This window comes from Amphiprion ocellaris, chromosome 20, assembly GCF_022539595.1.
Source record: "Amphiprion ocellaris isolate individual 3 ecotype Okinawa chromosome 20, ASM2253959v1, whole genome shotgun sequence".
NCBI lineage: Eukaryota > Metazoa > Chordata > Actinopteri > Pomacentridae > Amphiprion > Amphiprion ocellaris.
This window is the reverse complement of record NC_072785.1, coordinates 18,189,683-18,329,623: the sequence shown is the minus strand read 5'-3', so window position 1 is coordinate 18,329,623 and position 139,941 is coordinate 18,189,683. Positions and strand designations below refer to the sequence as shown.

The 139,941-nt window shown below is 40.3% G+C and overlaps 13 protein-coding genes and 1 long non-coding RNA gene across 19 annotated transcripts in view; 7 read left to right on the top strand and 7 right to left on the bottom strand.

Annotated features, from left to right (window-relative positions):
* Positions 1-2,403: 2,403 nt before the first annotated feature.
* Positions 2,404-5,336, bottom strand: LOC129347745 (uncharacterized). The gene is made up of 2 exons (XR_008599994.1): positions 5,231-5,336; positions 2,404-3,007 (listed from the first exon to the last, which is right to left on the bottom strand). It is a non-coding gene; the product is annotated as an uncharacterized LOC129347745 (long non-coding RNA).
* Positions 5,337-8,070: 2,734 nt separating this feature from the next.
* On the top strand, positions 8,071-12,348 carry LOC111577915 (interferon alpha-inducible protein 27-like protein 2A). The gene is made up of 5 exons (XM_055005742.1): positions 8,071-8,080; positions 8,135-8,287; positions 11,535-11,564; positions 11,692-11,853; positions 12,045-12,348. The coding sequence occupies exons 1-5, from the start codon at positions 8,071-8,073 to the stop codon at positions 12,125-12,127; spliced, it is 438 nt and encodes a 145-aa protein (XP_054861717.1). The 3' UTR covers positions 12,128-12,348.
* A 5,602-nt stretch (positions 12,349-17,950) lies between these two features.
* LOC111577961 (cytosolic 5'-nucleotidase 1A-like) lies at positions 17,951-26,619 on the bottom strand. The gene is made up of 6 exons (XM_023284503.3): positions 26,046-26,619; positions 24,810-24,977; positions 24,499-24,628; positions 21,380-21,502; positions 20,810-20,994; positions 17,951-19,662 (listed from the first exon to the last, which is right to left on the bottom strand). The coding sequence occupies exons 1-6, from the start codon at positions 26,181-26,183 to the stop codon at positions 19,291-19,293; spliced, it is 1,116 nt and encodes a 371-aa protein (XP_023140271.1). The 5' UTR covers positions 26,184-26,619; the 3' UTR covers positions 17,951-19,290.
* A 10,962-nt stretch (positions 26,620-37,581) lies between these two features.
* LOC111577966 (protein L-Myc-1b-like) lies at positions 37,582-40,915 on the bottom strand. The gene is made up of 3 exons (XM_023284515.3): positions 40,676-40,915; positions 39,626-40,245; positions 37,582-38,922 (listed from the first exon to the last, which is right to left on the bottom strand). The coding sequence occupies exons 2-3, from the start codon at positions 40,167-40,169 to the stop codon at positions 38,351-38,353; spliced, it is 1,116 nt and encodes a 371-aa protein (XP_023140283.2). The 5' UTR covers positions 40,170-40,245; positions 40,676-40,915; the 3' UTR covers positions 37,582-38,350.
* A 7,075-nt stretch (positions 40,916-47,990) lies between these two features.
* LOC111577920 (sodium-dependent lysophosphatidylcholine symporter 1-B-like) lies at positions 47,991-60,271 on the bottom strand. The gene is made up of 14 exons (XM_023284448.3): positions 60,043-60,271; positions 58,391-58,519; positions 57,765-57,889; positions 55,570-55,693; positions 55,401-55,479; positions 55,160-55,311; positions 54,966-55,056; positions 53,272-53,390; positions 53,065-53,148; positions 51,056-51,139; positions 50,824-50,936; positions 50,581-50,724; positions 50,185-50,361; positions 47,991-49,940 (listed from the first exon to the last, which is right to left on the bottom strand). The coding sequence occupies exons 1-14, from the start codon at positions 60,124-60,126 to the stop codon at positions 49,886-49,888; spliced, it is 1,560 nt and encodes a 519-aa protein (XP_023140216.2). The 5' UTR covers positions 60,127-60,271; the 3' UTR covers positions 47,991-49,885.
* Positions 60,272-67,288: 7,017 nt separating this feature from the next.
* On the top strand, positions 67,289-69,913 carry si:ch211-67f13.7 (uncharacterized protein LOC565426 homolog). The gene is made up of 8 exons (XM_023284640.2): positions 67,289-67,817; positions 67,896-68,008; positions 68,099-68,205; positions 68,320-68,494; positions 68,580-68,694; positions 68,769-68,848; positions 68,935-69,023; positions 69,149-69,913. The coding sequence occupies exons 1-8, from the start codon at positions 67,338-67,340 to the stop codon at positions 69,829-69,831; spliced, it is 1,842 nt and encodes a 613-aa protein (XP_023140408.2). The 5' UTR covers positions 67,289-67,337; the 3' UTR covers positions 69,832-69,913.
* Positions 69,914-70,279: 366 nt separating this feature from the next.
* Positions 70,280-98,714, bottom strand: si:dkey-157l19.2 (uncharacterized protein KIAA1522 homolog). Of its 3 annotated transcripts, none has more exons than XM_023284472.3 (8): positions 98,421-98,714; positions 90,689-91,037; positions 78,256-78,396; positions 78,042-78,085; positions 77,785-77,920; positions 77,219-77,329; positions 72,514-76,998; positions 70,280-71,251 (listed from the first exon to the last, which is right to left on the bottom strand). In XM_023284472.3, exons 2-8 carry the CDS (start codon positions 91,011-91,013, stop codon positions 71,181-71,183), a joined length of 5,313 nt encoding a protein of 1,770 aa, XP_023140240.2. In that variant the 5' UTR covers positions 91,014-91,037; positions 98,421-98,714; the 3' UTR covers positions 70,280-71,180. The 3 variants fall into 3 exon arrangements, with proteins under 3 accessions (XP_023140240.2, XP_023140247.2, XP_035810841.2); XM_023284479.3 differs by lacking the exon at positions 98,421-98,714 and adding an exon at positions 95,112-95,260; XM_035954948.2 differs by lacking the exons at positions 90,689-91,037; positions 98,421-98,714 and adding an exon at positions 79,692-80,001.
* Positions 98,715-101,512: 2,798 nt separating this feature from the next.
* LOC111578025 (syncoilin) lies at positions 101,513-104,662 on the top strand. Its single transcript, XM_023284605.3, has 5 exons — positions 101,513-101,661; positions 101,960-102,430; positions 103,399-103,809; positions 103,887-104,011; positions 104,091-104,662. The coding sequence occupies exons 2-5, from the start codon at positions 101,966-101,968 to the stop codon at positions 104,134-104,136; spliced, it is 1,047 nt and encodes a 348-aa protein (XP_023140373.2). The 5' UTR covers positions 101,513-101,661; positions 101,960-101,965; the 3' UTR covers positions 104,137-104,662.
* Positions 104,324-109,489, bottom strand: LOC111577897 (retinoblastoma binding protein 4). Its single transcript, XM_023284410.3, has 11 exons — positions 109,335-109,489; positions 108,689-108,836; positions 107,672-107,817; positions 106,791-106,964; positions 106,558-106,673; positions 106,174-106,334; positions 105,953-106,079; positions 105,762-105,839; positions 105,287-105,421; positions 105,068-105,178; positions 104,324-104,887 (listed from the first exon to the last, which is right to left on the bottom strand). The coding sequence occupies exons 1-11, from the start codon at positions 109,348-109,350 to the stop codon at positions 104,825-104,827; spliced, it is 1,275 nt and encodes a 424-aa protein (XP_023140178.1). The 5' UTR covers positions 109,351-109,489; the 3' UTR covers positions 104,324-104,824.
* Positions 109,490-109,522: 33 nt separating this feature from the next.
* zbtb8os (zinc finger and BTB domain containing 8 opposite strand) lies at positions 109,523-114,482 on the top strand. Its single transcript, XM_023284421.3, has 7 exons — positions 109,523-109,699; positions 111,080-111,104; positions 111,189-111,310; positions 112,191-112,273; positions 113,410-113,462; positions 113,817-113,853; positions 113,947-114,482. Exons 1-7 carry the CDS (start codon positions 109,618-109,620, stop codon positions 114,031-114,033), a joined length of 489 nt encoding a protein of 162 aa, XP_023140189.1. The 5' UTR covers positions 109,523-109,617; the 3' UTR covers positions 114,034-114,482.
* Positions 114,483-116,531: 2,049 nt separating this feature from the next.
* On the top strand, positions 116,532-122,500 carry khdrbs1a (KH domain containing, RNA binding, signal transduction associated 1a). 3 transcript variants are annotated; one of them, XR_002746956.3, is made up of 11 exons: positions 116,532-116,905; positions 117,486-117,613; positions 118,040-118,156; positions 118,264-118,410; positions 118,523-118,650; positions 119,362-119,629; positions 119,794-119,870; positions 119,972-120,033; positions 120,170-120,344; positions 122,134-122,195; positions 122,281-122,500. XR_002746956.3 is itself a non-coding variant. In XM_035954937.2 (9 exons), the coding sequence occupies exons 1-9, from the start codon at positions 116,740-116,742 to the stop codon at positions 120,277-120,279; spliced, it is 1,155 nt and encodes a 384-aa protein (XP_035810830.2). In that variant the 5' UTR covers positions 116,533-116,739; the 3' UTR covers positions 120,280-121,417. The 3 variants fall into 3 exon arrangements, 2 of the variants coding, with proteins under 2 accessions (XP_035810830.2, XP_023140311.2); XM_035954937.2 differs by lacking the exons at positions 122,134-122,195; positions 122,281-122,500 and having other exon boundaries at positions 116,533-116,905; positions 119,362-119,581; positions 120,170-121,417; XM_023284543.3 differs by lacking the exons at positions 122,134-122,195; positions 122,281-122,500 and having other exon boundaries at positions 116,533-116,905; positions 120,170-121,417.
* A 1,678-nt stretch (positions 122,501-124,178) lies between these two features.
* On the top strand, positions 124,179-130,108 carry tmem39b (transmembrane protein 39B). The gene is made up of 9 exons (XM_023284571.3): positions 124,179-124,362; positions 125,849-126,051; positions 126,150-126,369; positions 126,828-126,911; positions 127,220-127,374; positions 128,776-129,109; positions 129,217-129,404; positions 129,490-129,610; positions 129,731-130,108. Exons 2-9 carry the CDS (start codon positions 125,921-125,923, stop codon positions 129,962-129,964), a joined length of 1,467 nt encoding a protein of 488 aa, XP_023140339.1. The 5' UTR covers positions 124,179-124,362; positions 125,849-125,920; the 3' UTR covers positions 129,965-130,108.
* A 2,698-nt stretch (positions 130,109-132,806) lies between these two features.
* On the top strand, positions 132,807-138,077 carry ccdc28b (coiled-coil domain containing 28B). Of its 2 annotated transcripts, none has more exons than XM_023284593.3 (6): positions 132,807-133,066; positions 134,216-134,539; positions 135,499-135,668; positions 135,892-136,046; positions 137,624-137,646; positions 137,781-138,077. In XM_023284593.3, exons 2-6 carry the CDS (start codon positions 134,304-134,306, stop codon positions 137,833-137,835), a joined length of 639 nt encoding a protein of 212 aa, XP_023140361.1. In that variant the 5' UTR covers positions 132,807-133,066; positions 134,216-134,303; the 3' UTR covers positions 137,836-138,077. The 2 variants fall into 2 exon arrangements, with proteins under 2 accessions (XP_023140361.1, XP_023140352.1); XM_023284584.3 differs by having other exon boundaries at positions 132,810-133,082.
* Positions 138,078-139,492: 1,415 nt separating this feature from the next.
* The window catches only part of LOC111577954 (TOG array regulator of axonemal microtubules protein 1), a 14,992-nt gene continuing 14,543 nt past the window's right edge, over positions 139,493-139,941 (bottom strand). Inside the window, exon 23 of the mRNA XM_023284489.3 lies at positions 139,493-139,941. This exon is cut by the window's right edge and continues 1,191 nt beyond it. The gene's annotated coding sequence lies outside the window, so the exon portion shown is untranslated.

Genomic DNA, 139,941 nt, shown 5'->3' with positions numbered 1-139,941 from the left:
ATTCCAACAAAAATCCTTGGACATGCACCTAAAATGTTGGTTTAACCGAGTATTCCATCCAAAATTCTAGACCAAAAAATCTCGGTGTAAAGGAGTATTCCACCTTAAATGTAGACCTAAAGGATGGTTTGGAGTAATATTCTACTCTAAAATCTTCCAATGTAGACCCAAAAGGTTTATCTGATGGTATATTCTACCCAACATCTTGGAACATTTACCTAAAAGGTTGGTTTAATGGTATAGTCCCAGAAAAACCCTTGAACATTAGGCTTAATGGTATATTCCACCCAAAATACTTGTACATATACCAAGAAGTCAGTGTAAAGGAAATGTAGACCTAAAAGGATTGTTTAAAGGAATATTTAAATGATTATTTTCAATATTTAATAATCTGTTGTCAGTCAGAACCCTGGCAAACTTAGTTTCATCAGTTTTTTAGTGGAAGTCACAAATAAAGGAGCTCTTGGTTTTTCCTAGCGTTAGTGAGTCAAAAGCTGCTGTTTCAACACAGACACGTTCACTTACATCCACAAACCTCTCAGCACTCAAACATCCACAGACAGGAGGCCGGCTGGACCGAGGCTCGGCGGCGTCCTCAGACCCACGAGTCGGGGAGTTGGTGAACTTGTTGGTCCGGTTTGAAGGCCTCTGTGTGGTCCAGTAGAAGTCCACGTAGTCGGTGTTGGCTTTGAACCGCAGCGACTGGCCACCATCAGGTGGACCGGCTCGTCTTAAGGCTCCTCCTGTAGCCTTGAGGGAACCACAGGAACATTCAGTAGCTGTTGGAGTTCTTCCTGTCAGGCTCGTGGTAGAACGGCTCTGAAGAATCTTGTACTTGTCTTATCTGGAACAATCTAACAGCCTAAACTGTTAACAGCAGTGTAAAGAAGCAAACACTCAGGCATAGATTAGGACTCAAACTAGATTTATTGTAGAAAACAAATCAGCTTAGAGGCATTTGTTCACACATGTGGCTGAATAGGAGGCCGTCCAATCAGATTCGTCTTCACTCTGTAGGTTGTTTGTTCGGTGAGACTCTTGGACCTCCATCAGCTGACGTGGATGTTTGATGGTCTTCCTCTCTAGTGCCAGATGATTCATCATGAATTCAGCATCTACAGACTGAAATGAAGCTCATGCTGCCGTTATTGAATTCCTGTTCCAGATCAAATGTTCAGAGCTCACCTTGAATGCAGCCGTCTGCTGTCTGATAGTTTTTCTCATTGTAGTCTTCAATAAAGTCTTTTTCCTCATGTCAGGATGTGGTGAGACTCCTTCTCAGTCTCTGCAGACGTCCCTCATTGTGCATCTCCAGAGAAGAAACAGAAAAACTGATCACTGCTTCAGCATCACAAACGCTCTCCAGCATTGAGAGTGTTTTAGGAATTAATTCATTGTGAACTTTGAAGGAGCAGAAACTTTACAGCTGCCAAAGATATGAGCTCCAATTCTGGATGTTTTAGGAAATGAAGTTCATCAAATGAACAATTGATTTTTGCTGAAAACGCTCATTAAATTACTGAAGAAATCCAACATAAAAACCTGTAAACTCTCAGGCAGCTTTTGTTAAAGTTTGTCTATAATTCTATCATCATGTTCTGGAACCAGAACTCTGCAGAAGTTCCTTCAAACAGATACTTGTGTGTTTCTATTTAAGGCCTCAGGTTTGAACATACAGCAGAGGATTAGAAAGAAGTGATTTTAATATTTAAATCAGTCCAGTAAATGTTTGGCATGAAAATTATTAAAATTTTGATTTAGGATAGATTTGTGTCAAATAATATTGTAGAGTCTCACTTAAATATATCAAAATTAGTTCAGTGTATTTACATTTTATAGAATATTTGATTTCTTAATCTCAATACTGTAGGGTCTGACCCTAAATATTATTATGTCAATTTAAATAATATTTTAGTGCAGAGTCATAAACTTTAATCAGCTAAACTTGCATAATAAATATCACTGCACAATCTTAACCGGAACATTCATATTATTGAGGTAAATTTACATAAATCATAATATTCTGGAGTCTTAACTGGAATATTTCTAACATTAATCTTTTTGTATTGTGCTGATAAACAACAATAACCCAACTTTCAGATAATATTTGTTGTCTGTGATTGTAAGACTAAATTCCTCCACATTGTGGAACTGGACTGAATTTCCCAAAATGGAAACATGGACAGAATTTAACACTCATGTATCCATGGCAACGCTAACGTTTCTGCTTCTTACCAAAGTTCACAACACAAGTAAAGATTTTAATATAAAACTTCAGGGATGACTGCTGACCATAAGTATTCTGATCAATACTTCATGATCAATATCAGGACAGATGTTACAACTCCAGCTGTTGCATTAGACTGCAGTTATTCACAGAGAATTAAAACATCACATTCCTCATAAAAACTAGATGGGACTTTTATTAAATAAAGTGTTGGTGAATAAACAGTGTAAAAAGTGCAAAGCAGCTCCATTAAATCAGGAGATGTGAGACTTCCACAGCATGGATCACCATCTGCTGTGTTGATTCATAGCTGAATGTCAGAATGAACTGAGATAGAAAAGCTGCTTTGAGCTGCAACATTACAGTCTGACAATCCAACACCATCACAGTTTTCATCTGGTTGTTTTGCTTCAACATGCTGTGAAGTTCAGTTTTTACCTGAATCAATACAGAGATTCTATTTCCAACCAAGACTGGAATAAAAATTAGAATGTTATGAGGTTATTAATGCAACTAAATCCTTTCAGATGGAAGGATTTACTTCTAAGTTCTAATTCAAGTTTCAGTTGGAGCACATTGCATTCACAAAGAAAAACAGTGAAACCTTCATAGCAACATTTAATAAACCTAAAGCTTCCCTGTTGGCTCATTGGTGGAGTTTGTTACTGAGCATCTGAACCTTAAATCCAGTGAGACGACCATCTTCAGTCGAGGCCAGTCAGAGAACTTCAAGACCTTCCATCGGCTGGACCAGATGTGGCATCATCTCCCTCTGAACATCTGGATGACAGGAGAAAAGACAGAAATCAAACACAGATCACAGAAATACAATTTATTCACTTTCATCATTTTATAAAAGTAGCATGAACTTTATTAAAACTTGACATCAGTAACGAAAGTAAATGTTTTTATCTCGTGTTGAACTAAATTTAAATTAAAGTCAATTTTAATGACAGTTTATCCTGAGAGGAGTGAGAATGGAGCTTTTCTTTCCTTTTTAGAATATTCCCTCAAAATATTATTGGCTTTAGAAGCATTTTTCTCTACTTCTTTTTAGATACCTCAGACTGATACACTTTGCTGGTTTGCAGATAATTTCATGTACAATGACAATAAAGATCTTCTATTATAACATATTTTGCTAAAACAAGAACTGCAAACCTTCTCAACCATCTCTCAGTCTGCAAAATTCCAACTGCAACAAAGAATTATCTGATGTAGTTATTATTATAATCTTTACTGAACCTAGCCCTGGAATTAATAAAAATCTGTATATGGATATGATTTTCTCTGATGGGACCACTATGGAAGCTGCAGTAATTATTAACTATCCTTTGAAGGGAAAGATTAGGTCTTCTTCAGGTGGATAAAAAAATGCTCTCCCTTAAAAAACAAAAAACAAAAAAACTGCATACAATAAAGTAAATCTCTTCTGCACTGCACACATACTACACTTTTGTATAACTCTGGATGTCAGAGTAAAGGCAGACAGATCCACTGATCAGCCACAACATTCTGACCACTGAAGAGAACAACATCCATCATCTTGTTCTAATGCAACGTTCTGCTGGGAAACCTTGACGTTCATGTGGATGTTTGACATGTACCACCACCTAAACACTGCAGGACAAACAACCCCCTAGTCTCCATGGCAACAGCAGTCCTTGATGCCAGCTGCCTCCCTCAGCAGGACAAATTAAAACTATTCAGGAGTGGTCTGAGGAACACGACAGAGCTAAGCTGTTCACCTGGGTTCCACACTCCCCACATCCAGATCTGATTGAGCATCTGTGGGATGGTCCAGGATCAGCCTGGTCTAGGTAGGACCCACCCTGCAACCCACAGGATCCACAGAATCCACAGGACATCCCCAGAGGTTCTGATGAACCACTGGGTCAGAGGAGTTTTAGCAGCATAAAGGGACCAACACAGTAATAGTCAGGTGGTCAGAATGTTATACTGTTATATTGTCATGCTGATTATATGATCAGTAAATGTTACCATCAATTATAACGTCCACATTGATCAGGAAAAAAAAACAAACTATCAGTTCATTCAGAAACTGTGGGGTTAAACCTAAAAACACAGACCTCAACAGCAGTTTGTTTCAAAGCAGAACACCAGCTGGTTTTCACTAAAGAAGCTTTCAGAGCAACAATTAAATGACAGTTTTGTTCTCAAGTTCAGAGTCAGCCAACATAATGTACACACATCAGGAAAAAAAACTTTTATAAATATTTCATTTGTATAAGTACTTCTAAACTTATAGATACCTCGTTCTAAGTTTGATCAAATCACGATAACTCTGTGTCCTGTTGTACGATGTTTTCCCAACAGATGGCGCTACCATCATGAATGGAGCATCAACAAGTGACGTCTACAACACAACAGAAATGTCTGGAAGCCAGTGGCCACCACTTTGAGCACCTCTTGTAATTGTAGAGGCCAAAGATAATTTTTATTAATCTCGTGATGTCTGAATAAATTTGGTATTGAAATATTTATGCAAGTTTTTCTTTTCCTGATGTGTGTAAACATTATTTTGGCTGACTCTGTATGATGGGTTTCTGACAGGTCACTAATAGGGCTGCCACAAACGACGCGTCGATGAATCGCCTGAGCACGATACGTCATCAAAAGCGGAAGTGAGCGTGCAATGCAACAGAAATCACCGTCCGAGTGGAGCGCGGAACACGCATGGACATCCGCGCTGTATCGTGCATATATAGTATATGCACGATGCGGCGCGGATGTCCGCGCCATATCGTAAACGCGGATGTCCACGCTGTATTGTGCGTATATAATATATGCATATACTATATATGCACGATACAGCGCGGATGTCCATGCGTGTTCCGCGCTCCACTCGGACGGTGATTTCTGTTGCATTGCGCGCTCACTTCCGCTTTTGATGACGTATCGTGCTCACGCGATTCGTCGACGCGTCGTTTGTGGCAGCCCTAGTCACCAGGCAACATCTTTTTATAATAATGACAAACATACCTGCATCCTACAGGAGTGATTTTCCTCATGTGCAGGTAAAGATGTGTGAGGAGCTTAGAGATGACAGGAGCAGGAGTCATCCTCACTAATTCAGCTTCCACCGAGAAACAGAAAGACCACAAACAAACACACTAATAACAACAAAGAGATATTTGCAATATAATCATGTGTAAATGTTAATTAATTATTGCTTGGTAGCTGCCTCGATATCTCAGCTTTTGTCCACTAAATGTTATCATTTTTTTTGTTTATTTATATATATATATATATATATATATATATATATATATATATATAAATAATATATATACAATATATATATATAAACAAAAAAATGATATATATACATATATACATATATATACATATATATACACAATATATATATATACATATACATATATACATATATACATATATACATATATACATATATATATATATATATATATATATATATATATATATATATATATATATATATATATATATGTCTTTGTTCAGTTATGGTCTTATGTTGTTCTCTATTTTTGATCTGCCAATGGGACTTGAGATGGAAATTAGCCGTATGGCTACAATCTCTCGTATTTACATGGAAATGTACATTAATACGAATTGTCCCATTTTAAAAATAAATAAATGAATGAATGAAATGAATGACTAATAGACTCTCAAACGTTCAACCTCACAGCCTCAAAATATCTGTTTAGGAAGTGTTGTGTTTCTAAATTCTGCTGAAAGCATTGACAGACATTCTCTTACAAGGTTGTGTAAAAAGCAGCCTGTCCTCTGAGCTACTGAGAAATCTTCCTGAACAAAGTTTCTACGTGTAAATCGGCTCAACAAAAACTAAAGCCTCAGTCACAGATAACAGGTATCGCAAATTAAAACAAAATAAACAACTTTCTTTGTTAACTCAGACTTTCTGCTTCAACCTCACAAAAAGGGGAGTTGAACTCAGGTGACTGAAAATGAACGGCTTGTGCAGTTCTAGATGCAAAAGTAGGATGTTTCAACTCATGTTTTACTACAAATACATACAGTAATAAATAAATACAATGGCTGGTTGTTAGTTTATTCACTATTAATGTCATTTTATATACTGGATTGAACTTGAGCAGTGGAAGAGAGAAGGAATTCAATGAAATTATGGAGATTCAGAGAGGTAATGTTGCGCAATGTTAAGCGCGGTTTAATTCAAACCAGCTGAATGTTAAACTTCAGTGCAGCTCAACGGGTTTCAGTTAACCTTAAAGTAAAATAACTTTTTTAAAAGCTAAAATACACAGCAGAGAAATACAGGTTGAGAAAGTCATTCTACTAATGACGGACACCTGCGGCAGCAACTAACACAGGTGTTCAGTGGTAAGTTAGCCACCTGTGTTGATTAGCCCGCTAGCTAACTTAGCCGCTTAGCTAGCTAACGCGTCCGGACCAACTGCTCAAACACGACAAAACACAACTCTTCACAAGTCGCTGACTTAACGTACAACAAAACAACGCTGTTGGTTAGAAGTATTTCTCTTCTTACCGTGTTTTACTCCAAAAACAAGGTCAACAGCAGCCAGAGATACTACCAGTTGTGCCGACCATAGATACACATAAACTAGATACGCTAGCGGGCTGCACAGTGGCGTAGTGGTTAGCACTTTCGCCTTGCAGCAAGAAGGTCCCTGGTTCGCGTCCCGGCTTTCCCGGGATCTTTCTGCATGGAGTTTGCATGTTCTCCCTGTGCATGCGTGGGTTTTCTCCGGGTACTCCGGCTTCCTCCCACAGTCCAAAAATATGCTGAGGTTAACTGATTATTCTAAATTGCCCGTAGGTGTGAATGTGAGAGTGCTTGTTTGTCTTTGTATGTAGCCCTGCGGCAGACTGGCGACCTGTCTAGGGTGTCCCCTGCCTTCGCCCGAGTCAGCTGGGATAGGCTCCAGCCCCCCCCCCGCGACCCTAATGAGGATTAAGCGGTGTATAGATAATGGATGGATGGATAGATACGCTAGCGCGCTGTCTTCAGTAGATATCTATGGTCTGACCAATCACTGCTCTCTGCCTCTCAGTCAGTATGACCAATCACTGCTCTCTGGCTCCGCCCTCTGAGAAACTTGTTGTCGTTTGCCTCCACACTTCCTGATGACCACTTCCGGTCTCAGAAAATGAAAAAAACTGACCTTTTTTCGTTTCTGTCTCTAACTGATTTTATTTTCTTGTTATTCTAAATATAAAATGAAAATCAAAGCATTTTTAAAAAATCGTATATCCCTTTTTGACCATGAAAAGGAAAAATGCTTTGTATTTAAATTTTAATTTTTGTATTTTAAAACGAAAATCAAATAACCACTGGTTTTTTGTTTTTCAAGACCGGTTTCAGAACGGAAAATCCAATTACCAGATCCGTACACGGACCATAAACCTAATTATAGAAAAATGATCAAAAGCAGAATATATTTATTCATTTTTTAAATAAATATGTGTCTATTTATTTTTACTTGTTTATTTATTTATATATGTATATACATATACATATATACATATACATGTATATATATATATATATATATATATATATATATATATATATATATATATATATATATATATATATATATATATATATATATATATATAATTGAAATAATAAAAAGCAATAATCAAAAAAATAAAACTGATGTATTCTTGCTACAGTGGGTTTTACAGGGCTAAGCAAGGATTAGTAACTATTTACATGGATTTTCTTGTGTGTGTTTCCGTGGCTGTTGCTGGCGTGTTACTATGGATAGGTATGCCTTTGAATGGCCTTTTAGGGTCTTTTTCATTCATTTTAATGATATCTTCTTTAAAGCATGATTTGCTGTATCATTTACGGATGGTGTCATAAGAACTTTCTGTGTTCTGGTCCTTGTGCAGTGGCTCTGGCTCCTGTTGCCCTGGGAGCCATAGATTTCACCCCAGCTGGAATAGCAGCAAGTTCCTATGCTGCAGGCATTCTGCCATATGCTGCTATTGTCAAGTACGAAGAAGTGGCAGCAAAGAGTCTGGTGGATGTTTTGCAGTCAGCAGGTAAAAAACATAATCAATCCTGTAATAATCCACTTCTTTTACCAAGGATTCCTCAAAATCTATTAGTATAATCTACCTTGAATATATAAGGCTCAATAGCATGTCAGAATGTCACACTGATGAAACCCTAAAAAGCTGGTCGACTCACCCGTCTCTAGGGCTGTGGGTCAGGAGGGTTCCAGTCATCTTATGTTCTTATATTTTGCTATATTCCATGCTAAAACATCACCATATCGGCAGGACAGTTTTCAGCAGGTTTTATTCACCACTCAGCCCAACAAACGCTGACCACGCTCTCCCTGACTCTCCCACGGTCCTCCATAAAATCAGTTGTACCAAAAACAATAGAAATGCGGAACAAACATCTGGGACACCGAGCAGGGCAATAAGCAAAGACAAAACAATGAAATATCTGACCAAATAATCAATGAAATAAGATCCAAGGCACAACATAAATCAACACCAAAATAGTAAACAAAATAAAGCAAATGCAAATTAGCACAATCATACACAAATCCAATGCTGCACTGAGAACAAAGTTTTTCTCTGTTGCTCAGTTGCTTGACAACATTAGATAATCATCTGCTTTTATTCCTCTACAGGAATTGACTTTCTGTCTTGGACTGCTACTAAAGCAGGGAATCTGATGGATGTTTTGCAGTCAGCAGGTATTTTTATTTGTTTATGTTGTTCACAGTTGTATCTTAATGGTTTGCAGTTTGTCTACTGAGAAAAATCTTATTCGATCATTTAATATACAATCAACCAACTCTCAAAAAAAGCTTTCTCCTGATCTCCTCAGAGTCTACTGATTTTAGTTTTATTTCTGTAGTAGATTTAATGAAGCCATGCAAAATTTTACCTTGTTTTGACCAGCTACCTATTCCATGGTGATATGGCCTTTGAAGGTTTACTCAAAATGCACTTTTAAAGTTTTCTCTCATTAATTATCAGTGTTCAGGGTTCCAGTTGTTTCTATGACTGTATGTCACATACATTAAACTGGGGCAATTTTCATGTAGAAACTATGGCTGATCTCATGTTGTTGATGTTTAAAGTTGGTTATAGAAAGAAAAATGTGCTGAACAAAAACAAGGTTTTTACTTTAGATTATCACACCTAGAGTAGAATTGATTTGGTTGCAGTTTTTAACAAAGCTTAAATGTGCTTTTCATCCCTCAAAATCAACAAATATTTAAATGATGAAGTCAAATCTTGCATGGATTCATTAAATATACTAAACTTACTGTACACAAATCAGATTCTGAGGGGGTCAGGTGTGAGGTACTAACCCGACTACACTCACTCAATTAGGAACACGTGTTTATTTAATAGGATCAGATCTATTAACAACATGAATCCACAAGCCTAATCTGTGTTGTGTTAAAGGTCCAGGCTGGAGGTGGTGTTGATAGTGTGAGAAATGTTTCCTAGCGCACTTTAGGCACAATAAAATGAGTGACGGTTTTGTTGTTGACTGAAAAAGCTACATTAAAGATCAGGATGAGTAGGTGGATGGATGGATGGATGGATGGATGGATGGATGGATGGATGGATGGATGGATGGATGGATGGATGGATGGATGGATGGATGGATGGATGGATGGATGGATGGATGGATGGATGGATGGATGATAGAAATGTGTTTTTGTCATCTCTGTGCATAAAAGAAGATCACAAAGGCATAAAGACAAAATATATACATCCAAAAGTCACATCAGGATGTCAGCACTGGGAAATAATTGTTTAATATGCTGACAATACCTACTACATTTATGCATCCATGCACTAGTTTGACATTTCCATTTTATTCAAGGTATTTAGATAGAGGAATTCAATACATTCAAAATAAAATCCAAAACTACCATGAGATACTCATTATTGCAAAATATTGATCTAGTAATAGAGCAGAATGAGGTGAAAAAGTTCATTCTTTCACTCACTTTCTTTGTTTTTGGTGCAGGGGATTATATATCCTCCTGGATTTTCCCTGATAGTATGGCAGGCGATCCAGTGCAGAGTTAAGACTGTTGGTTTTAGATGAGACTTAAATTTGTGATTTTAACACAGATCATGGCCACTACTTTTGTGGACTCCATCGACCACAGCATGAATGTGCAGCTGACATGTCTGCAGAAAACACAAAACTCTGTGAGTATAACTCTGTCTATATGTTATTCTTTTGCATATTTCATAATCTAAATGTGTGTTGTCTGGTGTAAAGGTTTGTCTCTCATTAACTCTTGCTTGTGTCCTTAGAATGCAGAAGAAGCCTGATCACAGAATTATTCATGTGGAAATTCAAGATAAGGCTTCCTGGTCTAGTTACACTCAAACACTTCCTGAGTGTTATCTTAGTTTAGCATCAGGCTCCTACAGTGCAGGCATGATGACCTCAACCCTTTTTGCTCCTTACTGGGAGGAGTATGAGAGAAAAACTTACTAGTAAGATAGTGTGTAATCATTTATTTTTACCTTTCCGTTTGTCTTTTGGATGCCTCGTATGCATATGATAAAGTGGCATTAAAACTCTTAAAGAGATATACACTACCAGTCAAAAGTTTGGACACACCTTCTCATTCAATGGTTTTTATTTAATAATTTTATGCATTGTAGATTAATACTGAAAACACCAAAACTATAAAAGAATACATATGGAATTATGTTGTAAACAAAAAAGTGTTAATCTTCAGTATTCATGTACAATGTCGAAAATAATACAAAGAAATTAAAAGCATTGAATGAGGTGTGTCCAAACTTTTGACTGGTAGTGTATTTCTTTTGAATTCACTGTATTAAAAATGCCTGCACGGTGCATCAGTGGTTAGCACCATTGCCTTGTAGCTAGAAGATCCCTGGTTTGTGTCCCGGCCTGGACCTGGGATCTTTCTGCTTGGAGTTTGCATGTTCTCCCTGTGCATGCGTTGGTTTTATCCAGATACTCCAGCTTCCTCCCAGTCCAAAAACATGCTGAGGTTAATTTGTAATTTTAAATTGTAGGTCTGAATGTGAGTGTGATTGTTTGTCTCTATGTAGGCCTGTGATAGACTGGTGACCTGTCCAGGGTGTCTCTTGCCTTCACCCTAAGTCAGCTGGGAAGGACTCCAGCCCCCGCGACCCTAATGAGGATTAAACAGTGTATAGATAATAGATGGATGCATTACAAATGGCTGCACAGTAAATGTGTTTGATGCTGCCAGCTGAGCTGCAGATGGATGTTCATTTTTGTTTCTGTCTTGTGTTTCAGTAACAGCTGTAGCTATTGCAGCAGGCGCTGGTAAGACACTACAGAGTGCTTTCATGAATCACCTGTTGGCTCTTTCACTTTAAAAATACTTATCACACATCATCCTTTTCAAAGTATCCTGATCACTTCATACAGTTTTCCTCTGTGTTCTTGTCAGGTGGAGCAGTGGTCTCTGCTCCGTTTGTTCTGGGAGCCATAGGTTTCACCTCAGCTGGAATAGCAGCAGGTTCCTACGCTGCAGGCATGATGTCCACTGCTGCTATTGCTAATGGAGGAGGAGTTGCAGCAGGGAGTCTGGTGGCTATTTTGCAGTCAGCAGGTAAAGATCAGTGCTGTAATAATCAAGTTCTTTTACCAATAATTCCTCAAAATCTATCAGTATAATCTACCTTGAATGTATAAGACTCAATAGCATGTCATAATGTCACACTGAGAACGAAGTTAAAGTTTTTCTGTGTAGCTCAGTTGCTTGACAGCATTCATTAATAATCTGCTTTTATTACTCTACAGGAATGGCTGGTCTGTCTGGGACTGCTACTGCAGCCGTGGCCAGTGCTGGAGGAACGGTGGGATTTTTGGCTACTCTCATCTGAGATGAAGCTGGAAATCATGAAGGGATAATACATACGAGACAATGTATTTGCTTTTGTAAATTAGAAACAAATGCCAACAATATCAGTGAAGTCGAACTTTATCTGTCAGTAAAGTAAAACTTGACTGAAATCTGTGGGCAAAAAATGTTTCTGTGTTTTTACAAAGCACATTTATATTGTCAAATTGTCCAAAATAAAGAGTAACAATGAAGGAATAATGAGCATTTGAGAAGCGTTTATTGGTTGTTATTATTTGTTATTATTATCTATATATTGTATATACAGCATGGCTCTGTCTTTATATCCACAAGCAAAACACTAATAATAAGAGGAGTTAACTTTAACATATATAATTTTTATACATTCATAGTATTTTGTGATTTTCCTGTTTTGTTTTATTTTTAAAACATATTTTAATTCAAGAAAGAGATTAATAGTACAGGAGTGAGATTCAAGTAAATACAATATCTTGAATAATTTGTCTCGTTTTAACAATCAGAAACCAAACGACCCTCCATCCCATACCACCCACATGCTGCTGGACAAGAAGAAAGAGAAAAGAGGAAATTCTATAATTAAATAATAATAATAATGACTAAATACAAAAATAATAATAATTTTAAATGGGGTGGTGGAGGGACATTATCTCCCTCTCAGTGTTTAATAGCACCATCAGGGCCATATGGTCCTATGGAAGAGTGCTAAATCTATCGAAATGAATTGAACTTAAAATGTGTCAATGTTATCTACAAACTCCTTTAATACTTTAAACATGAGTTTGACTCACATTGACTTAAAATTAAGAGATAAATGAATTAACTTGTTAAATCAACTTTATAAGAGACAAAAGTAATTCTAGCTCCTTTGAGACTCTTTTTTGTTCTTGTCTGTAGAGAGAACAGACATGGTGGAAACCTGCTCAGTCTGTAACACATGTTAAATTATAGTTGTTTCTTTTAGTTTATCCTGCTGTGGCTGTGAGAACTCATAAGATGACTTTGATCTAATTCAGAAAATGAAGATCACTTGCATGCTGTTTCTATATCATTCTTCAGTGTATGACTGTTAATGGGTGAGGCAGTTTCACTTGTTCCATTATAATGATGTGACGACAACATTATGTGTCAATCCAAACAAGAATCATTTCTGAGAAACTGAAACTTATGTTCAATAGCAAAGTAAAACATAGCAACATTACTTTTAAACGGAGTTCTCTTACAAATCAGTTTATCTGAAAGATGTTCATCATTATTTCACCTTTGACGAAGAGTCACAGAGAGGTTTAGAGAGTTGTAATAGTGAGGAAAAAAGACAAATACCAGCATATATTGAAATTTTTGTGGGATAATCCTGCTGTCAGCATTAGTCATATCAATACACAATACAGAATGTGATTAGTTCACAAAGATGCGTTCAGTGATTCACTTGTCTCTGGACTATGTTGAAGTTGGTGTACTCAGCTGTTTTGCTTGGATGAACTGTATGTTGGTGTCTGTCTCCCCCTGCTGTCAAGAGGAAGGATCATTTCAACCACTCATGTTTTCCAATCTTTTTAAATTTCTCTTATGAAGTCAAATGTTCATTATCCATATACTTAATATTTCCTCCTTTTTGTTCAAATCTAGGTTGTAGGTAACACGATGAAACTTTTTGCATTTCTGCAAGCCAATAGGAGGCTTGGATTTGGAAAATATTGTACATGTTGATTCTAGGTTTTTGCAATTTCTGTGAAATTATTTTCTCAGAAGTTTTTGAGAATTTTCCTGGATTTTTCATTGAATTATCCTACAATTTTATAGAAATATTCTGGGAATTTTACTGGAAATTTATCATCATTTTCCAGGAATTCTATTGAAATTTATGAGACTTTTCCTAAAATTTTATGGGAAGATGAATGGTATTCCATGAAAATACTATGCAAATTTTTATGGAAATTTTCCTGGAATTTTATGAAAATCTTATGGCAATTTTCCTGGAATTTTCACTGAAATGACCCTGGAATTTTATGGGAATTTTACAATAAATTTCTAGGAATTTTGTGGAAATTTTCCATAATTTCTATGGAAATTTTCCTTGATTTTCATGGAATTTTTTTTATAAATTCTATGAGAATTTTTCTGGAATTTTTTGGAAAGTTTCCTGGAGTTTTATGGCAATTTTCCAGGAACTTTATGGTAATATTCCAGGAATTTTCCTGGAATCACATGGGAATGTAATGTGAATTTTCCAGGAACTTTCCATTATAGTTTCAAGGGGGGAAAAAAGGAGAAGATTTTCAGGAAAGATTAACTGTTTTTTTTTTTTTGTCTAATAAATCTAAAATGTATGGCTTTGATTGAATGTAAAGAATCCAAGAGTTTTGTTTGTGTGAATATGACCACATTTTTGTAATAAGATGCTATATTCAGGCAATTACTGGCAATGAAATAATTTACAATTACAGTCCATCAGACAGAAGCAACGTCTGAACATAGAATGACATATAAAGCAGATCAGTTTTTAACTGAGAAGTCGACACATTTCTCTGGTCTCTGAGCGTTTTTTCTTGCCAGTGTTCATGAGGTTGCTGAACTTGTCGTGACTCAGTCTGCCTGCTAAGGCCCAGAGATTATCAGGCAGCTTTGTCAAACACATATAGTCAAAAATCAATTTTGGATCAAAACGTAGTCTTTGTAGTCTTCAAAAAGTTTTCAAGAAAGCGTCTTCAAGCAGTCTTCAGAGTCTGATGCGAATAATGTTTATTCAATACAGAGGATGTAAGCGCAAACATGAGCAAAATCTCGAGATATTAACTGATGACACAAAGCGTTACATCATCTTATATACCTTCTCCTAAACACTCCTCTTCCGTTCTGGATGGCTACAACCCATCATCTTAAGACCCAATCGGGATGTATATGATGTAATCATATCAAAAGTTAGACCACCTCCTCCTTTTTATTTCTGCTAGGTTGGCATTATTTCTGCTTAACTCAGCGTGCCCTAGATTTCAACTCACAAGTCCAGACGTAGAGAGGGCATGAACTTCCTGTCTTATGCCTTATATGTGCTCCATAGGCTTCAGCTGGGTTGCTGCTTTCCACAGGATTTTTCAGTGTACTCATAACTTCAGCTGACATGTTAGGTCTTAAATCTGGTTTACACCTCCTGTTCATCTAGTTTTATCATTTGTTCAATCTTAAAATGCCACAACAAACTTCAACCTGCTCCGTATTTTTCTTCTCTGCAGACAAGAAGAGAAAGAAAGCATATTGTCATATGATTTTTTTAGAAACGTTTACGCTTTCAAATCCCAGCGCATGTTTGGACCAGCTCGATCAGCCACCAAGTGTTTCTCACTCAGCTCTCCCTGTGTGTTCATGTCTACATTTTAGTCACTTTAGTTCTCTCAGAAATGCAAATGAATTTGGAAACTTTTACAGAAACAAGTGGTTTATCAAAAATAGCACATCTGATCATCTTAGAGAAAAAGCTGCAGATTCAATTATGAGATAGCTGTACCTTCATACTAACAAGCCTTGGTGGAGTCAGACACAGAGTGCTGGGAGTCACAGTTTTCAGCTGGCTAGGGACTGATCTCTTGAATAACCTAAAGAGCAATAGAAAAAAGAGCAATATAGAAGTATGTCATTTCATATTATCATAGGACTTGTTAAAAAAAAATGACTAAATGCAACCAGCTGTGAGTTTGTCACCTTCAGCCACTGCTTGGTCTGTTCTTTGTTCTGCAGGCCCAACACAATGTCCTCCGTACTGGGATGATCTTCAGCGTGTGCTCTCTTCTCTTTAGCTGCTGTTCTTTGTAGATCATGCTGTAGCACACCAGACTCACATCTAGCAGAGGCATCATCTCCTTGGAACTCTTATAGCTCTGAGACAAGCAAAACCAACATGTTAACAGTCCTACAAGTTCTGAAAACAGCCATCAGCTGAGAATTTTAACATGTGCTGTACTTTGTAGAATCATTTATTCCAGAACTTGTGCTGTTCTGTCTTAATAGAACAACACAATACCTCAGAATCCATTTGTTATTATGTACTGGTTAATTGATGAATAAAGGGCTTTTGATGATGGAGATGCAAACCTATGAAATCGCAGTCAGGCAGAAATATGTTACAACTAATCATATGTTTCCTGGTCTAAACAATCTGCTTTCCCAGCTGATATTTGATCAAGTAAGAAAAACACAGGCGTGATTCTAAACATTAAAAGAGCAATGAAACATTTCAAGAAATGGAAAATGTCACTTTATTGTAGAGACTTTGATTAGAAAACTGATACCACTCACATGCTTGCTATTTGCAAATGAACCGAAACAGAAATGTTACAGTCTGAGAGAAATTTATGAGTTGTTACTAGTCTATTTCCTGGAGAACAGCTGATTAAATCATTTGTTTTCTATGTGGCGTCTCTGCTGACTGCCAGCCAACCTCATCGGTTTAAACAGTTACAGTACAAAACTGCTCCTAAAACCACAAATTGTCGCTTTACATTAAATCCCAACTGTTGTATGAATTGCCCAATATCGTGTTTATCTGTCATAGATATATCCGTATTGTGTATATGTTGTCCAATACATGATGATATGAAAACTTTCTTTTAAGGAACATAATACAGAAAAAAAAAACTTGGGGTATTATAAAAACTGTGTCATCACATAGTTCAACCCACAGAACAGGTCAGATTCCATTATTCATAACTCTCACTGTGATTTGAGTTGATCTGGTTCCTTTGGTCTGCACAGGTTGCTACTGCAAATTATTGTCGATGAAAAAAAAATACTATTTCTTCCACATTGTCTCAGTGACTCCGTTGCCTGACGTGGAAACAGTCAGTTTCACTGTTACTGTGTTCCAGTGATGAAATAACACACAGTGAAGAGAGAGGAAAGGTCTGGCACACCTGGTGATAAAAGTATTCAGCTGCAGGACGGGAGATCTCTACTGAGTCAGTTTAGATAAATAAATAGCCCTCACATTCAGCTTTGATGGTTAAAATTTTAACAGCGATCACGCTTTTGACTAAATAAACATGACTGACTCTGGTGTTGACAATGCTCATAGAAAACTCTGCTAATAGAAAACAGCACAGTCGATAAAAAATCACTCATTTTCAACTTTGATAAACCTGTGTAGAACACTCTTTTCACTGTTTTCCAGCAAATATCTGGTCACACAGCTGTCAGAGCTGCTACACTACAGCCGCATGTGAGGAGTTTAGCCAATACCCAGTTTATGATTGACGTCACAAGAGGACTGGTGACAAAATAAATATATTTTCAGATTAAAACCTTTTACAAATATGAAGTCTTGTATCACTGAAAGTCAAGTAATAACAGAATGGAAAAAGCTCCCCTCTGATGACACATTCACATGACTTTCTAACCATGTGAATGTGATTTGTTTTTAAAGGTGACGTACTGCCTTTTCTGCTTTTTCTACCTTTTGTGGTTTCTTTGCTGCCTGCTCTAAGGACTGCAGATGGAAACTAGCGAGTACACTGTAATCTGGTACAGACCATCTTTACCCTGTGTTTAAGATATCTGGTCCCTGTCAAATAAACTACTAAAAAAAAGATTAAAATGCAACATAAGTGGCTTATGCAAAAACAGGTGTTCATCAGCATGCATGGTGGATTAATAGCTGTAGCAATGTTGAACCAAAATAAGGAGGTTCGGATGGAGCCACCAAATCATTTGCTGGTGTGACCAACCAAAAAATGTCGGTAGCACCAGTGATACCAGTGGAAATGTTAGCATGGAGCCCTGATGAAAAATAATCAGTATGTCCTTAAATGGGGGGAAAAAAAGAGAGGCACACTAATTAATTTTTACTTTTAATCTTGAAACAGAGCAACAATCCAGAACAACTCATTTGCCTCAGTTTTACCCAGATTTCACACCTGACAGCAACACTGGTGTCATTCGATGCCAACTTGCTTCACATTCATTCACACAACAGTAAGTGCAACAATAATCAATAACAGCACACATCATGACGAAGTTCAACAGACAGGCAAGAACGTGGGAGACACGGAACTTTCGGCACTTTGGGAACAAGTAGCAGAACTTCAAATTGCACATGAAGGAATTAAATAAGAGCTCAAGTGTGTCTGTGTTGCCATGAACAAGAAGAAATATTAAATAAAGTAGCATTTTCACAATTTTCAATATACTTAATTTACAATCTTACATTCTTATACATTGATCAGTCAACCGCATGTACAACATACAAATACAACAACATGCAAAATAGACACAAAAAGAATAAAACATAAAACATCAGTGAGATAAAAGGCACCAGTGTTACACTTAAATGCAAAGACATGTATTAAAGTGCACAAATCCACAAAAACTGCATAAAATTGAAATCATTATCAAAAATAGTCTCAATTCACTTGATGGATCCTCAGTACCCAGGTGTCTTCTCCATTATTTTGTAGCTATTTTCATATTTTAATAGTTCTCATCATTAGATTTTTAAAATTTGAATAGGGCTTTTTGCTTTTCAAAATGGCTGTGCAACATCTATGAGTGAGAAATAATATACATAAAGAAAACATTTCAACAGCAAAAGGAACCTTTAAATACAAACAGCACTGAGCACCACTTTCAAAATATACAGCCTTTATAACAGGTTTAGAAGTTTTATGTAATGGCTTAAATAATGGCTAATAAATCCTTTAATAGCACTTTATATAACATTTATGAACCATTAATGATAACAAATTTACTGTTATCAGGTTGTCAGGGATCTCCTGCTCTTTGTGGCAATGATGCAGTTCTAAATGTTGGTATTCCATTAATAAGTGATTATTAAATTTTCATCTAGAGACATTTTTAGTAAGCTGGTAAATCTGTTTGATTAATGGGAAATCAAAAAGATAAATGAATAAAGTCATGAAGGTACAACTTATAAATTGTTAATGGATAAAATATCCATTTGAAATGTCATTAAGTGTCAGTGAAATAACACTTTGATTAATGTAATGATATGATATGTGATATTGCATCAACTGGGCTTCATTAAATTCTCAGCCCATGAAATTTTATCATGGTTTTGATTGCGTGAATCATTTTCCAGCTGATATAACATCATGCTGCTAAATGCCAGGACTAAATGCTCCTCTTGTCTCCTCTGTTTCTGAACAGTGATGATCGCAGCTACTTGGGTGCAGAAGAAGTCTCTTTGTCCCATATTCCTCTTTTTGTAACTCTCTGAGCTATCCCATAGGGCACATGGCACGCCACTGTCCCCATTTCTGCTGCGCCCTCCACATGAAACATCTGGTCGTCAAAGAAAATATGAGGCCTAATCTTCTCCAGCATTGGGCCTTTGGGTGCCCCTGCGAGAAAGAGAGCTTCGTCGATCTCCAGGCCCCACGAGCGCAGAGTTTTTAGGGCTCTGGTACCAGAACTGGCTGCACTGCGAGCCGTCACCAGGTAGGTCCGGATGGGGCAGTCCATGCGCTGGCCTTTGGCATAAAACTTTTTCTGTAGCTTTCCTAAAGCCTCCAGGAAGCACTTCAGTGGCCCCTGCAGAAAGAAGGAAGGATTCAGAAGAATAAACAGATTGGTTAAACCCCAAAAACACAACTCATGGTATCAAAAATACATATTTTGAAGTTTTTTTCACAAAAACTTTGCTTAATTGCTTAGATGTAACTCTACATTGTTGCATGCTTTAGAATGTGCAGATCTATGAAGTTGGTTTCTCTCTCTATTTGCACTCTGTTGCTATTTGCTGCAGCTCAAGCACACCAGCTCACTGTAAAACTGCTCTATGCTACACAACAGGAGGCTTTAATACAGGAGAAGTTCGACCATATTTCTGAGAGACTCTTTGGTACATTGCAACTTTAAAGTGGAAATGCTCAACCATGGTGTTGACTTTCAGCATATAACAAAAAAAAACACTATATGGACATCTAAGGAAAAAAGAAAGAAAAATTTGAAGAAAGAACTTTATATCCAGAGTTTACCAGCTGGTTTCTAATAACTTTCATATTATCAACAAGATTTCAGTTACCAAGTTAGCTGTGAAAATGTGGTGACTTTACCAAAAGACAATAATAGAAGGAAGTAATCTGAGTTAAAACAAACCACTTTTTTGAAAGAAAAAAAGACAAATTGTTTACATCCATATAGGGCAACTTTTTTTGTCCATGTTTGTTCAACCGTGGCACTTGATAAAGTTGCACGTTTGGCCACTGTGACTTCACTTTTAGTTTTAGCTGTCATTTTTCTTTAGATGGCTGCAAAGTGTGTACATTTGTGTGTAAAAGTTTATTAGAATGGGATGTACTTTCTCTATGTTTAAATTAAATTAAACATATGTGTATACTTTATGGGCTGCACAGTGGATTGGTGGTTAGCACTTTCGCCTTGCAGCTAGAAGATCCCTCGTTCTTCCTGACATCTTTCTGCATGGAGTTTACATGTTCTCCCTGTGCATGTGTGGGTTTTCTCCAGGTATTCCAGCTTCCTCCCACAGTTCAAAAACATGCTGAAGTTAACTGGAACTCTAAATTGTGTGAATGTGAGAGTGATTGTTTCTATATGTAGCCCTGTGATAGACTGGCAACCTGTCCAGGGTCCCCTGCCTTCAGCTGGGATAGACTCCAGCCCCCCCACGACCCCAATGAGGATTAAGTGGTGTATAGATAATGGATGGATACTCTACATGGTCTAGAGGCTTGTTCTCATGCGCCTTCTCGTGCTCAAAGAACTTGTCCAGTCCATGGGCCTTGTAAATGCGCTCAGACTCATCTGAGAAGAGGACTGCATCTCCATCAAAGGCAACACGCAGCTGAGTCTCTGACACCTCCGTCATCTTCTCTGGGGTGAACATGGTGGCTGCTGCTATACCTGGTTCATACACACAAAGACTTACATTATACTGTGCATGGAGTTTTTGTCTCAATTGTTAAAATTGCCACTTGAAAATTACACTACCATTCAAAAGTTTGGGGTCACCCAGACAATTTCATGTTTTTCCTGAAAACTCACACTTTTATTCATGTGCTAACATAACTGCACATGGGTTTTCTAATCATCAATTAGCCTTTCAACACCATTAACTAACACAGTGTAGCATTAGAACACAGGAGTGATGGTTGCTGGAAATGTTCCTCTGTACCTCTATGTAGATATTCCATTAAAAATCAGCCATTTCCAGCTAAAATAGTCATTTATCACATTAACAACAGTGCATACGTCTGTTACAATTTTGGAATAAACTCTTGGTACTCACCTTCCTCCAGAGCTTCACGAACCTTGATTGGATCAGCAGACAGGTATAGATTAGCATGGTAGGCCTTCAAGTAGCCTATGGGGCTGTTTCCTCCAGTCATACAAAAACGCTCGATGAACAACTCTGCAGAGAGGAGAAGAAGACTGAGGAAACAGCCGATGTGCAAAAAACGGAACACAGCTGATAATCACACAAAAAGATCACAATCAGAGATGCAGTTCTGTGTTTATGTCACAGTCATCAGTCTGTATCAGCAGAGAGTAAAGTAATAGTTAAATGCTTTTGTCTCCAGGTTGATGAATGAAATTGAAGAGATTTTTCCGCACCGATAAAGTTAAAGTTTCTACAGTTTTAGCAAATGACAGCAAAGAAAGAAGAATCGGGGGTGGATGGGGGCATAACTACCTATTTTTACTTATGCAACTGTAATGTTATGTAGCAGAAATCAAAATGCTGCTCAGATCAATGTATTAGCATTAAAAGTTGATTGCTAGCGGTGTGTGGCTCAAGGAGGTAGAAGGGGGAAAAGGGAGAGCCAGAGTGACATGAAAGAAAAGGGAGATTTTTCCAGTTCATCAGTAGCTACAGCCATGTAGGTCATGGGTCTGCCAAGTCCTTCCAAAGAGCCAGGACTATACATCCCAAACTCCCATCATTTACCCTTGGGGGTCATATTGCAGTGTATGGAGCATGAGAAAGATCCTACAATAAAAACTGTTCAGAGGGACCAGAGCGACCCTTAACCTGAGTGTGTCGACATGCAGGGCTTCACAGGGGAAACCAACAAAACAGCTTCAGCAGAACAGCGAAGCACCACAGAACCAGAGATCCTCAAGATTACAACCAGTCCCTTTCCCGTTCCCTCTGTCTTCCTCTTATTTGGTCAAAAGAGGATAGTGCGATGCTTTCTGTGCGTGTCTGTGTGACCTGGGGAGGACTGGGGTCGTAAAGTCACTCACAGTGTGGGAACAGAGAGGAGCAGCTGTGGAGAGCAGCTAGAGAATCGACAGGACGTTGCCTCCGGTCCAGCCCACCCTCAGTCTGTGTTTGTGTATGTAAGTGTTCAGACCTGTGGCTGCTTCAGGAGATCACACAATGAAAACCGAAGCTGCTTTCCGCTGTTCAGTTTACAACCTCTTAAGTGAAAAGGTGAGGCAGGAAACAACCCACTCAGCAGGACAGATTTAAAGTGGACTGACCATTAAATATGACAGAAAAACAGAACTGGGTCAACAATCATTGGCTGAAGAGATGAAATCAGCCTCCAAACGAATCAGAAAATGGACTGTAAGTCAAGCTAAATCACTGTTATGTATATAGTACAATTATATTAACTGACCTCTAGAGAAATAAGACTGTTGTTGCAAATTTATCTAATATATTTAAATATTAAGGTCAAAACCTTGCAGAAATTATTAATTATGTGAATCTTCCTGAATAATTTGAACATCATGGTTATAAATATTACAGTTAAAACCCTACAAAATTATATATAACACTAATTAGCCTGAACCTAAACTTAAATGTTAAGGCTAAGAATTGAGAATATTGCATACTTTTACCAATTTCAAAATTAAATTTAAGACCCTAAAAAAATCCTACATCAGTATCAGCAAACATTGGCTTAGTTTCTTTGAAAAGAATGCTTGTGATATTTTATATTTTCTCTGAATTGCCAGTCTCATCTTTTGTAAGTAATGTTCTTGAAATCTCATCTTTTGTATGTTTCTCTGCAATGTTGATACTGTGTGTATAATATAATATGATCTTATACTGCCCTTCTACCCCTTATCTTATCTTATCTTATCTTATCTTATCTTATCTTATCTTATCTTATCTTATCTTATCTTATCTTATCTTATCTTATCTTATCTTATCTTATCTTATCTTATCTTATCTTATCTTATCTTATCTTATCTTATCTTATCTTATCTTATCTTATCTTATCTTATCTTATCAAATCCATTCCAGCATGTAATTCCAGCCTCCAACTGTTTCAAAATATGTACATACTTTAATATGTTTTTTGAACAGCTCATGTTCCAGACACTGTAGTATTTAGCATTTAATGTTTCACAAACAGGAGTGCATTTGTTTGGGACTACTGTTCAGATTTAGTTTTGCATGATTAATGTTCTAGGAGCAACAACATGGTTCATGTGGGATCAACTCAAAATTAAACTACAAATAATACATAGAAACTGCTGTGTTATTATTCACTGTAAAGAAGCAATATCAGGATTATTGGTCACTGATGTATTTTGATTAAAACAATAAAATAATGTAAAAAAAAAAAGTAGAATCAGTTATATCCAGCCAGCTATACAATATGTGTTACTCATGCCTTGTTGACAAAAAGAATAATATATCACTACATTTATTATTTAGATCTTACATAAATCTTTGATACTTTGTCAAATCTCAAAATTATTCAGCAGCAATTGATGAGAATTTATCAATATCTCTAGAAATTAATGTCTAGTGAGGATTCTAGTCATTGTGCAAAGTTAGCTTCACATTTACTGTCCAGACATGACGCTGGTACCAGTCTTCTTATTCAGCTATCTATGTGAAAGCAAATGTATATTTTCTAAACTTGAGTTTGCATTTTCGTGAACATCCTGAGAAAACCATTTAATCCAAAAAAATCCTGTTTTTTAAGATATTCCAAATGAGTTTTGACATTGTTTACTTAACTTTCTAAACCTATAAAGAATCACTTATTCTTTCAGTTTATCTGAAAAATTAAAAATATCCCATTTTGTAGTTTTCAGCTAACAGTAACTAAACGCTTCAGTTCAGTCTTTTTCAATATGGTTTGTGATATTATTTTACCATAAATACGTAGGAGAGGTACAACCACAGAGAGCGTTAACAGTTCAAGTGCTCACATCCCACTGAGATGAACTAAAAGCAGCACATATTGACTGTACCAACACAGGATTGTCTCATTTTTCTACAAACAAGAGATTACACGAGCACACTGATTGAAAAATGCTCACATAAATTCCACATATTGGGGCTTTGAAGATCTAGTTTAAAAAACATGAAGCTGGAGGAGGATACACACCATAGAAAAGGGGATTTTTCACACATTATCATTTGTATTGGTAACTCACGGTGATGATTGATGGTATTGATGAGTCTTAATCCAACGTTTGCGTGGTTGTTGGTCATGAGCACCACATCAAACAGCTCCTCGCTCTCGGGGTAAAGCTCCCTCAGTTGAGCGTTCACAGCCTCCAGAGCCTGGGAACACGACCAAATACAGATCTGAGTTATGAAAGAAAGGATAATGCAGTATCACTGCAGGGGTTGAGCATGAATGTGATACTGTAGGTTCTCATCCACCGCCTCCGGAGGCACCAACACTAATAAGGAATCTCTCTGCATTGGGTTTGACATAGTGTTTCTCTCCATCCTCTCTGACCTTGACGAAGGAGAAGGCCGGTCCGGGGCTGAATGGCTCCGTTTCATGCTCCACCTGATACTTGATGTAATCTTCCATGCCTTGCTGCTCGTAGATCTGCTGCTCCTTCTCCATGGTGAAGAGGACTCGGGCCGACACGGCGATGGTGATGGCGTTCTCCGGCTTTGGCTGGAGAACGACAGGTTGAAAACATCTCATTTTGAATGAGAAGAGGTGATGATGTTGCTGTTATTCAGTGAGGTGTAACAGAGCTGTCACTTTTCTGAATGTAGGAGATTAATCATATTCTGAGCAGAGGTCAGGTGAATATTGAGAAAACTTTGTGTGACAGTTCCCAGAAGGCAGGAATAATGGAATAAAGGCTTTATTGCCCCTGTGTGACATACAACGGTAAGTAAACTAAGTGAGCTGATGTGACAGAGTAGAAGTGACAGCGTGATATGAAATGCTTTCCTCTACAAGAGGCTGATAGTGAAGGGCCACATACCAGAACGGCTGGCACTTGTTAACTCTTTGGAGGCTGAGACTGTACGACCTGTCTGTGTAACAGCTCTTTAAAAGCTTGCTAATATTTTTGACTGATCATTTTTAATTTTAACTGATTCTGAGTGAGCTAAACTTGAAAAAAAACATTCTTCAGAGACAAATTAATCTGTTAAAGATACCGAAACCAACAAAGTATGCACAAAATGAAGACATATTTGTGCCAGACTTAACTGAGACAACTTTCTTTGGCCTAAAAGTGCCTGTAGTTGTATCAGTCTTTGTATTTTGATGCATCCTCTCCCAATGAAGTTTCTGATAGCCTGTACAGAGAACTTTCCACCTGATCTGAAACAAGACACCTCGATAGTCTCAGTTTCCAGTTGACACAATAAGGCCTTGCTAACCTTCCTATCTTGTTTCACCAAAATACATCACTATGTCAGTTTATTTTCTGTTATCTAAAGGCTATAAAAGATGCAGCACTCACTTGCAGACTTGTAGACCTGCTTTAATCCTCCTACTGTGTTTAGTAGAGTTAGATTTTGATCAAGTTGAGAGGTGAAATAAGCAGCCTTGAATAGTGAGTGTGTCCTGGCTGGCAAGTTAAAGTAGCATATTTCAGCCCATAATTCTCTTGTAATATGTGCAGTAAGGATCCTCTTTGCTGTCAATAACTCTGATGGTTTATAAAGATGTGGAAACTGTAACTGCACCTGGATGCTGCATAAAGAAGGCTATAGAGATACTCACCGGTTTAGGTTTCCTGGTTGGTGTGGAAGGCTTCAAAACTGTCCTAGCATCTTCCCAGGATGCTCGGCTGCTACTGCTGCCATTCTTGGTCAAGTCCTGTCCACTGACGGTCAGACTTTGACCGGTGTTTAGACTCATTTTACCTCCAGACTCACTGCTCTCTCTCTCCCCCAGGACCACTCTGAGTCCCAGTGTGTCTCCTGATCGCTCGCTTTTCTGATCTCTCTCTCTCTTTGGCAGGAGTTCCCAAACAAAGTCCTTACTCACTCTTGCACAATTTGAATTCAGGCCCGGTGCACTTAAGAAGATGAGATCAATTTGACTGCAGCTCCAGATGCAGGCAGCTAAATGCTCTAAAAAAGGCAGAGCAGCACTGAGATGTTGCAGGATGGAGAGAGATTCAGAAGAGTGATTCAGAAAAGGACAAAAATTCACCCTGTAAGCACTTCGATTTATTGCTTAGCATCATGCGTGTTATATTCCTCGCTCAGCTTTTCTGTGCTTGTCTCTCTGTCTCACACACACACACACACACACTACTGACTTCAAGCCATTTTGCATCCTCCCCTTTTTAACCCTTGCAGTGTCTAATTCCTTGGAGCAGTAGCAGAGCTTGTGATTTACTATAAGTGACAACTGGATGTTGCACCCTATTGGACAGATCAAGTCAGTGTATCTGAGCACTGCTGTGTCGTGACGCTTGAAATGTTTCACTTGCTCCGAATAGAGAGAGTCTGATAACAGTGAGTATAAAAGAAAAGCTATTTTCTCATGCTCTATTATTAGATTGTTTTAAGTTTAAAAGGAGGAAGGGTTACGATTGTTTTTATGCTCGATGTTACTGCAGAGATATATTGTATTCACTCCCCATCATACACTACCATCTCATGTTCCTGCTCAGCAGTCTGGGAAATGGAGTCCATCCTGGGTCATTTGCTCCCCCCTGTGCATCTACTAATAATTTCTTATTGCCTCTTTTCTGTGTAAACCCCTGCAGGATATTTCCAGGGATTGAATTACAGAGCAGCAGTCCCAGTTGCCAGGCAACCGCCAGGGAGTCCGACCAGCTGGGACTCCCACACCTAGATGTGATTGGCTGTGGGGACACTCGAGTGAATATATAGCCTCCAAATATGGCACCAGTCAGAGAAACAGGCAGGTGATGCAGGGAACAAAGATGAAAGTGTACGTTGTGCTTTGAAGAGCAGAAATGCATTATTAATGGTATTAGCTCTGCTTTTATCACGACAAACAGACAATTTACCAGCTACAGATGGTTTTTGGGAAGAAAATCAGTAGGCAGACACACATGGAAAGACTCAAGGAACAAAAGGATAATAGAGACGTGTCCTAACGTGCACATGCAGGACCATTATGGCCATTATGGTTGTCATCCTTATGTACCTGTCAGCAATACAGAAGTAGCAAATACTGACCACTCACAGCAAATAACTCTATGCAAAATCACTTCATGAACACTATTAGAAACAAACACATTAAAAAGGTGTTTTATTTATTTATGAGTCTTCAGTGCACATTTATGTCGCTCTTTATACTTTCCAGATTGTATAAAGAGTTGATTACACTTATCTCTCCAATACTTGGCAGCACACATGAAGCCAACAGTCTAGAGTGCCATTTGTGACTGTGACCACATTCTGGACAAGATCACGTTTGTGTGACTGAAGACCACACACTCTCCTCCAGGCTCTCCAGAGACCAGGCGCAAAGAGCTTTTATTGATTTACAGAGGACAACTCAAGGTTATGTGTCTTTTATTGTCTGGATCCTAAGCAGCTCAAATTGCCTGTTATCTGTCTGCTCTCTTCTGTATTTATACTTTGTAGGTATCAACTGAGCATACATTGTAAAACACTGTATACATATTTACTGGAATTATTTCAGATAAAACTTTTCGAACTGAGAAGATTTGAGGGAAGCAAATGATGTTAAATCAATTTAATATTTCTAGGTTTATTGTTATTGTTTTCTTAAGTTCAGTCAACTCAACTCGAGTGGTTTTGTATTTTTAAAACTCACTTACTTTTGAACTTCAGTTTATTTTCAGCTACTAGAGTAACTTACATTTTTAAGATGAATCAACTTAACCCCTTCAAGTTCACCAGCCTAAATATGGGCCAAATGAAAATTCCACCTCTGCATTCTGATTTCCATATCATTGTTTAAAAGCACAAAACTGCACAATTCAAATTATTTAAAGATGCCAGTACCAGTTTAGAAGCAATACTTCCCTACTTTATAATAACTGTATGTGACTGAAAAACATCAGTTTCTTCCCTTTGTGCTGCTACATGTGCCTATAGGAGCACATTACTGATGAATCACCATGTGCCAAAACTGTCTTCACCATATAAGTAACAAGAAACAAGATGTTTTCAGGATGTTCGTGGGGGTGGTTTTTTGTATTTTTTTAAAGGGCAACTGAATGTTAAAAGGTTAAAACAATTTATATTGAACAACTTGTGTGTCCTGACAGTGAAGGGCCAATCTGAGATATGTGGTAGAAAAGAACAAAATGTTATAGTTAATTCAGAAACACAGCCGCCAGTTACATTGCTTCATGTTTAGTGCATCTTAAGCTTACAGCCACTAGAGTGTGGTAGAGGTTTAATAAGCCTCTCGCCTTGTGTACTCTGAATACTTCATAGTTTCATTCATTCTTCAGGCGCTGCAGACAAAGAGGATGTGAAAGAGAAACTCTGCAAGTATGAGAAAGGAAGTTGATCTGAAAGCCTCAGTGTAATCGGATCTTTAAACACTTGAACTTTAGAAATGTACCTAAAATACATGTTTTCAGGGAGTTTCAGTGTGTCTGTAGTAGCTGATAAATATTGTTAACACCTAAAAACTATGACTTTAGGGGAATAAACCTAATATATGCTCATCCAGAATTAATAACACCCTGTTGCATAAAAGAAAAGCTTGTAAAATGACATTTTAAAAGTTTTACATAATGTTTGACTGCCACATGTTAGGTCTAGAATAGCATAAAGTTACACACTGATAAAATTAATGTTTTCCTTATGTGAGAAGTTGGCAGGAAGTAAAGAATTCAGCTGAATATGTGGAGCATCAGGGCTACATTTACCATTCAAAAAGCAAAGCCCTCGGCCTACACTAGTGTCCGCCTTTGTGTTGCAGTCTGAAGCTTAGAGGGGGTTAACAGGACATGGAGACAGTTGGGCCGCACCCACTGAGTTGATTTGAATAACACCGGCATTTGGCGCGAGGCTCAGAGGAGCCAGCCTTTCTTCATACTGTGGAGTGGAGGCTGTGACACCACCTCACCTCCCCTCCCCGTGCACCACAGAGTGGCGGGAAATGCTAGAGAGAAAGAGACGCACAGAAAATAGAGAGAAAGAAGGAGACAGGGACTGTACTAGGAGGACTCAAGGAGCTTTTGCACACCTACTCTATACCTGCAGTTGCCCTGGAAACGTGTCAGATACTAAATGTGCCTTGGGAAAAAGAGACAGAAAGAAAGCTGGAAGAATAAGCAACACGCCGTCCCCTCCCTTTTTGGCGCGAGACGGCTAGAGAGATAATGCTCTCTCAGTGGTAGACTGTGGGTGGAGACAAAAGAAGGCATGAGTGGAGCGGGCCAGAACAAAGAGGGTAACAGCCTGGACTACCCCCCTACCCCTTATCAGGCCCCACCCCCCCAGCACACAGCCTGAAGGCTTTGAGGCAAGGCAGATGACTATTATAACCTTAATCAGTCCTTCAAAGAGGCCACTCAGGCATGTTTGCCACCACCAGATTCTTTGTTCTTACTGGGCTTCTACTCAGTTCTGCCTTGAACCCTTCCTCTTTTTCCATGTTTTCAGCCCACGGCCACACACACATGATGTTATCGCACAAAATCGAGGCCTTCCTTCCTTCTCTTGCTGAGATAAGAGCTGGCGACCTTCCGCCGCCAACGTAAAGGACCCATATGAAGGTCATTTGCTGAGTTGGCATCCTAGACATTTACCAGCACCCACAACGCACTCCAGTGACATAATTGGATTTGTCGTTATTAGCTTTCAGAGACGCGGCAGCCCAGAGTCACCCCACCCTCCTAAACGTGCAGCATAAGTAAGTGGGTGGCACCTGACTGAGCACAAACAATCTTTTGGCAAAATTCACACGTAGCAGAGTAACAAAATAAGCAGAGCAGCAGCTCCTCTCGCTTCCTGCCTCCAATGGGTTCGACACAATAACAGGAAGTCTGTGCTGCCTGTGTGTTTCCTAGGTCTTATTACACTGTCTCTCTCAGTGATTCACACACACACACACACACACACACACACACACACACACACACACACACTCAAGCCTATAGTGGGCAAGAGGAAAACAGGGCAGTGATTATTACATAAGCTCCACAGTGGTGGTCACTGACGACAACAGCAGTCACATTCAGACACGGGGCTGAAAAGAAGGAATTGTAAGCATGCAAGGCAAACAGAGGCATCTATACACTATACATTCACCGCGTGATAACAGACAATCTGATAGCACACACTGAGTGGGTGTGTGGATCCCCATCTGAGCATTTTATATGTATATTGATGCAAATAGAGGCTCACACTGCAGTAATTGGTCAATAAATTGGCCTCTGTGTGTGTGTGTGGCAGGGGGGGAGCTGATTAGCGAAGGCCTGGCCGAGTCAGAGACAAAAGAGTGGAGGAGATCTAGGAAGGGGGGTTAGAGTTGTGTGGTGGTGGGGCAACAACTATGAGGTCTGTCGGGGGTTAAAGGGGATTGGGGGGAGGGGTAAAGCCCCCTCTCTCTGAGTAGCTTGGGTGGGGAGGAGGGGGCCTGGTGGTGACGGCGCTCAAAGAGGCTAAATTCAAAAGATGCAGCAAGTGTCCCGACTTCAACTGAAGCAACCTTACACCGCAGAGCCGAACAATGGAACATCTGCTGGCTGACAAAAGCTGGCCGTTTGCTGTGAGAGAAGCAGTGACTGTGTGTTGAGTTGCTACTCCGTTGCTACCGCTACACTGGCAACAGGTTCCAACATACTTCTGAGATCACAGATACCTGCTGGAATCTCACTTTTCTTTGACGCCTCTGAGTGGACTGATCACCTTTATCTTGAAAGCAGAAAACATTTCAAAAATGTGTTTTTGGCTATAGGGGAGGTTGATTCTGATCAAAAGCAGTTTGGGAAAGTGCCAAACAGGGCTTTTTTTTTTTTTTTTTTTTTTTTAAATATCCTAATAATGTGTGTGTACATATAAACATCACAGCCTGGTTTCAGATATGTAAAGATGTACTCCAATGTATCAGAGGTAAACAAAGAAATATATTATCATAGACAATGCAGTCATTGATTTTTTAGACCACTTGGGGGCAAGGCAAATAGCTGTAAACAACAACAATGACATGTACTTTAAAAGTCAGTATGTATGAGTAAGAAATGGAGCAACATTAACATTAATCTCAGGTTGTGTTTTCTATCCATGTACCTGCTCAATGATCTGCTCTATTTTTGGTCCCCACCACTTTCTAATTGAAGCATGTGACTCATAAACCTCATAAACTCTACATGATTCATTGTGTTTGTCACCTAGTTTCCAACTTTGTCTCTTTGCCTTCTAATGAAAGGTGTTTAGCATATAGTGAGTCCTGAGATAAATAAAGCTCATAGCTGAAGTTGGACATGATTGATGACAAGTGGGAGTGACCCAAAAATGGTAACTTTGCAGGCAGCAAAACCAAAACTGGTTGGAAGCTGCTAAAGCACTCAGGAAACTGCAGAATCAAGTGATAACATCCTGTGGGTTTGTAGCTGCAAGGGAGCCTTTACTTGTAATAATTTGATCAACTACTAAAGACACCCTCAGGTTTTATATTTTGGTATGTCCAAATTGTACCGATGATTCAGATTTAAGAGCTTTCAAAACACAACAAACAAATGGGGGACTTTTGGTGTCATACTTCTTCTTCAGAATGTGTTTTAATTCAACTCAGAATTATTTTCATGTAAAAGAAAATTCTTAATGTGTAAATTTGAAACACAGAGCTGAATTTTTAGGGGTTAAATTAACAACCAAAGAGAGACTTTAATACCAAAACGTAGCTTTGGCCATAAATGATATTGTTTGTTACTCTTGCCTTCCAATACAGTGCATAATAAATTGGAGAAGCCAAACCCTGAATAACAATAAATACAGCCACGACAGCGAGAAAATAAAGTGGTTTCATCCTCACCTGCTGGGGTAATAGATCAGCATATAAATGACAGGGAGTAGCTAAAAACAGAGGAGTTGGAGATTTATCTGCACAGACAATCAGAGACTGGATGATCAATCATATGTACAGGCACATCAATTACCAGGTTTCGTGTTTGGTGTAAACAGTGCATACTGGATGCACTACAAACCAAGACAAGACCCAGAATACATTTGAATAGAATGATTTGAAGCTAAATATACAATGGAAGCGTACAGCCAGCTTTAGTTTCAGACCACCTCACCCTTTCTCAGCCATTCTGTGTATACTGGGAGGAGTGGTGGTGATGAGGGGTTGCCAGGGTGAAACCAGCACAGTAGCTGTCGGTGTTTAGGGCCCCTCTCATTCCCTCCCGCCCCCTCGTCTCCAGATTATCCATTAACCAGCATCATGGTTACATCACAGCGGCTAAAGCTCCCTCTGCAGGGCCCACAGACACTATAGAAACAGATTATTCCTATGTCCTCACACCAAATACATGTGGCTTCTCTCCCGTCTCTCATCCCAATTATCTGCTTTATCAACATCAGGTCATGTAAGGTGTTGGCAATGTGTTTCTTTGTTTAGTCATTAGCTGTTTGTCAATCCGTCCTCAGCGTGGTTGTGTCATTATCCCGGGTCAGAGAGTTTAGCGTGAGCCACTGACAGCTCACGCAGTGTGATGGTCTGAAGACCTTTTGATGGGTTCATTATAATCGGAGCCGTTGTGTGTCTGGGCCCAGATGGCAGCAGTGTTTACACTAACAAGATTAGGATTAGCCCCAGATTAGATTATTACCCTCCTGAATTTATCTCAGATACTACTAACCTACAGAGATGGCTGTCTGCTGAGGAGGGTCACGTAGGTGCTTATGGAAAAGGAGCAGCTACAAAAACAAACACCATAACCTGGCAGAAATCTTTGTGCTGTACAACACAGGAACTTGTGCCGCTTTTTGTGTTTATTTGGTTTTTCAGGCAGACTGATTTGTTGGACCGGCTGCGGTTTAAAAGGAAAACACCGGTTGGACACCAGTCAGCTGGGGCCAGATGTATTCAAAGACAGGAACATATAGAGCCTGTTCTGACTGAATCATCGCTGTTATGTAACACTGGCCTTAGGACGGGGAGGGCGAGTAACGCAGAGAGGGAGAGAAACCAAGCTCAGAAGACTGACCTAGATCAGCAAATGGTGGAGATAAGTACCTGAGGGGAGGGCAGGAGCCAGCAGACTGGAGAGGGGGAGGGCAGACAGGAGAAGAGGGGCTATAGAGAGGAAAACATGGAATCAAGAGGGTTAGAGGAGGGAAGACGGAGAGACCCGACAGCAGGGGGTGAAAGGAGGTGCTTTCTTGCATGCCAGCATATTCATGGGTTTTTTTCAGTGCTTTCACAGCCTCATTAGGATCAGATGTAGAGTAGCCGCCTGGTTGTGTCACTGGAACTCTGAGTTCCAGTGACACAACCAGGGTGGAATGTGGGTCAGTAGGCAGAAAGAGCGAGGGCTGCGACCAGGGAAAGTTTTCTGCGAAGCATTTGTACGTGTGCTGTGAGACCTCCCAACCAGACGTGTGCATCTGCGTCTTTTCCCGCTTGTGTTTTCCACATCTCCCTTGACCGTCATCCGCTTGAAAATAGAATAAGGGGAAGGGTGTGTGTTGTGAGTGTTGAGTAAGAGAGGGATGACAGCGAGTCCACTTCTCTTCTCTCCAGCTGACTACGATTCCCTCCGAGCAACCCGAAAGCACGACCTGAACCTGGTCCCCCTTGCCTCCTAATGGGAGATTATTAAATTCCACTACAGTTCATTCTCATACAAGAGATCACGAGGTTATCCTAAGATGAGCCTGCTTCTCTTCCGCTTATATTATATGGCCTATATCCTGCCACATGTAGGTCACAGATAAGCAGCCAGTCCTCCAATGCTCTTAGAATCACAAACCAGTGCAGGGTGTTAATGGTCCGCTTCCTCCTCTGCCCCACTGTGTAAACATGCAATGTATACACGCCATACAAACCAGACCAGTCAGAACACAACCAGTTAACATGGTGGAAATATTGCTCAATGCGTCTGTGTGTGTGTGTGTTGTTTTTCCTCTTTGAAAGTGCAGAGGTAGGAGATTCATCACAGCTAAGGGATGTTAACCGTTGCGAAAGCTGATCCTCTCACTTTCCAAGAACACAGATGCACTGTCTGTGTTGCTCAATTAAGCAAAGGTTGTGAGCTACAGTCGCAAACTGCACTTTCGATCTCAACGGTGGTTTATCAGCGAGAAATACCGGCGCAGCGAGTATGACTGGTTGTGTTTCTGGGCCAGGAAGCTTGCCAAAGATAAGATACGCTCATCTGCTTTTGTAGTTTTCTGCCAGTTTTACAGGTTGAGTCATTTGTTTTGAGGTGATGTATTGTATGACACATCTGCACAAACACAATGAATACCCTCATTCTTTGATCACAGTATATATAATCAGGGTGAAATCTATTTACCAGCTATCTATATATGATATATGAACTGGGGCGAATATACACCACCATACACGTGTGAATTTGTCTTTTCTGAAGGTTGCTTCAGCGTTTCATGGAACTTTGCTCCCTTATTTTACCCTCATACACAGCTCTGATCTGCTCTGTTAAACACAGATACAATCAATAAGCAATTAGCCTGTTAATCAGTCTAGCCACTATTTAATCAAAGGATTTCCCACTCAGCAGTGTGTGTTAATGCCACATGCTCTGTTGCCTCAAACAAAAAATCAGCTCTTAGGTCTTATTCTAACAGATAGGTGCTGTTCAAATGCCACTACACAACCCTTAGAATCACTGTCAAGATATATATGAACTCAAAAAGACAAAAAAAAGTGCACGAGTGTGTGATTAGAAGATTATAAATCAAAGAGAGGCGGTTCTTTGCCCAGCCAGATCATCAATTCTCCACAGTCCCACCCTGATCATACACATTACACACTTCTGTCTGACCACCAGTAAAGCTGCCACATGCTGTCTTATGCTCTGGGAATGTTCAGACTATGACACAGATATGCAAAGATTCCTGCTTATATACATCAGATTATTAGTTTAAGGGGCAGCAACAGACTCCAGCTGTGGCAGAAGAATACGTGTCAAGTCCACTGATGTTGAGAAAATCAGACAAAGGCTCTAAAAGAAGACATCCACACTATCTGTGTGTGTAAAAGTGATCACAAAGGTATTTCAGGATTTGTTCTGTGTGGGTGCTGCATGAATTTGAGAGCAGAAAATCAGGTCCGGCAAGTTAACCGCCAGAGCATCTCGCAGGACAAAGAGTTCCTCTTGCCTCATTGTTTCCCTCAGAAAAAAAAGCAGTTTTTTGAAACATAGACGAGCCACTGCCCTTAAGTATTATTTGTCAATTTTAGCACTCGTTCAACCGGTATTGAGGCTCTCATTTTTGTTTATAGATTTTTAAACAATCTTTTCACCCCTGTAGTTACACTACGATGTACGATCTGACAAAACTGTACCACATTTTACCTTAAAGCATCCTATTGGATGAATTTAGATGTACAGTATGTTGGACACTTTGAACACAATATCTACACAAAGACCAGCAATGTTTTATATTTGCATCCACAACACTGGAGTTGAAAATTAAGCATAAAGCTATTTATGATACCTCTGCTGCATAAAGTATTTAAAACTGCAAAAACGACACTTTTATTGCATAACATCAAATGAATTTTGTGGTCCTAACGTAACAGGAAGCATATCGGACATGTCGCCTGCATGTGGACCGTGACCAGACATCTGATTTTTGCTTCCACTTCCTGATGCAATATAAAGCAGCAGCTGATGACAACCTAGAGAATCATCTGAGAGCACTGTGACTTGTCTTAATCACAAGTTCATTCAGATTTGTGATACTTGATATGTTTGTTTGGCACGTTTTCAGTTAATTAAGGAAATACGAGAACAATAAGGCACTGAGTTCTTTCTTCGGAAGCGAGACAGAGGTTTCTTAAGAAAACGTAGCAAAGTGAAATTCTGATTGGGTAAAGGAAACATATTCAGCTGTGCCAGAAAATGAGGCCCTCGGGGATGAAAATAGGACCCAGAAAGTGAAGGCAGGCAGGTGAAATAGCAACCAGCCTCAGACCATAACAAAGGCCAGCAAGGTGTGAGACGGTTGGAGCTCAGGGTGTGCCTGGCTCGTCTGTCAGGCTCTACTTGAACCAAATGGCTGCTCTTTTAGTTTATTAAACAAATGGAGCTCAAATCTGACTCATCCAGACTTGCAGAGACTCGTAAGAGAAGTCATCAACAGACCAGCAGCATTACACAGTAACTCATATTCAATCTATGTGATCACAGATTTGGCATTTATTGTGAGTCAGTTTTAAAAAAGATGAATTTCATATTGAAACTGAAAATTCTGTTTCAAGGGAGTACATAGAAACATGTGTTTCTGCTTAAATGTGGACTCGTGCCCAGCGAGGACCTGATAGTCACAAAACTGCACTTCTGTCATTATAAAAACAGCATGTTGGGATCTGTACACCCACCAATTGTATGGACCACTAACAGGCCGTAGTTAAAGGCATGTCACAAGTACGACATTTTTACATTTTCCCTTTGGAGTCTATTAACATTATCTGTTAACAGCCACTTACATGAAGCAGTGTAACTGTCCGACTGCATACCTGCACAAAATAGCCGCACTGGATCCAAGCAGCAGTTCACACAACCCCTGTCTCCAAACCCAGGGGACTGTTCTAAAGATACCGATTGTATTTGTGTGTGAGTGTGACCTAATTCAGAGCACATCAGGTGCCCAGCATGCAGCAGCCACTGCAAAGGGGAGGATCTGCAACGATATCACAGATTCTCTTCAAGGACAACTCTCAAGGACAAGTCGAGTCTAACCTTCTGAGGACCTGCAGCCGCTGCAGATGAAGTGCACATTTGTTCGATAGGTACTGGAAATTATACTTTGCACGTTTTTATGATTTGCCCTCATTTACAGCTGATATGGTACGACAGTAGGTCATGTATCTGGAGAGGCAGAGCCACATCAGCATGTGGTGGATATATCCGAGGCTTTATGAATCAGCGTTATTTCTTACTTCTCAACCCTTACCTCAAACATTTAGATCAAAATTTCACATTAATGAGTTTAGAGTGAGTTAGGTTACCACGGAAACTGATAGAAGCTGAGATGAAATCCAATTTGACGGCAAGGTCAAAATGTCCATTTTATAGGTGAACTTGTGCCTGATCACATATCAATGTGAAACATTTCAATTAAAAAAAACAGAAGACTTCAGGTTTTTATGCAAATATGGTATAAAAATTTAATGATGCTATTGATGTTAGCATGCTTGAAAGATCAACCAAAAATCAGAAGAAGCATTGAAATCACAAAGTGACGTGTGAATATAAAGTACAGCAGTGCCACTTTTTCCATTTTTTCCTATTTTCTTAACAAAATAGAAGCATCTTAGTGCCTGATGGCACATCATACAGAGGAGCAAACCCAAGTGACAACTCTTGCTTGGGTCTCCTTCACCAGTAACAATAAGCTATTATTTACAGAACAAATTGTACATCAAATGATCATTCGAACAAAACCAAACAAACCAGGAGCGGACTCATTCACTCTCATGTACACAGAAAGCCATTCACACATCACTCCATGTGCAATGATGAAATGAAAACATCTCCACACATTCTGAAGGCTACAATGTTCACTAGCAAAAACTATTGGAAAGTGATTTCATGTCACCGCATACCAGGAAATATCTTGGTCATAGCTGATAAAATCAATCCATTAACCCCCTGTTCAGAACTAAAACAATGTGCAAAAAAAAAAAAGTAAAATAAAAAAAAAAGACAGATCTAACTGCTCCTCCCCATAACAGGTTTACAGGCCAGCACAGTCAATTCACAGGAAGCCCACAGCCATATATGCATGCATTCCAAACAAAATTCACAGCTATTTACATGAGGCATGTTGCTCTATAAAAGGGTAGCTTTTCAAAAGTGACAACTTGTGAGTTCTTGACTGTGAGTGAGGCAGTTTATCTCAGAAGCACACTTGTTCGGAGTCTCAAGAGCGCTTCAGTTCAGATAATTTGCGGAGAAGTTGTTGCTGTCGGGATCTGAGTCGCTTCTTCTCCTGGAGCTGCCGTTTCTCCTTGGTGTGCAGCTCCATTAGGTACTCTGTCGCCTGGGTCAGGATGGCCACCTTCGGGGTCTTGGCCGACTCCAGGCCGGGGATCTGATCCCGTAGGGCGAGGAAACGAGACCTGAGGTCGTTCCTCCTCTTCCTCTCAAGGAAGTTGTGGTTCCGTCTGCGGTCAGTGTCCTCTGTGTCTGAGTTTTGTGGAGTATCTGAGGGGGACGTTGGCTGGGACGTATGAGAACCTTGACTGGACGTCGAGCAGGTCCGTTTGCTCTGAGGCTCCTCATCATACTCGTCGTCCTCCTCCTCCTCAGCTTCTGGCTCGCTGTCTGGAGAGCGGGCGGCGTAGTTGTGCTGCTGCCGGTGCACAGACATGTGGAAGCGTTTGGGGCAGGGGTCTGCACGGACCGTGATGGTGACCGGTTTTCTGACATTCACCAGCCGCACCCGCTTCTGCTTGCTCTCCACAGTGACAACATCGATTTCCTCTTCGTCATCTGTCATCAAATAGAGCAACTCATCAATATACACAAGAAAAACTGATCACAAGTAAAGACACTGCATTGTCATCTGTTTTTACAAAATACTACACTGGGTCAAGCTGGATCAAAATGTAGCTAAACTGGCTACAAGTAACTGCATTCCTAAACCTCCTCAGCGTCAGGAGGGCAGAGCAGGAGGTGAGGTGTTAACAGCAGTGGTCAGCCAGGCAAAGGCTTGCAGTGTTTTAAAAGCTTTTGTCACAAGAGCATTTATCAACCATTTAAATAAGGAGATCTGCTGGCAGGGGGCATTCCCTAATTTGAGAAGAGTGAAAGAGTTACTCTCACGGTCTGTCACTGTCTGTGTAGCAACCATAAATCATCAGGACTGGCTCACCCCGCCCCTCTACCGCACTCTGATTGTGATGCAGAGCCAGCGCAAGATAAAAAGTAGAGGAGGATTCAAGTATAAGTAATAGGGGCGCGGTTTTTAAACACCGCATGGGCATTCAGAGCGAGCATGTGGCGCATCGTCAAAGCAAGAGTGAGACAAAAAATCCAGCCTTAAGGTGACTGCGCTGCACTTAATGACCCCCCTGCAACACAGACCACAGTTATGCAACTGCAGCCAGGCTTTCCAAATTACGCATTGTTAGTAGGCAATATAATCCCGAGGCAGGGCAGGGTGGGGCAATTTACAGCATGAATGCTTCCTTACCAGAGGAATCAGAGCGAGACTCGGAGCCAGACGACGCCGGCTTCCTGCAGTTGCTTGCCGGGTAGGTGAGAACAGCAGCGGGGTCGACGCAGTCAGACGCCGCGGTGGCGTGCAGGCCACCGGGCGAGACGCACTGCGCTTTGCTCGGTCTCACGGAGATTTGTGCCACCGGGGGGATGGCGGTCGGCGCCGCGGCGGGCACCCTGCCGTTGACCTTCTCCAGCTGCTTGCTGGCAGAGAAACTACTCCACATGCAGTCCCGGATGATGTGGGAGCTGAGGTTGCCGAACAACCGCTGCGTGTCGGGGATGAACTGACCCTCGCACTCCTCGTCCTGACCCAGCACTTTGGACAGCCAGCTGAGCTTGTCTCCCGGCGTGAGGTGCAGAGCAGCGTCGCTCAGAGTCCGGGTGGGAGACATGGGAGGGGTGGGCAGCAGCTCGAACTTTTTCCATATGTCCTCGCTCGGTGCGGTTGACTTGTAAAAATCCTCCTCGGTGTCGAAATCATCGAAGAAATAGTGCTGGTAACAGTCGAACTCCATGTTTCCAGATAATAAAATCCTCTAGAGTTTATTCCCAGAAATTATCTAATGACACCAGTGGTCTCTGAAGAACGTCCTGCACAGGAGAGGAAATATTAGTGATTAGTAAGTAGTTTCTAGCAGATGTCTGATCACATATCAAGTATCCATCTAATGGGATCAGGACACCACATTTCCCTAACAGCCTACTTTCTACAAATGGGACCTCATTAATAATTGATTGCATCTTGCGGATGCTTTCTTTGCACTCATGGTCTCAAGCTGTCCGGGCGCGCAGGGTTATTACATAATCCGCTTCTATATATACGCGTAAATTATAACTCTCAATGGAAAGGCGTGCGTAAAAGTAACACACTGGGGCTGCGTTTCCTGAAATGTAGGCAGCGCTTTGTTCCACAGAGCAGCGAAGCGGCACACAGTCACAGAGTGGGTTAAACATCACACACACAAAACCATTTCCTCGTCAGAAACTTTCACACGCAGGCAACTAGAATAAAACTACTCACCGGGTCGCCGCAAAATCCTCAAAGCGCAAAATCAGGGCATTGAAAATCCCTCGGCAGCCAAAGAGCGCACAGTCCGAAGGAAAGAAACGGAGAAAAGAAACTGTCCGAGTTGTTACCGGAGACGAAGATAGGACACGTTCTATGTTTTAGGTTAGTTCAAAACAAAAAAAACGCCGGGGTTCATAAAGGCAGCGTTGGATCCGCCCCGCAATGTGTAACAGAAAGCCACACTGTGCGTTTTTCGCGCCAGTGAGATATCCTGTTATAAGGCGATAAAAGTGCAGGGAGGAGCCTCGGAAATATCTGCAGCGGTAGATCCGGGTAAGCCCCTTCATTTGCATCAGAGGCGGGCGGAGGCGCAGAGCTCCGCCCCAGCTCCAGCACCAAGCATGGTCACAATAACTGACACTTATTTTATTATCAGGGTTCTAGGAATTATTGGAGGAATTTAAAAAAAAAACACACAAAAATATTGTGTTTCCCACCACAGTGTACTGTCCACTACTTTTACACCTGTTTGAAGGGTTGTTATCATTGTATGCTGCCTCCCTGCATTTAGAAAGGAATTTACCGTCTCCCTTTATTAGCATTATACTGAGCATATTACATTTTTACGCACGATAATCAACCCGATGAAGCACTGCAGCAGCTTAAACCACCATTATAATATATGTAACACTTAAATGACTTCTATCTTAACCTGCACAAATGCATCAGCAATAATAATGGAATGATACAATACGTGGAGCAGTCAGTGAATACTGATAATGATAATAAAAGCGTCGAGCAAAAATTCTTATGTGCTATCGAATCTTTATGGATTTTTTGGAGCATTGATTGGACTAATCAAGATATCTGAAGACATCACCAGGAATCTTTCTTAACTGTACTGTTCTGATATTCACTAGATCAAACAATGAGGACATGATTGCATCAATATTCAACAGTTAATTCCACCCCTAATAACACCCAGAGGGGCCATTTTTTTCTGTATAATGACCAAAAGTAGACTTTTGCAATAATGTATTAGAACATTTACAACAGGTAGAGGCCTTTTTATTGTGCTGCTTTCACTCAAGGATCCACTGCTGCATCCCCAACATCCAGTACTTCACATAAAATGAACATTTCACCATGACAGCATAATGTCTTTGTGAGAATCCATGAAGTAGTCAGACATTCGATGACTCAGAGGTCACATCCAGTTTGATGTCTTCACTCTTCAGCCTGACAAAACTATGATCCTGTGACATAACACTGACATGTGCCAACCTCCACACCAATCATTATATTTAATCTTAACCTACTTTGTCCTAATCTTGTTAAAATCAGCAGAATTTCTCAGTGTGAAAAGGTTGCTTTGCATGGTCTGTTTAAGAATAACTGAAAATGGTTGTGGTGTCAGAGTTCATCTTAATCCACCTTATTAAAGCTATTTTTTATATACTTTTACTGATAACCAATTGAAAAAAAGTTACTTTTAAATTAGTTGACATACAGACTGAGTGGCTCTGGAGCAGTTTCAGGAAGCCAGTCAATGATTTGCAGCAGTGAAACTCATTCATTCATTCATTCATTCATTCATTTGTGTTACAAAGGGGCAGAATTCAATGGTGACAGTCCTGCATTTCCATACTCAGTATCTCGTCACAGTATCACTCAGTATCTTGTCACAGACGTGGTAAAGGCTATAGAGTTTCTAATAGGTGTATTCTATTCCAAGCACAGAAACATTTTCACATCGTCGGGCGGAGCGCACATCTATGAACGACCTGCGTTTTAACACAAAAGATCACGATGAGCACCCGGTCAAGATTCAGCTGCCGAAGCGTCTCCGGGTGGTGATGAAGAGCGTAATCTTCTTTACTGGCAGAACAAGCTTCTTTAGCAGCAAACATGTTCTTGTCTTGGACAAACACCAACATATTTGTTCTTAGATCCTGACCTCTGCAACAGCTTGATGAAATTAAAAGACCAGCATATTGGCACTCAATCAGCTGAGACCTTTAATCATGTTAACACAAACCGTGATATAATCATGTTGAATAAGTAGAGAATGGTCTTTATATTGTGTGGTGTGAATATGTGCGATCTGCTCACTGGCAAGCAAAAGGTCAAAGTTCTCCAACGTCAAGTGACCAGACAGCAGCAGGTCAAAATCATACAGCACCCCTGTCTATTACCTCCTCCTAAAATATTGATCTGTTTGGGCCACAGTGTGCATGGCGTCTCTTTAAATGTGCCAGTGGTCAAGACAAAACCCAATCATAAACGCTGAGTAGTGACATCTGTCGCCGGCGACCAGCCTGAGGTCAAACATATAACTCCAACTGAGAGGCCTCAGATCTGCTGGAGTGCTCTAAAAAACATTGATCAGATTCAGTATTGTAAATGATGACTCACTATGACAAACTCAGGACTTACAGCTCAACTTTGGCTTCATGATTACATGTGAACTTTGGCTTCGAATGGCTTGTTGATATCCTGTTCAGTGCTAGCCGACTAGAAAATTGGGGTTTTAAAGGTTGCACAAGGGAACTAAGTGTCAGTTTTCTTAACAACAGATCTGTTTGGAATCAGTTCCACCAGCTGACAAGCAAAATGCTACGCTTGGGACTTCCGAATTGACCAAATAAAGTCTGACCACAAGGTCCGGTCAGTAGTTGTGTAAATTTTGGTTACTTCACAAGATTTTAGCAGATAGAGCTCAGCTGGCTGTCAAAGGTTTTGTGAATGTGCATAATTGTCAGAGCATTTTAAGGACTCAAAGTTGGACTAAAACTTCAGATCAAAATTACATTCTTGATCTAAAAACCAGTATTCAACAAAAGTCAACCAAAAAAAATCTACAATGCAGCTCTATTTCGAAACTGTGCTGGAGGTTCTAGGATTCTCCGACAGGTGATACTATCAGGTTGGGCAAAATTTCAGTTTTTCAATCGTATACGTTCAGTCTCACCTGAAATGCAAATTTAGGACTTGGATTGTGGATTTCATAGCAAAGACCTAACACATATGTATGATTCACACTGTAGAATCAGAAAGGTTTTATTTACAGGTCAGTTTACACATCCAATGAATTTGGTTTAATGCTTTAGAGCACATCAGTCAACAGTAAAATAGAGATTAAAAAGTGGTGCCAGTCATAGGTATTGAGAGTTACAAGATAAATGAGAAGCCGTGTTATAAGTCAAACTAGCGATAATGATGTTATAAAAAAAAAAAAAAAAAAAAAAAAAGCATTTTAATCACAAACACACTGTTGCCCTGCCAACAGATGAGTCTGATTATCTATAATGGCATGTATCTTTTAGAAACTAAGACTATTTCTGTTGTTCGAATTTGTTCTTGTAGTGTTTAAATGTTGCCTTCTTGGCCAAAAATGAAGTTTGACCTGGTTAAATAAAGGAAAAATGAAATCAATCATGTCTGAAAAATCCTGTGATATTAGTTTAAAGTGGATTATGTTACGTTCTGAATCAAAGACAAGCTGACCATTTTCAAAAAAGTGCGATTTCTAAGTTTCACCAGTGCAAATGTGGAGCTTTTTCGCCCACAGAGCAAAGATCACAGTCTTTAGATCCTTTAACTTCACATCCCATAATTACACAGCAGACCAACCCTCTGTCTGCTATGTTAGGAATATTTCATCCCAGCCAAAGAGAAAAGAGAAAGGGAAAAAAAACGCGCTGGTTCTATAAAATTCAGACAAGAGCTTCCTCTGCTGCTCTTCTCTTCTTCTCTGTCCCTTCATTAAAACTTGGAGATCTTTTCCTCAGCAGGGATGAGAGATAACAATGCTTAACACCAACAATAGGCTGCTCCCCAAGTCATTTCCCAGCTTAACTTCAAGTGCTCTCATTGTTCTTTATTGTTCTAGCAGCATATGTGTGAGGGTAGTAAAAAAAGGAGGTGCGGGGGTCAGAATCCACCTCAGCAGAGTCCTCATGTAGGCTGTGACACCCACTCTGAAGAGCACCCAACACAATGCAGTGCAGGAATTTGGATGGTTTATCGGGGACTGTCTGTGGAATTGTCCTCATGTGCTATACAAGGGGGTGTCCTCCTTTTTCCCCACGACCTCCTTGGCACTCAGGAACCCCCGTAACCCTGACCTCTGACCCCCTCCTTCCAGCTAAAAAAAATATACTAGCAGGTTTGAAAATAGGACCAGTCAACCAGCGCGCAGAGAAAAGCCATGCAGATGAGAAAGACGACATAAATAATTCACACAAGTGTTATTGCTCCCATGGGATGTAAAACACCATATTCTGACACCCAGCCATCTCCACCCCCAGAATACCACCAGAATGTGATCAGCGGGGGGCCAGCTTTACCTGCTAACAGCGTTTCACATACCACAGATCTCTTATCTGTCAGAGCATGCATTACATCAGGCTGCTGATGCTATCGCTTGTCTTTTCATTTCCGCAGTAAAGTGCTGCACCACTGAAAACATTATTAGATGCGATTGCAGTCGAAGTTCCTGAGCTGACCTCAGCATCAAATTATAAATTACCATTAATAAAGGACATGCTACTGCATTAGATATATTGGTTTCTTGTGGATTAAACAAAAAAAATCCAGCTTCACATCACTGTACAGCCTGCAAACCAAGAACAGCACGTTGAAGGACTTTATGTAAGTGAAAGTAAGTGCTTATGTGTCTAAGTGTAATCATGTAAAATCCCTGGATAGAGTAGTGTTCAAGCACCACCACTGCCTCATTGCAGCAGATATGGACTGATTTAGGCTGCCACCTGCTGTCTGCTAAGTGTAAATAATCTAAGTATGTCTGGAGACAAATATTACAAAAGGTTTGCCCTTGGCAGTATGGAGGAATAGTAGGAGGTTAATTTTAATGCAACTAGAATTCAAAAGGCTGCATTACAAGCAAAAGCCTAGCATTAATGGTAGGAAATAGTCCATAAATGCTATCAGCTATAAATACTCCAAGTATCAAATGACAAAATAGCCATAGAGCAGAAAAATGGGCCCTATGAGTGATATTTTACAATTATTCCTACTATAATTTTACACAAATATTAATAATGTCTAGCTGGTTAGAATGGAGCTGATTTCACATAATTTATAAACTGCTGCTTAGTTTAATCTCAAACGGTGTATCATTTTAATAAGATGGTTATAGGCTTCTTCATTTGAAATTTTAATCAATAAAGTAACTTCTAATCAGTGTTGTGGGCTACTGTAATCACATTACATTTGTCTGTAATGCATTACTATTCCTAAATTTAGTCATCACTTCTTTATCAGTTATTTATATTTTTTTTTATTTTTAAGCATCACAATCTTGTTTTTCACCATGCTGTTTTTCGCTAAAGTGCTCTTTGGGCTTTTTTTTATTAGCTTTGCTGGTAGCTTCTTGTGGTAATATTTTATCAAAGAGTGTAAAAGAAAGCTCTCGTGTGTGTCCTCTTTATCAGAGAGGGATTTTGCTGATATGTGGGTATATGTGAGGTTTAATGTTATATTTAATAAATTGGGAATAATATGACAATGTACACAACCAGTCAAAAGTTTGGACAGACCAAAATTTGGACATTATGTAGTTAATGGTTTTTCTTTATTTTCATGACTATTTACATTGTAGATTCTCACTGAAGGCACTGAAATTATGAATTAACACATTTGCAATTGTCAGGTGAACAAAAAAGTGTGAAATAAGTCAAAACGTTTAATATTTTAAATTCTTCAAAATAGCCACCCTTTGCTTTGATTACGGCTTTATGCACCCTTGGTATTATCTCAATGAGCTTCATGAGGTAGTCACCTGAAATGGTTTTCACTTCACAGGTGTGCCTTGTCAAGGTTATTTAGTGGAATTTCTTGCCTTCTTAATAGGGTTGGGACCATCAGTTGTGCAGAAGTCAGGTTGGTACACAGTTGACAGCCCTATTTGACAACTGTTAGAATCCATATTATGGCAAGAACCAATCAGCTAAGTAAAGAGAAACGACAGTCCATCATTACTTTAAGAAGTGAAGGTCAGTCAGTCTGGAAAATTGCAAAAAACTTTGAATGTATCCCCATGTGCAGTCGCAAAAACCATCATGTGCTACGACAAAACTGGCTCACATCAGGACCACTCCAGGAAAGGAAGACCAAGAGTCTCCTCTGCTGCTGAGGATAAGTTCATCTGAGTCACCAGCCTCAGAAATCATAAGTTAGCAGCACCTCAGATTAGAGCCCAGATAAATGCCACACAGAGTTCTAGTAGCAAACACATCTCTACATCAACTGTTCAGAAGAGACTGCATGAATCAGGCCTTTATAGCTGCTAAAAAACACTACTAAGGAAAAGCAACAAGCAGAAGAGATTTGTTTGGGCCACGAAACACATAGGAATGGACATTAGACCAGTGAAAATCTGTGCTTTGGTCTGATGAGTCCAAATCTGAGATCTTTGGTTCCACCTACCGTGTCTTTGTGCGCTGTTTGACCAAGAAGGAGAGTGATGGAGTGCTGCATCAGATGACCTGGCCTCCACGGTCACCTGATCTAAACCCAATCCAGATGGTTTGGGATGAGATGAACCCCATGAACCCGTGAAGCTCATTCAAAGAATGCCAAGAGTGTGCAAAGCAGCAATCAAAGCAAAGGGTCTGAACAGGTGTAGGCTTCATTTAATTACAGGAATCACCTGCATCCCAGTTTCAGTGTCACAAAGCTGGATAAGATTCAACAAGTGATCAACCTTCCTATAAGAGGTCAGACTTGAAAGAGTCTAGTAAGATACACAGACTTCTGCATTAGGCTGTTACTCACATTGCAGCGATTAGAATTGTAAATGCCTTAATTCTTCATCCCTGAGAGAACATTTAGGTAGCTGAACCACATTTAAAATGCTGCATTCAAGAGCTGCCTTCATTCTTACACACCACTATCTGGAAGAAGTTTTTAGACTGACATCTGGACACCCAGGCTCTAATTACAGTTACCTCTGTCTTCTGTTTGATAAGTTTTTGCTACGGTTTGTTTTTACAGTTTTTCTCAGTCACTTTGGTACATTTCACGAATCATCCTCGACATTTGCAAAACATTAAGTGCATTTCTCAAAACAATTCGTATAATCAAACTGACCTAAAGGCAAATCAGGGGAAGAATGAATAAAATCAGAAAATGAGGTTAAATTATTAGATAAGCTGTACTTTTTAACCAAATAACACAAACCTATTGCTCCTAAATATGTCTGGCAACTAAGTCTCATGAAGTTTTCCACTGGAACAAGTGCTTAAATGTTCTACACATTAAAACCTGGGAGTGCTTTTGAGATATTTCAATGAAACTGAACAGATTTTGTTTTCTTTATCTTGACAAACTTTATTCATAGACTTAAAATGACAAATTTACAGCACATGGATTTCTCTCTTCACTGATTTAAATATTGCTAATCATGGTCAGAGTCAGAAAAACGTATTTACACTTCATACAAACAGCAGCATAGAAACACCAAGGAGGCCCAGGAGAGATGCAATGTGCTTGATTCTGTTCATTCAGTGCAACTTCAGAAATATATTAAGATTTCTTGTTGAAATCCACAAAAAAAAGGTCATTTGAGGTGACTTCAAGTCATCTAAAGTGAGAACAAATTCCTCCCACATAACTTAAAATTAAAAAACAAAATCTGCATTTAGGCTGCTGTTTTTGTAAGTCACAATTCTGCAAAGGCATCTTCTTAATGACATTACAACAAGGACAACAAAAAATATATCCCCATTTTGATGTTCTCGGTTTTTCCACGACTCATAAATCACTTCATAAAGTCACAACAATAATCATTCAGTCGTTGTTAATAAATTATTATACACATATGCTTCCATAAGAAAGCTGATATCCCTTAGTTTCTTTAAATAAATAGTTAAATAAAGCATTTTTCCCCTCCTGAGGAGTGAGAACATGCCCGATGAAATGACTTCATACTGGAGTTGACTTTGCTGTAAAAGCACATTCAGAAATGTCTATTGAACCTGGTGGAGATCGGCTGAATCGTTAAAGCAGAAGAAGGTGGAACGTGTAACATTTTTCAGCAGCACAAAAAAACAAAACTAAATCCTTTGAGTTCGCCAGAAAAACTCAGTCGCAACTAATCAGATGTGTCTGTAAGGCAGTGATTCAGATACTGTACATTATATTCTTTAGCAAGATGCCGTTTCCCCTTCAGGATATTCAAGTACACTTCAAGTTTTTGCTTTTATGAAACGTTCTATAGGAAAGCAAAAAGTAGAAATTGTAGCAAAGCTCCGTAAAACTCCGATTAGTGGAATAGTGCCGTCATGCCCTTCATTAATAAGGGCTCATACTGTACATTTCCTCCAGAGCAGCCTCTGAACAGGACGCCTAACAGCTAAAACATAGTAAACATCACAGGTAGCATCACACTCCAATCTGCACGAGTGTTGGTCAGATCTTGTAAACCAGTAAATAAATATGTCAAGAATGATACCGCAAATCTCTCAATGCCAACGCATTTCTAAATGGGCTCTGAGGATGTAGTATAGGCATAGAGTGATAACAAGGATGAATACTATTGTCCCTAGAAGGCATGAAGGAGCTGCTCACAGCTGGAGATGTAAAACAGAAACTGAAAGCTCCAGGAACGTGTCAGTAAACTTTACATCTTTGGAAGAAAAGAGACTTCTCTTTGTTGAGTGAAAGTCAAACCAGAGTCCATTTGTTTACAGGAGCTGTAGCTGCTGAAGGCAAACAAAGATGTGTGTGTGTGAGATATGATTAAATAATGAAGCGGTCCGATACTTCTGTCCATTTCAGTCGTACGTTAAAACTGACACAGATCTCCTGCTGCATTACAGCTAAACAGGGAGAGAAAATCACTGGAAAAAGACAGAGTATGTAGAGAAGAAATGAACCTGGGACTCTGGCTTTCGACTGACAAAAAGACACACTGTGGATTTGTGTGTTGTGGTTGCTTTTTAGTTTTTGTAAATGGAATTCAACTGCGACACAGCCGGAGAAGGACAACAGAAAATACTCCTCACACGAGTCGACAGCGGCCTGCCACTAGAGGGAGACGTAAACCCGTGTGAGCCACTGGAGGGAGCCTGTTGAAAAGCTGATGATGCTTCAGTAGTGGTCTGCAGTCCCTCCTGTGTTAGTCCAGATAACCGGTGGTCCCTCAACAGCCTGTGCAAACACGCAAAGCAGCGATGGTGGATGGCTCGTCCTCTGCTGCTACATGCTACTCCCAAGTTCTGAGCTTTCGGACTCGGAGTCTGCTTCAGAGTCCCTGTTTAAAGGACGGGAGAACAGCCAAGAGTCACACACAAAGAACACATGGCAACACTGGGGGAAAAACAGTTTTTGTTAAGATTTTGAATTTAGCTCAGGTTTACAGAACAGAGCTGAATTTCGCTCCTTACTTTGCAACAGGTCCTGTTGCAAAGTAACGGTTGTCCAACCTTCTTGTTTGGTCATCGTGGACAAAGTTAAAAACTTGTGTGTCAACAGCACGCATTTCACGCTTCACTTACAACATTTGCTGCAGCAGTTTTCGATTGCCCTGCCTCCTCTCCTCATCGATGGGGTAAGTCTTCAGTATCAACAGTCCCACGGCAATCAGAAACACGGGCACAGGAGACACCAGCACCTTCAGGGTTAAACTGACAGCCTCGGGTTGTACACAGTCCCCGGTCATGTAGCCGGCAAATCTGCGAAAAAATGCAGATCAAGGGAGAAAAGTTGAGCTGATGTGAATACAGTTTGGCAAAATGCTCAGTTGAGGGATTATGTGATTGTTGACCACATGATCGCCAGACAAATGAGCTTTAAAGAGGTAATCTCATATACGAGGTAGAGAATTAAAACAATTTCTGACAAAATGACAATATATATGAACAATAATAACAAAAATAGACAAGTAAACGTACTTTAAACTGAGGGTGGAGACACCCAGAGACACTCCAGAGGCAAACTTGATGAAGAACACATAGAAGGAGTAAAAGAGGGCTTCATGACCATGGATATCTGGATTTTTAACTTTGAAGTCATCCACTACGTCAGGAAGCATTGACCTGGACAAAAAAAAAAAAAACAACATTTAGAAGAAAATTTAAACAACCCACGTCTGCATATGGAACCAGGATGGGTTCTGTGGATAAGCTCCGGCTTACCAAGGGAGGAGGAACGCTGCAGCCACACTCACACCTGCTGCCACTGAGACCAAGTAAGAAATGACCAGGTTGCTCTTAATACAGACGATCAGGATCATGAAAGGTACCGCCCACTGTTGAAAGACACAGAAAGATGTTAGTACTTATTTAAAATAACATCCTCTTTGGGGTGAGGTCTCAGATGGAGCCATTTTCTGCCTTGGTGTACAAAAACCAAACATCTACTACTAACCGAGATGCCAAAGTAAACTGCTTTCTTCTTCCCAAACCGGGTCAGAAACCAATGCCACCATGGGATAGTGAGGGTCCCAGAAAGCTGGAAAAAATGACAAAGGTTTATCAGTATTATTACTCCATTAAATATCATCATGGAAGCACACATGCGATGGGTGCAAACAAATGGTGACGCAGTTATATTAGTTTTATCATGGCAGAGAGAATGCTAAGTTATTTGTTCATGATCAGATGTTACAATTTCTTGTTACACTGAGGTAACAACTGTACCATCAGTGCAAAGGATAAACAAGTTGTAGCTGTGCTGGAGACCAAACATGCATTTGAGGGAAGTTAGAAACACCGCTATCGCTTAGTTTGCCCACTAGAGACAGGGATGACTTTTCAACTGGAAAACATCCCACTGAATGCACAAGTTTTTCAAAATTAAAATAACTAACATGAAGTGAACTCAAGTTTTATTACAGGTGTATGTCTTTAAACACTCATTCTTTCTTTAGATTTCAAGTCTCTATGTCGGTGGCACAATGATAAATCCGGCACTGTTACACAGGCAAAAGCTGGAGATGTTGAGTAAGTGATTTTGTAACTGGAAATGTCTTTCATTTACTGCTACATGCACACAGACTGCATCCTTGAGGCCTCTCAAGCACTGCTTCAGTGAAGAAGAGCCCTTTATATCAATCTGTGTTCAAAACAGCCAGAAGGTAGAGACAGTAAATTCTTAAAGCTGATTATGTTTTTCGAATCTAAATTTTACAGACACAAACATGTATCTGTAGTCTCACTCACTGTCACAGAATAGAATAGAATAGAATAGAATAGAATAGAATTCCTATGTGGGAGAAAACCTTGTAACCATCATCGGAGACACTCAAACGTTGTCCTCGACATTTTTGGTATTTGATTCTGGTGGAGCTCAAAAGCATAAAACCAGAATTCACCCAGGTAATGAAAGCAGCTTTTCCTTGTGGGTTTTAGCTTCAGTACGACAAATCCTGTGTTGTATATGGTCTTATATAACTATGTTTTCTTACTATGGTAGAAAAAAATGCTGATGTATTGTACAAAACACTCTTTAATGTCAAGTATGTTTTAATGAGACTGATTTCTTTGTAATATAAGACCTTTTTCCATTAAAAACAAGTGTAGAAATCATAAGCTAACAAAAATGTTAGCAACGTTTCCTCAATGGACGTTACTTGCATAATAAGTTAACATGAATTTGTAGCATTTAACATGAATCAAAGGAGTGATGTGAAATATTTTTTCTTAAAATAAACATATTCTCTAGTTAAATCAGTAAAAAGTCTAACTGGGCTTCATTAAGGATTGTGGGAAAAGTGGGAAGAATAAAGTGACCACTGAAGGGGGTCAAAGGACGACGTGACAATATGCTCTTTTTAACTCAACCCTGCAGGGGGTAGACAGCCTCTGACCTCGAGGCCAACTGTGATCAACCAGTGTTAAATGGCCACGCAAGAACAAACAGTCAATTCAATGAAGAAGAACGAGAAAATGCAAACTTCAGCTGTGGGCAAATTCTGTGCAAAATGCTTTCTCTCTCCTCCCACCTCCAAATATGACACATGGTGTCCAAAAACGCTTCCACTCCCAAACGGAGGGAAGTTCACCGGAGCAGAAAGCAGTGAGAGGAGGACGGAAAGGAGGACACAACCAGTAGCAGCAGTTCCCATGGTGGCAGGGAAGGGTTGCCCAGGCAACAAAAGCTCCACTGTGTGCCCATCTCTCTCCCTTGATCTCCTGCGGACGTAGAGCGAGCATGTAGGAGACAGGTTCCCAGGAGCCCAAACAACACCTCCTCTCACCCTGAAAATCTGCCCTTTCAGCCTCAGTGCCGTGCATCTCCTCGTGTGAGGGACGGCCTCAGAGCAACAGCTGAAAACTGTTTACTCTGTGCTGCGGACTGCACTGGCGTCCTCTAAATCCCATCCTCATCAGGGCTTTTACAAGAAGAGCCCTTCAGCGGAAAATAGAAACACTCACCATGATGACCAGGAGAATATTCTGGAAGTGCTTCCTGTGGCCGAGAGCGTAGGTGATGAAGAGGGCAAAGTTCCCCTCCAGTAGCTGTAACAGACAAAATGAAGAGTCATTTTAAAGCTAAAGACACAAAAGATACATTATTCTTTAAAATATGACTAGTACAGAAATAACTGCAGCATCCTAACTGACACAAACAATGAGACACACCATGAAGGCCAGCGAGGTGAAGAGGAAGCCGATGACCAGTTTAACGTACGGTCCGTGAGTCATGATCACCCAGAGGCTCTGACGGAAGGTGAGCGGCTCTGACTTCTTCCTCCCGCTCTCTGGAATCCAACATTGAAGAGAAGAGAACAAAGACAGGACAGCTGTAAGGAATCTAAAGCACTGTAACGTAGCCTGGCCAGAATAGTCAAGGAAGGTGGTAGGCAGACAGACTCAGCAGACTTCTTGAGTGCCAAAGAGGTGCAGATTTTATTTTACAGTGTTTCTCCATTAATGTGAAAATAAAAGTTACAAAACAATACGAAAGAATTTACAAAGAAAAATAATTTCAACAATAATCTCGTAGCTACTCAACAAAAAAAAAACCTCACATTGTGGCAGCACAGCCTCACCTCTCTCTCAAGTTCTCACCCACTTTGTCACAAGCACAAAAACACCCTTCATGATAAGAGATAAAATTATTATTATTCGTCTAATCTGTATCTTGCAGAGAAATTTAGTCAGAATGTGGCCTCCACATTTTTTGCTTCCGATGTGTTTTTTTGATGAGAGGTTCAAATGCAATCCTGAAATCAGAGGTGGCGAAAAATCTTGGTTTGTTAAGGCCACAGTGTATCTCAGTTCTTGCATTCTGAGTGCTAAAGAAGTCATGATGAATAGTTATCACTAAATTTAAGGATGTTTTAGGCTTTTCAACAAGGTAACAGTGTTCTGAACTTAGAGAACTAACAAAGCATTTAAGAACAAGCATGATAACGTTTTAAAGACAAGAAAAGCACTCAGAGAGCATCTGCCAAGGATGCTCGGTCGTCGTATCATTTCTGACGGCTGAAATCTTGAAAAAACTTGTGGCAGAAATCACGGCACCATAGAATGTGGCCATTTAATATAGATGTACCCACAAACAAAATGACCTTGCACGGAGCACAGGCGTATGTTCTGCATGTGTACGTTATGTACAGATACTGAACTGTGTGACCTAAATATGTACCAGGTGGCAGGAATTGATGGGACATGGAAACACCCCCACAATTTAATCAATTGTTCCTTGTATCATTTCCTGACGGATAAGTCCTGATAAGTCTGCAGTGGTGGATTTGTAGTAGGATCACAGTCATGTGATCGTCAGCAGGCAGCTGACAGAGTTCACTTGTTGTCATAGTTACAGTGACGCTGTGCCACTATCTCACAATGATATAGAAGTCTTTAACAAATCTGTGGATCCAGACTATAAGCCGCATCACTGCCAAAATCTAATCAGTTGGTCCTTGTGTCATTTCTGATCTTCCCTGAAAATTTCATCCAAATCCGTTAGTCTGTTTTTGAGCAATGTTGCTGACAGACAGACAGACAGACAACTGTACGCCAAACGTCACATAACTGCACCGCGTTCCTTGGCAGAGTAACTATAGTGTATTATTCCAGTAACACAACTACCAACATTTGCACTTGCAGAGTCAAACTTTTTTTAATCTTTTCTGGTTTTTCATTGACCACAGCAGAACTGGACTGAGTCTATCAGGTATCAGGAAAATGCACTTTTTTGTTTGTAAAGATCTTTGATTCAGTTTGACTTGAGCCTAAATTTAGTGTCTTGAGTCAACGCTTCTGCTTCAACATTATAAATATATCCTCCTTACAAAAAGAACTTTTCTTGTCATCTTTGTGAGTGTTACCTTTTCGTTCCTTCACACCCAGAAACAAGATCACGGCACACAAGACGTAGATGATGCAGATGACCCCTGAAGCAACCAAGTAAGCTTTTTTCTAAGAACAGAAAAGAGTATTAAATTAGCCCAACACTCATGTGAATGTTGCATGAAATAGCTGTGAATGTCATCATTTATCAGACAGCCTGCAGGAGACTCACTGTCTCATCCAGTGAAGCTCTGGTTACGTTGACTCTGGATGAGTTTGTGCTGTTCACATGTTCAGTCTCATCGGGACAGTTGGAGACGCCGCCTACTATCTGGCCCTGGATTGCGGTTCCCAGCACTGTGCCCAACACCTCCACCATCATACCTGAAAGCAGCACAGGTGTGGAGCGTGAGAGCATGAATGGAAACACGCATGTAAAGCCATTTTAAAATCACGCAGGAGGGCTGACGTACGATAGGCAGTGGCAGAATCTCGCTCTTTCTGGTCGGTACTGATGAACATGGTGAGGGCTGAATATGGGACATGGAAGCACTGCAAAAACATTCACACAGTTAGACAGAGTGTCCTCAGAGGAAACCAAGAGGAACAGAGCATTGATGTGTGTCAACATGAGGTACTAACCGTCTGCATTGACTGGAAGAGGCAGTAAAAGATCAGGTACCAGACCACCTTCCCTTCCTCAAATGGAGGCACGTACCAGATGAGGAAGTAAGTCAGCACCGCGAACGGAGTTGACAGAAGGATCCTGGGGGGAAAAGAGTGAGAGAACTGTTTAGGAGAGAGCCTGATATGAACCAAACAAGGGTTTTTTTCTTCTAACTTGTGTTTCATTCTGTGCATTAGACAGAGTCCCACTGTTTTCCTGCTGTGTTTAAGAGCGTGTTTGAATTCGGTCCACTGTTACAGTAGCACAACCCTCCTTTTCATTTTTCCTCCCTTGCAGTCACTTCTTGTCTGCTCTGTCCCAGCTGCTTTGTGTATAATCCCCCTAATCCTGCCTTGTTGGAGCTCGTGTGTGGAGAAAGGGCTCAGTTGGGGCAGCATAAGGAGGCGAGGGTGGGCCGGCCCAATGGCGAGGCCGCTCTGGCCCACCTCGCTCTCACCCCACTCGGCAGCCTTTTCCTCAGCTTTGTACGTCCTCCAGCTGACCTCGGTGCCAAAACCTCCGTCAGGGAAGCTGGGGACATTTCAGAACCTTTTTTTCCCAAACTAGCAACAAAGTGGGTAAAACTCAAAGTGTTTTTTGTGCCAAAGGGAAACCACGTGTCTCTTAATCGCATTAACACACCCGAAAAAAGTTGTTTTGAGGACAATCATTCACGCAGAGTGCTTTCTAAAAACTATTTTCTAGCTCAAACAAATAACTGGGTAGCTTCTAGATTAAAAGAGGGCAGCTGTTGGCCTAAAGTCAATGTCTTGCATCCAGGACGTCCTGCAGAAGCAATAAAAACCGATTCTCACTAAACATAGAGGGATGTTTCCTCATTTGATGCGACACTTCTGCATCCACATATGGTGAAATGAAACCCCTCCTCGCACGTGGCGAATAAGAAAGAGCTCCCGATTTGCTCTGATGTCTGCATGAATTCAGGTTAGTGAGAGCTAATTTATCTGGAAATAGAGCTCCGGCTGTGACCATTTAACACACCGACTGAACACAGACCGCAGTGTCTTTATTTGCCACAGTGCGTGCTGAGGAGGACAAGTGAGAAGATAAAATGAAAGACATCTCTTCTCTGATGGACGGTGGTGTCACGTACATGTTGCCTTTTTTAACAATGACCTCTGTTATTGCCTTTTTGACCCAAGATAACCTTTCTGTGCTTCTGCAAAGAAAACCATCCTCCAAATCTAACACACATGCACACAAAGAGGGACACACCCCTATTGGTTTGAAGCTGATGGTGTGTTGTGGGTTGGACCAATCGCAGCACAAGCCGGCAACTTCCCCTCCCCCCCATTTTCACACACACTTCAACATATGACGTGGAGCTCGTGCACGGTAGCTGGTATTTTTGACTTCCCACTGGCCTCTAGATATCACTTGAGTGACAATATGTGGGAAGAAGGCCTGTAAAAATATTTAGTTCCGCTTCTCTGCAAATTATATCACGGCCTGCAGTGACGGTTTGTGAGCAACACGATCGCATTTCATCCTGCCAGCAGAATGTCAAGGTCACCTTCCTTCACAAGCTGCTTCCTTCATGAGCTCAACTGGATACATTTGGTTACGCAAAGAGAAGCATTTGAATTTTACAGTTCAACAGTCTGAACTTTCTCCCTTTACTTTTAATGCTTTGTGCAAAGTTGATAAAATAAATCATTCATCGCTGCTTGTCACAGTTGTGGGGAGATAAAGCAAAACCCAGCTTTTGGCAAGAAGTGAAGATGCATTTGTCCAGCTGCCAGCTGTGCCACAAGGCAGACCGACATTCACATGTAGCTGGAATTTACATGTGCAACGCAGCAGTATGCCGACAGAAGCATGGGTGGGATACTAAACATCTTCCTACGAAATGCAAAGTTCCTCTCATACCTATTTAGGTACAAGCTCTTCCTACTGTTCCACTAAATGCCACACAGAGATGAGTCGTTTTACTGGATGCTTCTGCTGCTGACTTGCACTGCGTTTTCTACACATTAATACAGGCACATTGCATTCTTACAGTCGTACCATTTTTTTTATTCCTTCAAGCTTGTTGCCATGGTTACTGCTAACGTCTCATGGGCTGCCTTTTTGCCAGTACATTAGACTCACATTTCTCCTGTAGCTCAACACATTTCACTAAACATCTTAGTTGCTCTGTGACACCTACCAGGGCATCATGCGGCCGATGCCGGTCCATCTACTCCGGCTCACCAGGAAACCCACCGTTGGGTCTGTGACGGCATCCCAGGCCCGGCCCACAAACAGGATGATGGAGGCATAAAAGGGGTCCAGCTAGAGAGGGGACATGGAAAAAAAAGACTTGAGACCAAAACACAGAGGATGCCAAATACTACCTCATATGGAGAAAGGCTCAGAGGAGCCATGACACCAGTGAGGTTATGGAGACATTTTCAGGGTTTGAGTACAACAGCAGCCAAACACACAAGTGTGTAATTTCTTTATGAACAAAGTAGCATTCAGAGTCGCTACAATGATCTCATCCACTGAGCTGAACGGCCTTTGTTTAGGTTCCTACTGTGTGCAGAGGAAAAGTCTAATTTGCTGATTGAGTAACAAAGCAAAGCGGTAGGAGTCCAGGCTAATGCGCTTGACCGACTACTGCAGGATGGAGGCTGTTAAAGCGATGAGGCTCCATGGAGTGAACACAAACTTTGACCTTGAAGCTAATCACTGTGTGTTTGTGCGGCTGCATTTCAAGATCAGCGAATGTCGCTAAAAAAAAAAGCACAATTTCACTTATGTAGCATCATTCTCCTCTGTCTTCTGAGTCACCTGTGCCACATCGAGCAGGTAGATCTGGAGGAAGAAGCCCAGAGCGCTGCCTGTGATCTGGTATGGAGCTCCGCCAAATGCATAGCACACTTTACTGCACACAGACAGACGATTTCTCTGGTTCTTTGGCTGGAAGACAAGAGGGGAAGGGGAAGAAGAGGTGCATAATGACGTTAAGTTGGCTTTAAAGCGATTTGTGCGTCTCACTGTAAACACTGAAGCGCTCATATTCTGTAGGGAGCTGTAAATTAAGGTAAAGTGATGTGGGCAGTGGTGCACCACATGATCATTATCTACACCCCTCTCTCTCTGTTAATCCCTGTTTTCTGCTCAAATACCCTCAACCATGCCTGAGTCTGACTCTTGGGGAAAAAGCTGATACAGTATTACAACCTGCAGGAACGCCATGTGAGCCGGCGAGGTTACTCTAGTTCACTCTAACTGCATCACCACATCACAGCAGCTCAGCTATTGGCTCTCTGGCAGTAGTGTGTTAGGGGCAGTGTGACTTTTTCGCGTTGTAGCCAGCAGTCTGCCATTGGCCGATCACCTGTGAGAGCGTGGTGATGTCAGCGAGGGGGTGCTTGTGGGCGCTGATTCACAACCACAGCTGACTCAAATTCAGAATCGCCTCTGCTGAGAGGAAATTGTCACCTTAAAACAAATCCGGGATAGTGTCTCCCGCTAGATCCCTCAGCTCGCCATCGCCAGGCTGGGAAAGTAAAAATAAAACTGAAGCTAAATATAGAGAGGCAGCGTGTGGGTAACCTTTAATGACTTTTGTAGAAGGCACCCACAGAATCCATGAGAGTTTAACAGGACTGGACAACTTCTGAATTCTGAATACAAAGGAAATATCTCAGGGCGGCATAGATCCATCAGTCCAAACCCAATTACATTCAGTTTTAGTTCAAATTAGTTTGAATTCTCACCTTACAGACACTGGATCTAGTGAATCTTAGGCAACTGGAATGATCAATCATGATAGTTGCAGCTCCAGAGAGGTATTTTCTTTCATTCACTCCCCTTGAGACAAGTCTAATGTCCATAAGTACCTTTGCCAAGCTTGGATTTAAATCTGCTATGTGATCACAGAGCAGATAGAAGGTATTACAGGCTGTAGATGTTGCCATACTTTCCCATGTGAAACACCAACACTGATGAGTTATCTGGAAGCTGTGAGACACACACAGTGGTCACTTTGATTTTTTAAAGGATGAAAGCCTTGTTTAACTCTCTATACAACCATCCCATTGCCAATGTCATTACCACAGACTGTTCATGGTCGTTAACAAAGAGCCAGTCGTGCCTGATGGGAGTCTGAAGCTCCACGTCACACATCTGTCAGCTACAGCTGAGCACACTGAGCAGCTTAAAAAGTCACAATGTTAAAACAGCAACTTTGACTGAGATGAGGTTCCTGGCAATGTCCTCCGCACAAACGAGCCCGAGGACAGATGGACAGAACGGGGTGAAATCCGAATTCAAAGCGAGCGTTTGAAAGGAAGTCCTGACCACAAATTTAACCGGCGTTAGTTTGAATCTAGGCGCCTTTTACGCACCAGAATGAGACAGAGATGGTGCAGAAATCCTCCTCATTTGAACAACCACACAATTAATTTAAAAAGAGGTGAAATCTTTCAAGCGCTTACCTTTGCCGGTTTGATCTCAGTGTTTAAAGGTTTGACTGACAGTAAAGTCGCCGAGTACTGCTCCGCGCCCTCTCCTCGTGCCATTGCGCTTCAAGACGACGAAGTGCTTCTTCTGGTTTTATTCTTTTTTTTTTAGCGTTAGAAGAAAAATCCTCCTCATAGCATCATCGTGTGAAGCTCGGCGTGGGTCTGTCTCAAGGCTCTCGTGCTCTCTGCTGCCATCTCATTCATTCTACTATATGTCTACGTCATCAAGACTGTGACGTGACCATCGCATGTTCACGACGTCCACTTCCAGTGCTGAGGGGGATCCGCATGCATGAGCCCAGGAAAAGGCAACAAATCACAGAACAGGACACTAAATATCACGTTTAGGGGATGGAAATCGTGTCGACAAGTGATATACAGATAAATAATTACATGTAGACCTTTTCAGAGGAACTTCAACCAAATAGGTATCATTCTGACACTTTCACAGATGTTTATTTATGTATTTGTTTGTTTGTTACTGTTGAAGAAAGTCTACATTTTCTTCAGTCCATAAACGCAGCACGGCAGGACAACGTAACGTCCGCAGCTGTTCTGTTTTACATTTTTGACAACAGAGATTATTGTGATTATAAATGTGAAATGCAACTCAGCAATAAATAGAGAAAGAAAGAAAAATACAAAACAACAAAATATCTCTTGACACACACATAAACGGTGCAATTATAGTTGCTATTGTTAAATACACACGTGAATGAGGATGAATGAGGTTTAAAAGAGAATTACTTTTAATTACATTTAACAAAATGTAGCATAAAACAGAATTAAAATAATAAAAATCTATAATAAAACGAATTAATCCAATTAATCAAGTTGAATAAATGATTTAACTTGCACTTATTGTTCCCTTAATTGTCTAAGGTAAATTTATATAAATTGCCATAACTAATTTGAAATGAGTTGAATAAACTCAATAAAATCAATTAAGGCTTTCAATTTAAAAAATCAAATTAATGAATTGAACTAAAATGGTAATAACTCAAATAATTCATTTAAATTTAAATTAGACAATTATATTAATTGCATTAAATTAATATTAGTTTAATTCAGTGAATTGAGTCAAAACATAGAAAACAATGATACTACAAAATATTTAACTTTGTAATAAATTTTAAAAAACCAAAACATTTCATTAAAAAAAAATCATGACGGACACACTTTCATTTTCCTCTAATGAAAGTGCGTCAGGTGATTTAGCTTAATAAGTTGAGAGAGATTAAAATTAATGTAGATGTACGTTACCATTCAAAAGTTTGGGGTCACCCAGGCAATTTCATGTTTCCCATCAAAACTCACACTTTTATTCATGCGCTAACATAATTGCAAAAGGGTTTTCTAATCATCAGTTAGCCTTTCAACATGATTAGCTAACAATGTACCATTAGAACGCAGGAGTGATGGTTGCTGGAAATGAGCTTCTGTCCTCCTATGTAGATATTCCATTAAAATCAGCCATTTCCAGCTAATTAATTACCTGAAATGGTTTTCCAGCAGTCTTGAAGGAGTTCCCAGAGATGCTGAGCACTTGCTGGCCCTTTGGCCTTCGCTCTGCAGCCATCTCATCCCAAACCATCTCGACTGCATTTAGGTATAAAATAGACTAAATCAAATGGTACATATTTTAAAGTAAACTAAAAGAAAATCAAAGTTGTTGGTTTCTACATGAACATTTCCTGTTATTGGATGGTTTATAGTGGACAGAGATGACAGGCAAAAAATATTTAGACACTGTATCTCATCCAAATAATGGTCAACACTGACTAAAAATAGTCTAATTTTTATAAATACACTGTAAGAGATCACGGTTTACTTTGACAACTACATGGCAAAAAAGTATGTTTTGCTCTTAACTTCTAACCTGTAGATGACATTACTGCTGTAAAACCCTCTCTGCTAATGTAACATAAGCAGTGTCAGTATTAGAGCCAAAATAGGTGTCAGTGGCATCAGTAGTTGTAGGACACTCACCTTACATTCCCTTTCACACCACCCAAACATGGTATCAAACACATCATTTATTGTTTAATCATCAGGGAATAAGATTTGTTAAGCTGGCAGAAAACATATTACGACACGACCCCTTTTTAAAAAATCTGTTGTACTGTTAATGGTCAACTATGGGTGAAGAAACATTTTAGAAATCCATCATTTACTTTTTAAAATAGTTTTATAGCTTTCTAAAACTTATCAGTTAGTTTTAGTGTGTGCTTCACTGAAACTCGATGTAATCTTTCTGTTTTCACTTTCAGTTCTGCAGTGCTACAAACAGGTCAAACTGCAAAGTTAAATAGGACAGTTTACGGTGAAGCGGCATTTATTTTTCAATACTAGACTTAAGCTTGTGAATGTTAGGCCCTGTTTACACCTGGTATTGATACGTGTCTTCAGTGATCAGTATGTCAGTTCACACCAAGTCTCACAGAGCCAGATTCTGGTGTACCCAGACCATTCTGCAGCACAGAAGGATCTGTCTTTACCTCACTACCATTCTGCCACAGGAGAAAAACACTCTGGCTTGTGTGGGCCTGTATAAACCAATCACATCCGGTTAGTCAGACTAGTTCATACTCAGCATTAGGATGTGTCTCATCATGCATCACGAGTCAACACTTGAGATCAGATCTCACTTTACTGGAGGAACATGTGCATCATTTTTTAATTGCAAAGACCAAATGTGTTGTTATTTTTAAACTGGAAGGAGGCAGTAATGCATTTCCAGTTTGTAGTTGGCTGGAAATTTTAAGAAAATAGAAAAAATTACCTTGGTGCCCGTTGTTAAGGATTCCTGTTGGCACACAAATGAGTATATACATCACCACTAAGTTAAGTGGGTTAATTAGGAATTCAGTCTGGACAGCGTGTTGCAAAATCCTGTAATACTACTGCCTTGAAAAACATAGATGACTTGCATCTTGTAGCATTTCACTCACCTTTGTTTTCTTCTGCTGTAAAATGAGATGATTTTCATACTGTCGCTGTTATTGAGTTTACACACTCAGTCTTATGACCTTGTGACTATTTACTCTATGATTTTATTTGTTTGTGGCCACTTCTATATATGACTCATCAGGCTTTTTGTTTCCAAAATAAATACGCACAATTACATGTCATTGTCTATATTAGAGTACACATCAAAAAGAAAGAGAAGTTTAAATCTGATGCCACGTCTTAGCTGGAAAGCTGTGAGAAGATATGATTACTAAGTACTTAGACACAAGTCAACACTTGTATCAACTTGAAACAGAAAGCCTAGCTGACCAAAAAAGTCTATAAAAGTCCAGACAAGGGGAAATCCAGAAGTGTTGCTAACAATATTAAGGCTTTTCAACAAAATAGTAATAGGAATATTATATGAATAATAAGAAAATAAATAATGGCCTCTTCTTTGCTGTGTGTTCGTGTGTGTGTGTGTGACTGGTTTGAAAGTTGCTGCAGATCTACTTATATCTCGATCTGGTTTTTCCCCTCACTGTATGTTGACCCAGATGGAGGGAAACAAAGCCCACATGGTTCGTTTGCTGAGAGTCTATGGAACTTAGCTGGTCTTATGACATGCAATAACCTCAAGCATCTTAATCCGGCAGATTTGCTTCCAGCAAAGGTGGAAGTGCCAAGAAAATTTAAATCACTTTATGTAAATGACTTATTATGGGGTTCTTTCACCTTAAAAGTTCCCCTGCTGCCTTTAAATCTAAGTTAAATGCATTTCAGATTAATTAACTCAAAGGTTTCTTATGAGTTGTGAAAGTGTAAAATCTATAGCTGAGCCAAATTACCTGAGCTTCAAGACTTCAATAAACTCACGTTGAATCAATTAGTTACACAGAAAATGGTTAAATACAGACTTTCTTTCCTTCTACATTCTCAGTTTAAACAGTTTCTTCATGTAACATTGAGAACTTACAGCCTCAAAGGTCTAAACTATGATAAATAATTAAGTCTATAGTGACAGAATTTTATACCTTTGTCATGGTTAGAATTGTTTGGATTATTATGAGAAGTAAAAACCAAGACTTAATTTAATATTTTTTTAAAAACAGAGCAAGTTTCCACCATTTCTGTTTTCTTAAACCACAGCAAACAAGTGTCTCCAAGGAGTTTTAACTCTCTGACAGTGCATCCCTGAACATCTGCTGTATGCTAGTTTTGGTTCCAATGAACTTAATTTAATGAGTTGAATGAACGTTCAGTTTTTTGTTCATTCAGCTCATCATTTTAAAATGCCTCAAGTTATAAAATGAGTGTTTTTAAGTTCTAAAGTGTTCTGAATTTTTTTTTAAAAAGATATTTTAAGTTTCTCTTAATATTAGCAAAACTTGTATATTTACATTAAATAACCTAAAGAAAAGCTGATTTACCTAACTTAATTTGTGATGCTTTGCAGTGTACTGTTCCTCCTTATATTTTGACTAAAGTTAGTTTTTGTTTTGATGACGAAGTAATAACTTATCTTGTAAATTTTAATATTCATTCATAGCAGAATACAAGTTCTATCTATTAAATAAATGGAACTTTATCAACTTTTGCAATTAACATGCCATTTTTCCCCAATTAAAACCCTCAATACCTTAAACTTCCACTTACAAACATAAATTTCAAGAAAGTCATAAATTGACGAAAGTCATTTCTATAACATTAGCATGGATTAGCAACCCTGCTGCTGTGATTAGAGGAGGGTTAGCAAACAACAATAATATACAATAATAAAACAATAATAATAAAAATGATACCACTGATGTGTAAGCTGAGCCAATCAAGCCTATAATAGTTTATTACCTATTATTGATGAATATGTAGCAGAAAATTGTAAAAGAAATTTTTTTTTGAAATTCTTCAAACACTTTGAATCTGAAATATCCTCCGATTCTGGAATGACCCATTAGCATTTTCTCAATAAGTGTGTGATGCAGTGTCTATCTTCTAGCAAAAGATTCATGGACTTTAAATTCTTTAAATGCGAGCAAAAAAATACCCCAAAACAGGAAGACACTCGGTATCACTCATAGAGTTTTGTTCACAGTTTACTTGAAGATCATTTGCAGGTCCTTCAACACCTAAACAAGGTTTTTGACATGGATGTGGAAGAACAGTACTTTCCAGCTTTATCTGAGTATCAGAATGTTGTCTGTTCAAGGCTCCTCAGAAACAGACGTGGGAGCAGTTTCACTTTTTATATCAATCTTTTCTTCACCACAACCGAGCTTCTAGAAGTCAACAACCTTTGTTATCCACGTCTACAGTTTGTGGGAAAGAACATTACAGAGAGAATTCTGCTGACAGTTCATGGCGTTATTCACATTCAGGACATTAATGAGCAGCTGTTGTGTTTTGGCAAATCAAGATGTGTCTTTTTTCCCCCACTGTAAACTCTGAATTTGCAAAGTGGTAACATTAGAGTTGGTTCCTGGTGGGCACACGATGAATGGTTTCATTGCACAGTTGAGTTAACCTTAGCTTCCAGAAAATGAAATACTCATGTAAAACAATGGTATGTCAAATCTGAACTTAATTACAGCAGGTGAATGAAAATTTTTACAGCATTCGGTACAGGCACATAAAGAAAATGAAGTCTGCAGCCCAAAACTTTCATCATGGCGCCATCTACTGGACAGTACTGCACACCAGAAACTGCAAACCTGTGGGACTAGAATAGCTGAATGGGCAAAAGTCTAAATAACTGGTGATGCCAATGCTTATGAATCATGAGATTCATTATTTAGACCAGCCATTCTTTTAGCTCATGACCATTTAAAGTAACACAATGACTAATTTATATCTATTTTTGGTTTGTACATTAGTTGGAAGCAGTCCGGTCAAAGTGATGGTTGCTTCAAACATGGCCTTATTTTAGTACTTTTCAGGCTTGAGGAAGAAAATCTGCCTTCTGGTTCATCACAAATAAAGCACAGAGTTAATAAAAATCTGAAAACAAAAACATTATTAGATTTTTGGCACATAATCCTGATATTGTTAATCACCTTTGTGCCCCTCAAATTTATCAATCAAAACTCCACTTTGGAAGCCATTTACTTTAACTCTGCTTCTCCTTTAGACTTGGAGTCTTTGTATTTACAGTACCAGTACAACCATCAGTTAAAGTCAATTAGTTTATCTTTTCATCAAGGTACAATCTTCTCAGCATCAGTACTACTTTGTGTATATATATTACAGTTTTTCTCAGTTGCTTTGGTACATTTCTCAGATCGGAACTGAAATTCTCAAAACTACTTTTTCAATCTTCACATCAGTGTCACTTGTGCACATCAAAAAAGCAGTTTGTCATTTCTTTGAACAAGTTGCAAATGCTTTAGTACATCCATGCAAATGATTCTGTACAATTCTCTGCTGTTTCCTACATTATCAACTGCTTATGTCATGTTGATCAAAATGTATTATAATGGATCTCTGTTGAATAATCTTACCCTCCATTTCCATGAGACGTTTTTTCTAAATCTGTCCTGAATTGGTAAATTGCTCCCAGGTGAAAAGACGCAAGAGAAGATATTCGTGATGTGGATGAGAATTTGTGGCCCAACAGACAGGAACGTCAGGAGGTGTAGGAAGACTACACTGTAATTCCTACAACACTGCATGTACAGTTTTCAGTCAGGAAATTGTCCGAAGTTCACATTTCTACTTTTTGTTTTTTCTTTGTGCTATGCAGCGCTGTTTTCCTTTCTGTAATGATGTGATCTGTCAACAAATTACAATACAAACAGTAAAAGTGTAAATATGAATCTTGTCCAGTCTCTTGCAATCAATCTTCCACATACACTAAGGTGTAACTTACAATTTACAGTAACTGTCATCAAAACTTTAGCCATAGTTTACATCAGAACATCCCTCCAGAGTACACTGTTATAATGACAACATGACTAAGCAATTTGACTGTTTTATCCACACAATGACACAAAGACTTTTCATTCTGATGGCACTGACATGTTCATTGACAGATACTTACTTCTGCGAGATGAACTAAGGCTTTTGAGCAAGAGACTGGCTTTTGCAGGTAATCCATGGTGTTTTGCTCTTAATGGAGTGCATATATCAAAACGATGTTACCAGAACCACTCGTTTAAACGAAACTATCCAAAGAAAACAGCTACATTAACCAAATAAACGAAAATGAACTTCTCCTATTTGACAGCATGCTGCCAATTTGTCGCCACTAATTGACTCCAGCTGTGACGGTGGTGCTTTTACGCGCGGATTGAAAGAGAAAGATAGAAGGATAGAAGTCAGTTGCGATGAAAACAAAGTGGCATCTCTTTGTTTTGTGGAGTGTTTTATCACTTGGCATCCTTAGAGCTGCAGCAGACACGTATGAATATCCATTCAGAAGAAGGAAAAGGGTTTTCAAACTGGGCACTCCAAAATCTAAACCAATAGATCTGTTAACATTAGAAGGCAGAGAGTCCAGTCTGAGCTTACCTGCCAGCACAGCTCCGATTCCTCAACTCGGGTCACATCTGCCTTCAAAGCCAGTAACACCTCGATCTATGCGTCAGGACGCAAACATCCAGTCGGACTTCGCTTTTCTCCCAGACGTCTCGGTAACCTGCTCCACGTCGGACTTAGTAGTTCGGGTTAAACCAGCTTTCTACGGCCTAGGCGCAGACGCAGACGAGCTGAAATTAGGCAGCAGCTGCACAAGCAACGGGCTCCTCAGACCGTACGGTGACCTGCTCTTCACGTATCCACTGACAGCGTGTGATGGAGTGCGTGAGGTAAGATGTCCACGGGTGTCATTCGCCTCCAGACGCTCCCTGCAAGTTAAAATCACAGTTTCTGACTTTCCTCGACAGCTGCCACACGGTTACCTGGTCTACAAATTTGAGCTCCATTATGAGCCTTCGTCAAGGCGTTTTCCGAGCAGAGCGCACCCGATCAAAGTCGAGATTGAGTGCCGTTATCCAAGGTTAGACTTGTTTCCTTACTACTTTAATGATCTATCGTATGTGGAGACTTGATCAGCACCTAAAACCTCCCAATCCTCCATCCTACACAGGGACCATCATGTACACCAGCTGGCTGTACAGCCCACCTGGCAAACCTATGTTATGCGTAAAAGGCTGAAAGGACGTCCGACTGATTTCCAGATCAAGTTAATGGATGGTATGCTAAAAATCTAGTGTTCAGAGTCGCAGCAGCATTGATCACGATATTCGTCTTGTTTATCAAATGTTTAAATATTAAATAACTGCTATGACTCGCTCAATGGACTCTTAGATTTATGGAGCAAACCAGCCAAGTCCCACGTTTACCAGATTGGGCAAACTGTAAATTTCCAAGTTTCTGCTCCTTACCTCCCTGTTGGAGGAAAACTGTACATCAATAGCTGCTATGCAGCACCATCCAGTGACTCCAAATCATCCCTCCAATACGCCATCATAGACAACTATGGGTATGTATTGTGGACAACAAGACATTTATAATGGTTTGGTCTTGACCTTGGTGTCCGTAATGTTGGATGTCATCCATATCATTAGCTGTATGATGGACAGCAGGCGAGACCCAGGGGCCTCTCAGTTCATTTCTCGGACAAACAAAAGCCTGAGGTTGTCCTTAAAGGCCTTCCAGTTTACCGTTGACCCTGACACTGAGGTATGATTGGAGGAACTACAATTTTCTGGATTTACACAACTACATGCTGTGGCCTAATCCTGTTTCTGTTTTAGGTCAACATCCACTGCAAATTATTCGTGACATCAGAGGACCCAGGTCCTACACACAAATCCTGCACCTACAGAGGCAACAGGTGAGCACATCACAAACCAGAACAGTACATTTTAGATAGATTATTAGCTGTTTCCAGGTGGATTGACTATATCTGCATCATAACAGGTGGAAGGCTCTCACTGGCGATGACTCCATATGTGACTGCTGTGAGTCACAATGTGTGATCTCTAAACGTCGGAGAGCCATGATGGAAGGTGTGTGATGGTCTTTTGTAGCCTTCGTTGGATTTCAAAGGAAATATATGTGCTTTGATGATAAGCATCAAATCCCCAGCTGTCAGCTTTGAAAAGTGACGTTTGACATCTTTCATTTTCCATAGGCTCTGCCAGAAGTGGGCCGTTGTTGGTTTCAGATCAGCCGTACACACCAGAAGAAGGCTTTCTACCAGTCAGATCCTCTACCTTTAGCAAGGGAAAAGAAGACGAGACCGCAGAAAAACATGACATCGATGAGCTGCACAGTCACGAAAAGCTCTGGGAAAGTGAGGATGTGGTAAAGAATGATGATAGTTTAGCTGAGGAGGAGCAGCAGCTTGAAGAAAGAGGAATTACCCACGGAGAGATGAAAGAACCTGATTTAGATGAGTTAAGTTTTAGGGAGAGGGTTTTGGACAAGTGGAGTGAATCTGAATTAAGGAGCTTAAATGAGTTTGAGCAGGATGGATCAGGATATGAAGAAAAAAATCTTTCAGAGAGCAAGGTGAAGGAGAGATTTAGGGGGAAAGGTGAGATTTCTGACATGGATCAAATGATCCATCGGAGTCGGAAGGAAGGTGAAGGGCTTCATCGCTGGGTGCAGGTGGAGGAGATGTTACCATCAGAAGTCAACTTACAGAGAAAGGTTAAGCCACCTAACTCTAAAGATGGGGTAGAAAACAGGACATATACAGGCAGAGGTGAAGAGGGTGAGAGGATGATAGCTTCAGAGGTGCAGAGGAAGAATGACAGCAGCCTGGCAGATGTGGATGATGGGGAGATGACTTGGTATTTCACATGGAGGTAGTGTTTCATCAGTGAATGGAGTACTCTGCTCTAACTCTTCATAACAAAAATCTTTGATTCATTTCAATAAAAGTAGATATGAAAAAGCAGTCACCTGACTTTCTTTTGTGTCAGTGCTTGGCATAAGAAATGCAAACCCAAATTCTTTTGCTTGACTTGCCTTGTAATCATTATTCGTTTGAAAAACAGTTCCTTTCCGTGAGATTGGAATATTTGTTTTTATCTTGTAGTTGAAAAGAGAAGTTTTATCAATGTGATTATTCCAAATAATGACACACGTCAAAAACGGAAGACATCCGTAAATCTAAAACTATTCGTTTGTTTGGATCGTATTGTACCATACACACTTCAGGCTCAAGCAAAGTAAAGACTGAAGTAAGAAAATGTATATGTCACAGGAACAACAATTTCTTTAGAAATGAAAAAAAGACTGTCCTCAGCACAACAACTTGATTTGTCCATAAATCTTTAATTTTTTCTTTATAAATGATTTTCTTACATTATAGTCTCTAAAACCAGTTTGAAATCCAACACAAACATCCCACTGTTTGAGCCATAAGAACTGAGGAAAGGCAACACTTCCAACATCAGTAACTAAAAGCAGCAGAAAATGTGCTCCATAACAATGACTTTAGTATTGCTTTACGTCTGCATTTTCAGTGACATTAATTGCCATGTGCATAGATAGCCTCGAAACAAGAAAAAAACCTAGGATTCTTGAAAACATAAATTTGGATATGATTGTGCAGCTACAAAAAGAAACTTGAATTATATTATGATGTTAGGATTTAACAAACAATGCAAAGGTGACACTGTCTGTACAGACCCTCTGAACATGACAGGAAAAATAAGTTAGATAATATTTTTTTTTAACAAATATAATTGGTGTGGAAACTCTCTTGGAAAATACACAGAACAGAACTCTGTAGAACAAATTTATTATTGCTGTGGATATGTTAAATATACTTTATGTTGCTATATTTACAGATGAGCGCCCAAAAGTCCCAAGTACTGATGAAAGCTCTGATTCAGCAGGACACAAGTGGTACAATCACTGTTTGACACTAGAGGGCGATATATCCCCATCTCTTTCAACAGCAAAGCTCAGAACACCCTCTGGCAAAGAAAATATGCAGCATTTACTCTGTAAAATGCAAAATAAGTACTTCAGGAAATTAAGACCAACACCATTGACTCAAATTCAAATAACTCAAGAACATTTCAAAATGTAATTTTTGAAATTAGGATTTCACTAATCCAAATTCCGCTTCTTGTCTACCACACATATAGACATGCAATGAAGTAAATGTTATTGGTAAGTCCTTCCCAGGTGTCCTTCAGTCTTTACAATCATGTAGACGATGTCTCTTCTCCTTCAACAGTACCTGCTGTCCCATTTGTTTTCTCCGCAGCATCTGAAGCTGGAAAATGGGACAGAATTAGTTTGATGGGAAACAGAATGGTTGAATGAAAACAAAACAACAGCTAATTTGAATTTTTGCTCTTCATGCAGCACAGCTCTAGGAATGGCAGCGCTAGTAATTTGGTCCACTTGTTTAAACTACTGGATAGATGAGCATAAAATTTTCTACACCTTTTCTACACCAAGCTTTGGTGAACCATTGGCTTCCATCTCTTTTATTTGTCCAGTACTTTTGGTTGAAGACCAAATACCTGTAAAATAAATGACTTTTTCATCAGCCTAAGCTGTATTTTGTATATGTGCTAATTAGCAAAGGTTCGCATGGTAACATGCTAAATTAAGATAGTGGTAGATTTTACACCTGCTAAAGCTGATAGAGAATAATAAGAACCATATTCTGAGTCAGGAGTTCTAATATTATTCTAAGATGGCTAACCCTCCTGCTAAATCTCTCGTCACATCATTTAAGCAGCCTTAATTAGCTATTTTTGATGCGTTCAACCAAACTGTGCAGCTCAAATTAAGTGAATTTCAATTTGCATTAACTGCTAACAACTATGCTTGTACAGCTAGTCTGTTAACAGTTTGTTGATGCTTCAGTATTTCTTTAGCATTTCTTTTTGCCATTTCTTTTTAGCAAATGGACCTAATATCGCTGGCAAAAATTCACAACACCTTCGACTCCAAAAAATAAGTCGGAGGCTTAAGTGCACCAACTAGCCACAACATTAAAAGCAATGGCAGATTAGGTGAATGGCATCAATCAAATTTATCAAGAACTGAACAAAGAGCATAAGCCTTTGACCTGGCCTAAAACTTCTGTGATCCAGATCTGATCAAACATCCACAGGATTCCCAACAAGCCCAGTCTACGGAAGTCCCACCTCAAAAAAAAAACGCTTGCCCCCAAAGGATCCACTGCCAAAACCACAGATAACCCAGGTAGCCCTAGAGGTCCCATGCTCATGGCTGAGCTGGCAGCGCTGTTCTGACAGCACTGTAGGACCTACACAGTATTAGGCAAATGCTTAAATGTTGTGGCTGATCAGTGTATTTTTGGACTTAGTTGCTCATTTTTACGAGAATTAGGCCTAAATGTCAGCATGTTACAACGGTCACTGTGATCATGTTCACATGCCGACATTACCATTTAGCTCAAATCATTGCTAAATTTTTTTGACAATGGTATTTCAAACAGAGGACCTGAATCATCACAGTCTAAGTCTGATGAGTTAAACCATACAGAGCAATCTCTGTTACCTTCGATACTCTCTTGTTGCACTTCCTGTCCTGCAGTTTGCTCCTTGCTTTCGGTGGTCTCAACTTCCTTGCCCTTTGTTGTTGGTTTCTTTGCAACAGGTGGCGGCACTTTGACTTCTTTCTTCAATAACTCTGCTTCACTGATCACCTTCGTAACAGTGGGAACCTCCACATTCTTCTGTATAGTTTGTTTGTCCTCCAGCACTGGCTTAGTCTCAATCACCACCTTCTTGTTGCTCTTGGAAAAGATAAAGCTTGCAGTACTGGTTGGGGACTTATGGAGGTCCATGGGTGATGTTGGTGAGTGCAGGCTGAGGCGAGATGCAGTGCCTTCTTTTGATCTGGCTGCTGTCCTCAGACGGATGGCCTCCTGTAGGTTCATGGAGGGAGAAGTAGTCATGGCAGGAGGAGACTTTTTCATAGGGGAGAGGGCTGTGGATGAAGATACAGGTGGAACCACAACAGAATGGGACTTGGGAAGAGTTGGTTGTGAAATGGATATGACAGGTGGAGAAGAAGATGTGGGAGAGGTCATGATCAGAGACCTTCTGATGGGCTTCGGAGGAGCCTCACTACTGGCAGATGATGTTGGGACCTGAGTGCTGGGCTGCTGCTTTCTCATTGTGACCTCAGTCTGTGGTTGCTTTTGAGCTTTAGGGGGCTCAGGGCCGCTGTTCAGGGACCGCATCTTGACCATCTGCAGAAGGGATGTGGTAACAACAGGAGTTGTTTCCTCTTGTACAACAGGAGCAGGGGTCTGATCTTGGGTTTGGTTTTCTGTGCTTGAAGGACTAGGTAGGTCCTCAATGCTGGCAAGATCCTGTGCTGGTAAAGGTGGAGGTGAATCAATGTTTATGGGAGAAGGAGCAGATTCTTGAGCCTTTTCTGATGGAGGAGAGGTTGCAGGAGCTGGCTGCATTGAGATTTCAGATAGAGGCGAAGGCAGGGTCTCCTGGGTTGTTGGACCATCAGTTTTTGGGGCTACAACCTGTGGCTTTTGGAAAAGCTCTACTGGAGGTGGAGGTGGAATACTCTGAGGGGGAGTGAGAATACTGTTAAATGAAACTGGGTTACTCTCAGGTACAAAAGGGGTGTTCTCTTGTGAAAGATCAATCTCCTGCTCTGATGACTGCGGTTGTGATGGTTGGGGAGGTGGAATACTTTGTGGTGGAGTAAGAGTGATGACAGGTTGTTCCTCTTCAGAGGACTGAGAGGCATCTTCTTGAGGAGGTAGAGAAGTAACCTCTTCATGGGGCAGAGCAGAAACCTCTTCAGGAGGTGGGTGTGGGACCTCAATAACCAGTGGAGGCGAGACCTCTTCAATAGGGGAAGGAGACACTACTGTAACCAGTGTGGAGGGGATGCCTTTAACAAGTGGGAGTGCATCTTGAACCATGGAAGCAGAAGACTCTTTGGGAGGCAGAGGAGAAACCTCAACAACCTGTGGAGGTGAGGCTTCTTTAACTGGTGTAGAAGGAACTCCTGTAGCCACTGTGGGGGTGGTGTCTTTAACAAGTGGGAGAACATCTTGAACCACAAGAACAGAGGACTCTTTGGGAGGTGGAGGGGAGACCTCAATAACCAGTGGAGGTGAAACCTCTTTAACTGGGGAGGGAGGCAATACTGAAACCAGTGTGGGGGTGACCTCTTTAACTAGGAGGGGCACAACTTGAACCACAGGAGCAGAGGACTCTTTGGGAGGTGGAGGGGAGACCTCAATAACCAGTGGAGGTGAGACCTCTTTAACTGGGGAGGGAGGCACTACTGTAACCAGTGTGGGGGTTGCCTCTTTAAGTAGGATGGGCACAACTTGAACCAAGGAAGCAGAGGACTCTTTGGGAGGCAGACGGGAAGCCTTGACAACCTGTGGAGGTGGAACTTCTTTAATTGGGGAGGGAGATACCACTTTAACCACTGTCGGGGAGATGTCTTTACCCAGTGGGAACACATCTTGAACCACAGTAGAAGAGGACTCTTTGGACCTCACAGGAAAAACCTCTGGAGGTGGTGGTGGAGGAACCTCCTTTGTTGGTAGCGAGACATTTTTGATTGTAGGTTTTATGACTACTGTAGCTGGGGGAGGGGGAGCTGCATATGGTGGGGGAGGTGGGATATTCAGGGGTGGAGGTGCTATTTCCTGAGACACACTGGGTTTCTGTGGTTCAGCTCCTGAGATCAACTTCACACTTGCTGTTTTCACCACCGATGTAACAGGCGCAAGAATGGATGTTTTTGGTGGTACCTTGACAGGTAAAACTAAGCCCTCTTCACCAAACAGTGGTGGGGGTGGAAGAGGGAAATCGGTCTCATCAGGCCCATTAAGGCTCACTTGTGAGATTGGTGGAGGTGGTGGAGGCCAGGATGACTCAGGGGATACAACAACTTCTGTTGATTTGATAGTAGCAGCTTCTGTGGTCTGTCTGGTAAGGGGTTGGAGCTGATGGTGACCCAGAGGTGGAGATGGCGAAGGCGAAATACGTACTAATGAAATGGCAGGTATCGTATTCGTGTTAGTCTTTTCATCTGTAGCTTGGGTGGATGTCTTCTTAGCTGCTTCTTCTCTCACTGCTGCCAGCCTTTCTTCCCGTTTCTCTGCGGCCTTCACTAACATCCCATTTAACAAATCACTTGCTCTCATTTTCTCAACTTTACTACTTCCTTTCACATCTACATTCCGAGTCAGTCTTTCATTGTTCTCTTTCTCTGCATTAAAAATTGTACTTTCTTGAACTTTCTTTGTCTCCATCTCATGAAGGGATCCAATAACAGACTCAACTGTTACAGTTGGATTCTTATGTTTTCTTTCTACCACCAAGCTTTTCACAGAGCCCTCTGCAGATACAGAAGGAGACTGCCTCTGTTGTCTCCTGTCCTTTGGATTCTTCTTTACAATAGCATAAGTCTTACCGGGGGCTGGAGGTCCCAAGAGCAACTCAATTGAACGCGTGCTGTGAGCCCATACCTCAGGTGGAGGAGGTGGAGGGGCGTGGACCTTTGGTGGTGGAGGGATGTTGAAGAGCTCTCTCAAGGTTCGTACAGATGGGCTTACACTGATTGTGTCAACTGATTCAGGTTTAAGTTCCCTTGTGTTTTCAGGAGCCTCTGGCTGTGTTAGAACGGATGGAGAAGAACCAGCAGAAGAGGATGCAGGAAATAACCTTTGAAGCTTTGCTAATAGGCCTTTCTTTTGCTTTGGAGATGGACTGTGATGTTGTTTAGAAAGCCGTGGAGATGTGCTGGAGTAGCCACTGGTTGGAGAGATTATGTTGTTTAGCTTATTCTCTTTCAGTGGTTCCTGCTTTTCTTCTGAAGCAACTTTAGAAACCTTTTCTGCATCTTTTTTAGCATCCTCTGTCTTTAGTACCTCCAGCTGAGATTTTAAGGGACTAAATGACACAGAGCCTGTAGAGTCATCAAGAGAGCTGGTGTCAGCATTGTAACCAGGGCTGTCTACAGGCCTGGAGGGCACAGGAGAAGATTCTGGTTTGTTTTTTTCATTTTCCTCATGTGCAGCTGAGATGGTGTTTAGAGAGGGTTGTCCAGAAATGACCTTAACCTCTGCCAGATCACGTGACCTTCGCTTCATCTTATTGTGGAGGGAATAGGAGCGACTTGGAGGAGGAGGAGCCCTCTTTGGCTTCATAACGGAGAGGCTACGCATAAACTGCCCATCTTTCTTAACCTCGTCTACCTTAGTTAGGAGCTTGCCATTGGAGGTGCCTTTGGAGGATTTGTTGATGGACCTGTGAACACCAACTTTGTCCTCCTTAGCAGAAGCGTCTTCGTCCTGAGATGTCTTTTGCCTGGGAGTGCTGCTGCTGGAGATAGTTGAACTGTCGGATACCAAGGTCTCAGAGGAGTCGGAATTACTCCAACCAGAACTGTCAGACACACTACGAAAGTTTTGATGAGAGGCAGAGGTGATGGTGGAAGCTCTGGACGAGGGTCTGGAGGAAACTGTTCTGGATGAAGAGGCTCTAGAAGAAGCACGGGAGGAAGCCGGGCTAGACAGCACCAGGCTGCTCTTGCTGACTGTGCGGACACTGTTGCGACTCCGGCTGCGGCTGATTTCCACCACGTCAATGGACGGTGGCAACACAGCATTGGGAATGATTTTGGACATGTAAGCAGCCTGCGGCGACATGGTCATGACAGGGCTGGGCGGCTCCTGCTGGAGGCTAGAAGCAGTGGTCATCCAGGGAACAGCCAGTGACTGAGGCCTCTGATCACCTTCCAAGTCAGGGCCCAGGTGGGGCAGCAGAGCCAGGTCGTCCCTATGTCCAGCATGGGTGGCACCGAGCTGTTCGACTATGTCTTTGCTGAGAGGCTGGATGACATTCACAGCCTGAATGTTGGCACGTGCTCCCTTTTGTGACTCTGCTGCGTGCTGTGGCCCATCGGTGGTGGGGCTGCAATCAGTGTCGCCATTGTAAAGCTCTTCCTCATCTAACTTCTGAGTCAGTGTCCAGCCTGTTCTGTCAAGGCCTAATGAAAGACAAGAGGGGGAATTACCACATAGTCACGCAACAGAAATTTCAGTTTTTTTGACTTAAGAAAACCATCAGCACATTTACAACAGTAAGATAATCCTCCTGGATACCACAGCATTCCCTAATATAGTTCATATCATTCAAAGAGTAATTCACAGGAGGATGTCTTTAGTAAAACATTAAAATTAAGAATATTAAAAATATTAACTGCATACCCAGCTCTCTCTGAACATGGTGCGGGATAGCCGCAACAGTCTTCCTGTGTCTTCTCCTTGTCTTGGCCTTTTCTGACTTTTTCCCAGAGTTCAATGGTCTGAATGTTGATCCTGGACACACATAAACATGAGAAGAAAGAGGATGGTGAACACTTTGTATTTAATCCATCTATAGACAGTTTTTTATTGTTTATAATTTTATTCATATTGTGTCAAATAACAATGCAAAATTCCTGTTTAATATCAGAGCAGAGCTTGCTTATTTAAGGATAAGGATAAGGATTCCCACAGTGGGGAAAGTTCACCGTTACAGCAGCTCCAAAGAAAAAGTATAAAAGTATAAAGGCAGTGCAAGAATAAATAAGAAAAAAACACGGTGCAAAAATTGCAGATAACATTATATACAGTTTTTTTTTTTTTTTAAGCCAAATCTTAAAAACACACATATATTCATCCTGATGTCAGGTAATGTATTGTTTCAGTTCTATATATGTCAACCATTAAATATTTTATACAAGTGTCACCATATTTTGCATAAACAGTGTTTTGGCTCATTGTTAAGTTACCTTGTCTGGTGAGTCCAGAGCGGGAGGATCTTGTGGATACTGATGATTTCACAGAGACAACAGAAGATGTGTCAGGAATGGTGCTGTCTGTCACAAAGCCTCCACTTCCTCCATCTGTTTGGACCGTCACTGTCGACTGTCAAAAGGAGAAACACGGTATTTAAGGATGGGTGGGGGAAATCCATTACTAGTACTACAACTGTGTGTGTACATCTGTGTGCAAGAAAACAGAATTCTTGTTGTGATGTGTCACTTACTATTGTACTTTCATTATCCTGATGCTCCACTCCATTATTGGTTTCTGCCAAGAGAGAATAATATTTCATACAGTGATTTACAATGGCATCTTAAATTCTTGGCAGTGATTATATTCTCTTTTACACACCCTCTTCTGCACCGGGCAGACAGCTATCAACATGTTGCTGTGGGATAACTCCAGTTAAGTACACAGAAGAACAGATTGTATTGTACCTTCCTGCTGCATCATTTTCAATCCTTCCAGGGCCTCAGTGTGGAGGTCCTCCAGGTACTTGGACCGGCTGGACTCAATGAACACATTCTCTTGGAACAACGGGGGTGCGGGGGTCTTGTCGTCATCTCGCTTTGGGTCAGCTTAAAGGAGAGGGAGGAGGAGAGGGGATCAGCCTGGATCAACTCAAAGCTCTGTGTTACAGTAACAGTAGATGGGGGGCATTATGGACAGGAAAAGAGCATTCAGGTGTCTGTCAGAGACATTTAAGCACCAGAACAGTAAATATGTTTGCAGGGTTAATACATGAGGGTACGATTTAAACAGGCTAAAGTCCAGTCCTTCTTATTGAGGATTAAACTCCAGTGACTCTGACAATGACTTTAAAGAAAGGATTATCATATCAAAAATCTACCATCAACTACATATGCCTGGCATTATCCATTTTTTTCCTGCCTAAGTATGATTTAATTAGATAGTGAGAAGGACACTAATTACATTGTCACATCTCATTACATGTGCAGTGCAACGGTTGAATCTTGCATTGAGTAATTACTAAATACTTGGAATGCCACATTGACAACCATGGCAGCCAACCAAAAAAATGCCAATTTGCACAAACAAAACATACAAATTACCTTCAGTCATATCTGAAACTCTAGCATGACAAAAACTTAAATGACACACTGTAATTACCTAATGCCATATGACATCAAGTATAGTTACTGAGGTTTAACAAAAAAAACCTTTTTTTTTTTTAGTTTGAGATAAAAAAGAATGTAAAAATTGCAGTCATTTCATTTAGGAAACTACACAAAATCAAAGATAATGCACTGTAGCTTTACATTTGCTGATCACCTGGCATGTGTTGTCCTCACTCTTCCAGGGCACAGTCTGGGATCATTGAGCTAATAGTCTGTCAAGGCACTTTTATGTAACAGTGACAGCTGCTCTACATTTAGCTGCCTATAGTGCTCTACTGTCCGTACTTTCGTGTAAGACCATGCTGGAATTAGCCTTGACAATCAAGTGCTTAGTGATCATTAGCTAATTTTTACCTCCTTCTTCTGTAACAGCATTATGGGTGTTTTGGTATTTTAAAAAAATCCCAAAAGGCACGTATCTATGAATATGCAAAACTGAAATTCCTTTGTTTTTCTGACAACTACTAGTAGCCAAAGTCGGAGCTTGAGTGAATCACAGCACATTTATATATCAGCAGAGTAAACATTACAAACTGGTAGTGGTTTGATGGCAGCAGTGAATGCCCACACTTTAATTACTTTATTGCCTATCTAAAGTAAGCCAGTTGATCCAGCCTTTCCTGGTCAGACATGCATAGTAAAGTCAATTCCGCAATCTGGGCAGGACAATTGGTTTGACTCATAAACCAATAAGACCAAATCAGTCAAACAAATGACGTGTTGTTTTCACTCACCTTTCTTCTTGAAAACTGTTGGAAAGCAGTAGAATTTAGGGCCGGAGCTATTAGTCAAAAGCACCACCATGGTCTTTCCTATATCTTAGAAAAGTTATCCAAAAGTTCACCAAAACTATGCTCAAGTTGTGTTAAAGAAAAAAGAGAGAGGTTTAGATTTAAAGGTGTAGTCTGCAGTCCATCGGTTCAAAAAAACATCCTGGAAAGATGCGTACAGAATGATAATCATGCTTGTTGTTGATGAAGCTGTTATTGTCAGTTCATGTCCACACAGAGCAGAGGATGTCTCTATAGCCAATAGACAATCAGAGCTCAGACACTAATCCTTAGCAGCCTAATTCCTGCCAACCCTCTCCACTTTATCTGCCCCCTGTCAGCGGCCAACAAGATACGCAGCATCGCATCTGCAGCCACGCTCACCCCGGATTGGCCAGTCAGGGCGCAGATCAAATTGAAATTAAACATGTAAACATTGAAGGAAAGAGAGAGCTGTTGTCAGGGATTTGAGGTACAAGAGCATCAGGGGAGCCTCCCTCTCACTTGAGCCCCGGCTTTAGCACTCTCAACAAATAACACAACTCGACTTTGTGGGATTATACACTATTTTCACTGAAGGACTTTAAGAACATGGTGAATTCCTGTTGTTCTTTAGACTGTATTAGAAGAGCTATAACTGCATTGTTTTGCCACAAGGGGGAGCACGTGAATTGAAACGATATATTCCTATAACAAGATCAAAACCACATTTAAAGAGGCCTGCAGGTCCAAAGCACATGGTTGCACATGTGAAAAATGTTCCCTATTGTTTCCAGAAACACAACATTGAATTTGTTACTATGCAGCCAGAAATACAAAAGATGACAGAAGAATTCTCTAGTTAACTGTTAAGTGCTGGTATCTGGGGGTGGATTTTCTCATCTGAAAAAGCACTTTTTAAAAGTAGTTATTGGATTCTGTGGCAGAGATTTTTTTTTCTGTTTGTTGTTCTTGTTTATTGTCAGGACACTTTAAATTCTTCTGTGTGTTTAGGGTTTGTTCACTTCCTGGTGTGCTGAGCAGACATGACATGGAATGTATGACATCTGAACAAATGGAAAATATTCCCATGGTCGGGATCCTACCGAATGAGTCACACAAAAGCAGTTTACAGAGAAGAAAAAAGAAATTAATTAAAGGCGGAACACATAAACATCAAAGAATTGGCTGTTAAAGTCGCTGCTTTTACCTGCGGATGTAAACAGAAACTAGACGTACATGTGTGAGGAAGTCAGTCTGGGACAACACTGGTGTTGTTACCACGACAACACACACTTAACTAGAGAAGCCTGGAGTGATGGGTGGGGCACGAGTGCATGTTAATGAGGAGTTCATATTATTACTGGTTCTGTGATCCCATTGTAACTGCGTCCATATTAATCACTGACATATTAAAAGACACCATCTGTCACTGCTGGATTGTGCGGAAGCTGGACGTATTAACGGGCTGCCAGTGATTACGTATGAATCCCAAACTGATGTTTACATCTCGGATTTGGATAAACACACTAAACCTAATGGATGTGGTACAGCGTGACTGTTTCATTGAAGTTCCAACCTCCAGTGAGGAAAAACAATGTTTAAAAGAAAAAAAAAAGGATCAAGGAGGGGAATTATGATTAGAGTCTAAGACATGTAAATAAAAGTGGATTTACAGTAAAACACTTTAAATGAGCAAACATCTGCTGGTAAGTTTGTTTTGAATCTCTGGTAGTAAACAAAGGCAGGAGGGTTCAGGAAATGATGTATGTTGCATCATAAGTAGTGAGGAGTGTTTATAATATGCAGTCATAACAGAAATTTTTAAATGTTAGTTATGACTCGCCATTTATGTTAGCAGTGATCTGTGAGTTGTTTTAGGCTCACAAAAACATGAAATAAAAATGAAATGAAAAAATATATATTGTTGAGACCTCTCAAAGTACAGACTGAGCATTTTTTTTAACCTGTCAAGCTTCTAGTGTCAATGAAATTGCTACATTTTTGCTTATCTGGGGACCAGAATTTATTTTGAAGCCTGCAATTTATTTTAGAGGTATTGCTTATTTTTCTGTTTTATTCCAAGTTTAACATTTAGCAAAGATGAGTTAAGAAAAACTGAGGTCATGTGTCTCCAAATCTCCAAAATGTTTGGAGATGTATCCAGTTATTTAGGTTATTTATTCTGTTAGGTTTCTGATGCCATTTTCTGTACATTTTATTTACACGAGAGCTTCTTTTTAACCTTTAATCTTTAGTCTTTTTGAACAAAAAGAGATCAGGTAAGAAACACTGAAACACTTCCTTTCACAAAGAAAGACAAGCTGCTCATGCATAGTAAACATTGTATGACATAAAGCAGCACTTTCTTTAGATACAGCACCAAACACAGATCAACACAGAAAAACTGGCATCGATGAGACTCTTCCTAGAATGGCTTCATGGGAATCAGATAAATACCCCACACACACCTCTCATCTTTGCCCTAACTTGCCCCTCTCTCTTGTTTTGCACCGCCAGGCAGACAACCATGCAGAGACATTCTCTCCAGCTCTGAGGGTGCTGTCTGCCAGGTGCTTAAGCCTCTCTAATCAGCACCAGCCCAACTGAATGCACGGTGATGACAGTGGGAAAGAGACGAAGCGCTCACAGCTTCTCTTAAAGCAAGCATATACAGCCACAGTACACTGGACACACATGTCAACGCATCCTGGTCCAAGTTTGTGCCATTTCACGCTCCTGGTTTTCAGTGAATTGAATATAAACATCATGGCTGAAAAGAAAGGAGGCAAGAAGTGTGGTGTGACGAGAACCACAGTCCAGGTAACAGATACACCCGCATCACGTGGCACATCACAAAACATGTATCAGATACCTCCAAAAACACATTAACAATGCTCACAAATGCATGCCTGTCATTTGTGGCTGGTCACCTTTCTACACCACAGTTGATGTCATTAAATTAGTTTACACCCGACCCCTGCACACCTCCCCAAACCACCATATGTTACAAGTCAAGACAGTACTAATTCAATGGCAGCTTCCTAATGACAAGGTCTCAATAGGTTTAGCCACAAGCAACAAATCCAATCACATAAAAAAATGTGCAAGAGAATGGAAAATATTCAGGCCTGCTAGTACCTGTTTCACGTAAGCACAAATTTGCTACAGGCTCTTTCTATATGTGATTACAGACAATAGAACAGCTTAAAGAGCTCAACATTCTTATTCGCGGAACAAGAGTGAGTAGAGACATGCATAGTAGTCTGGATAGCAAGTTAACAAGTGTTGCATCATCTCTAACTATTTTAGGCGGAAAAAGGCCAACTGCTATCATTTTAGCCACATTAGCAGTGAGGCTCCAGGGCTGCATCTGTCTGTCATCAGTTTGAGTGTTGGTCCACCACTTTGGTCTGGATGGAAATATCTCAACAACCACTGGATGAATTGTCATGAAGATGATGACAGTAACAAGTGATTATTGGTTTCAGGTTCCCCCAAGGATAAAGACTTTAGTCACCTTTCTTCTGGCGCACCGACAGGTAAGTCTTGGTGAGCAGGTAGGTTCGAATTTCTAAAGAGTACAACTAATACTTGGATTTGTTACTGAATGTGAGAAAGACTACTCAGCATTAACCACTGACCATATGTAAAGATGGACGAATCCTCATCCATAGGTTTCCTGAGGAGCATATTTGAAGCTCAGTGTGGTTCTCCGGCCGTCATCACCTTGGCAGATTCTGACTTGCCCCAACTCCAAAAATAAGCAAAGAGGTGGAGCTGAGGAGGGCCATACAAAATGCCTCTGGGCCAAGAACTATCATAAAATGGCACCCACCTCTAATTGAAAGCTTTTGTTTATGCGTATTTTTAAGCCAAACATGTTTATGTCTGTTGTAAAGTTGGACATTTGACCATGAGGGTCTACTGGGATTGATTCCCTTGTGGAGCCAGCCCCAAGTGGACATTCAAGGACTGCAACTTTGGCACATCCATGTTGGTTTCATTTTCCAGCCCTGGAGGACACCATTTGGCCTTAGATGAACTGGTTATTGATTATGAAAAAAAAATGTATTTGTTACTCAAAGGCCTCATGCGTACACATTTAGAGCCCAAAGTAGAACAGTGCCCAGGACCAGTCTCATAGGGCTGCTCACATGACTCCTATTAACTATTAATTCTTTGTTTTCAAAATAGACAAATAATGGATTCTAGTAAAACGTTCCTGACACATCTGGGCACCAGTGTGTAAAACTGGGCATGCAGCTGTATTATATAGAAGCAGAGTTCATGCTTATCACAGCTCCAGTCCTTGAATTCATCCAGTAGGAACAGTGTGTTCTCGGCGAGGAAAACTACATTAACATCCAGCAATGTGTGCACTATTACTTAACTTCTCGCACTAGTGGCTTAAAATCAACAAAGTTATCTTTAGCAAGACTGTCACAAATGTCTGCTATCTGCCATTGCTTTAAAACTGCCTGATTTAACTGCAGAAGTCGTGAGTGGTGACTCACAAAACTTTCCAAGCCCATACTTATCAGCTTCTCTGTAGACCTGCCACCGTGTGTCGGCAAACATTTTCCGTTCGTGACAAAAGACTGAGCAGTTGGTGCAGAACCACTGTACCATATCTGCATATCCTGACAATGAAACAATGTATGATTTCATAAATAGTAACTGTTGCTGTTGGCTGTCCTGCCTGCTTAGTTTGGTAACACTGACACCAAACATTATAAGACTACAAAGAATAAAAGGAACTTGAAGAAATGAAACCCAAGCGTATTATTCAGATGAAACTAGAGGGCAAACTGGCACTTAGGAAACCTTTCCTAACCTCTAAGCAACCTAAATATGATCACTGCTATCTGGGTGTGGTGACTCTTCACCCATTGAAATCAAATCCTTCTGTGATGATAAATATGTATTTGTGCAACACAGGCAAATTGTCAACAACAGAAATTCCCACAACATCTGCATCAATGGGATTCATACAGACATATATGCAGAGTGTCTGCGTTTCTTTATGTGAGCTAATTTTTTAGCCTTATGTTGACTTTTTGGGTTTTTAAGTAATAAAGATTTAGCCATCATCCTTGCTCCATGATGCCGTGTTAATTTACAAAACCACAAGACAAAAATCAACAAGCCCTTTTCATAACAGCTGAATAATAAAAGCATCTTTCAGAGAGATACACGTCCCTGAGGCGACACTGTATAAAAAGGCAGCTGATTACTTCCCGCCATGTGAGGAAGAAAGTGAAACTTTATCAGAAGACACTTTTCTCAAACAAGTTTTTCTGCCCTTCATTGTCACTGGATCATCTGGTGTTACAACTGTCATTTGTTGTTATTTTTTACCGTAGTATATTTTTTCAGTTAACTGGACAAAGGCTGGTTTGTCTTTAGTTGTCGCTGCCCTTGAGTCTGCCAGAAAAAAACAACCACAAATCCCAGAATCCTGTATTTCATTCCATCCTAGTAAACTGTGTATGTGACAAACAAACCTTTCAAGGAAGAAGGATTATTTTTTTTCTTTCACTTCCCTAAATGAACAATGTGTTGCATGTTATTTTTCCCTTCAGTGTTTAATTTGTTCAAAAGCCCACAGCTGGAAACTGAATCTCTATCGTCCCTGGAAAAACAAGTTTTCTTCCTTATTTATCCATTAACTTCAATCCCTCTTTGCACCTTTAGAGCAATTTAGCAGATTTCATTTCAAATCTGACCTGTTCATGAACCCACAAAGTCTACAAATGTGTCATACAATCGTATCTAAACTGATGTCACAAAGATTTAAATGCTCCAAAAAACAGCTTTAACTGACAAAGCATAATGCAACATGGTAAGAAAAATCAATACAGAAGGAGATACACTCAATACACTTAGACTTAACAACCTTGTTTCACTTAAGCAGCATCTCTAACTAAATAGGCCACTAAGGAAGCAGAATTAAATGGCTCATATGATGTGAAGCTGGCATGCAAACTAAACATAAACTCTCACACACAAAGGGCTCTCTATTTCTAGCTTCCTCAAAGAAATATCTTATGGATCAGGAATGTGAGGAATCTCTGAGGGAGTGTTTTGAGGCAACAGGTGACCTTCTGAGAGCACCTTGTTAGGACTGTATGACCTAATCAGTCTTCAGCAACCTCGTTTCCATTTGAAAACAAGGGAATTCCTCTTAAGAGCCATTATAAAGGTAATACAGGGACAGAGAGAGAGAAAAAGAGGCCTATTATCTAGTTTTACAGAGGACTGAATAAACGGACAGCACAGCGGAGACATAAATCTCTGGGCACTGCATGTAATTAGACAAATGGAAGTGAATTAACTTGTAAAGATAGACAGCCGCTGCCTTTTGGCTCAAGATGAAGCACAACGGACAGACAATGTAGAATTAATGGGTTTACCACACTGGAAGGTTCAGGAGAGCAGAGCTTATCAGCTAAAAGTCTGCTACTGTTCAGATCCACTCTGTGGTCAAATTCCACTGGCTTTGTTTACGAAAATACATTCCCAGAAGAGCAAAGGGCAAAACAAATCTACACAGGGTTCCCTGACAGGGAATCTAGGTCAACCTGCTCTGTCATCTTTAAGTGAAACTGTTGATAAAACTGATGAAATTGGTACATTATCAGGCTGAAGACGCACAGTATCACAGAAAAACAAGCTCATATAGGAGAGCTGGTATTCTTTGAATTGATTTTAGCATTTTGTGGTTAATACCAAAACAATACATTTTTGCGCCTTAATTTGAGAAATACATCTATGGTTTCTGCAAAAAGCTTTTTTTATAAACAACGGAGGCCAAAATTTTAAATGTAAATTGTTTTTCATCTAACTGTGCCATGCCAAAACGGATATTCAATACCAGATTTCAATCACTGATTTGATTTAGTCACTTTAATCTCTAAGTTAAGTTTCTGTTTTTAGGGAAAAATAGTACAGGGATTTAATTCTTGAGATCTTACGTTTGTCCTCAAAAGCAGGAAGATTTGAAAATTATGTGAACCTTAGCAAAATGAGGTCCATGTCAAGATCAACTATAGATTCACTGATGAAAAACTTTTTTTTAGCCGAGTTAATTGAAAAAAAAAATAATCATAAGTTAAGATAAGTTGGTTGTAATAATGTCCAGGTCTGTAACTAAGAATTGTTTTCATTATTGGTTCATCTAAAGGCATTTTCCCAGTTAACTGAGAAATTATTCACACAATAACCTGCAACAAATTGTGCAAAATGCGCATCAAAATGTTCTAAACCTAATGGTGATAATATGAAATCGCTTGTTTAATTACACTGACACTCCAAATACCAAAGATGCTCTGCTTATTATCAGTTATTTGTGTAGAAAAGAAGCAAATCCTCACAATTTAGAAGATGCAACTTGTTTTGCATTGTTGTTTAAAAAAAACAATTATGACAATTAATCAGTTAGATACAGATTCTATGTCTCTTCATCAACCAAGTAATTGATGAAATAATAGTTTCAGCTCTAATGAAATGGTTATTTAAACAGTATTTCTCTTGTAAATGTTGGCCTGCAAAGAGCAACAAAATACTTTAAAAACACTACAGCAACGTTGCTTCCTATACTTCGTATCTATGGTGATGTATATGTAACAAGATTTCTAGAGGAAACTGGAAAGCAGCTTCAGGCTATGATGAAAGAAACCTGACAAAACATACTCATATGAGGCTCTCTGGGTACCAGTGTCTCAGCTCGATGAGCAACAGTATGAGTGGAGGGGTCAGAAAAAACAGAGCCCCTTGTTCCTCCCTCACTGTAACAGTCCTGGCATGGCTTTTAATTAACTGGCACAGAGCCCATCATACCAGGCTTTTACTGGGCAGGAGGCCCCTCTGGCATCAATACAGATCATCATCACAGGCTCAGCTGGAGGTATTCACTTCTCTGTGTTACACTGCACCACGTCTTGCTCCTGTAATAAACCTCCTCTGGATGCGTTTTGGGAGTCGCTGAGCTCCTTCTCTAATCTGAGGAAGCGTCTGGTGAGGAGTTTGCAGCGGTTGTTGCCAGCAAAAACAATCTGCATGGCATACGCAACACGATCTCTGCTCAGGGCTTTACCAGCAGCGTATGTTTATACCTGGCACATAAATCACAGTTACCAGTCAACACTTGTGACTTTTTATTGATACATTTCCATCACTTTATGGTCTGCTACCTTAAGGCAATTGACATACTATTTAAAATCATTTTTACTGTAGCTGCCGTCACAATAATACGTAAAAGCTGGTAACAACTCTTTAAACACCCAGAAACGGACATTTTTCTGGAATTCAAGTTGAGTGCAGAAGTGAAGGAGCATTTCTGACCTCTGCCCAATGTGGGAGTCAGCCTCTAAGCCAACCTTGGTAGAGGAGAAACACCTTATCTCTCTGCAGGGTTTACTTCCTCAAACAAAACTCTGACTCTCACACTGCTGGGGCTGACCATAAGTAGCACAATAAAGCGCAAAGATTGCGTAATACAGTCCACGGACGCAATCTTTACTCACTGCTGACGTATCTGTCTATGCATTCATCACCTGCCAAAGCCGCAGATGTGACTGAAAGCATGTCCATACATATTCATCTGCTGTTGCGGGTACGGTTTGACGAAGAGTCGGGATCTGGTGGAAATCCCCGACACCCTTTCCACTGCGCTACTGAGATCTGGGCTTCCACTATGAGAAGACGCAGCAAAAGAAACAAGGTGGAGCCTCCTCCTCCTCTGTCTGTAAAGTAATTAGCCAAGACTGCATAAGCTCTGCCAGACAAACACACATAAAACCGCCCTAAGCAAGTAAACACTTTGTACGTTTGTGTTTTTGGATAAAACACGGTATTGCTCGTTTGTGGCATGTTTTTGTGCTTCAGGTCTGACTGCATCTAGGTATCATTAATATGGCTATAAAAGTAAATTAAATGCTTACAGTTAACGCTACACTTCACTGAAAAAAACTGCCCGCATTGAGAAAACAGGACTGGTGTAGTGTAGTGTAGTGCGGCATGCTGATATGTGAGTGCACCTCTGCAAGCTCTGACAAGACTTGTGGATCACAGGTCTGGGAAAAGGCAGAGTGTTGGTGCAAGTTTGTTGCGTGTGAAAATATTTTACAATACGTGTACATGTCGGCTTTTACTTAATCTGTTGACTGTGTGGGCGTGAAAAGACTGCGTGGACGGCAGCCACAGTGCAGCGCTTCACCCTCCATGTAACCTGAAGACCAGGTAAGTAAGTGATGGTATCACAGGACAGGACACACAGAGATGTTTATTTTTTTTTTTCCCTGCAAACAAAGTGAGCTGAAGGTCAGAAGGCGAGTAGGAAGGCAGTGTGTTTAAACACCCCTCCAGCAAACAAACAAAGACTATATTCAACCGGTTCCCAGCTCTTTATTCTTACTCATCTTGGATGTCGCATTCCTAAATTATAGGACACGGCTGCAGCAACACATCAGCAATAAATTACTCCTTCCTGGCAGGTGCCCTTTTTCTTTTCATGTTGGGGATACAGCAGTATGTCATATCGCTTCCTCTTGCCATACATTATTGATACATTGGCACCACTTACCAATATTTTTATTAAAACATGCAGGCACTCTAAACAGATACCTACAACCAAACTGACTCACCAGAGTGAATACTTCATGACTACATCTGGTGCACATATCAAATGAATGAGGTAAAAATTAAGGGGGGGAAATTAACCAGAAGGCTAATTCACTGAACTGACTTTTTTTATATATGTATATAAGTTGTTAATAGCAATAATACACAAACTGACACCAGAATATCATGAATAAATCAATAATTCCTGCTCTTTACCCCTTTAGATGTCCTTTTTCTTCTTCAGTTACACAGTAATAGTAGATTATTGTCTTGCAATATATTGAGTATCGCAGAATTGCTGTATTGTAATGTTACTGTTACTGTTGGCAACATATCGTGACAACATCATGCAGCGATTCTCACTCCTGGTGTCAAAAGTGCCTTCTCTTTTGTGTCACGACAGCTAAAAGCAGAGACTTATAACCCTCGTGTCGTCCTGCGGGTCAAAATTGACCCGTTTTAAATTTTGAAAATGTGGAAAAAAATATATTTTCACAGTGAAAACTTTGATGTCCACATTTTCAACATTTTTGGGAAATTTTTTGACATTTTTTGGTGGAAAAAAGAAATGTTAAAAATGTTTCTTAAGAACATTCACAAAAACATTTTGTGAATTTTCTTAAAGAAAATATCAGAAGTGTTACTGATACATATGGAATCACTTTAGATATTTTTAGGATTTTTTCGGAAGATTTTTACTCATTTTTAAAAAATATTTACAAGAGTTTTCTTACCAAATTTGGGGGATTTTTTTTAAAATAAAACTTTTAAGGGAAACTTTTAAGGAATTATTGGAATCTTCTTCCTAAAGGTTTTGCAAATTTTCAGAAATTTAGGAAATTTTTTTTTGCTGAATTGTTGGATTTTTTTCAGACAAGGAAACAATATTTTTTGGTGCCCATAAATGAGGACAACAGGAGGGTTAAGGATGCTCTGACGTCCAAAACCTGAGTGACACCTAATGGAATTGGATTTTGTAGGGCAGAACTTTAGTTTCTATCATTTCTTTTACCACCAGATTAAGCTGCAGATCATGCAGATGATTCTGGACCAGAAAAATAAAGCAATGGTAAAAAATAAATAAATAATAATAGTAATGAAAAGTGTGATTCCTTGAAATGTTTAGTTTTTTTCCAACAAATGCCAAAATGACAGTATATTTAATGCATAGTGATATCAAATAAAAAGCACCAAATTTACTCTAAACAGATACTGAAAGAATGTGCTGCTTGATAAACCACTTTAACAATTAAATCAAATATAAAAAATGTTAGTGCTTGGTTTTCTATCTCACATTATTAAGTTAAATGATCAGATTTAAACATTCTAATATAATACAGCCAACTGAGGACTCTTACCATGACTGTTTCCCTGTTGATGGGCCTGTCTTCCTGACTTCTGTCCCCCTGCCTTCTTGACCTCTGCCTTCTGTCCTCCCTTGTGTCCACCCTGATGCCCAGCAGGATTCCCATCCAAAGCCAGGTCAAAAGCAGGACCGAGGCCCGGGTTCGACCCATTGGTGCCGAGATCTTTCCTCTTCTTACCCTTCAGCCAGCCCAAAGCTCGTCCCAGGGAGCGACTGCGCTTCTTCTGGCCCCTTTTGCTGTGCTTCTCCTGGGAAAAAATGTCCACCACATCCTGGGGGAGCAGGTCCCCGAAGCCCAGCGAGTCACGGTTTGACATGCCACCTCACACTGGAGCTACGTCCTGGAAAAACAAGAGGACAGACGCAGAAAATCAATTTTAGTCATCATTTAAGTAGCGGATGTGCTGATGCTCAGGGAGAGGTAATGATTAAAGGACTATATTGGATTTTCTGATTGATTTATTTTTTGTTTTCTTGTTAATGCTAGTGAAGTATAAAAATCAACTTACAGACACTTTGCTCTTAGTAATCCATCTATCACAGTTTTGTTTTTGCTTTCTTTTCTGTATTACTTCAAATTTACCCCATCACTGTGTACGTAAGAAAACCAACCCTGCTATTCTGTTCATGGAAATCACAACATCCGATATTTCAAAGTTTGGTTCGGCAAAGAAACCTTTTTACTGCAAGAAGCTGCCAAATTCAGTGTTCTTACAACAATGACTGTATCCAATTACTGCCTGCCTTCCAGGTTTGACTTCCTGAAAACCCAAAAGACAAAGGCCATTATTGTCATGCTTTTCCACAGTTGTGCATGTCGGTGATTCAAGTTAAAATTTATGGCATGCTTTGGGAAAAGTTTGACAGTTTTAAAAGTAGCAGTCTGATTCGTTTAACACTGCAAATAATCCTGCAAATAAATCACACGTGTGTCCACAGTTGCAAAGCCTTGTTTTTCAGAACACTCCATGTGCATGTTTGTGTGTCTCCGTGGGCATTCAACCCACACACTCTGTCCTGCACAGACCCCCTCCTTCCTCCAAACCAAACTTCACAGTTCTGCAAAGAAAGAACTGGCTCCGCTCCCTTCATTCCATAACATGGAGTCATAATTCACAAAGCCGCACCCGTAAGCTCATGTACTTTTACATACAGGCACAACAGCACACTAGGAGGAGATAAAGATAAACAGACACCCATGTGTTGTGCTGCATTTTTAACTAACAGCATCCATTCACATGCCGTTACAGTTTCTGTCTAAAGTCCTGCCTTATGCTTCATTGTCTTCCTTTATTTTTTCTCTCTCTGTCTTAGTTGAATGAGCTCATCGCCTTCCCTTTGCTTCCTTCCTCCGCCCTTCACCTTGCTAAACTTCCCCGCTTTGAGGCAGATTTCCCAGCCTTGCTCCTGGGGATCTGCAGCTCGCACTGGGCTTCTTCCAGCTGCGTACTTTATTAGATACTTATCTCCAAATCACAGGGCTAAAAGTAGGAACAAGCTCTTAAGATGACAGGACTCAGAGCTTGTAAATGAGCAGACAAAGACTGAAAGAGGCTGGGAGTTTAGTCAGAGGGAGAGAATTATGAATCCCCAGTGGTGTTGAGAGAGTTCACAAAAAGTTTTTGGCTGTCGTGCAGCTTTTCAGACAAGCATGAAGAACATTGCAAATGGATTTTAGTAATGTGTGAGCAATATAACCAAACATCTTTCAGTCTCTCTGAAGACTTTGTGGCCCCAGACACGAAACTAAACCACAGAAACCTGTCATGTTCTCTGAAGATTACAAATGTGACTTTTCCAAACAACCTCTCATTATCAAAGCTCCGTGTAATCCGGAGAGGGAGTTGTGATGAGAAGTAAGAGGACTCTCAAACGGAAAATTTTTAAGCAGATGTGTCCTTTTTAAAGCCAGATGCCTGGAATATTGTACACTGGTCATAAATGAACCTCTTTTTAAACTTCAGTCAAATCTTGGCAAAGTTGGAATCTCACAGACAGAGTAAAAATAGCATGAGGAATATACACACAGTCTGTCAGTTCACACCTGAGTAAAATTAATGCAATTCTACCTTCATGAAGGGTATAAAGTTTGTGTTTTGTGAACGTGTTGATTCAAGCTTCTGAACATCTTGAGGTTGGAGTTTGTGGTCAGTTTGAGAAAACACTAATACGGAAGCTAGAAAACTTCCCAATAGGGTGCCATCTCTAAATCCTGGTGGCACATGATACATCCATTATTCACTGCCTTTATTTAGCATTTCAGCCTAATAATTGATGGTAATTAGCTCTAAACACAAAGCACATCTGACACCAATGGGTGTGTCACTTGCTTCAGGTATCGTAACCACCATATCAATATTTTAAACGCTAGATTAAGGACCAAGAGATTCATCCTTAGGGACACATGATTGTGCTTGGAGGCTGCATCTTCTACATAAACATCAACCCATCAAGTAGTTCTTGGTCTCATTATGCTGCTAACATGGAACAAGAATGAAGCTAAACCTGGTTCTAGCCTCGCCAGAAAAAGAGGTTTGCATCCCAGCTCATGTCAGGAGTATGCAGCTCAATCTGGGAGGCTTAAGTTGGCTACTCGAAGTACTTGAATGCTTTTCTAAACATTATACAAATGTGGGCGTTTTTCAAAGCAGTTTGTTATCTTAATGTCGACAAGCTGAACTAGTTGTGCGAAACAGTGTAGAGTGTGTTGAGGAGAGTTGTACTGTAAAGTTGTAGTGAATGGCCAATAACAAGAATGGGTATCCATCTTCTCCCGAGAAAAGCAGCAGGGCTCTCTCGGCACTAAGCCCTGTGTTTCTCTTGCTCCAAATTACAGTAATTTGCTCATGACTGAAATCAGTGTAACTGCACTGGCTACAGTCTCCAATAATAATGAACCAGCCCCTCTCAGGAGAAGAGAGGCTGGTTCATTCGTTTATTGCCCCCAGGCTGCTGGGAGTGCAACAACTCCTCGTTTTACTTCCATCACAGAGGGACCAGAGCAATGCTAAAGACTCTGGGATGTGGTCGAGACCACCCAGAGGATAGCTGCCTGTGTAGTCCGGTCACAAGGAGTTGACTCATGCCACTGTTGCTGTGGTGACACAAAACAACATGCAATTTTCAGTTTTGCAAACAAATTCAATGAGGTGACGCACACAGTGCAGCCTCCTTTTCCATTCTCTGAAAGCATCAGTTTATCTGTTAGAAGAGGCCTTTCTGCTTTTAAAAATAAAGATCCGTGGAGTAATTACTTAATTGAAAAGTTATTATCACAAACCCTCCCCAGCAAATACACCTTAAACTCATAGTCTGTTCTCAAAACTAAAGCACCAACATCTTAATTACAGAGTTGCTTCATTGTCCCAGCAATTACTTAACCCCTAACCACACCTTTTAGTTCATAAAAGTTGATGCACAAACTAAAAGCACAAAAGGGGAATTGAACATCTGATCATTTGTCAGGATTTGTAGCTCAGCTTCATCTTCAGCACAACATCACACTGCATCATATCATCATTGAGATTATGATCAAGTCATAAGCCCATTTACAAATAACAGTTGTGTACCATCTCCCTGTCTCACGCACACACACTTTAAAGCTGCCACGGTTTCCAGCTTAAACCCAGTCCTGCCGGAGCAGGCATGTGTTCCAACATGCTGTTTACTTATCCTTTACAAAAGATGCCAGGCTTCACATTGGACAGAGATACCACTCAGACACAACTACCCTCAACATGGTGTGTCAATACCTGCAAGCACTGACTGACTTATCTGACATCGACAGCAGTGTGTACACATGAACTAAACGCGAGCTGATAGCAGTTTACACGCTGTCATGAGACTCCGCAGCATACCAGGAAACAGCAGTTATTGATCGTGTACTCCTGACAGCTATATGTCGTGAAGCTGGAAGGCATGGATTCCAGAGCAAATCTAGGTCTCTCCTCTCCGCTTTTACATGATCAGGTCAACAGAGTTTAAGCGACGTCAAGCACCGACACCTGCCTTGCCTAAAGCACAGGGCTGCAGCACTGGTGCAAATCCATGATAACGCACCGCAGATCTCCTTCTTACACTGGGCTCTACTGCACCTTTCACTGACAGCCCAGTGTGTAGAGGAAAGCCAGTTGGAAGTGCAGCGTAAACAGCTTAAACAGGCCTGTGTGAAAGTGCAGTAATTCCTAGCATTTGTTTGAAAGTAAATATCTTAAGGATGGGATTTACACCAGTGGACATCTTGTGCTGAACTGACCTTTCTGGTTTTCAGACACCAGTTTAACTCTTTGAGGTACCAAACTGCACCTATGTGATGAAGAATTAGGTTAAAACAATATCCGATCCGCTAGAACATCACATACTCCAATAGGCAGATATAGCAAACCGTCAAATCTTAAAATGAACTCACACAATACCTGTTTAGATGTAATCTTATCCACTCTGGCACACATGAGCAGTAAGGATTCACGGGTAGTGTCATGGAGGGGGGGGGTCCATTAGCAGCAACTTTGACTGCAGTGAGTCACACAGTGAAGCTGACGGAGCAGACTGCACTGCCTCATGGGGATAAGGTGAAGCCAAGAGGGAGTGGCAGAGATACAGACGGCCACCTTTGTTTGAACTAGGACTGGCTCAGTTTAACCAGCAGGCCATTCACATCTATACCTGAGCTGCTGGTTTCACATGGCACGGCTCTTAGCTGAGGTTAACATCGGACTCAGTGCGGTTAATCGCCTCAAGGAGATAAAAACAACAGATGAGGAAGTTTAACATTCTCCTTTTATGAGTGTGTGTGGAGGTGAAACCAGTGGGAAAAGGCTTTACAGTAACAGCCAGTCTGGTAAATGACAGTTTTTACACTTTACAGTGACTCTGTTACTAAATGGTAAGTGTTGAGCGGTATAAAAACAGTTGTTACCACGCAGCACCTACAGGCATCAGTCAGGGCGTTGGCTGTCTTCTTTGGGCATTATCAAACAAAGGAGAGCACTGCCACTCAAGAGAAGATTTAAGACAGCCTTGTCTGAACTAGAATTCTGCATACTCGTGTGCAAACACTCAGCGCACCGTGATGGATGGCGGGGCTACTAAGAGACAAACTGGAAATACTCAATTCCACAACTCAGGGCGGTTTTAAAACCAGTCTGTGAAATGAGACACACTTCAGGAGGTATCAATGAGAGATTCCCACCTTTAAGGCAGCTGGATTCTTTATCAAAGTAGACATGAGAGACGTGATTTGAATAACAACAAATAACTCCAAATAGCTCATGAAAATTACACTTCAAGAAGCGGAGGGAGTCCGGGGGTGGCCGCAAGTTTCCAACAGCTTGGTTTCCTACCAACATATCAGCATAAACACACAGCGGCGAAGGACTTGGACTGAAAGATAATCCCCTACTGACATTATGCGGTGCTTTTGTTTGCGAGGAGAGGATAGAGTTTCACCAAAAGACCATGTAGGTAATGGCAAGTCATAAAAATATACACAAAGCGCTGCAAAACAGTAATGACACAAATAAACCAAAACACTACGAGGTTCACTAAGGTTACAGACGCTCTGCGCATATGAGGGGTGGTACCTTGCAGAGCTCTGTGGATGGGCGATGCGCTGCTTGTCGGTGCACTGGGAGGCCGCTGTAGCCGTGCAGCAGCTTGTCTGGTAAGAGCAGCAGCCGCATTCCTGACAGATTGATAATTACCAACTGAGGAACTCTTCTTTCCAAATCTGCTTTCACTCCCCCCCAACACACACACACACACACACACACACACACACACACCCCTCCTCTCCCTTTCACCCCCCCAACTCTCCCCCTACCACACGCCCCTCATACAGTGGCCTAGGAAACTGAGCCATGAAAGAAAATGGATAATGGATGGCACATGGGAGTCATTTTGAGATAACATTATAATGTGTGGCTGTGCACACTGGCTGAGATTATTGTTCATTGTATATGGCGGATATTCTACTTCTATGGAAACGGGACAAATACTATGACAAATGGGAGTACTGGAAATGAGCAATGTTTGGTTACTTTTTGATTCCCAATAAGCTTCTAGTGCTCCCTTTTTAGGATTTAAAAAATAAGAACACTTTCCCAGAGAGTATTCAGAGACAGTGGCTGTAAAGTCTCTTGTTTGCTTTGCTATAAGGGGTTGCCAGGGGGCTAAGTCTGGACTGCGGCCTCCGTGCAGCTTAAGACCCCTGAACCGACAGGTCAGAGCCGGACAAAAAAGAAGCCGTTGTGCAGCAGTGGTGACCAGCGCGTCGAGAAAGCAAACGAAGCCGGACAGAGAGGTTTAAAAATACATCCTGGCATCTCTGTGTCTCTGCTCAGCCCCAGTCAAAACAATATCCTTTAAGTCTGAAGCTCACTCAGTCTGACAGTCGCCTCAGTACAAGAAAAAGCCAGTTTGACAATAAAAAAACAGCCCTGAGTTGTGACAAGAACTTATGTGAACCCTCAGAAAGGCAAGAAAAAAAGAGCCTTGGGGTGCAGCGGAGTAGAAAATCATGCTTGTTTACATACAGTTTCTTCATGCCCACATATCCGACGCAGCTACTGATGAAATTTTTTCGGAAGTGCTGATAAGGGACGTTGATTTGTTACTCATCAGCTAATGCCTTTGATTAAGAGCACACTGTGTCCCACTCATGAGCCAAGTGTTTCCACGTCCTGCAGCCCTGCATGACACACAGACACATCACTTACTGTTCACACACTAAATCATGTGTCTTTGTCTGTTACAACACCGATTGTTCCTCTTGTTGCCCCTTTATTGACCAGCAGCTTTCCCCCTTTTCCTCCACAGCTGGAAAGTGGAACCTACCTGGCTGCATCATTCTCTATTATCATCGCCATCTCTACTTTAATGTCTACCTTTATCTTGGCCTGAATCTCAGGTCTCCACCAGGCTCTGCCATACCTCCAGTGCTTACATAACACACCTGTAATCTCCATGGGTACAAGCCCTGGCATGGCAGGCTGGTGAAGAAGGAGCGACACACCCTTTCTAAACAAACGGCTCTGTCTCAGCCTCACCTAGGAGAGGGTGCAAGAAGTAAACCTGAAGCAATGCGAGTGAGAAAACAAGCCCAAATGACTGCAGAGGTTTTAGAAAAGTTTGGAGCAGGTCAAAATCCGGGAGATGAAGCGGAAAAAAACAGAAAGGAAGTGAGGTCCTGCAAGAGGTCCTGAGCTGGTAATGGTGTCTCTGAGGTTAATAAACATGAAGTGGGCCCACACTGTCATTGACTGACACATATTCAGCAAAGTGTCAGAGCACCATGCTGCTGAGGCAGTGATGGGAGACAACACAATAGTCTTCATTGTCAAAAGCTCCACAGTGAGAGAAGCACTACAGGTCTTAGATTACCTCTGCTTTGGATCCCTCAAGGCCAAGCTAAGCAAATCTCCCACACCTAGTTATTCATACATGTCCACACTCACCCTCCTGCCATCTGTATGCAACTCGCACCAAACTCAATGTGATTACACTGTAGAATAGTGGGTTTATGTCTAGGTGATATATTTAATTAAATCAGAACAGCTTCATAATCGATTGTGGTGCTCATTTACCGTAATTTCATTTGCAGATGCCAAAGTGTAAATCCAAGAGGCTTCACCAGCAGGATTTTTGCCAGAACACATAATGAGTGGCAGAAGTTGTAGTTTTTCTTTAAAACTCAGACAAACAAATGCAAAAAGTCTTCATCATACCTTGTGAAACTTTACAGATCCAGTTGGGGTGATTCAGCCACTCTCCATTTGAAGCGTCTCCCTGCTGCGTCCTTCCTCTCCAACTCTCCAACTTTCACCGTCCGAAGGACAACTTCAGGTGAAACATTTCCGTGAACAACTGCAGTGTGGGTTCGTTCGCAGCCCGCCGTCGCTGCTCTCCTATGAGACCGCGGAACTTTTTTTTTTTTTTTTTTTTTTTTTGCTGGATGTCAGCTGAAGCGTCTCCTGTGCTGTCAGAGCTGTTTGTCTGCGGACGCTCCACTGAGCCGGAGAGGTTGAATGACGGGATGTAGTTGGCGCAGCCGCCGACCTGCGGCTCCGCACCTGAAGGAGGCCGGACTCAGGTGAGAAGAGAAGCAGCGTCCGGTGCTGTGGGGACATCTAGTGGTGGACAGACGGAACAACACACAGCTGGGCAGTTTACTTTTCCTAGCTTTGTTTGACTTCACAGCTTATACCCCAATGCCAACATTTTCCTTCTGAGAGTTTCTCAATCCATATCACCATTTTGGCAAGTCAAAAAAGCAAAAAACAAATGTAAAAACAATTTTATTGATGCTATAGGATACGAAACCGGGTGAAAAAAATCAACAAAACACTGTATTTTTAGGAGGAAATATGGATAAATTCATATGCATGCACTCATAAGAACTTTCTGGGGCCCAATACCACTCTTGTTTGAAAAATTTGCACTTTTTTCCTATTTCAAGGACCAAAGATTAAACATTTGGCTTTCACAGAAGCCCTCCAATTATTTGGATGTGCTAGAACCTATTTTGTCTGTATTTCTAGAGATACTGAATCCTTGCCTAGCAAATTAGTTGTTTTTTTTGTTTTTTGTTTTTTTTTTTGGTGGGGGGGGGGGGAATACAAAATATATATATAACAAAAATCTGAGGTCTGAAAACATGAAATTCTGAAAATCCAGGCAAAATATCTTCTGGAACCTATTTACTTATTACTTACTAAGCAAGCTAACTAAGATAATTCAACAGCATATTTCCTAAAATTCTGTCTGAATTTACACAGACTGACCTCTATACATCTTGGCTCACCATATATTTTTGCATACTTACACCCCATGCTCTTAGCATGCTCATATTGTATATATCTTGGCACATCCAAGCTGCCCTAGCAGTTATTTCATTTAGACAGTTTACATTGCACTGCACTTTTACTGTCTTTTGCTCTTCTGGTTTGATGCCAAAATTGCAATGTAGTAGTACGTGTATTCTGCAATATCAGTGAAGTTGAATCAAAAAATATTTCAATGTTATGCTTGTTTTGAAGGTTGCAAATTAAAATTGTCCATAATTAATAAAAAGTATATACATTATTTCATCTCAATATTTTTGTAGTTCTGCCTCCTAAGACAACAATCAAATCTTAAATCCGCTCAGTGCATAAGTTCTAAAGGTCATTAAGAAATATTATTGAGACCACAGATAATAAACAACAATAACACCTTCTTATTAAGAAGATACTTTAAAGGTGAGAATGACATCTACAACCTGGGGGAGTGTTGAAAAAAATAAAACATCTTCATGATAACACCTACTTCTACAGAAGGAACTCAAATCACATTTTATTTAGCTTCAGTGAAGTCAGTTTGTGGATGCAAAGCACTGTTGCGTGCAACATTAAGGCAGCAAGTTCACTCTGATTATGATTAATTATTTATTTGGTTTTATTGTGGTATGAAGGTCTACAGGTGAACCTTTTCTCCTCACCAGCACCTGTATCTCCCCTCCTAATTTACCTAAATGTCAATCACCCAATTTACTACTAAATAAAATTAATATTTAAATGTGAAATGATAATTAATAATAAGATATACAATCTCACTCCAGCTGGTAGCTAAAAGTTGGCAATCCTGATCTAGCTCATTGGATTTCAAATGTTTTTGTTGCAAGGCACACATCTCTATGTGATTATAGCTGCAAATCATTACAAAAAAGACACACACCTTAAAAGGGCTGCTGCTCTACCCAGTCTGCACTCACTGTGATATTAATAATTGAAACATGATGACTACAGGAAGAAAGTGGGGTGGCCTAACTTTATCTAGAACACAGTGTCTCACGCTTAAGTTGCTAACGACTTCATTTATAACTTACATTTAACTTAAGATTGATGCAATTATTAAATTCGAAGCTAAAGATCTGGGGGTCAAGCTAAGGCCCCATTGTGTCCGGATACTAACAGCACCTCTACATACGACACACAAGAGTAAATGAACAACATACACATATGTGAATGTCCTGTGAAAACCATGTATCTCAAAACATCAAATAAAAATTAAGCTTTATGGTTATGCTAAAGATATATTAGCATATTTTGAACCCATAAAAATAGCAAATTCTTTAGTTTGTGGGAAAATAATGAAATCACCAAACTTGGAGAGGCATGCGTTTCCCAGGATGAAGCAGCAGTTTAGATAAGCTTCACTCACACTGTTTCCATAGATGATGTAAACACATTAAAGGCACTTTGGATAAACATAGTCTTATGTATAATTTTCCCATTTAGATTCTCCTTAACTGTATTTTAGTGTGCTGTTAATGTGGAATATGGCTTATTAGACAATAAATTATAGATTATTTCCTTCACATCTCCCGTAAAATCCCTCCTTTTGCCTTCTCGTGTGCTGTGGAGTATCCGTGTGTGTGTGAGAAATATAATGAATAGAATGCAAAACAGTGGAAACAAACACTGTTTATGAACCATGCAAACTTTATGGGCAGCTGAGCTTCATACTGGAGGAAGCTATCAAAAGAAAAGCAAGCACGGGCCTGCTAACGCTGCAGCCTTAGCCTGTGCAATGAGGCAGGATGTTTTCAGTAGAAAGGTGAGGAAAGTTATGGCTCAAACAGCTTCCCATCATGACGTAACCACCTTCCCAAACGCACATAAAAACAGGGTGTGAAAGTGTGTAAATATAGCCCTGTGTGACTCCCAGGCTGGTCCAGACGTGTTAGCTGATGCATCCTGAGCATGTAGGCCAGTGTGATCCCAGCACTGACACAGTTTGTTGATGCCCCGTGGGGCTTTGAGAGGGTCTAAGATAGAGTTTCTCCCATGCCTCCAGTGTTATTAATAAACACAAAGTGTGCCTCTGTTTTCCTGTAGACAGACACACTCCAGAGCTCTCCTTAACGCTAGAGGAAAACTGTGTTCATAGCTGTGTGAACATCTGTCCCGACTGTCAACTCAAACAAAAGTGAGTACAAATATATGTTAATCTGAAGTGTTACTCATTAATATAAGATATAGTTTCTCCTGTGTGTGATCTTTGGGCGGTTCTTTTAAGATAAGCAGCTATTAGAAGTGTAAATGTGGCTCCATTTACATAGCAGTCATTCTTCATTATTTCTTACATTCCCCTGATATGCAAAACAGACTATACAGGATGATCAAGTTGAAGTGTCTTCAAAGCTACAATCTCATCAGTTAGATCTGATTAATTGCAGTTCAAAGGCAGTCAGCTTGTTCTCTCTGATTCTTTCCTCGCCTCTTAGCTTGTCATGGACAAACAAAGATCAGCAGAGGATGGAAAAGACACGACATCTACTGAGGACTCACACATCATTCAAAGCAGCCGTACTGACTCTGAAACAGAGACCGTCTTTCCGGTACACGAGTGCACACAACACCCTGCAGTACAGGTGGACCAGGTGGACATGGATGGTCTGGGGCAATTCTTCGAGCACTGCATCCAGCAAGTGTCTCTACTGGAGAAGCAGAGAGAGGAGCTGATCCAAGAGCTCCTTCTCCTGCAGGAACCCATGCAGCGAGTTGTGGAGCACCTGAGAGGGAAGCTGGTGGGAACACGGAAACTGCTCACTCTGGCTCAGCTGGATTATATCGCTGTTTATGAAGAAGTGCAGCAGGTGAAGAGGAAACTGTTTGCAGCAACCAGAGACTGCATCCAGAGCCAGGTGACGCTGGCTGCACGGGAATATGAGGTGGCTCAGTCTGCTGTTACAAAGGTAAGGACCTGTGGTTTTACTCTCATTCGAAAGTATCCGCTGTTATTCTTTATTATCTATGATGTTGGTCAGTCCCTTTTTGTGTTGGTTGTGTTTTTAGTAGGTAGCAAGCAAGATTTATCCCAGTGGAACCTAGTTTCAAGTTTTGGTTTTGCAACACTTTAATGTAGCCAGCAGTGCAGGTGGTCAGTGGTGAATTTAAGGCATCCAGCAGAAGACAAATCATCCTCATTCAGAGTATATAAATACTGCTGAAACTGAAAGAGTATCTGAAATCACAGGTCATGCTGAAAACTCTGTATTTACATTGTTTCAAGCATAATTCTACCTCTAATTGTTCAGTTATAATAGTCCTATTGATTATTTACTATGCAGATGTATGGGGAAATAAACAGCATCTAGAACATACACAAATATAAATCTCACTTTTAATACGATTCCCCACAACAGCCATCAACAACCAAAAACCACATCTCAATTTTTTAAACATTTGGTACATCTTGTAACAGTAAAAAGCATAATATTAAAATCTTTAGAGGTCAGTGAAATAGGGGGAATTAACGGAACATTTGTAAAGTTCTAAAGAGGTAAACGTGTAGCACATACATTTAACACTGTTTTGAGTTCTGAATGAGTTATTAAAGAGTTCTTAATTATTTAACAAATATAAAAATTATGAGAACCTGGCAGCATGTTGGCATCAGTGCTGTGTATATGGTGTGGCATTTTTGTCGGTTACTAAGTAGGTGAGTGTTTGTCCTCTACTGTACATCTCTGTTTTTTAGTGTCTATTACATTGATTTGTCAGGTATCATGCAGAGAAAGTCAGATGTAAAAAACTTTGCCACTGGATCATTTCCATCTGTAGTCCCTGGGCAGGTGGGACCCTGGTAACCTTTAATTTCAGATTTAATGAACAATTATCTTTTCTGTAATGCGTTTGAGAATTACTGTACATCTATTCATAGGAGGAGCTCAAGGCCCATATCCAAAGTCTGACCCAGGAGTTGTCCCAGCTGCAGGAGGCCCACCAGAATCAGCTCAATACCCTCAGGGACCGGGCCACTAAACTCTGCAGGCCCAGGGCCATGAGCGACGTCAGCCAGTGCCGCCAGGCTTCCATCAGGCTGCAGCGGCGGCTCAGCGGCAGCGTGAGGGCACTGGAGGGCTGGTACGAGCCTCGCCTCATGGCCCTGCTGCGAAGAAGGCAGGCTGGTGAGGAGGCCTTGAGGAGGAGCAGGGAACAAGCAATGGACCTGAGGGCCAGTTTGCAGCCTCTCAAAGAGGACATCCAGAGACTGGAGGTCCAAAGATCCTGTCTGCAGCAGAGGATCACTCTGATGGAGAATGAGAGGCAGGAGAGCATCGCACAACACAAGGTACAAAGACCTAAGTCAAGTAGAACTTAAGATGTACGGGATGCTTAATAAAAGTAACATTCTCCCACTTTGCACAGGAGACTGTAGAGAAACTAAAAGAGACTCTGAGAGAACTAGAAGTGGAGTTTGAAGTTCAAAGAAAATCTAAGACAGCTTTAGAAGATCTTACAGATGGCCTTTCAACAGAGCTGACATTTCTGAGGTAGGTTCCCTCTAATCTTTTCAGTTTCAACTTACAATTTGTGAGCATCTGGATGATAAACAAATGTTTTGCCTTACAGAGGCTGTGATGAACCAAGACAATCTATTGCAGAGGAAGAGCCTTAATGTTCCACTGATTGTTATTAACTAGACAAGTTCCATCTGACCAAACTACAGCACTGTATTTACACTTAATGTCAAAGAAAAACCTATTATAATATGCAAAATAATGAGGATGCGGGTGTATGCTACTACAGCCCTATTATTCATATTTTACTGCATATTACGCCACCTGCCAAGAAGCAACAACAGCTTTACTGTAAATATTTTATTATGAATATACTTAAGTACACAAGAGATCAAATGCAGCACAGAAAAACAAAAAATGCAGAGAAAACAAAATCACATACAAGGGACACAACACACAATCTGGAAAAGTCATACTACGAATATCAAGCAAATAAAAAGAAAGACCTACAGTATGTACAATTATATTAAAAATGGATCTCAGTAGAAATGCTTTCTGCAAGACTAATCAGGATGAAAAAAAAACCTGAATGATGATGCGCACGCCTCTGATGGTTTCATCATGAGCCAGATTGAGTTTGAAAAACTGACAGATCTAAAAATCATACAGACCGTATTTTAAATACATCACAATATGATGACCACGCAGCATTTTATTCATTCGTTTTCTACAAAATACTGCTGCCCAAAATGTGTTTTAAAAAGACTTTACTGCTTAAGCACCCAGCTCTGGAAAACGGATTCATTTTGAACAAGCAGGGTGAAAGAAGAGACGTGGAGGCTGGACTCATGCCTGGACCTCTGAATCTGCAGCGCCTTCTGGGTCCTCGTCGTTGTAGATATTTTCAGCCTGTAGAAAACACAATATAAATAAGAATATACACCTAATCTCTGACTGTATGTTGTAATAAATGAACTTTAGTATTAAAATTATCTACATGACATGTCTGATATTCATTCTTTTTTTTAATCAAATATTTGGATACCTCATGATCTAAAGAACATGTCATTCCCACCACAAAGCTCTTACCATCTGCCACACTTGCATGATGTTGTCCTCTGATACAGAGCAGATGACCCACGGCTCGTTGGGGTTCCAAGAGAAGTCTGAGATCTTAGCTGTGTGTCCACCATGGATGAACTGAAGAGAATCAGAGCAGAAGGAATTGGCACACTGTATAAGATTCAATTACAAAAACACAAACCTTAAATTGAAGCGTTAACCATCGTCATCACCGCTGCAACTCACCAGCAGCTCAGGAGGGCCATCTTCAGCATCCTCCGGTGACTGCTCCTCTCCGATCTTACTGAGGTCCCAGACGTTGAGCCGTCTGTCGGTGCCACTGGAGGCCAGGATGGTTTCGTTATGAGGAGACCACTGAACCTGTTCAGAAGAGATGTTACATTTCTGCTACAAAGACCTCCATGAATACTAAACCAACAGTCGAACAGTTGGCTGACTGCTGCTTGTTTGTTCTGCCATCATCCCTTTGTTTACAATCCTCCTCTGAGTCATCTCATTGTAAATTATACTCTCTCATATTGCCACAAGCCAGTTTGAGGCCACAGTTAAAAGGCAGCCAAGCCCCACTCCACAATGTGGTCAATGAGATGAATCACCCCCTTAAGCCAAATTTGGTGCCAGGACTCCCACACACAACTGTAAACCAGCTGCTACAAACTACATTTCAAATGATTTGACTGCCCAAAAGTTCCCTTCTTACCTGGAAGATCTCGTCCTTGTGAGATTCAAACGAGTGGAGCTTCAGTTTCAGGTTCCTCAGGTCCCAAAGAGCCACAGTCTACAAATAAAACTAGTCAGCTTGAACAGATTCAACTCATACAAACTGAGAACAGATGCCGCATGAGCGGACAACAACATGCTGTGAAATCGTTCTACAGAGAGCAGACCCACCTTATCTGCAGAGCCAGTGGCCAGAATGAACTCGCTGTAGGGATTGAAAGACAGGCAGTTGACCTCGGCGGTGTGGGCGTCTACTGCATGGCTGGGCTTGGAGGTGTTGTTCGACCGCGTGTCCCAACTGTTCCAAAAACAGACAGAAGCACCATTGTTCAGCGAAAGATGTAACTGAACAGCATGTTTGTTTGTTGAGAGTTATCTCTCAGGCTGCTTACATCATGAGTTTCTGGTCGTCTGCGACAGATCCGAAGAGTGATTCGTGGAGCAGGTGCCAGGAGACGTCCTCCACTACAGCGGTGTGGCCTGTGAAGATGGTCTTGGCGTCTACAATCTTCCCTTCCTTGGGCACTGTGCTGATATCCCATAGGCATATGGTCTAAAGAATACACAGATAGGGATGATTCAAAATGTTAAAAATGTTTACCTGGTGTTTTGCAATCGAAAGCAAATAGACAACAGGTCAACATATCCATATGATTTGGTAGATAACAATAACTAGATAATATTTTAAAAAAGTAGAGGAAAGTGGACGACAAAGTAAAGAAAGACAGGACAACATTAAAAAGAGTAAGTCAGGTATGTCGCTACAGCCTGCTTACATGGTCATCAGAAGCACTGAGGAGGCAGCCGCTGAGGTTTGGGTTCCAGGAGAGGCCGTAGCCCTCCTTCTGGTGACCCCTCAGACGCAGGTCAGGGGTGCATTCTCCAGAAGGGTCTTCAATATAAATTAAAAAAACAACACTGTTACAAAAACCTGCAGAGCCTCAAGTTTCAGTTACAACATCGGTTGCAGATTTTCGGAAACTCGTCGCAGAAAGTGCTGCAATCCTACCAGGCTTCGAGGGGTGCTTTGTGTAATCAAAGACCAGCACATCGCTGGTGGGGGTCTTGGTGGCAATGATGCAGGGATTCTGAGGCATGTAGCGAGCTCTGTTAACTTCCCCCTCGTGATTGATCTTAATCTCAATCTCTATTTTCCCACTTACAGATCCAAAGCCTCCAAACTCTGAAATAAACAAATCCATAAGACGGTTACTGTACATGTCCACATCAAAATGCTTTGCTTCTAGGCATGGTAAATGATATATTGTATGTATGGTTCATTGTATTTTATTGACTAACATGTCATCTAAGCAGACATACATACCTTCAATTTCTGAAGCATTAAAGATTTCAAAAAAATTTAACTTCATTCATTCATTGAGCAGAACTGTGAGCCACAATTTTTCTAAAATATAACTTTGACTACCTAAATACAGTTACTAAAAACAGAAAATATCACCTTGGCCTAGCTGACACAATGTATTATTCTGTTTAATCAATGTCACTTAGCATTCTATTTCTATGTACATCATGTTTCTATACACTACCAGTCAAAAGTTTGGAGGCACCTTCTCATTCAATGCTTTTTATTTATTTGTATTATTTTCCACATTGTAAATTAATACTGAAGATTAACACGTTTTTGTTTATAACATAATTCCATATGTATTCTTTTATAATTTTGATGTCTTCAGTATTAATCTATAATGCATAAAATCATTAAATAAAAATCATTGAATGAGAAGGTGTGTCCAGACTTTTGACTGGTAGTGTACGTTATTAGAGAACATATGTTACCCATCAACCCATTTATCTGGTGCTATATCAGCTAGCCACAACACATAGTTTGTTCTTCTAACACAAGCTTTCAGTGCAGAAATGATCTCTCACCTCCTTTCTCGCTGTCGTAGTGTGAGGCATCAAACTGGGCATCATCATTTGGGAGCTGAACGCTGGCAATCACAAGGTGATTCTGCTCATCAGAAGTGTGCGTCCCCAGAACCAGCCTGTGCACACTGTAATCTTTCCCCTCTGGCCTGTGGAGAGGCATATTACAGTTACAGACATTTTCCTGCATGGATGATTTTTTTGGTGCAACCTCCAAAGATTTTCTTTAAACCAGGTTTGCTAAATGTTCCTTCATTTCTTCCTTCAAGCATTATTGACCTTGACCTCAAATGGTCAGAAATAACAGGAAAATGCATAAATTTCTTCCACATGAATTAGCAGACTCATTGCCTCGACTATGGGGTTGAACAATTAATCAATTTCAAATCAAAATTAGAAAAAAATAAATTAACTATATACTGTTCATAATATGCAGCAAGTTTTTTTTAATGAAATTATTTTTTAAACATTTTATTGCAAAATATGCAATTCCTAAATGCTATTTCTAAGTCATGAATGACCCACCTGTATGACTGTCCCGATTGTTTACAGTAAGTTTCTATCATTTTCTTCTAAAAATTACTTCATGCTTTATATTGTTCTTGCTTTATTTATACACTTGACAGTCAGATTTTTGTGTGATCATTGTTTTATCACCTAGACCTTTAAATAAAACGGTTAGTACATGTTGGAAGTAAATCAAGATCTCATCCTTGCATTGGAATACAGAACTTCTAATATTTTGATGGTATCTCACTTGGTAATCATTTGTTTTAAACCAATTACACAGTGAATATTTAGATGAAGCTTGGCCCTTGGCACAATATCAGCTACATAAGTCAACATTTCCCCCCAAATCAATCAGCCCTACTTTACTGTATGCAGGCAGATCTTGTTGTGGTGCATAGTCATCGCCAAAAGGTTTATTCTGAGCCAGGAAAAACTCAAGGAATGACATATTTCATTCCAGTCTCTTGTCATGACTCGGTGTCTTTAACAGTGCAACAGATCTGCTCTCACCTGGTGACATCTGGCAGCCACTGAGCAGTGAGGCTGGGCCACTCCAGGGCGTGAGTCATGACCAGGTCATAGAGGAAAGGTGTGTTCTTCTTCCAGATCTTGTACTCCTCATTGATCACCCTTTCCTCTACAGCATCATCAAATGCCGCTGCAAAGGCAGTATTTACGAGCCACACACAGTCATGTTACAAGAGGATTTAAAAAAAACACGCAGCAGATAAAATACCTGAATAGAACTGAGGACATCTGAGTGGCATTAAAGCTATGTCCTAACAAGTGAAGTTTTTTTATTGTTAAATTAGCGTTAAAGTTTATTTTACTGATAAAGCATCATCAGCACAAGCAGCTAGACTCAGCTCAGTGAGCACAACAAAAATGTCAATCTGCCTGTGAGGATGGGCTTAAGCATAAGCGTTATCTACGTGGAGCAAATAATTAACTTGCTATCATAAACTAAAAACCCCGTGCAGCCACGGCGTTAGCAGCTAGCGGCGGCTAACAGCTAGCTGGCTGGTTCCTAACAATGAAAGGAGATGCTCGCCGGCGCGCCAACAACCACCGGTCCGTCCTGACTCGGACTTTCTACCATTCTGGGCAACACACGCACACATTGAGTCGTCCGGTTCAAAAATATGAACGCCCTTACCGTCTTTATCAGCCATTGTGTCGCGGTTAAACGGCTAATACTGGTAAAGAGAGGTAATTTTGACGGAGAGCGCTCCGGAGACAGCACGGTGGCTTGCAATGGCGCCAACTCCATAGAACGCGACGAGCCAATCAGCGTCCAGCAGCGTCGGACATGTTTGCTGCATCCGGAACCTCCCCCTTCCCGTGTTGTAACCCGGCTGTAAACTGTGACACACACCGACCGACATGGTGTGGGGTGTAGTTGATCAGCTCCCTAAACTCTGAACGAACTTACAGCTACGATGGAAGACCGAGAGCTAGACCTGACAGACGCACAGAAAGCTGTCAAATCTAAATACCCGCCGATCAACAAGAAATATGAATGTAAGTCTGAAGTCATGATAAATAATAGAGACGACGCTGAAGTTAGCTTCCGATTCGTCAGTTAAGGGAAACTTGATTTAGCTTTCACAGATTAGACACTGTTTTAAAGACTACTTAGCCTCTTTATGACAATCTACTGCATTTGACCAGTCTATATATAGTGGTTTTAGATCAGATTCTGGTGTAAGGTGGTCTGTATGCTAGACAAAACAGTGAAATTTGTCCTGTTTTGCATTTTTACAGATAAAATAAAAGTTTCACAAATCAGAGACTGTGTTTTAAAGACTCTTCATCAACTTTAGAGTCCAGATCTGACCAGTTGATGTACAGTGTTATAATCTGGGCCTGGTCTAATGTGGTCTACATGTAAGAAAAAAAAAATTTAAAAAATTAAATTAATTAAAAATAAGTATATTAATAAAGCCTGTCTAAGTTTAAAAAGCAGCAGAATGTTATTTTTTTTGGATCACAAACAGAATAAAGTTTTTCCAACTTAGATTTTAGCCTCTTTGCCATAATCTAGTTCAGATCTGACCTGTTGATATGAAGTGATTGTAGCTCTGGACCTACTCTAGTGTGGTCTACATGCAAAATATGAGTGAAATCTCTCATTTTTTCCATTTTCACAGACTGAGTAAAAGTTTCACAAATCAGAGACTGGATTTTAAAGACTCTTAAGCCTCTGTAGTGTAATGTATTTCTGATTTGACCTGTCAGTCTACAATGGTATTATATCTGAACCTGCCCTAATGTCATCTCCATATGATAAAATCAGCGAAATCTCCCATTTTTGAAATTTCACAAATTTAAATAAAGCTTTCACACATCAGACTGTGTTTTAAAGACTCTTATACTGTTCTAGCATGATCTAGTTAAGATGTGATCAGTCTATATTTTGGGCTTTTAGAGCTTGATCCTGTTGAATGTATTCGGTATGCAAAAAATGCAGTAAAATGTCAGTTTTATTTGTAATTTTTTTGGCATTTTCACAAATAGAATACAGGCTTCCTAAATATGAAAGTGAGTTTCAGACATCATTAAGACTGATTTTACATAATTAAAATGTGCAAAAAAAAAAAAAAAAAAAAGCCGACTTGTTTGCTCAGAGCTGCAAGTTATGTTTCCCTTAACCTTTCCCTAAACTTCCGAAGTTAAACCCACAAATCAGCCCCTAACTTCAGAGTTGTGTAATATAGCTAGCATAGGTTGTCTATTATTAGTGTATTGATAGGTCTTTTCACATCTTATAACTTTAGCTAACTGTAACAGATGTTTTTAGTGTAGTTTATGCTTTAATTAAATAAAGCTGTTGATCTGATTTAAGTGACCTGCACCTCCATATTCAGTCAACTCATCATGTTAACTTTTTTTTTATTTCAGACCTGGATCACACGGCAGATGTACAGTAAGTGTGTCTTCTTATCTTGGTAAAATAAACTCTTCTTTCTCTTCAACACTGTAGTCATAACTTTATGTTTCCTCCTCTAAGAATCCACTCCTGGGGAGACTCTTTAGAGGAAGCCTTTGAGCAGTGTGCGATGGGAATGTTTGGCTACATGACCGACACAGAAACAGTGGAGCCGCTTGATACCGTTGAAGTGGAATCAGAGGGTGAGAGTCCAGCACAAGCCATATTAATACTTCCAGTATTTTAATCCTACTAAAGGAAAATGTAAATGCAGTATCTGAGTTTGACAGAAGTTTAACATTTCTTTTATATTGTTCTGGTATGAAAAGGGTTAAATTGTGCACGAAAAACTTCTTGATCTGTTCAGCTGGTGACGGATTCTCAGCTGCAGAGTTAATCAGGGCAGGTGTGGCTTTAAAGGAAAATGATCAGATAATGTGACAAGCACACAGACAATCCTTTGACCAGTGACTATAAAATAACCTTAAAATGCAGCTTTATTCATATATGTCGGTATACAGCATACACCGATAAGCCCCAGCATTATGACCTCTGACAGGTGAAGTGAATAACATTGAACATATTGGTATTATGTGGTGTTCTACTGGAAAATCTTGGATTTTGGCATCCGTGTTGGTGAGACTTAGATGCCCAAATAAACATTGTCCAGGAACAAGCACACTGCCTCATGCATATGGCCCCCGCAGGAAAATGCACCCAGCCACATCGCAAAATCATCAAACAATCAGGAACAACTTGAGGAACATGACAGTCATCCGAGACGTTGATTTGACCTCCAAACTTCCTAGACCCCATTCTGATCAAGCATCAACAGGATGCAGGGGAACAAGTCTGACTCACAGAGGCCCCACTGCACATCCCAGAATACCCAGTGGATCCACTGCCAATGTCCTGGTGCCAGACTCCATAGGGCACCCTGAGAGGTTCTCTGGTCCAGGCCCAATGGTTCAGAGAATTTTTGACAAAAAAGGGGGGGCCAACACAATATTAGGCAGGTGGTCATAATGTTATGCTGTTTCGACATCACTTTAACTACAATCTTCTTCTTCTTTTTCTCAAAAGGTGAAGACATGGAGTCTCTTCTCTTCCACTTCCTAGATGACTGGTTATATAAGTTTTGTGCAGATCTCTTCTTTGTTCCCAGGGTGAGTATGTTGGTCACTTGTGAAGTGTGTGACATCTTGCTTTTATAACTGTAAACAGTTGTTTGTCTGTCCCAGCTCTCCAGTTGATTTGATACTTGCTCTGGCTGTTTCCCTGCCTTATGTCTGTATATAACACAATTTGCTTGATGCATAGATGAATCCATCATTTCACAATGTGTGCAAAATGCATAATAACATGTACCGCAGCTGCTATCTACATGTTTGATGCAGAAAAGTTGCAGAAGTCTTCAATATTTGAGTTTAACCCAATTTTTTGAACAATGTTTTGTTTTGTTCTGACATGTAAAAGATTTACAGTAAAATATACCCCATTCAGTAGTAAAAATAAATGACTTATAATTGACTTTTAACTTGTAACAGTTCTAACGTAAAGGGAATGTTCAGTTTATTCGAAGTGGGGCTGTATATAACCTGCAGTAGGTCACAAGTGGCGTGTCTTCGGTTTGGAGTAACAGACAGGAAGACCAGCATTGATGGAAGCTAAGCAATGAACTGCTTTGGACAAGGTCAACAGCAAGACTTACTATAGACACCTAAAAAAGGCCCAGCTATAAAAGTCAGTTTAAGTGTGTGCTATATTTTGAATATGTTCAAAGCTTTACCTGTCTGATGGAGAACTAAAGCATTTATGTTGCCCTGTGCTCTCTTTAAAGTTGACAAAATTGTGTTATTGTCCCGACTTTGGTGTCATTTTTTGGTGCCAGCAAGTCCCCTATGTTTTTGTGAAGTCTGATAAGTGTGAGGAGAGGGAGAGGTAAAACTGTTTCAGCTCCATTACAAAGGGCTGTCTGATGGCAAGTTGAAGCTGTAAAAATATTCTTAATATAGTGCACAGTTCCACTGATACAAATTTTGTTTAGTTGTGTTTTTTCAGGTGGCTAAAATACATTTTTGCTGTTGACTGTTCACAGCTTAGCTTGCTTGGATCTGCAAAGGATCTCTTTCAGGGCTTTATAAACACATCAACTTCTTGTCCTTTCTTTCAACAGTATTATCAGTTTTTCCAAAAACAGCACAGGCTGCAAGTTGCTTTGCTCTGACTCCTAATTTATGTTTTCATTATTTAATTTCTTACCCTACTATTGGCTCATAATTGTGTTGTATCTGTTCAACAGGAGGTCAAAGTTTTGCACATTGATAGAATGCGGTTCAAGATTCGCTCCATTGGGTAAGTTTGGTTTTCTTTTCTCAGTAACATGACGGTGGTGAGTGCAAATGGGGGTGAGCACATGTTGAAAATTCAGTTTTCTGAACATACTCTTTTTAATCAACACTATTTTATACAGTAATATGTTTTATATTTATCTTTGTGTGTGAAGGTTTTCATTGTGATTGCTAAACTCATGCTCTGATCTCCAAGATCATCATGAAAAGAGAAATTCAGACTAAATCTTAAACTTTCTCTCTGTCATATACAAGAGATTGCATAGATTCTACAGAGACAAAGGCCACTTATACTGATAATTTTTATTTTTCTTGCTGCTGCTGTCTCACACCTGATTTTTCCTTTTGTTTGTAAAAGGTGGGGTGAAGAATTCTCTGTGGCAAAGCATCCACAGGTAGAGTCGACACAACTACATCAAATTAATAATAAAAGATACATAACTGGAATAAAACTCTTGTAACTGTTATGTCTTGTGTTGTGATTCCAGGGAACTGAGGTGAAAGCCATCACATACTCTGCAATGCAGATCCACGATAAAGAAAAACCAGAAATATTTGCCATCGTTGATATCTGACGATACCTTCAGAGGCAGATCACACTCCTGGTTCGATGGAACTGGAAAATCTACTCGGCCAGTTTAAGTGGCCTTTTTATCGAAGGCACCGATTACTGACAAGTGAATTTTGCTTTTCTATTTGTTGAATGAAGTGTTTACGAACTAGCTGTCTGGTTGATTACAGATTACTTAAATTACATTGATGTCTCACAAGATGCATCGTGTCATAAATTAATGAGAATTTTTGTAATGGGAATGATGGAGGGAAATATATCGCGTTGAAATAATTCACCTGTTTACTTTCAGCCGCTATTAAGAATGAAAAACACCGATATAAAATGATGCTGGTGTTTTGTTTAGCACATTTGTCAGCCCAGTTTAACTTGTTTTCTGCTATTTTTATTTATGAAAAAACGAATTGTGTCGATGCTTTATAAATCACTGTAAATAAATCAACAAATGTTTTATTTTTCTTGTGGGGCTGATTTAATGGCCAGTGCTATTTCAAGTTACAATCTTCCTTTTGAATATTTTGTGGCGTTGTGCTTATCCTGGAGGGCAGAGCAGTAAACAGGAGCTATCATTTTTGAGCATAGATTTACATATTCGGCATCATAAACAGAAAATATCCACAAATGTCCTATTTTGAATTCTACACAGCAGCATATTAGAAACTATAATACACTCACCCTTCTTTTTGTGCTGTTTAAACCTGCTCACACATACACAAGTCAATGAATAAATGTGGAATATGTATTATTATGCATCACTGATTTTAGGTGTTCAACATGCAGACTCCAATCAGGACATTTAATATTTACAGCTACTATAGTTTCCACTGTTTTTAAATATATACACATGGATTTTATATTTTCTGTAAGTTTTAAAATGACTGACATTTGGGATTTTTAACAGGAGAGTTGGTTTAAGTCTTGCTGCTTGCAGCCATGGTCCTTGGTGATCACATGAATCTCACATTGAGACTTGATGAACTTTCCTCATCAGGTCAAGCCCCCCTTCAAACCACATTAACAAATCCAACTGGAGTTTCCACCTCGAAGGCAGACAGAGGAGAACAATAGGACCTGACAGGCATGATCACAGCAAATCCTGTGCAGTCGAACAGGAAATGTAAGATGAGTTCATTCAGCAAAACATTGGTCAGTAGATGTTATTCATGTCTGGGCTTGTGAATTATTTTCAATAATGACTGAGCAAATTATTCCTGGATGATTTTTGCAAAGCCCCTCTGAATTAAAATCTCAGCTAAAAAGATAGAATAAATGGAAATAACCTATAAAATATTTATAATAAACACGGCTCAAAGAAAGGTAGATGCTGTATTTTCCAGTTCAAATAATCTTTACTGTCGTTGACTAAATGCAATGGCAATGCACTGCACTGCAGAAACCGGTGTAAAATCAGGACCCTAGATATGTCTTCAGGTTTCCCAGCAAAGAGGACCCTGTGCTGCAATAACTGTATTATATCTCTGTAATACCCACAATGCTCCTCCCAGGGCTAGACCTGCACTAACTCATTCATGTTTGTAGGCTAATTTGTGAGGTAAAGATTAAGAAAGCCTGGTGGTCAATGAGATAATAATAGGAAATCATTTCAAATTACATTATAGAAAATGTAGAAATGCATGAAGCTGACATCTCCAGTTGCATCAGACTAACAGAACGGAGGTCATGTCTGAAAAATACATCACTTCAACGGGCTTTAGATGTAGTAGAAATATAGTCTTCTATATGCATGCTCTATTTATTTGTAGAATATACATTCACTGTTATGTTGACATTTTTGATCTGCATAATATCAAAAATGAATATATACAGAATCTTCAAAAAGTACAAAATAATGACTGCACAGATTTGAATGTGTTGTTTAATGTGTGGTCTACTGGGAGCAGTGTTGGCATCCCATGAAAAAGCAATACATTGATCAGCTTGTGTTTGGGTGCTTTATCTTTAAGGTGAACCAGTTTTTGTAGGTCTGAAGTGCACAGGGATGCTGTGTTTCAATGACGCACTGGCTAGATGTAGATTAAAAATGTAATTCCCCCTGATCTTTTTTTATGTCTGTTGTGCTTTTCCATCCCAGATCTTTTTACTGACTTAATGAAACCCCAGTTAGAACGGCCACAAGAGAAATGAAAAGCATATAAAGGCTTCATGTGTCCAAGACTGAAAGACAAGAAAAATGCAAGTCAGACAAGCAGTGAATCTTCCCCAAAACTTCCAATCTACTCAGTTTTTCTTTCTCAGGTGCAACAGGAGGATACAGACTGTGGTCATAACCAGAAATGTCTGGTTCTGTGTCTGACTGCACTGATTCCAAGTAATATCTGGTAGTACGAGTTCATACAGCAGGACTGGTCTGTTGGAGCTTTGTCACTACAAAGCAAAGAGTGAACCTGGGGAAGCTTCTGTCCTGCACTTTGTCTCTACTACACACTGGACATGGCGGCTGTGGCGGTGACGTCACTGTCTCCTCCCGTGTTTCCTCCTCCATCAGACTCAAATGCAGCTACGCCATCCCTCCTTTGTCTGCCGAGGAGAGCACAAGGACTCGTAGCGGAGAGACACCGGCGCGGCCCTACAGCTCCACCGAACACACGCGGGAACCGGCGTCTTATTCCCACCATCAGTTTGGTTTCGAAAGCGAAGCTAGCGAACCGAGCGAGGCTTCGTTCAGTTCATCCGCCTACGTCGGTGCATTATGAGCCAAGTGAGTGCTAATAAGAACACCTCTGAGTCCGCCATAGAGTCAAGCCCTGCACAGAAGCAAACCAAAATGGAAGACACAAAGTACCTCCCGGAGCTCTTGGCTGAGAAGGACAGCCTGGATTCATCGTTCACACACGCCATGAAGCTGATCTCTGCAGGTAATGTGGATGTTTGTTAGCATAAAGGCTAACTGACTTGTCAACGCTAGCCCGGCGCGAGGCCTAGCTTCTTTTTCTTCTTGGCCGACATTAACTGAGGCCTGAACAATGGCGCATTAAACACGTGGCTGATGGAGATGTGGGTCAAACACCTTTCGTAGTGAATATGTCACGATTTGTTGAATTAACACACCTGGAATTTATCTTAATCATTAAATGTCTTTATAAATATGTTCTGTGTATACAGTAGTCTCAGTTAGCTATACGTAACTAAGACTTCATTGATTAACGCCGAGTGTCAACGACTAGCTACGTTTATTTGTACCTCATGCATTACATAAATGCAATTATATTGTGTAAGGTAGACACAAAGCTACAAAGTGTTTGGTGGTCAATGGTTCAAGTGCTTGATATTGAGGGGGTGACAATGAACCACAAAGGAGCTTTGTTTGGACTGGTGTGCAGCCTGAATCATGATCACCTGAGATGGAGCCAGTTTCTGGCTACATTTGCAAATACTTTTGTGTGTTTTTAGTTTCTTGGTAATTGCACATGCTAAAAATATGTTTATAACCTGCAGAGATTGAAAGGATCCAGAAAGGCGAACCCAAGAAGGAGCCAGAGAAAGAGACCTATCTGGACCTGTTTGCTACCAAGAATCTGAAACTCAAAGAGCGAGTACTCATTCCTACCAAGCAGTACCCAAGGGTAAGTGTTTCCCTTGTGTGTTTTTTTTCATTGCAGGACTGCACCTCTTTCTTACATCACCTTACAAATTAACTGAAGTAGCTATGTTTAGTTTATCTATGCTAAACGTCTTTTACTTTGGAGATTTTGGCTTTGTCAGTACAATGTCTTAAAGCGTAACAATAAATTTGGTCTACTAATCCTGTGTATCCAATGGTAACTCGCTCAAATCTGCTAGCTTTCCTGTCCCTAAATTAGTCAGTCATGCGCCTAGTGCCCGACTAAGCTCGTTTCTGCATGAACGGCTTTGCAGTCAAAACAGTCATGATGGGAGATGTGGAAACTGTTGTGGAGTTCAAAGAATTTTTTGACTTGTATCCTTCTCTCTAAAATGCTTGAAATGAAGTGATGCAGTTCTGCAATTCATGCTCAAATCTTTTCTTACAGGTTAACTTTGTGGGAAAGCTTTTGGGACCACAGGGAAGCACAATCAAGAGACTCCAGGAGGAGACTGGGGCAAAGATTTCAGTTCTGGGTAAAGGTTCCATGAGGGACAAGAATAAGGTGGGTGTAGAAATGTTATATTTGCAGCATGATCAAAAAAATATTAGTTTGTATTATTCATGTGGCTGAATATTTGTGTGAGAGTTTGCATTTTGTGTACTCCTCAGGAAGAGGAGCTTAGGAAGGGCGGTGAGGCTAAATACGCTCACCTGGCCATGGAGCTGCATGTGTTCATTGAGGTCACAGCACCCATACCAGAAGCCTATATGCGCATGGCTCATGCCATGGAGGAGGTCAAGAAGTTCCTTATCCCAGTAAGCGACTAATGCTTGGCCTCTTACACACCAACTATGGAAACATTTTAACTTAATCAAACAGCTCCACCACGATGCGTGCATCTTTTAACTGTTTTGGTCTTGTTATTAGGAACCCGGTGAGCACGACCCATACATGGATCCTAACTTCCTGAATGGGTCTCAGGATGGTTCGGGCAGAGGGCGAGGTGGTCACCTAGGAAGAGGCAGAGGTGGACCACCCGGCGCTGGAGGACCAAGGTGTGTGCTGAATCGGTTATAAAGCTATCTTGTAATGCTGCACATTATCACATCATATGTACAGAAGCACACAGACTTTCTCATTTTAATCATAAGGATGGACTTTATTGATCCCACAGTGGGGAAAGTTCGCCGTTACAGCAGCTCCAAAGAAAAAGTATAAAGGCAGTGCAAGAATAAATAAGAGAAAGGAAAAAAAAAACACGGTGCAAAAATTGCAGATAACATTATATACAGATGATTTTATTTTATTTTTTTTAAATACCGTGTAGAAACTATATACAAGAGGATGAGGTATCAGTTATTGCACATAAGTAGGTGGATGCACGTGTAAATTGGGGGAAGAAAAAAAGTGCAGCAGTAAACAGTATACAGTGAAGTTTATAATGCGGCATTGTACAGTCTGACAGATGCTGAAATAAACGACCTGTGGAAACGCTCCTTCTTACACCTAGGATGTACCAGTCTATTGCTGAAGGCGCTGCTTAAGGAGTTCAGTCTGATGCAGAGGGTGGTAGGAATTTACGATGATAGACGAGACGATAGTTTGGCCAGAGCCCTCCTCTCTCACCACCTCACTGGAGTCAATCATGTTGACCTAAAACTCACAACCAATTTTTTTAGTGTTTGGTATTATATTCATAGTCCCTTGTTTTGCTTAGCAGTTTCATGTAGATAATCACACTTTACAACTTGTCTAATGTTCCACAGGGGCCGAGGAATGCCACGTGGGGGCCCTCGAGGAGCAATGCGTGGTGGAGCTCCACGGGGAGGACCAGGACGAGGCAACGGTCCGAGAGGTGCACCATCTGGTCGGGGTGGACTACCCTCTGCTCCTAACAGAGGAGGATCAGCGGCCCGCTCTAGACCACCTGCAGCAGGGGCTCCAAGGATGCTTCCCTCCGGGGGAATGACCCACCAGCAACACCAGGTTCCTCCCTCAGGATCACAGCCCAAACCTGATGCCTATGACGATTATGTAATTTTCCTGAATCATGTTTCTGCATGTCATGTGAATTGCCCCTAGCTAAGTGGTTGTGATCCTTTGCTGAAATTAATGCGTCAATTAATGTGACATTCTTTTGTCACAATAGTTATGATTGACCTAACATTGTTTTTTTTTTGTTGTTGTTTTTTCTTTAGCCTTCATATGAAGAGCCATATGCAGAGCCTTCCTATGAGGGATATGACAGTTATTATAATCAGCAGTCTGCACCTGCGTGAGTCAAAATTCTTATTTACAACTTAGTTTATCTGTTTTACCCTGTATTTAAATTTGGGCTGTATTGTTTTGACATTTTTGTTTATGATCTGCCATCAGGGATACTGAATATTACGATTATGGACACGGTGAAGCACAGGATCAGTCATATGAGCCTTATGGTAAGTTTTAAAATGTGAAATCCATTTGCTGTCTAACAGAAAACACACACTACCTGAAATGAACTTCTGTCTTCACTCTGAACATTACCTGATGTTTTTATATTTTTTTGTCTTTGTTTCTGTTCAATTGTTGTAGGTCAAGATGATTGGGACAATTCATGGTCCAACTCCGGGACTGGAGGCAAAGCCCCCCCTTCTAGGCAGTCAAAGGGATCGTACAGAGAGCATCCCTACGGAAGATACTGAACGACTACTGGTAGAGAGTTGCTACGGCAACTGTCTCCGATTGTAACTCGCATAACTTTTCAAAAGTAATTTCCCTCTCGTTTGTTCCCTTTTTTTATGGTTTATTTTTGTTTTTTAAACTCAATAGAGACGTTTTGTTGGATGTATCATAGGATGCCAGAGGAGAAACTCGAACGCAACGTTATTTTCATTGTTTAACTGTTTCCATTTAATGTTTTTCAGTTGCATAGTTAGGTCTTAGTGACAAACTTAAAAAAAGAATCAACAGTGACATTTTAGTGATATTTGATGGTTGTAATTTTCAGTTAATGGTTCCTGAACAAACTGTGATTGTGGCGATAAACTACTTACATAGGCTGCATTTTAAAAGTCCTTCATGACTGGACAAAAATTATTCATAATGCCTCGATGTAAAGTTGCTAGAACTAAAACGGATTTAGTCACAGAATCCAATATAGCCCCGAGTTATTTTGACTAAAACTAAAAGTCTTATTTGTTTTTACTAGATTACAAAATCTAGTCATGTGTGAAGTTAATGAATCTTCAAAAATACTGTAGAAATCCACTTGAAAAAGAATAAAGGCCTCTATTTTTGCCACCTTTACAATTGGTATTTTCTGAAAAGTCGTTCTATTACTTGCAAAATCATCACTGATGATCGACTAATTCTTGTAAAGCTTGAAGGATTAACTCCTTACTGTGTGTAAGGACGGCTGCAGCCAACTCAATATTTTGTACATAACCTTAGGACAACTGTGTATGCTTTAAGTCGTGCCGTCTCCAAAATGCATAATGCTTGTGTACTTTTGACTAAATAGGATACTAAACATATCCCAAAATGTTTTTCTGCAGTGCGTGTTTCAATAAAGTTTCTAGTTTCTTTTTAATCAATCTAAACATGGTATTTTGCCTTTGTTGTACCAAAGGAATGCCTTCACCTTGTGAAAATGGTCCTTAGTTGTTCTCAACAATGCTGATTAAGCTGTATGTATACACGTCAGCCTGATTTTTTTTTTTTAAAACAAAAACAGTGTTTTGACAATGAGCTTATCCTCTTCGTCTGTTTTCAAAACTTATCTAAATGACACTTGTAATGCCACCTTCAAAAAAAAAAAAAATAAAGCTCATCATTCCTTGAGGTAATGTGCTGCCAAATACATGTTTGACTTGAGAATGATATAGTGCTTGAACATGTAATGTCATTAACCTTTAGTTAGTGTATCTCTTCAAGCTCTCAAGAGAGCAATGTATCTTAAGCCACTTGAAATAACTGAATTTCAACAGTATTTCAAATCAAGCTTACAGGAATCTTACTTGACTTTGATGCAAAGTCATGCTGGCTGGTTTTTATAAAAGAAAAATATCGCAGAGGAGAGGATTCTAAAAGCCTAAAGATCGCCACAAGAAGGTAAAACTAACCCCAACACTCATTTGTTAGATTTTTGTTTTATTTTCTGTGCAAAACATCAAGTAATGCAAGTCATCCAAAACATATCAAAAACATTGAAGTGTAAAATTATGCTATCAGTAGTTATTCCGAGCAAAATAAGCCGCACAAAACAATCAGATATGGTTGTGATGCAACTCTTGCTCAAATAAAACCAATAATTGTCCATTCATTTCACTCAATACTTACCTATTTCCATCTTGACAATTTCTATAGACTGTAGATTAATGAAAATTAGTAGTTGCACTCAAAACGTTAAAATATCCCATTGGTGGACAAAAAAACCCTTCAGCTTGAGTTGCATGATATTTTTTTTGTAGTATTAAATTAGTTTTGCATGTGTGTTGCCCACTGTATGCACATTGGCACTTGTGTGTCCAAGATCTCATTTCTTTTTCTCCTCCTAGGTTGTCAGAGAACTGTGTAGGTGCAAATGATAAATCGAACTCTGCCGTACCAGGCCTTTAAGGTCAGTTGAAAAGCAATCGCAGATGGTAGTGCTTTCCTTGAATGTTGCTGTTGAGATGATTAAATCTTCTTTCTGTCTTCATCAGGTCCATTGAAAGTCCCTGGAAAGAGCAGAGGCCATGCTGGGTCTCTGACTGATAGCTGCTTTATTGAAAGAGAAAATAGTCTTATGCTGTTAAAGACGAAATTTTTAGTGATCGTTGACTCTACAAGAATTTTATCCTTTTTATTCAATGTGTCCAGAGTTAAATATTTTTACACTGAAAGCAATTTTGTCTTATGAAAATAAAGTTGTTGTTTTTTTTTTACTGTAAATCACTGTCTTTATTTAACATGTGGTTGAATCTCCAGATGTGGAATGTAGGTATTTACAGCATGATTTAGGATAACGCTATGGTTTCACTAAGTAAATATTACATCTAATTAGATTAATAGTTTTTCTACTTACTTTTGTCCTACATTATAGATGTACAGATCCTTATTTAATGTAGTATAGGTTCTCTGGTTTGGACTTGTTTCTGTCATGTATCTCACACAGCATATAGAGCAGTAAGTACAGGGCAAACGGGTTTTAAATTTATGCAGCATCTGACTACACAGGAAACGACGTTATGGTGTTCGGTGTGGCACAACTAGCATCAGTGAAGTGCAGGTACTCCCAAGTGGTGACCTAGAAATTCAGACTTTATAGTTCTGTAGCAGAAAAATAAATGGTTTGAGGATTTGCAGATTTAAATATATCCTAAAACAATTTTTAAAAAAATAATAAAGGCCACATTCTTTTCCCACTTTATACATTTGTAAGTCATTTATGTAGCAAAATGTTAATGAAGGCATTAAATGGGTTTCTGACTAGCTTGAATATGTTCATACAGATGTTTATTGTTATTACGTATTTTTTTTATTCAGTGAATTATAGAGAACACATTGAGACTTAAGCATAATTTGGTCAGTAGTAAGTAGTTAAAACATAAATGGAATAGTGCTTTATACTACTGTTATATATAAATATTCTAATAACAAAAATATATATGGATTTGAAAACGATGTTGAAAGTAGGCAGTAAATAAATATGAAAGTGGCATTACAAAATAAGAAGGTAATCCTTTTCCTTTGTAGTTCCTTTTTCAAAAATAAGTGTTGCATTTGTTCATATATTTATTGCCTAATTGATTTATGTCAAAGTCAATCATTTATTTAGATATTAAATACATACATGAGTACATACAAAAATAAATATACCTTTAAAATAGATCCTGGAATAAATAAATCGGAATAAATACATAAATAATTAGCATTATTATTTTAAAAGCAAGTAAAAGTAGTCCTATGTATGTATGTGTTTACTGTTGAAATAAATGTTTATGGCTTTGAAATAAATACTCAGGAAATAAATAGATAAATGTAATGTAAAAGTGGTAATAGGGAAAGAAAAGCATCCTGAATTAAATAAAAGTAGTCCTATATATTATATTTATTTGTTTAATATTGAAATGAATAATTATGGCTTTGAAATAAATCCTGAAATAAATACATTATCTGGCAATTAATACATAACTGCAATGCAGATGATGGCATTATGTAATAAAAAAATAAATGATCATTTTCAAAATGAAAAAAAAATATTAGATTTATTCCCCGATAAGGTATTTATTTCAGGATTTATTTCATGGATTATTTCGTTGTTTATGTATGTATTTACTTATTTAATATTTAATAACATGTAATTGCATAACGACAGAAATCTGGTGTTTTTAAACAGCCAGTCTATTAGAGCAGTAGCAGAGTTCAACAGAAAAGAAAAAAAGGTTTAGCCTCACTTCATATAACCGTGTTTGTGAATAACGAAATGTCCAAAACACTCCTGCAGTAGTATTACATGTAACATTAGTGTAAATACTGTTTTGTTTTGTTTTTCTGTCTTTCTTGCTGCGGCTGTCTGGATATTTGCGGAATATCCCTTTAACAGACTCTCCTCCCACAGATCGCTAACAGATCCGCGCCCCCCCATCTATCAGCGGCTAGTTTCACATCAACAATGAGTGTCTTCGCTGATATCAGTGACAAACACGGCAGTATTTCAATAAACATAGTGAACATGTGTTGTGTTTAGCTCCCTGTCCATGCAGCAGAACAGCTCCTAACTCAGACAGCAGACCCTGCCTCTGGTAAGCCTACATTTTCTTGTCTAGCCTGTTTGGTAGGTAGGATGCTAGCTAGCTGGGCAGAGACTCTGCTAGCTTAGGCCTCAGTCTTGATATTTAATCAAGCATGGTCTTGGCGGACAGATTGGGGTCCGTCCCTCATTGTGTTGGCCCACGTTGTGTTCGCCATGTGCCCCATGTGGGAAACATACACGGCTCTGGGGACATTTTGGAGCCTGGAGAGAAGCTAATGATGTACCTACTTAGCTAGCTCGTAGTGCCAAGCTTCCGCAAAACTTGCACTATATTAAGGAATGCTATGCTAGTGCAAACTTGTTTAACGTCAGCCGTTGGCAATGAATATTTATGAGGGGGGGATTTTTTTGGAGGTCTAATCTGATTAGTTTGGCATTTTAATAGCAGTGAAATCTTAAGGCTAAAGAGATGTTTTTGTGTTGTGTTTGTTTTGGCTCAGTGCACCTCTTGTTTTGTTGTCAGGTCCGTCTCATGCGCTCATTGATTAAAACAGAGCTTTGGGAAGAATGATTAGACCCCCTGCTTTTTGGTTTGTTTCACTTTCAAAATGCTCATTTTGTTTCATTTTGTATGTCATAGTGAATACAGCATTTTCTAAAAGACTTGTAAGAATCAATACATGCAATAAATAATGTTGTAAAATTATCTTTTAAACCTCGAAAATTCTAAATTTGCACTTCATAGCCAAAAACATTTGCACTAGATGTCCCCAAATTTTTTGAATGTTATTCTTTGCATAATTTCTACATGTAAAATCAACAGATTTATTTTTAAAAAATAAATAAAAACAAACTAGATTATTACTAAATGCCTACAAAAGAAGGGAATTGTGAGATGACGAGAAGCCGTCTTGGTGCATAATGGAGACAAATACAGCAAGAGAACCATTGCTGACTGACTTGGAGAATCAGCAAAACAGCTGTCAATTACAAGAAAAGACAGTTCTGCAAAATAGGAAGCGGAAAAGAGTGGTCTAATAATTATTTTCAAGGCTGCTTATACAGTACCTGTATAATCTATCCTACTACAGAAGACCACAGACTGATGAAAACCATCTACACTCCTTATCATCCATCCATTATCTACACTGCTTAATCCTCATTAGGGTCACGGGGGGCTGGAGCATATATCCCAGCTGACTTAGGGCGAAGTCAGGGGACACCCTAGACAGGTTGCCAGTCTATCGCAGGGCCACATATACAGACAAACAATCACACTCTCATTCACACCTATGGACAATTTAGAATGATCAATTAACCTCAACATATTTTTGGACTGTGTGAGGAAGCCGGAGTACCTGGAGAAAACCCACACATGCACAGGGAGAACATGCAAACTCCATACAGAAAGATCCCAGGAAGGCCGAGATGCGAATCAGGGACCACTCATTACCAAATTAGTGTAACATATTTGGTAGGTATTCGACATCTTTCTTCCTCTCATTGTGTCTGATTTGCTGCCTTTGTGTAAACAGGTAAAAAGATAAGGAGAGAAGTCATCACACCAGACACGTAGCTGACAGAACTGAGCTGTGGGTGTGTCTGCGATGGCAGGTGGAAGAAGAGGGGCGAATCGCACCACGTACTGCAGATCTCCACTCAGCAGTGAGCCGGGCTCAGTCAGCAATGGCAACCACACGACCAGCTCCCCAGTCACGGGGGTGCGATCTCGTACGAGGTGAGTAAATTGCAGCCTGATGTTTGCCTCTAATGCGGGCTCCGTCATGATGAAAGGCTCTAAAATGACTTCTTCTACGCTGCCTGTTGTGTCTGCAGGAACGGCTCGGGAACCTGCATGTCCAGCCCTCCGCTCGCTGCTCAGACTGTGGTTCCTCTGAAGCACTGTAAGATCCCCGAGTTGTCTGTGGATCGAAACGTGTTGTTCGAGCTGCATCTTTTCTTCTGCCACCTCATTGCCCTCTTTGTCCATTATGTCAACATCTACAAGACGGTGTGGTGGTACCCGCCATCACACCCTCCCTCACACACATCACTGGTGAGTGGTCAAGTGTTAGCGATCATGTTTGTGTTTGTAGCGCATGATTAGTTTATTTCTGTTCAGGTCAGCTTTATTTAAACAGCGTAATATCACATTCATAAATTTGTTGCAAAAGTCTTCACAGTTTGTACAGAACATGAGACTCTCTATTTCTTTATCCTCAGTTCTAATAAGAGAAAATTGTCCAAACAACCCTTTAACCGGGAAACAAATAGAAATGGTCCTTTCTCTTGAATAGACACAAAGGCAGTGGATGTTGTTTAACATAGAGAAAATGGACAGTACGAGCTGTGAGGATGATAAAAGTCTTGGTAGATTGTAAATATATTTGAAAAATGTGATTAAGGAGGACAAGCAACTACTTTTGTAATGTGCATTTCTTCCTGGCAGTCTTAACTGTTACTAACATAATAATGATGCGAGCAATAATCCTAAATCCATGTCGTTATTTACAGAACTTTCACCTCATTGATTATAACATGCTGGTGTTCACAATCATCATACTGGCAAGAAGATTAATAGCAGCAATTGTTAAAGAGGTAAGAATGAAATTCTTGGCTTTATCCTTTTCACAATTAAGTGTTTGTTTCACCCCTGTCTTTCAGTACATTTAATTATGTTATCTAACAAGCTACATTGTTGTGTATTAGATACAAGGCTCAAATACATGGATTGGAACCCTCTCTTTTGATGTGATTGTTATATACGGTGGCATTTTTCCCTTTTAGTCCAGTTTTACTGCTTTGTTTCTATCATACATCTTAGATCATGGTTGTGTGTTTAATAGAGGTTTCATGGAAAACTTGTATCCATACATGTGACTATTCTGTTTTCTTCTCTTTTGCAGGCATCACAGAGTGGGAAACTCTCCTTCCCTCACTCGATCTTTCTAGTGATGGCACGGTTTGCGGTGCTGACGCTGACGGGCTGGAGCCTGTGCCGCTCCCTCATTTACCTCTTTAGAACCTATTCGGTCCTCAGCCTTCTTTTCCTCTGCTACCCGTAAGTATCGTCATCAAGAGCAAAGATGTTTGTATTCATAATAACTACATGCTAGGCTGATGAATGGATCTCAGGCTGATCAGCTATTAAATTTCTCACTGAATAGCTGAAGGGCAGTCAAAGTCTCCTTCCAATAATTCATTTGTTGAACCTTTTTTTTTCACTGCTACTACTTGTGTTTTAAACTTGGTGTTACACAGCTGAAGCTACAGTGGGCCTTGCTGATGTGTCTGCTGTCATTGGTTCTCTACCACATGAGTTAGAAAACAATTGTAATAAAGATACACTAGCATTCATAAGTTTGGGGTCACCCAGGCAATTTCATGTTTTCTTTGAAAACTCACACTTTTATTCATGTGCTAACATAATTGCACAAGGGTTTTCTAATCATCAATTAGCCTTTCAACACCATTAGCTAACACAATGTAGCATTAGAACACAGGAGTGATGGTTGCTGGAAATGTTCCTCTGTACCCCTATGGAGATATTCCATTAAAAATCAGCTGTATCCAGCTAGAATAGTCATTTACCACATCAACAATGTCTAGACTGTATTTCTGATTAGTTTAATGTTATTTTCATTGAAAAAAAATGCTTTTCTTTCAAAAATAAGGACATTTCTAAATGACATTAATGCAGTTTGAAATTGAACTTGAATCATGTACTACTTATTTCCTGACATGTTTGACAGGATGTTTTGTTTGGACTGTACTATAACCCACAATCCCTGCATTTGCAGATATTTCCAATATAAATGACCTTTGGAAATCACCTAGCAAGGATTTCACAATCAAATTAGTGGTTATTTGTAACATAAGCCAAAAGCAGTTGCTATAAACAATTTTTATAGTTTTTTTTTTTCCTTTAAGGTTTACATTAGTGGTATTAGTGCCTTTGACCGCTGCCTTCTAATGCAAATCTAGAAACTTGCTTGCTTCAAGTTATTGAGCTTTCCTTTTTCATTTGACTGAAATGCATCCAAAGTGGTGGTGATGAGGTTTTTGGCTTTGCAACTAAATCCATGACGTTAATGTCGATAGATGCTCTTTAGGATGCAATCAATAGAGCATTAGAAGTTAAGCACTCCAAGAAAAACACTGCTTGACATATGACACTTGTGTTAGTTTCATCCAGCTGTTTTTATGCAGGTCAATGAAAGTGAAAATTACTGTAGTCAGCTCAAATACTTGCATTCAGGGAATTACAGTTTGTGTAAATATAAAAGCATTGTGAATAGGTAAGACTAAGATCAATGACTCCAAACAGATAGATTTAGTTTACTATTACTACTGTAGCAGTTGCAGTATCATGATCTATATTGTGAATTCATCCGATGAGGGATCAATTGGATGGAATGCTTCAGGTCCATTATAAGGTCACTGTTACTGTTGCTTTCCACAGATTTGGGATGTATATTCCGTTCTTCCGGCTGAGCTGTGACTTCCGGCGAGCAGGTCCGCTCTCCCCCATCGCCAGCCTCGGCTCCAAAGAGGTGGGCAGCGTGGGCCGGGGTCGGGACTACCTGACTGTGCTGAAGGAGACGTGGAAGCAGCACACCAGCCAGCTGTACGGCGTCCAGGCCATGCCGACTCATGCCTGCTGCCTCTCCCCAGACCTCATCCGCAAGGAGGTGGAGTACCTGAAGATGGACTTCAACTGGAGGATGAAGGAGGTGCTGGTCAGCTCGATGCTCAGTGCTTACTACGTGGCGTTTGTACCCGTCTGGTTTGTCAAGGTATGAAACTGTCTTTGAAGCCTTAATTGTAACCCTTTAAACACAAATTCATCGTTTAGTGAATCTTCTCAAAGTCTTAAAATTCAACCGCCTGTGTTGTCCTTCAGAGCACCCAGTATGTGGATAAGCGGTGGTCTTGTGAGCTGTTCATCCTGGTGTCTGTCAGTACATCAGTCATCCTTATGAGGCACTTGTTGCCCCCTCGATACTGTGACCTGCTACACAAAGCTGCAGCTCACCTCGGCTGCTGGCAGAAAGTAGATCCTTCACTCTGCTCCAACGTCCTTCAGCACATGTACGTACTGCTCCTAGTTCATGACTGGGCTTCAGACTAATTTTAATCAAATTCAAATCTCATTTGCGCATCTCTTCCCGCACAGATGGACTGAAGAGTACATGTGGCCACAGGGAGTCCTCGTAAAACATAATAAGAACGTCTATAAAGCCATGGGTCACTATAATGTCGCAGTTCCATCAGATGTGTCCCATTATCGTTTTTATGTGAGTATCCCTGAAGGAACAGACACCAGATATTTCACAGAGACTGTAAATGTTAATGGCTGCTGTTTACACAGAGCTTATCTCCTCACTGACTGCATCCTGTTCCTTTTCCTCCCCCAGTTTTTCTTCAACAAGCCTTTACGAATATTGAACATCCTCATCATCCTGGAAGGTGCCATGATATTCTACCAGCTCTACTCGTTGATATGTTCGGAAAAGTGGCATCAGACGATATCGCTGGCCCTGATTCTCTTCAGCAACTACTACGCCTTCTTCAAGCTCCTCAGAGACAGAATAGTCCTAGGAAAGGCGTACTCGTACTCGAACAGCTCATCGGACCAGAAAGTCAGTTAGATTTAACTTATTGTCGGTCACATTCACTTTGGAACAAAACAGACATGCCTAAGAGCCCCGTATTTTTTCTACAAACTGCGTTTTGTGTCACATTTTTGTTCTGATCCGCCATAATAAAAAGAAATATTTTTGTATTACTTTAAAGGTTGTTTTGGTTTTATTCATCCACTCTGATTACACGAGGAGAAATGTATAATTTGACTAATGTTCCAGATAGGTGGGCTCATGAATTTAATATTATTGAGAACTTTATACAGCAGAAGTAAAAATAGAGCCTACAGTTCCCATCATGCAGTTCACCTGCATAAAATTAACCTAACAATGATTATCAATTATATTTAGTATCTTAGTGAAAAATCCTACAGATTTTTTTCAGTTACAGGCGGAAACGAGATCTGTAAGGGAAAAGCCAGTTGACTACCCAGGACAAAATGAACATTTTAATTTATACATAATGCCTAATTTGTAAATTAACCAGACAGTATTTTTCAAAATGCAAAAAAAAAATCAAAAATCAAAAAGAATGTGCCAAATACAGATTTACACTGGAGGAAGTGTTTGACAAAACTGTGCAGTTTTTGCAATACATCCTACTATATCTGTATCAAAACTACATTTAATCATTACACATAAGGGGCTACTCATTTTTCACCAAAGGAATTTTAGAATCGCAGGTTCCTTTTATCACGTGGAAAAAAAGAGCACTTACAGACCAGATCAGGTTCTATACACTTCAAGATAATCTCTTTATCTCCATGACCATAAGTTTCAGTGCTGTTTCCTGATTAACTCCTGACTTATGTTCATTTCTAAAGGTTTCAAGCTCTAATAAACACAAATAGACGCTAACCCTAAAAGTACAGTCGCAGTTCCCCTGTCTTTTGAACATCTGTTGCTCTCTCGAGGCTGTTTCAAGCATGTGTTTTGAGAGTTGTGAGGTGTTTTCTGTATTGATTATGTTTCTAGCTGGCCCCCGTCAAACTAGCAGGTCAAAGTTCATCCTTGTTTTTCTGTATAAAATTAACTGAAACACTGATAGACTCTGTTTGGAGATAGAGAAGTCATTATTCTAGCTTGTACCATGACCAGGGGTGTAAAGTAACTATGTTTAGTCAAGTACTGTACTTGAGTGCAATTTTAAGGTACTTCATACTTCCACTCGGATATATTTCCAAGGCAAATATTGTACTTTCTACTCCACTGCACTTACTTAACAGCTTCAGCTACTATTTATATTTAAGGTGAAGACTTTACACATTGGATAATGTACAATACAAGTAATTGTTAAAGATGAATCCAGTGGTTTCCAATATTTTTGGCTTCTGACATGTTACAAAACATTTCACGAGTTAACAGCTTCAACAACATGTGCTTTCCCCTCTGAGGTTCTTACATTGTTTCACTTCTATTAAGGTTTAAATGATCCAATATCTCACTGAAGAATAGAAACATTATCAGAACTTCAGTTTTTCTCCTTTCCTCTCACAATAATCATGATCCGGATTTACCTGCTGTCCCTGTATATAAAACTGTATATACGGTAATTCAAACTGGCTCCATCTGCAGCAGCTACAACTGTAACCTGCTGCTGACACACTGATGCTTTGATATTAATAATCTAATCATTTTGTACAGGATATCATAGTGCACCAGTCAATTTTACTTTAATGCTTCAACTAAATTTTTGCTGCTAATACTTGGATTGATTTTTGTTGCAGGGCTTTTAATTGTAATTGAGTGCTTGTTATGTGATGATCAGCGTACATTTGTCTGTTTGTCTGTAAGCAACATTACTTAAAAAAGGACTAACGTATTTTGATGAATTTTTGAGGGAAGGTCAGAAATGACACAAGGACCAAGTGATTAGATTTTGGCAGTGATGCAACTTACTTACAGTCTGGATCCATGGATTTGTGAAAGATTTCTGTATCATTGCGAGATGACTGTAAGTGAACACTACTATCACATGATTGTGATCCTACTACAAATCGACTGGTGCAGACTTTAAATGCAGATGTTCATCTGTATTTAAAGGCTAAGGGGAATTATTTTGAGGACAGCAATGTACACATTTTGGACAGAGAGGACAGATGGTTTGAGAGAGGAGTGAAGGCGGCCATCTCTAAACAGAGGAGGAGGTCTGCGATACCACTTATCAAGCACCTATAATGCAGTGATTACATCTCTCCCCAGAAAGTTTCGCAATCATTAACATCTTGAGTCACTCCTGACTTGTCAGATTCAGATCCTTTGTTATGTAAACTGACAACTCCATCACCAAGATTGCTGTCATTGTTGGGAGACCACCTGATTTCACAGCAATTCACACTTTGAGGCATGTAATTCCATCAAGGCTGTTAATGGGGCCATGCGAGCCTGACTATAAACTCTAACTCACCATCAGTCAGTTAGTTAGAACTTAATCTTGGATGAGAGATGTTCAAGAACCTACAAGGGAAATCCAGCTGATTTCTTCTGAAGCTTCTACAATCACTTTCTGAGAGTTTGGACAGTTCCTCTTCCTTACAGTTACACTTATAAACAGAAGAGTTGTACAATACGTTTCGGGTCTATGCCACTAGCGAAGCTCCACCACCCACGAAACTGTCAGAGATTGTGGCATTTGTAGATTTCAGTGAAAGGGTGGAATTGGGAAGAAAGATGGAGATCTTTGGCGTCCCCATGTGGCCTGTTTGTGTCTGTCACCTAATGGCAAACCGCCTGGGCTGTAATAGAGAATATAAATATACATGTAGGATATCTGCACAGTACCACCATTAGCTGCCAGGTGCCTTCAGCAGCATGCAGTTGTTTGTATGAGATTAAACAGTGTCAGCAACCTTCAGGGCTGCTCCTCCTCCTCCTCCTCCTGGCGCACGGCGCGCAGGGCAGACTGGCTCTTTAAGAGGGATAAAGACGACAGTTCCACACGAGCCGAGCGCATCGTTGCCGCGCTTTACATTTCATCAGTAATTTACACACAGCTGCTGCAGGGATCGTTCAACACCGTCGTTATTTCTACATCTTCATTCATGTGAAGTCAAACGCTGTGTATCTCTAGGAGGAGAAATGCGACGCCGTGTCCAGCCGCGTTGCTCTCTGGTGCGTAATTGATTCGGTAAGTCTTATTTGTGTCATCCACAGACGATAAATCTGTTTACACGGCTTCTGCCACATCGAATGCTACCAACACGGGGCTACAAACAGCTGTGTACGTGTTGTTTTTCAGACACAACTGCTACAGCATTGATAGACTCATAACAAATGCAGCTTCGGGGTATAAAGTTGCCATTGTGTGTTATTGTCGTGGCCATCTTTGGACTCTACTTTGACGAGAGGCTGGTGCAGTGTTCAGGAGATAACTGCTATTCTAACTGTGATTCCATGTTTCAGGGGAAAAAGCCTTATTCAGACTCAGTGCTGAGATCATAATTGCCTTAATGTCTGTCTAACATAACAACAAGAAAGCGAGCAATAGGAATAAAGTACAGCCTACAACTGCTGCAGTGCAACAGAGTGCAGATCTTGCAACACTCTTGTGCATTTGTAAAAAATTGTTGCCTTTTCTCCATTACGTTGTAATGTTTCGTTTTTTCTTCTAAAAGATAAGGGTAATGCCTTCAACTCCTCTATCCTACCATGCACAAGTCTCAGAAAGAATGCAGTGTATTGATTTTCTCATCCAGCCTTCTGTCTGGAAGTGATGGACATTATGTCGAATTTAATATCACACCATGGGCTCCTCTAAGGCTCTGCCGTTTCTCTTATGCGAGACGAAAACAAACCTCATTGCAATGTAGCCTTTTTGCTTAATCGTTCATGTAATTGGTTTATTTGGTTAGAAAATGGACTCTACTCAGCGGTAAAGCATCTTCCTCCACACATATTCTCCAAGCTCTTTCCACTTTAGGGTTGGTCTAAAAATATCCATCAAGGCTACTGTTTCACTCTCAGGAAAGCAAAACCAGCAAATTGAGGCCATTAAAAAGTTCTGACTTCATTTAAGTAGGGGGGTGAGTGGTAATTGTCACATTTTATTAGAAGTGGGAGCACTGTTGATGTCAGTGACGGATATACTGCAGTAATTACCCAAAGGAGGCTGTTAAACTAATGAAAGCATCCCTGAATGTGCCGAGTGGAGGATCCTGGGCTGCAGCACTAATTTTGGCACCGTCAGAATCCTCCACAGAGTCTTTCTCAAAAGGAGGGGAAGGCTGCTGGCTTTTAACTTCCTGACCTTTGTTGTTTCAGGACGTCCTGTACACCAGCGAGGCTGTGGCCCCCTCACCTTGAGTTGCCCAGAGAGCTTCTTTTTAGAGGAAGAAAAATACATAGAGCAATGGAGGACAAACGCAAGAAGCGGAGCCCAAAGGTGTCTCTCCCCCAGCCCCCTCCTCCCCCCATCAACCCCCGCAAGCTCTCCGTCCTGCCTGCCAGCAAAAGTGCCACCTTCTCCCTCGGCCTGCCGCAGCCTCCCTCCCCCAAGAACAGAGGCAAGTATAAGAGATCCATCGGAGCGCCGGGACAGCCCAAAGAGGTGTTCACAGCCGTCGTACCTCCACCAAAGACCACCAGGTTTGTATCTCCGGAAAACTGTAGCCTCAAAACATCTACTGCATCTTGTATATTTGGGGGTTTATTTGTCATTTCTGAGCATATAATGGCCAAATTAAGTAATCTGAGATCACATAAACCATATCAGAAAACGACCTGTTAATGTAGTAGGAAGCATGTGTATGATTTCAAGCATCAGTTAGCAGATTTTGGTGTTTTTAGACACCAAAATCTGGTGTTTCTGTCTGGTACAACTGGTATTCAGCAACAGACTTACTCTGGGACATTTAGGACACCACTTATAAAGCATAACTACACAAAGCTGGCTGTATTTCCCCTTCAAATGTGACAAATGAGAAAAAGTATTTACTTAACCCTCCTGTTGTCCTCATTTACAGGCACGAAAAAATATTGTTTCTTTGTCTGAAAAAAATCCAAAAATTCAGCAAAAAATTCCTCAAATTTCTAAAAATTTTCAAAACCTTCAGGAAGAAAATTCCAATAATTCATTAAAAGTGTCTGTTAAAAGTTTCATTTTTTTTCTAAAAATCCCCCAAATTTGGTAAGAAAATTCTTGTAAATATTTTCAAAAAATGAATAAAAATCTTCCAAAAAAAATCCTAAACATATCTAAAGTGATTACATATATATCAGTAAAACTTCTGATATTTTCTTTAAGAACATTCACATAAAAATCAACCAAAATGCAGTGAAATTCGCTGGATTTTGGTTGATTTTTTTGTGAATGTTCTTAAGAAACATTTTTATCATTTCTTTTTTTCTACCAAAAATGTTCAAAGATTTCCCAAAAATGTTGAAAATGTGGACATCAGAAGTTTCACTGTGTAAATATATTTTTTTTCTCCACATTTTCAAACTTTAAAACGAGTCAATTTTGACCCGCAGGACGACATGAGGGTTAAACATGTCGACATATGTGACCACAACAAACTACTTCTATGTGTTTTTTTATCCGTCAGACCCCACAAGGAGAAGCCCAAGGCCCCCCAGCCAGCAGGGCCCAGTAAAGTAGTCCAGTCCTCCCCCCTGCAGCACTCCTTCCTTACAGATGTCTCAGACGTGAGAGAGATGGAGGGAGGCCTCCTCAACCTCCTCAATGACTTCCACTCAGGCAAACTACAGGCTTTCGGTAAGACAACCTTGGCCACTGAGGGAATATTCAGTAACAGGCTGCAAATAAAGACACTTGAAAAAGTGTCTTTGTTACACAGTTCAGACTGAAATCAAATAGCTGTGGTGCTATTTTTACAAACGTGCTGCCATGAAGATACTTTTGACTTTGCTGAAAAAGAGTTTACACTTTGTGCCGCAGAAAAGTCACACCGGTCTGTCTCAACTCGTCTTGTTTGTAGGTAAAGTGTGCTCCTTTGAGCAGCTGGAACATGTGCGTGAGATGCAGGAGAAGCTGGCGCGATTGCACTTCAGCCTCGACAGCCATGTGGAGGAGCTTTCTGAGGACCAGAGGAAGTGTGCCTCTGACCACAACCTGGAACACCTGCTCTGTAATGTAAATGACAACTTTTACATTGTACTTTGCAGTATTATATAACTTCAGTTTCACCTGTTGCCTGTCTAAATTTCAAGAACTGAGTTTGAACTGCTTATCTATTGTGTTTCCAATGTTGTAAACACAACTAAAGGTAGGGCAGCAGTTTCTTAAAGGTCCCATGTGGTGAAAATCCATTCTTATTCCACCTGAGGCACCAATATTTGCCTTGATCAAACTACTGCCTGCTACTGGCAAGGTGCTTCATGCAAAAACAGCATTTGCCTCGCTGTCCGCCAGGTTTATTTCTTCTCTAGAGCTGCTTCTGCTAACTCTAAAATGTCTGAGCCATGAGTAAAACACACCAATTGTTCTGCTGTTAGCTGCAAGAGTGAACACAAGAGTCTTCATGCACTTCACACCTCTTAGGAATTGAAGTTGCAGTGGATTACTTTGATTGTTACTGGTTATTTCCATATGCCCACAGATTAGAGGTGCTGTGGAAATTGTAAAGCTTAGGGACAGTCAAAAATGGTGGGAGCTTTAAGGGTGATTTGAAACCAATACGCAAAGACAGGATAGGATTCTGTTGTGCTTTAGTGCTCCGTAAACTCAGCCCATTTTTAGTCCAGTTCCCAATAAAATGTAAGTTAAAAACAATGATTGTGCTGTAAATTCAGCCATATTTCCATGTAAACTGATCACTTACAGAGAAACAAGCAATAGAAGGTTGACTCTTCAGCTCCACGCAGTTAATCACAGATGCAGGGAGAGTCTTCTTCCTGAAGGGGGCGTGGACAGCCACTACCAACACTGGCACAGCCTCTTTAGAACACGGCTAAAATCAGGGGTTATGCAGTCATTGTGAAATAAACCATCTTTGCAGTATTTTGAGGAGAAAATGTCAAAATTAAAATTTGCAGAGAAGGGCCCCAGCATGGGACCTTTAAAGTAGACTGACGAAGGTTTTCCAGACTGTCAAGCACAATGCTGTGAAGTAGTAAAACTATTTACAGGGATACACTGTAAAGAGCTTATTCTAGCGATATTACTCATCACAAGCAATGGAAAAAAAATCATACACTAGCATTAAAATCTGCTTTGCTAAACCGCTATGTTTTTCAGAAGTTAAATATTACCCGGCACTCAGAGTGATGTGCAGTCTAAGAATGCCTTGAAAGAGTTTCTATTGTTAGCGTGTTGTGTGGCTCCTAGTGACCCACACCCGCCGCTGGTATGCTCACTGCAGGAAAGTTGCAGTGAAATGTGTGAGGGAGGTGAGAACAAGCCTTCAGCTCATTACAGATACTGCTGCCAGTAATACTTGCTAGCTGTAGCCATGATGGATAATTGTGCCTCGGAGCAGATGGGCTGTGAAGTGACTCTCCTGTGTATAGATGAAAAAGGAAGCTGACCATTTGCTTTTGTAAACACTGTAGTCAGATGATGGGACTTAAATTCAAATATTGACCTGACACAACAGCGCAGGCTGTTATGTAATATGATCACATTTAGAGATTAGTGCCCTCTACTATCACATCACTTTCTATTTTTGTCTGTCTGTTTTCAATACACCTCTCATCCGTTTGTTTCTGCAGCTGGAGGAGCTCAGCACCTCAATGTATCCTTTCCTTACTGAATGCATGTTTATTTATGGGAATCACCGGGCAGTCCTCGGAGTGGACGCCAGATTTGTATGACCTTGTTTTCAGTTCAAAGTCTTTCCGTGTGAATCCTTAATGTGTCCGTGTTCAGACAAAAGCTCCACTTGGCTGAGAACCAGGACCTGCCCAAGACATCTGGTCCCTGACAGAGTGAGGCGTACGGGACGGCAACCGCACACACTCATCTTCTCCCAACATCTAACAAGTCCGGGTTGCCATGGCATTGATCCAGCTGCCTTAGTAACAGAATGGAAAGATCCACGGGAGGAGGGGCTATTTTTCCATTTGGTCAGTGAAGCTGAGGGAACAATACAGCGACTGGAAGCAGCAGAGCATTAAATGAGCACTCAACCAAAATCAGAAAGCCCTCATTCATAGCACACACACACACACACAAAAATGACTGCATGGAACAGGAATGCGAGAGGAACATGTTTTTTGTTAGTTTGGAACAGTTTCTCGGCATCAACTAACTTGGCTTCAGTTATTAGTTCTATCACTTCAGCAAATAACTGAATCCAGATGAGTGTCATCATTGGCTCTCGGTTTTTCATGAGAAAAAGCACATTTCATGAGATTTTAAGAGTTTATATTGTACTTTAGTTCATGTTACGCCATGATTTTAGAAAGCCAAGGTATGACATTTGCACCACATCCAAGTAGCAAACATATTTGGCCCTTTTGACAACACCACTGTGGTTCAGCTCAGAAGTTTTAAGGGAGTTTTGCTATTATTCCGAATATAATCCCTTATTTTTATACCTTTGCTAAAAGTTTGTAACTGGAAAACTGACTGGATTTACTAAAAGCTGGGTGTTCCTTTCTTACAACTGTGCTTTTTGAAGGGACTATGTGAGGGGACCTAATGTACAAAAAATGTATTTGATTATCTTACATGTGAATTACAGATAAAACGGTTTGATTATGTGCAATTCAGCTACTGTGTTTGTTGACAGGATTGCCTTGACGGTTTTTTGAACGAGGGCCCAGTAGCATCAACCCTCCAAGCACAAGCTAACCCACCCTGCTACTGAAATGCTGTAAAATGGCCTACTGTCTCGTGTAGGTCACACAGGGAGTCCAGTCTGACACAGGAGGACATTCAGTTGTCTCTTGTGACACTGTGTTGGATAGCACTTACCCAGTGCAGTGCAGCTGGCATAAATCTCTGTACAGTGCTATTTCAAAATGGCAGCTACTTTCATAGTTAAAGGTTTACAGAGAAAGATTATGATTCGGATTTTATTGAGTTCCGAACCTGGCAGCAGTGTGCGAACTACAGGGGAGTCAAGGGGAATTTGGCTCCTCCTAACAAGACATGAGCTTTTTCTGAAATTTTGGAGTCTTTATAATATTGGCAATATGCTATTTATGCCATGCATTTCTATTTTTCCATATCTTAATCATCATGGATCAGGCATAAAATCAGGTTATTAATGTGCGTTTCCTGCATGAGGACTATTCATCACTAATTCACTTTAATAAAAGTACCAGCATGCATGCTGATCTTGTTAGCGTCATTGAAGCATGGTAGTGCGATATAATAAACTGAACTTACTTTAACCCAAAGATCAGAAAAACCAACTTTTTTTTGATGGCAACTGCCATAAAACCAAACAAACTCAACCCTCTGTGGTGCTGATAGCAGGCAGCAGCAGCTACTTTTGATAGGTTCAGATGTTTTATCTGTTGAATAAGTGAAAAAAGTGAGCTCCCCAAAAGCCATAATGTAGTTCACACACCGCCTGGCAGTGTACCTTGGCCATCATTTTTAATCCCTGTCAAGGCAATTAGTGATATGAGTTTTCAACATGAAATGTCAAAGCATTTCAATGTGTTGGTGTGTCTTTTTTTTTTTTTTTTTTTAAACTGCTTGTTAAGCCTACCTCTTTTTCAAAGCCTTGGAATATGTAAAACGTTTCTCAGTCTGGTTACTCCATCAAAGAGCCTTCACAGTCAGCTATTTCCTATTATTTCAGCATATAAAGAGGGGTCATCAACAGAAGGCTAGTCACCATTAGCTTTACAGACATGTCATATGAATTAGGTACAGTTAAAATAAAAAACACTTGTAAAGGATCTCATGTATTCAGAAAATGTGCCCATTAATAAAGGTAAATTATGTAAGCTGAAAAATTATACTGTTTTTCTTGAATACAATTTAATTCATTTTTCAACTTGAAATATCATTTTAGAAAATCAAAAATTGACAATAGATATCAATAGCTGCAGGTAACATCCCTCCATCCCAT

What these genes read in the sequence shown, in the direction of transcription:
- LOC111577915 (XM_055005742.1), top strand. An exon ending in GGATGTTTTGCAGTCAGCAG is followed by an intron (nt 8,288 to 11,534) that starts GTAAAAAACATA and finishes CTTGTGTTTCAG; the next exon opens with TAACAGCTGTAGCTATTGCA. An exon ending in GGCTATTTTGCAGTCAGCAG is followed by an intron (nt 11,854 to 12,044) that starts GTAAAGATCAGT and finishes ATTACTCTACAG; the next exon opens with GAATGGCTGGTCTGTCTGGG.
- LOC111577961 (XM_023284503.3), bottom strand. Translation starts at nt 26,183, where the DNA reads ATGAGTCTAAACACCGGTCAAAGTCTGACCGTCAGTGGACAGGACTTG. An exon ending in CGGCCTTCTCCTTCGTCAAG is followed by an intron (nt 24,629 to 24,809) that starts GTCAGAGAGGAT and finishes TCGTGTTCCCAG; the next exon opens with GCTCTGGAGGCTGTGAACGC. An exon ending in TCGTGAAGCTCTGGAGGAAG is followed by an intron (nt 20,995 to 21,379) that starts GTGAGTACCAAG and finishes TGTATGAACCAG; the next exon opens with GTATAGCAGCAGCCACCATG.
- LOC111577966 (XM_023284515.3), bottom strand. Translation starts at nt 40,169, where the DNA reads ATGGAGTTCGACTGTTACCAGCACTATTTCTTCGATGATTTCGACACC. An exon ending in GTCTCGCTCTGATTCCTCTG is followed by an intron (nt 38,923 to 39,625) that starts GTAAGGAAGCAT and finishes ATTTGATGACAG; the next exon opens with ATGACGAAGAGGAAATCGAT.
- LOC111577920 (XM_023284448.3), bottom strand. Translation starts at nt 60,126, where the DNA reads ATGGCACGAGGAGAGGGCGCGGAGCAGTACTCGGCGACTTTACTGTCA. An exon ending in CAGTTTACTTTGGCATCTCG is followed by an intron (nt 50,937 to 51,055) that starts GTTAGTAGTAGA and finishes GTCTTTCAACAG; the next exon opens with TGGGCGGTACCTTTCATGAT. An exon ending in GCAGCGTTCCTCCTCCCTTG is followed by an intron (nt 50,725 to 50,823) that starts GTAAGCCGGAGC and finishes TTTTTTGTCCAG; the next exon opens with GTCAATGCTTCCTGACGTAG.
- si:ch211-67f13.7 (XM_023284640.2), top strand. Translation starts at nt 67,338, where the DNA reads ATGAAAACAAAGTGGCATCTCTTTGTTTTGTGGAGTGTTTTATCACTT. An exon ending in ATTGAGTGCCGTTATCCAAG is followed by an intron (nt 68,009 to 68,098) that starts GTTAGACTTGTT and finishes CATCCTACACAG; the next exon opens with GGACCATCATGTACACCAGC. An exon ending in TGCACCTACAGAGGCAACAG is followed by an intron (nt 68,849 to 68,934) that starts GTGAGCACATCA and finishes GCATCATAACAG; the next exon opens with GTGGAAGGCTCTCACTGGCG.
- si:dkey-157l19.2 (XM_023284472.3), bottom strand. Translation starts at nt 91,013, where the DNA reads ATGTCAAACCGTGACTCGCTGGGCTTCGGGGACCTGCTCCCCCAGGAT. An exon ending in TCAACAGGGAAACAGTCATG is followed by an intron (nt 78,397 to 90,688) that starts GTAAGAGTCCTC and finishes CTCTCCTTTAAG; the next exon opens with CTGACCCAAAGCGAGATGAC. An exon ending in CTCTGGACTCACCAGACAAG is followed by an intron (nt 77,330 to 77,784) that starts GTAACTTAACAA and finishes ATGTGTGTCCAG; the next exon opens with GATCAACATTCAGACCATTG.
- LOC111578025 (XM_023284605.3), top strand. Translation starts at nt 101,966, where the DNA reads ATGGACAAACAAAGATCAGCAGAGGATGGAAAAGACACGACATCTACT. An exon ending in AGAGCATCGCACAACACAAG is followed by an intron (nt 103,810 to 103,886) that starts GTACAAAGACCT and finishes CACTTTGCACAG; the next exon opens with GAGACTGTAGAGAAACTAAA. An exon ending in ACAGAGCTGACATTTCTGAG is followed by an intron (nt 104,012 to 104,090) that starts GTAGGTTCCCTC and finishes TTTGCCTTACAG; the next exon opens with AGGCTGTGATGAACCAAGAC.
- LOC111577897 (XM_023284410.3), bottom strand. An exon ending in CTACGACAGCGAGAAAGGAG is followed by an intron (nt 106,965 to 107,671) that starts GTGAGAGATCAT and finishes TGTTTATTTCAG; the next exon opens with AGTTTGGAGGCTTTGGATCT. An exon ending in AAAGCACCCCTCGAAGCCTG is followed by an intron (nt 106,674 to 106,790) that starts GTAGGATTGCAG and finishes TTTATATTGAAG; the next exon opens with ACCCTTCTGGAGAATGCACC.
- zbtb8os (XM_023284421.3), top strand. Translation starts at nt 109,618, where the DNA reads ATGGAAGACCGAGAGCTAGACCTGACAGACGCACAGAAAGCTGTCAAA. An exon ending in ATCTCTTCTTTGTTCCCAGG is followed by an intron (nt 112,274 to 113,409) that starts GTGAGTATGTTG and finishes TCTGTTCAACAG; the next exon opens with GAGGTCAAAGTTTTGCACAT. An exon ending in CTGTGGCAAAGCATCCACAG is followed by an intron (nt 113,854 to 113,946) that starts GTAGAGTCGACA and finishes TTGTGATTCCAG; the next exon opens with GGAACTGAGGTGAAAGCCAT.
- khdrbs1a (XM_023284543.3), top strand. Translation starts at nt 116,740, where the DNA reads ATGAGCCAAGTGAGTGCTAATAAGAACACCTCTGAGTCCGCCATAGAG. An exon ending in CTACCAAGCAGTACCCAAGG is followed by an intron (nt 117,614 to 118,039) that starts GTAAGTGTTTCC and finishes CTTTTCTTACAG; the next exon opens with GTTAACTTTGTGGGAAAGCT. An exon ending in CCCGGCGCTGGAGGACCAAG is followed by an intron (nt 118,651 to 119,361) that starts GTGTGTGCTGAA and finishes AATGTTCCACAG; the next exon opens with GGGCCGAGGAATGCCACGTG.
- tmem39b (XM_023284571.3), top strand. Translation starts at nt 125,921, where the DNA reads ATGGCAGGTGGAAGAAGAGGGGCGAATCGCACCACGTACTGCAGATCT. An exon ending in GGGGTGCGATCTCGTACGAG is followed by an intron (nt 126,052 to 126,149) that starts GTGAGTAAATTG and finishes TTGTGTCTGCAG; the next exon opens with GAACGGCTCGGGAACCTGCA. An exon ending in TACCCGTCTGGTTTGTCAAG is followed by an intron (nt 129,110 to 129,216) that starts GTATGAAACTGT and finishes GTTGTCCTTCAG; the next exon opens with AGCACCCAGTATGTGGATAA.
- ccdc28b (XM_023284593.3), top strand. Translation starts at nt 134,304, where the DNA reads ATGGAGGACAAACGCAAGAAGCGGAGCCCAAAGGTGTCTCTCCCCCAG. An exon ending in CCTCCACCAAAGACCACCAG is followed by an intron (nt 134,540 to 135,498) that starts GTTTGTATCTCC and finishes TTTATCCGTCAG; the next exon opens with ACCCCACAAGGAGAAGCCCA. An exon ending in AGGCAAACTACAGGCTTTCG is followed by an intron (nt 135,669 to 135,891) that starts GTAAGACAACCT and finishes TCTTGTTTGTAG; the next exon opens with GTAAAGTGTGCTCCTTTGAG.